This window comes from Bubalus kerabau, chromosome 17, assembly GCF_029407905.1.
Source record: "Bubalus kerabau isolate K-KA32 ecotype Philippines breed swamp buffalo chromosome 17, PCC_UOA_SB_1v2, whole genome shotgun sequence".
Classification (NCBI taxonomy): domain Eukaryota; kingdom Metazoa; phylum Chordata; class Mammalia; order Artiodactyla; family Bovidae; genus Bubalus; species Bubalus kerabau.
In genome coordinates, this window is record NC_073640.1 from 60099998 (window position 1) to 60214440 (window position 114443).

A 114443-nucleotide genomic window follows, 5' to 3' on the forward strand; every position below is an offset into this window, starting at 1 on the left:
TGAGTACTACACAAATGATTTTTTTTGAAACAAAACCATCCCTCAACATAATAAAACATGAACTGTGTTTGTAGCGTCTACTATGCATTAGACAGGCACTTACGTTATCACTTCCATAATCCTTCCCCGAATCACTCAAGGAAGATGCTATTATCTCTCCCCCGCATTTTACAGAGAAGATTCAAGTTCATAGAGGTGAATACTGATGCAAGACCCCACAATGAAGAAGTGTTAGAGTTGGACTCCAAGTCTGCTCTTTTTGAATCCAAAGCCCACGTTCTTCCCCCTCTGCCATGTTGTCTGGGACTTGACTGAATCACAGTTTCTTTTCATTATAAATCTGATACACTGGGAATTTCTGCTTATGGCCATGATGGGTTAACTGGTACCAGAACGGCCCTCCCATGACAAAACTGGACAAAACATATGAGGCCACTATGTTTGGGCATCACCGTCTCAATGGACTAGAATATGAGCAGGCTCTGGAAGATAGAGAAGGGCAGGGAAGCCTGCTGTGGTCCATGTGGTCGCAAAGTCGGACACAACTGAGCGACTGAACAATAGCATTCTCAGGCATTGAACAGATGGGAAGAGAACTCTGGTTCTATAACCTCTGCTATAACAAGATAATTTCACTCTTAGGTACTCAGCCCAAAGAAATGAAAATACGGATCCATACATTCCACTCAAAGCTCAGATAAGGGACTTCCCTGGCGGTCTCGTGGTTAAGACTCCAAGCCTCCACTGAAGGAAGTGTAGAGTCCATCCCTGGTCAGAGAACTAAGATCCTTCATGCCTTGTGGTGTGGCCAAAATAAAGAAAGAAAGAAACAACTTAAAAAAAAAAAAAAGTCTTAGATAAATCTGTTTGAAGCATCTTTGTTAATAATAACATAAAACTGGAAATAACCCTAACTTTTTATCAACAATGGAACAGATACGCTAATTGTAGTGTATTCATAAAATAGAATGCTCTTTACCAACACAAAGGAATTGACAGATTCAATAACATGGATGAATCTCATAGATGTTATGTTGAGCAAGAAAAAAATAAAACAGACACAGAGAGTACATACGCTATGATTCTATTTGTTCAGAGTTCAGGGAAAGGCAAAATTACTCTTTAGTAATAGAAATCGGAATAATAGTTCCCTATGGGGGTTGGGGATTCCTTGGAAGGGAACTTTCTGGGTTGGTGGAAAAGTTCTGTTGTTCTGAATGAGGTGTTGGTTATGTGTGTACAGATTTGTCAAAACTCATGGAATTGTAAACTTAGTATCTGTGCATTTCACTGTACAGATAATACAATTTACATTGCAAATTGTTCCTCCAAATGATTGATATAAAATGATAATAACTGGTATAAAAGGACCTAACGTATGGGCTTCCCCGGTAGCTCAGCAGTAGAGAATCCATCTAACAATGCAGAAGATGAGGGTTCGATCCCTGGGTTGGGAAGATCTCCTGGAGAAGAAAATGGCAACCAACCCACCCAAGTATTCTTGCCTGGAAATCCCATGGACAGAGGAGCCTGGTGGGCTATAGTCTGTGGGGTCGTAAAGAGTCAGACATGACTTAGTGACTAAACTACAACAAGGGGAAAGAATCTGAAAAAGAATCTGAAAAAGAATCTATCTATAGATCTATAACTGTTACTGTACCCCCGAAACTAACACAACATTGTAAATCAACTATGCTTCAATAAAAAAATATATAAATAATTCTTTGGCTTCTATCTCATATAATTTACAAAAATTAAATCTAGACTGGCTATACATGTGAATCTAAAAGGTGAAACAAAATAGCTTATTTTAAATTTTATTTTTTAATACCACATGTCAGTATACCGAGTTACTTTTTAAAAGCGTATTTATTTTATTTTTGTTGCTTATTTGGCCATGTCAGGTCTTAGTTGTGGCATATGGGATCTAGTTCCCTGACCAGAGATTGAACCCGGGTCCCTCTTCACTGGGAGTGTGGAGCCTTAGCCGCTGGAGCACCAGGGAAGAGGCAAAAAGAACCTATGGGGTTTGAGGTTAGGATAGCGAGTGCCCTTTAAGGGTGGGTGGTGCCTGGCCGGGAGCTTGAGGGGGCTTCTGGGGGCCTGCAAGTGCTCTTTCTTAATCTGGCAGCTGAGCAGACAGACGTGTGCACCTTGCAGAAATTTACCAAGCTGGACACGTGTCACTTATGTCTTTTTCTCTGTGTATACTACATATATTTAAAAGGTTTGCTTTTTAAATAGTATTATTTATTTATTGTATTTTTGGCTGTGCTGGGTCTTCGTTGCTGCTCTGGCTTTCTCCAGCGTGGGACACAGGCTTCTCACTGCATTGCTTCCCTTGTTGCTGATCACAGGCTCTAGGAGACTTGGGCTTCGTTAGTTGCAGCTCCTGGGCTCCAGGGCACAGGCTCAGTAGTCGTGGCACAACAGCTTAGTTGCTCCGTGGCATGTGGGACCTTCCTGGACCAGGAATCGAACCTGTGTCTCCTGCATTGGCAGGCAGATTCTTCACCACTGAGCCACCAGGGAAACCTTATATTACATATATTTAAAAGATTTACTTTTCAAAGTAAAGTAACTCATGACTATGAGTTTTCTATGGCGGCTGTAACAAACTACCATAAACTTAGTGGCTTAAAAGACACAGATTTATTCTCTCACAGTTCTGGAGACCAGAAGTTTCAAATCGGTCTCGCTGGGCTAGAATCAAGGTGTGTTCCTTCTGGAGGCTGAAGGGAGAATCTTTCCAGATTCCAGCGGCGTCTGCATCCCTTGGCTTGTGACCCCACCCTCGGCTTCCATTGTCACATCGCCTTCTGTGACTCTGATGCTCCAGCTTCCTCTTACAAGCTCCCTTGTGACCACACTGGGCCCCACTGGATAATCTAGGATATCCTCTCCTTTTCTAATATGTATTCATTGATCTGGCTGCACCAGGTCCTCGCTGTGGCATGTGGGATCTTTAGGTGGGGCATGCGAACTCTGAGTTGCATCATGTGGGATCTAATTCCCTGACCAGGGATCAAACCCAGGCCCCCTGCATTGGGAATATGGAATTTTAGCCACTGGACCACTAGCCAAGTCCCTTTCTCTTTTTCAAGATCCTTAACTTCATTATTGGAGTAGGAAATGGCAACCCACGCCAACATTCTTGCCAGGTAAACTCCAGGGACAGAGGAGCCTGGTGGGCTACAGTCCATGGGGGTCACAAAGAGTCCGACATGACTGAACAACTGAGCACGACTTCATCATATCTGCAAAGTCCCTTTTGCTACATAAATCCAGGGATTAGGACGTGGGCATTTTTATACCGTCTGCCACAATGAGCATGAGAGCATGGGTGGAAAACAGAGAATTATATATATAAAAAAAAATGTCCACCATCCAAATCACTGCTTAAAAGTTTGGTGCATTTCCACTTAGTCTTTAGAAGCATAGTTATCTTCATACTTCACATAAAATGTGAGCATTCTGCTTTTGTTCAGTGAACATTACCTCACCAGCATTTCCATGCTAATACATATTCTTCTAAATGTCATTTTAAATGGCTGTGTAATATTCTATTGAGCGGATGCAGCAGAGAGTTAACCGTTTCCTTCTAGTTGGGTATGCTGGTAATTTCATTTTAAAAATACCATTATAAACAACATCATGATGAACCTCTTTGTATATGAGTCTCTTGACTTGCAGGTGGATCCTCAGGCTGTGAGAGTGTGAACATTTTTCCTGAACTGACATCTAGTGCCAACTTGCTTTCCAAAAGGGTGGTGGCAATTTACATTCCGACACCGAGGAGTATGGGCATGAATATCTGTTTTGCTGTACGCTCACCAGCATTCAGGAGAACCTTAAAAATTTGTTTTGCTCATCTGATGGGCAAAAAATAACGACCCACAAAGTTGTTTTAAAGCTATGCCCTTGGGTTTTATCAGAAGGAACGAAACAAAACAGTTACTGTGAAAAGTTATTTTGCCTTTTGCTGCAGTTTTCTTAATCACCCAGTAATTCAACTCCTAGGGACTTATATTAAAGAAATAATCAGGGAAGGAGGTTTAAGAGGGAGGGGACATGTGTATACCTATGGCTGATTCATGTTCATGTATGGCAGAAACCATCACAATCTTGCAAAGTAATTATCCTCCAATTAAAAATAAAACAAAAGACTTTAAAAAAAAGAAGAAATAATCAGAGAGGTAGACAAAAATATTCATGCAAAGATGTGTATCATAGCATCATTTGTAAAAGCCAAATTTGAAAGCTTAAATGTTACAAATTAGTGGAGGATGTGTGATCCTGGGGATGCTGCTGTATGTGCATCCTGTTGTTTTCTTTCTGAATCACTCTTGCCCTATCTATTTATTAATCATTCATTCCTTCATCTCATATGTGGACTAAGGTCTGTGCTGCTGACTGGGGATACAGTGATGAACCAAAGATCGGGGAACAAAAAGCTGCCCTTGTGAAGCTTACAGTGTTGTCGAGGTGAGGAACCTACTTCACTGAAGTTGGAATAGAGACCATCTGAGCTCTTACAAACCCAGCTTCCAAGCCTCTAGTTAATCTGCTTGTTTATCACTCCCTGGGCTAGACTGCAGGTTCCTTGAGGGAGTGTAGTGGGTCTCTGCTGTCTTGTCAGCCTTGCAAGGAGTTCCTCCTCTTTCTAGTAATAGCAATGTAATTTCCGCTGGGAACTCTCCCTTGTTCTACATTCATTCTATAGGATTTCAGTGGCATGAACCCATCCTAGGTATTAGGAAAAGGTGCATGACCTAGGGGCTTCCTTGGTGGCTCAGATGGTAAAGAATCTGCAATGCAGGAGACCCAGGTTCTTTGCCTGGGTGGGGAAGATCTCCTGGAGAAGGAAATGGCAAGCCACTCCAGTATTCTTGTCTGGAGAATCCCATGGACAGAGGAGCCTGGCGGGCTCCTCCATAGGGTCACAAAGAGTCGGGCATGGCGACTGAGCACATGCGCACGGATGACCTAGGTCTGGTGACTCCCAATCCCGAGACCTTTTCTGGGGTTACTTGCCTCGATCCTGGGGTGGGTTAGCTGGTAGAAATGAAATCCGAAAGTGCCAATGACCATCCTGCTTCCCTTGGGTTTGCTGCACATGCTTGGGCAATCTGAGCTCTGCACATGTTCAGCCTCTGCTTCTCTTGCCAAACCTATGTCCTGGTTTCAGGACTGTGCCAGCCGGATGGAAGGGCTGCCATTTTGAAATGACCTACTCAGAGTTAGTGGCTTTTTGGTAATCTGTCCATCCCAGGAGCCTTTTATTGTTGCTGCTGTTGTTTTGTAATTTTCCCATACGACACCTGGTGATGCTGCCCTAATGGAGAGGAAGCTGCCTGAGAATGAAGGCCACAGAGAGGAAAGCAGGCGGGAGAAACGGGGAGTCACACTCCCAACAGTGATGTCTGAGTGCCTGATCCAGCCATTCCTGATGCTGGAACTAGTCTTGAACTTTCCAGTTACGTGAACCAAGAAATACATTCTTTCCATTTTATTTTATTTTATTGCTTAAACCATTTTTCACTGAGATTCTGTTACTTTCAAGTGTGACAGAAGTGATGGGTATTGTGAGGGACTTCCTGCTATCTTTTCTCATACAGCTCAGCATGCTCTCATTTCCCCTCCATGGGTTGTCAGCTTACTTAACTCTGAAATGAAGAGCTGGGACTTCCCTGGTGGTCTAGTGGTTAGGACGCTGAGCTTCCACTGCAGGGGGCATGGATTCGATCCTTGGCCGGGGAACTAAGATGCCAAATGCTGTGTGGTGCGGTCAATAAATAAATAAAATGGAAGATCAAATCAGTGGCTCTTTTTGTTTCAATACTGATCATATATACTCGACTTGAGAGGAATCTTGTTGCAGAGGAACTAGGGAAGGTAGAGTTTATCGACCTCACTCCACGCTGCTGAAATAATGGCAGCTGGGGGCGATTAAGCGATTGTTCAAAATCACATAAAACAGGTACACACAACTCCTGGGATTCAGACCTTGGGCTATACAGCTCCATGTCCTGTGTTCCACTGACAGGTGTGGAAGCTGAGATCGGTACAAATGAAGCAACTTTAAAATCACAGGGAATGGCAAGAGGATTAATTAGTGGCAGGCTCTCTTTTTTTTTCCTCATTTAAATGAGAAGTTCTTATTGACAAAGGAAAAAAGGTACCTACACAATAGAGAAATCTGCATGGCACCATTAAAAAAAAAACTTTTTATTTTTGTTTTGGAGTATAGCCAATGAACAATGCTGTGATGGTTTCAGGTGGACAGCAAAGGGACTCAGCCATCCATACACAGATATCCATTCTCCCCCAAACTCCCCGTCCATCTAGGGTAGTGGCAGGCTCTTTTGATCTTCACCCAGTGATTTTTTGAGGGGGCTGCTCTCAGTTTCTGTTGTGGTTTGCGGGCTTATTACCGCAGTGGCTTCTCTGGCTGCAGTCCACAGGCTCTAGGCCCACGGGCTCAGTAGCTATGGCGCTTGGTCTCTACAGCGTAGGCTTCAATAGTTATGGTGCACGGGCTTAGTCGTTCTGTGGTACGTGGAGTCTCCCCAGACCAGGGACTGAGCCCGGGTACCTAGGTTGGCGCCCTCTTACCCACTGCGTCATCAGGGAAGTCCCTCTATTTGATGCTTTTGTGCTGCCCCTTGGCTGGGAGCAGCCATAAAGGTGTTTTGGGAAAAAGAAAGTCAACACACATTTCTCCCACAGGGCTGGCCAAAACTTAGTTGACTGGTGTGTAAGTGTTGATAGGATGTGGAAAGCCCTCTGTTCTAGGCTTGCAGAAGTGAAAACTGATGTCACACTGTCTCCAAGCCCTCGCCATGACATCATCCCCGTCCCTTAGCGCTGCGTGCAGTCACGTGACTTGCTTTGGCCAATGGCTTGTGGGTGGGAACAGTGGTGTGTAAATCTAGGACGTGATTGGCTTAGCTTGCTGCCATTAATTCTCTGTGACTCTTCTCTGGCCAGGAGATGCCTGATGTAGTTGCGGACCCTTCTTGGCCTGGACCCTAGAATGAGATACTTGGAGCAGACCTGAGCCAGCCGGACCTGCAGCCTACTGCAGACCAGCCCTAGATAAGCCAGACTCCATCAACCATCAACCATCACAGAATTATTATTTGAAGTTCCTGAGCTTTTGATACTCACTATATGGCAGTAGTTGGAAGTTATAGAAAGTGTTTATTAACATTAAAATGAATATTCTCACATAACCTGATGATTCTGCCTGTCCTTATTGACCCAGAGGCAACATACATGTACCTGAGAAAATAGATGTTCACAGCAACAGTGTAAGAGCAAAGAAACCAAAAATAACCCAAATGTCCAGCAACAGGAGAACGGATAAAGAAACACGAGTTTTTTGGAACACCACTGCGGCTCTTGAAAGAAACGGTACAGAGCTATTTAAATAAAGCTGGATGGATTTCCAAGACATATTGTTGAGTTAAAAAAGCAAGCTGCAGAACAATATGTACAGTATGATCCCATTTATGTTAAAACACACTCACATGCTTGCTCAAAACAATACTACTCATTTACTATACAATACTATGCACACACTATATTACTAGATATATGCACACACTTATAGACAAAGATCTAGAAGGACCCACCATAAATGGATAACAAAGGTTACTTCCAGGGAAGAAACTGCGATTACAGAGAGGTGATCTAAGGGGATTTTAGCTTGATCTATTACACAGTTTTTAAAAAGCAAGGACACTGTATCTATACATTACTTGTATATTTGAAAAAATAAATAATTTTCTAAAAGGGAAGAAATATATGTGAATATATGTACATGGTATACTGTGAATATAAACCTAAGGTTCTATTTTATAAAATACTACGTCTTTTTTGTTTTTGGTCAGGCCACCTAGCACATGAAATCTTAGTTCCTTGACTGACGAGGGGTTGAACAAACCCTCACTCCCTGCACTGGAGGCATGCAATCTTCACCACTGGACTGCCTGGAAAGTCCCAAAGTATTTCATATTTTTAAAAAAATTCTTCCCATTCTTTTAAAATCATTTCTTTCTTTATTTTGGCCTTGCTTGTGGCACGTAGGCTCTTAATTCACTGACCAAGGATCTTAGTTCCCTGACCAGGGACTGAATCCATGCCCCTGCCTTGGGAGCACAGAGTTTTAAGCACTTGACCACCAGGGAAGTCCCCTCCCTAAGGTTCTGTTTTAAATGTCTTTTAGAGGCAGACAGGCCTGACTTCTAATCCCACTTCTGCCACCAGTTGTGTGACACATGCCCCATCCCTCTGAACTTCTGATTTCTCATTTGTAAAATGGGGATATTAACAGGGTTGTCATAAAAAGTAAATAATAATGTATATAAAGTTCCAAGAATAGTGTCTGAGAGGTAGTATGTTTTCATTTCAATGTTAACTCCCTTCCATTTCCCAGTCCCTCCTCACCCTAACCTTGCTTCTAACCCAGAAGCCAGAAAACAATGACTGCTTTCTGGTGCTTCCATAGCCTTTACCCCTGCTTCGATAGGCATAATGATGGCTCCCCGAAGATGTCCTAATCCCCAGAACCTGTGAATATGTCAGGTTAGATGGTAAATTGGGATGAAGGCTGATGAAGGAATTAAGGTCGCTAATCAGCTGACTTTAAGATAGGGAGACTAAGGAACTTCCCTGATTGGCCAATGGTTAAGACTTCGAACTTCAATGACAGAGGGCATGGGTTCGATCCTTGGTGGAGGAACTGTTGCAAGGTGCAGCCAGAAAAGAAAAGAAGACAGGGAGAGTAGCTGGGATTATTCAGGTGGGTCTAATGTAATCACATGGGGCTTCCCTGGTGGCTCAGACACTAAAGACTCTGCCTGCAATGTAGGAGACCTGGGTTCAATCCCTGGGTTGGGAAGATACCCTGGAGAAGGAAGTGGCAACCCACTCCACTATTCTTGCTGGAGAATTCCATGGACAGAGGAGCCTGGAGGGCTACAGTCCGTGGGGTCACAAAGAGTGGGACACAACTGAGTGGCTTTCACTTTCAATGCAATCACAAGGTCACTTCCACCAGGAAGGGAGAGCCTGTGTGAAGATGAAGCCAATCAGAGGAACTCAGGGCTCACCAGAGGCACCCAGATAATATCACGTGAGTGTCTGAACCTGTGCTTGAAGTTTTGGGGGTGGCCATGACTGTTCATTTATATGAGGCAGTAACAATCCATCTTCCTTTTTTTCTTGTATTTTTTTTTTTTCCCAGCCAGTCTGAATTGGAGTTCTGTCTTTTGCAAATGAAATAATCCTTTGAGAATCTGATGAACTAGAAATCCTTTCCCTAGAGACAAAGACTTGTGGACAAAACTTTGTATACAATTTCAGGGGAACTTTTGACCCCCTGAAGTCTGGCCCCAGGTTATAAAGTCCAGCTGAGTTCTAAACAGACTGCCAGGGAGGCATCAAAAGGAAGAAGATCATCTTCAAGGAGTCCAGGATCCCTCCTTCAATTCCTGGAGAGGAGCTTTGGGTCACAGACAAAGGACTGGATCAAGGAATTGAAGGTGGGAGTTCTCTGTACAAAAGGCTCAGTACAAAAGGCTCTTTGGGATAACTTCAGTCTTAGCTTCTTTGAAGGAAATCTCTCAGCCCCTCTTTTGGAATCCACTAGAGGGAAAATTGGAGAAGGCAATGGCACCCCACTCCAGTACTTTTGCCTGGAAAATCCCATGGACGGAGGAGCCTGGTAGGCTGCCCTCCATGGGGTCGCTAGAGTCTGACACGACTGAGTGACTTCACTTTCACTTTTCACTTTCATGCATTGGAGAAGGAAATGGCAACCCACTCCAGTGTTCTTGCCTGGAGAATCCCAGGGACGGGGGAGCCTGGTGGGCTGCCGTCTATGGGTCGCACAAAGTCGGACATGACTGAAGCGACTTAGCAGCAGCAGCAGAGGGAAAATATAAGATGGGAGAAAATTCACCATCTCTTGAATCTCCTTCCTGGACTCTTCTTTTTCCCCCCACACTTGGGACAACCAAAGAATCAGAGTGGTACAGTGACTTGCCCGAACAGAGCAAATATATGTAGAAGGCCTTGAATTCTGGCCTAGTTAGCTCATGCCTTCTCTTTTCTCTTAGAATAAAAAGGAAGCGTCTCACTGTGGCCACCAGGCCCTATACAATTTGGCCCCTGCCTCTCTGCCTCCATTGTGGGGCTCCCCTCCCCCCTCATTTATGCTCCCTCGGACTTTTCTGACTTTCTTTCTGTTCCTCAAACATAACAAGCACGCGCTTTTCCCCTGCTCTCCCTTTCTGCCTAGAACCAATAGTGGATAACTCAAGAGGCAGAACAAGTCCACGTTCAAGGGCCCGCAATGCCTGGGCTCTGTCCTTCAACAAGATTTTTATGGGGCAACATCTTCTCCCAGGCCTTTTCTAGGACAGAGCCCCGCCACAACCCCGACCCCGGTCCATCTGTCAGTCAGCCCCGCCACTCCCGACCCGGATCCATCAGTCTGTCACTCATCCCCCTTGTGCCTGTCGCCTAACACCTCGCCTCAGGCCCTTTTCCCGCCTATTATCGCTCCCTCAAGGTAAAAAGAAGACAGAAACACGAGGGCCCGCACACCATCCGCCGCACTGCAGAAAGTGCGCGCGACCCGCCAGCGGGCTCGCAGGAGCTCACGCGGGCTCGCCTGGGAGCTCATGCCCTCCAAGGCTCCGCAGCTGGCGACCTCACTCCCCCAGGCTCTGCTCGGCCTTACTGGCGGCCTTCAGCAAGCACACGCTCGCCGGGGGTAAGTGGCCCCGCGTTGCTTAGCGCCAGGTGGCGCTCACGCGTCCGAGCTCGGGGACCCAGTCAACCCTACGGAGACTCGTGTTGTCATGGCAACTCTACTCCATCTAATGGGATACCTGCGCTATTCGGTTGGGTCCGCTAATCTGATTGGATGGCTGTTGAGTTCATTCCTGTATCTGATTGGATGCCAGGTACTCTTGCTCTTTCTTTCCTCTCAGAATCTCTCTCTCCGGGTCGGGTTTCTGGAGATGGAAAGTGGTTTGAGTCGCCAGGGGGCGTGAAGGGCGTCGCACCCGGCATTGGAACTTGGCCCAAGTCAGCTGACCAGACTGGCTCCCTCTCAGATACAGCCTCCCATTCCTCCGCCAGAGGGCGCCACAGTGTGCCGGGGCCCTTGGAGGCCTTGGTGACTGGTGACGCCACTGACGGGCCGTTCTTGATTGGTTACATCCCTCCGCTCTAGCCGTCAAGAGAGACCTAGAGAACAGTATCATAGGCAGAAAGAAATTGTGCTCAGGAATTAGAAATGAACTTGGACTCAAATACTTTAGTGTGCAGAAGGGCAGTCACCTTTATTATCCTTTCCAAGCTCCATAATCGCCCACAGACGTGCAAACTATTGTTAGAGGGGACGCCCACCTGCAGCTATGGACCCATATAATAGACACCTGTGGTTTTTGCCTGATTGGCATCTGTTATGTTTAAAAGAGATTAATAGGCTTTTTTTTTTTTTTAAGTAGCTTTAGGCTTACAGAAAACATCGAGCTTAAAATACAGAAAGTTCCCATCTACCCTAATTCCACACTCCCTAATACCCTCTCCTAATTCCCTTTATTATTAACATCCTACATTAGTATGAAATATTTCTTACAATTGAAGGAAAACACCGTATGGTTCCACTTACATGAGGTACCTAGAGTAGTCAAATTAATGGGGACAGATAGTAGAATGGTGGTTGCCAGGGGCTGAGGCAGGGAGAGTGGTGGGGGGTGAGGAGATGTTTAATGAATATAAAACTTCCATTTTTGCAAGATAAAAAAGTTCTGGAGACTGGTCACATAACCATGTGAATCTACTGAACACTATTGCACTGAACCTTCAAAAGCGTTTAGAGAGTAAACTTTACCTTACGTGTATTTTACTGTAACTTAAAACAATAGGCCGATTTTAAGTGTATTCTTCTATGAGTTTTGACAAGTATATACAGTGTATGGCAATCTTCACAATCAAGATATAGAACAGTTTCTGGCTTCCCTGGTGCCTCAGTGGTAAAGGATCCGCTTGCTTGTGGCAGGAGACATGGATTCAATCCCTGGTCCGGGAAGATCCCACATGCCTCAGAGTAGCTGAGTCCATGCATCACAACTATGGAGCCCGAGCTCTAGAGCCTGTGAGCTGTAACTACTGAGCCCACGTGCTGCAACTCCTGAAGCCCTTGCACCCAGAGCCTGTGCCGCACAAGAGAAGCCACCACAATGAGGGGTCCTCGCACTGCAACTAGAGAGTAGCCTCTACTCTCCACAACTAGAGAAAAGCCCTCAAAGAAATGAAGACCAGGCACAGTCAAATAAAGAAAGAAATAAAATTGTTTTTAAAAACTCAGAGCATTCCTTTAAAAAAAAAAAAAAGGTTGCTCTGTACATGTATATAATCAACCCCCCATCCCCACTCCCTTGGCCTCAGGCAACCCTAATCTGACTTCTATCTTATGGATTAATAGTCTCTACAATTTCACAGAAATGGAACCATGCAGTTTGCACTCCTTTCTGCCTGGCTTCTATCTGCGCTGTTACACATTATCAGTAGGTAATTCTTCTAAGTGCTGAGTAGCATTCGTGCTACCAACATACAATTACCCATTGTTTAGAAAGTTCCCATCATTCCTAGTCTTCCAGATTGGGGTTGTGATGAATAAAGTTGCTGTGAATATTTGTGTGTACATGTGTTCTTACTTCTCACGGGTAAATACTTCGGAGTGTCTTTGCTGTGTCACATGGTAAGCTTATGTCTCTCTTTATGAAAAACTGATGAGCTGTTTTTCCAAGATGGTTGTAGCAAGTTTAATGATGACCCTCAAGGATATTTTCCTAACTCCCCAGAACCTGTGATTGGGACCTTACTTGGAAAGGGGGTCTCTGCAGATGTATAACTGAAGTAAGGATATCGAGATGAGATTGTTCAGGATTTAGACTGGTCCTTAAATCCAATGACAGGTATCTTTATAAGAGAAAGGAAGGGAAAAAAACATATATGGATGACTATAACCAACTGATGTTATTCAAAGCAAACTGGTGATAAAAAAAATCGCCCTGCTTACATTTCCTTACCCTGAAATATCATTTCCCCTTCTAGAACACCTGATCCTTAATATATTAGGTATCATGAAAGTGACTATGAAGACCTTAATGCACAACTATATTCTAATAATACATAATAATTATTAGCAATTATAGTCAGCATTATTATCCATATTAATAGCTAACAGTTGAGTCAGTTGCTATATACCAAATACCATGTTAAGTGTCTCATGCGTATTATTTCACTAATCTGCATAACATTTTTGTGAAGTAGGCATTATCATTTCTCTATCTTACAGTTAAAGAAATCAGGGCATGGAGAGGTTATCTATTTTGCCCAAAGTCACAGAGATAATATGTGAGGAGGACGAATTTGAATCTAGTGGCTCAGAGGTTAAAGCGTCTGCCTGCAATGCAGGAGACCTGGGTTCGAACCCTGGGTCAGGAAGATCCCCTGGAGAAGGAAATGGCAACCCACTCCAGTATTCTTGCCTGGAGAATCCGGAGGAGCCTGGTGCATGGGCTACAGTCCACGAGGTCGCAAAGAGTCAGACACGACTTCACTTTCACTTTCACTTTCTTTCAAATGCAAAGCTCGCTTGTAGGGAATTCTAGTGGCTGGGACTCTGCACTTCCACTGCAGGGAGCACGGGTTTGATCCCTGGTCGGGGAACTAAGATCTCACATGCCGCAGGTCATGGTCAAACAAAACAAAACAAAAAAGCTCACTTGATAAACTTGCTGAACGTAGTGGTGTCATCAAAGATGGCAAAAAGAATGAACTAGCAGCACGCTCGGTAGAGTATGACATTAATTTAAAGGAAAAGTTTGGCGTGATGGACTGTCTTCTTGAGGATATTTTCAGGGTATTTATTAGGTTAAAGTCAACTTGCAATTCTTGTGGATGCTAACAGGCTGCCCTGTTAACCTTCAGTTCAGTTCAGTCATTCAGTCGAGTCCGACTCTTTGCGACCCCATGGACTGCAGCACGCCAAGCCTCCTTGTCCATCACCAACTCCCAGAGTTTACTGAAACTCATGTCCATTGAGTTGGTAATGCCATCCAACCATCTCATCCTCTGTCATCCCCTTCTCCTCCCGCCTTCAATCTGTTGACTAAAAAAAATGTACTACTTGAGAGTTGTGAGTTAAGTTTTATTTGGGGCAAAACGAGGACTGCAGCCCAGGAGGCAGCATCTCAGATAGCTCTGAGAGACTGCTCCAAAGCAGCAGTGGGGAAAGTCAACATATAAGGTTTTGGTGAAGTGGGAGTTCGGTGCCATGAAGCACTCATTTTACAAAAGTCTTTTTGTTAGTCATGAGGATTTGATATCACCATGAGGGGATTTAGTGCTTCACTACGTATGAGGAGATGCAAGGATTGAGATCATAAAGTCTGTTCCTAAAAACATCCAACCATCTACAGACCTGTCCTACCAGAGTCCCTGGAGCACAGAGTGCCTCACTCCACCCTGAATTCCCTCAGGAGTTGTTGAAGGTTAACAGCTATGGCAGCATGGGGTTCAATCTCCGTAGAGACAGATGGCAAATGCCTTGTTGTTCAGTCATTGGCAATGCTCTTGGTAAGTGCCAATTTGTAGTTGACAATCTTTCCCAGCATCAGAGTCTTTTCCAATGAGTCAACTCTTCACATGAGGTGACCAAAGTACTGGAGTTTCAGCTTCAACATCAGTCCTTCCAATGAATATTCAGGACTGATTTCCTTTAGGATGGACTGGTTGGATCTCCTTGCAGCCCAAGGGACTCTCAAGAGTCTTCTCCAATAACACAGTTCAAAAGCATCAATTCTTCAGTGCTCAGCTTTCTTTATAGTCCAACTCTCACATTCATATATGACTACTGGAAAAACCATAGCCTTGGCTAGATGGACCTTTGTTGACAAAGTAATGGCTCTGGCTTTTTAATATGCCATCTAGGTTGGTCATAACTTTTCTTCCAAGGAGTAAGTGTCTTTTAATTTCATGGCTGCAGTCACCATCTGCAGTGATTTTAGAGCCCAAAAAAATAAAGTCTGTCACTATTTCCCCATCTATTTGCCATGAAGTGCTGGGACCAGATGCCATGATCTTAGTTTTCTGAATGTTGAGCTTTAAGCCAACTTTTTCACTCTCCTCTTTAACTTTCATCAAGAGGCTCATTAGTTCTTCGATTTCTGCTGTAAGGGTGGTGTCATCTGCATATCTGAGGTTGCTGATATTTCTCCTAGTAATCTTGATTTTAGCTTGTGCTTCCTCCAGCCCAGCGTTTCTCATGATGTACCCTGCATATAAGTTAAATAAGCAGGGTGACAATATACAGCCTTAACGTACTCCTTTTCCTATTTGGAACCACTGTGTTGTTCCATGTCCAGTTCTAACTGTTGCTTCCTGACCTGCATACAGGTTTCTCAAGAGGCAGGTCAGGTGGTCTGGTATTCCCATCTCTTTTAGAATTTTCCACAGTTTATTGTGATCCACACAGTCAAAAGCTTTCACATAGTCAATAAAGCAGAAATAGATGTTTTTCTGGAACTCTCTTTTTTTTATAATCCAACAGATGGCAATTTGATCTCTGGTTCCTCTGCCTTTTCGAAAACCAGCTTGAACATCTGGAAGTTCACGGTTCATGTATTGCTGAAGCCTGGCTTGGAGAATTTTGAGCATTACTTTACTAGCATGTGAGATGAGTGCAATTGTGCAGTAGTTTGAGCATTCTTTGGCATTGCCTTTCTTTGGAATTGGAATGAAAACTGACCTTTTCCAGTCCTGTGGCCACTGCTGAGTTTTCCAAATTTGCTGGCATATTTGCTGGCATATGTATTTCTGCTTTACTGACTATGCCAAAGCCTTTGACTGTGTGGATCACAACAAACTGTGAAAAATTCTGAAAGAGATGGGAATATCAGACCACCTGACCTGCCTCCTGAGAAATCTGTATGCAGGTCAGGAAGCAACAGTTAGAACTGGACATGGAACAACACAGTGGTTCCAAATAGGAAAAGGAGTACGTCAAGGCTGTATATTGTCACTGTGCTTATTTACCTTTAAGCTGAACAGTATCGCACCTTTCTAACCTTGACATTTATTAGGGTTTGAAAAGTGCTGCTCAATGCTCGAGAAAAAAGAGTTCATGTACTCCTAGTCAGACTACAATTAAAAAAAAAAAATCAGTGTGCTATGTGCTTTAAAAGAGAGAGAACAGGAAAGGAAGAGGGAAGTATGAGATATGCATGGGACCAGGTGGTGTGAAGACAGGAAGCAGAGTGGAGCGATACATCTACAGGAACACAAAGATTTCAGACAGTTACCAGGAGCCGGGTGAGAGGCATGGCACGAGGCATGAGATTCTCTTCCAGAGTCTCAGAAGGAATGGACCCTGCTGACATCTTGACTTCAGACTTCCGGTCTCTAGAACTCTCAGAGAATACGCTTCCGTCGTTCTCAGCTAGTCAGCTTGTGGTAATTTGTTATGGCACCCCACGTCAACAAATACAGGAACTGTACTACTTTTTTTCATGGTCGAATTTTTTGAAGTGGTGTGTACGGGCAAGGGGGTGTGAATTAATGTAAACTAGTCATGGAGTGGACACTGGCTACTTTGAAGGACTGTCCCCTGCCGTGTCATTCTGTTGCAGCTGTCAATTAAGGGAACCCCTGTGTTCACCAAAGAATGTTATGACTTCAGGAGATGAATTCACCCCTGGGCAAGAAGGGTTGGGTTCCTGAGGGAGTCTGATCCAATCTGGGTGGGATGGGGAGGGGAGGAGTCAGCTATGGTGAGGGTGGGTGTAGGGGGATGGGCAAGAGCAAGCTTGCCAACTGGACAGTTGCTTAGCTGGAGGTGGTCATTTAAGATCTGAGGAGGGCCAATCAGACTCCTTTTCCTGAAGGATATGGATGCAGAGAGAGAGAGAGAAAGGGAATATCCTAATTTTGTTTCCTAATTTTCTGCAACTGCAGCAGGTCCTGTTGATTTCCTACCTAACAACCATTCCCCTTTCCATGCTTTCTTGCTGGCAAAGCCCACACCCCACGATATAGACTAGAAATGACAGATGCTCACTTTTCAGACTGCATTGCAACCCAGTCTGGCCCCCTAGAACCCAGTCTGGCAAATGAGAAAGGAGAACTCTTCTAGGGAGAAAATAAAAATGTCAAACACATAAGGGAGAGGCCCTTGTCCACATTTTCTGCTTTAGATGTCACTGTCTGAGAACAGGATGTGTGGTACCGTTGCAGACAGTTTGTACCCATGCGGGGAAAGCAAACTATTCTCAGAGATGCCAACTTAGTGCCTGACACTGAGCAGCTGAGCTAACCCTGGGATTTTGTGTCTTTAAAATGTTAGATGAGCAAAAGAAATTTCTACCACGAGCAAAAGAAATCCCTACCATTTCAGCTCTCTCTGTTGGGAATTCTGTTTTCTTCAGCTGAAGGCATTATAACAGCTTCAGCATTATAAGCCTGCAGTTCCAAATGACCATTTGTTACCATTGCAAAGATCTGCCTGAGAACGAAGTCAATAAAGGACAAAGCAGAATCTCTCAAACACCTGGGTCCAACCCTGCCTGAAGTCCTTCTGTACTCTAAGGCTTCCACGAAGGTCCTTCATTTCTGCTTGTGGCTTACAATAGTCTGGGTTGCATTTTGTGTCCTATGACTACATAGGTCGTGGCCAATGTGAAATTTAGAAAAGTTCAGAGAAAAAAAAAAAAGAAAAGTTCAGAGAAATCAGTTAAGTTGCCAAAGGTCACTCTGCCAGTAAATGAAACATTTGTTTGAATGCAGAGCCGAGATGTTCCAACCCAGCTTCCCAGTCCGAGAAAGGACAGGAGCCCCAGATGGAGTGAGACCCAAAGTATGTGTTTATTCTGGAGTTGATAGCAGCAGCAGTGGGGGGAATCGGCCAGACTCAGGGTGTGGTGAACAGAAAGGGTGGACACGGGCGTGTGCGTGTCTAGGGGAACATGGGAGATTGGTCTGTTGACATTCACAGCCAGCACGAGGGTTAGGACACTAAGTATTGTACAAACAGCAAAGAGACAGACGACAGACAGACAGAGGTTTTGGGGGGACAGGGATCCCCCAGACATGCATGGCCCCTCACCTGGATGGGGAACCCCGGGGAGGGAAGACAGACACAGTGAAGACTGAATGCCCCCCACCCTGAAACAGGGAGCTGGGCCCACCTGCCTCCCACCACCCCCAAGCCTCCAGGAGTAGAAGGATGGACAGGCCCAGGGCTGCCTCGCACCACGCGGCTCGGACGTTATGGCTTCGAGGAGATGAATTCACAGTCCGGGCAGGAAGGGATGGGGTCCTCATGGGGCCTGGTCTGATTCCAAGCCTTGGCCAGACCTGCAGGACCGGGCAGCAAGGAAACATTAGAGATGGCCGACAGCCAGCCCAGGACCTGGCTGGTCATGACCGTCAAACACCCCATGGACCCAGGAATCCCAGTGCTATGTCCCTCCATCCTGACTTGGGAATCCAGCCCCTCCCACCCCTGGTCTGGGTTCCTTACCTCTCACTCTGAGTTGTCTTTCTCTGACAATCCTTTGCTGCCTTTTGTGAAGCTGGTCAAAGTCTTTTCCTGAAGGGGAAAATCCAGAAGGCTCAGGACGAGGGGAGAGAGGCAAAACAGTGGCTAGTAATGAACCTAATAAGACATCACACCTGTTTTCATCATTTATAGTTCTCTTTTTTGCCCGGCTCTGAAGTGATGGGGCAAGTGGTACTACAGTCCCATTCTACAGTTGAGAAAACAGAGGCACGAAGAAGACATCACTGGAAATGTGAGAAGAGATGATGAGGCCACTGGGGTGATAGGGAAGACCCTGCACAGCCCCTGAGAAGCTGAAACCCAGTCCTGAGAGTGCTGGGGAGCCATGGGAGGGCTGAGCTAGAGAATGGTCAGGATCAGCCACAGAACATCATTGGCTGAAAGTCAAGGTCACAGCCAGACTCTGCCAGGGTTCAGCTCCTCTCCACTGAGGAGTACGGCGAGCTTGGCTCACAGGAGCTGCCAGAGAAGTTTGTGAATAAACGAGTGAGTGAATTAGAAGAAGAGTAAGTGATAAAAGGAGGGAGAGCTGCCATCTGTTCAGCTAAGTATAATCAGTCTTTTCAAAACTCACTTCTGAGTTCTGCGCTCAGCCCTTTACATCCCTCCCCACTCCAACCCCAGAGAAGACTTCAAAGCAAGGCCACACTAGTCAGTTCCAAGTGAGGAACTGAAGCCAGGTGTAAAATGCAAGGTACACCCAAACTCAGCAATCCAGAAAATGCTATTGTAATACCATCTTAAAACAAAACAAAACAAAATCAAAATGAATGCAAAAAGAGTCCATGATGAGCAAAATATAAATTTTAAGTAAAAGCTAGTCCAGTGCCATTTTAAAGAAAACTTGTTTTATTTAAAATTTATTTATTTAAAATTGAAATTTATTTAAATTGTCAGTAAAGGCCAGTTTCTGGGCTCAGGAACCAAAGACAAAAGGAGAAATATGTACTCGATTTTTTTGTATTTTTTGTCTCCCCGCCCCCACCACCCCCGCCCTGGAATATTAAACTAGTTGGGAAAATATTGGAAAAAAAAAAAAAGAGTAAGTGTACTGAAATTCATACTATCTTAAATGTTTTAATTTTACCTGCAAGAATTTACTATACTCTTACTTTCTTGGCTTTAGTGACAGTAGAGTCATCAATAGTTTTGAAAGTTACTTCTTTGCTTTTCTTGGATTCAAATGAGAGAACTCATGCTTGAAAATTTCTCTTGACCAATGAAGGACCTTAAGTGATCTTAAATTTTTAATTTAAAAAATTGTCAAGCTGGTTCTCCCGTGACCCCCAAGGCCTCCTGGGGTCTTCCCATCCCCTTCTTTCTCTGCTCCAGGCTCACCACTGACACCCCTCTTCTAGATGATTTGGAGGAACTGGCAGCCTTACCCTCTTCCTACAAGCTTCTTTACCTAAGCCATTTCTTCTCAACCTCTATGCCTCTGCCGAGAAGCCCTCCAGGACTCCCTAATTGAAAGGGCACTCCCCCAACTCCCCTCCAGATTCCCTTCCCCCCCCAGACTCTCAAACGTTTTGGACCGCAACCCCCAGGGAAAAAATAAATTAATACCACAATCCTTGGTTTCCTGCCCTGTGAAAATTTCTGTTCTGTTCTATTTCAATTTTATTTTCTTATTCATTTCAAAAGAAAAATTGTTGATCCTTACCCAGTAAACCACAGTCCACCAATTTTCACAGGCTGCTTTAAATAACAAATGAAGAAAGCCCTGCTCTATTTTATTATCGAGGTTTTTTTTTTCCCTTTTATTTGGGACTTCATATCATGGGTAATAATAATAAGAGTAGCTGACTATTTACTGAGTCCTTACTAAGAGGCGGACACTTAGTCCTGCATTAACTCACTGCATCTTCACATCTGTCCTAACAATAGACGCTTCTAACGGCCCCATTTCCCAGCTGGGGAAACTGGGGGCACAGAGAGATCAAGGAACTTGCTCTAAGTCATAGCGCTAAAGAGGGCAGAGCGGGGATTCGAACCTGTGACTGAGCAGCCCACAAAGACATGAGGGGTTGCGCGAATGAAGGGGAGCGTGGCGCCCCACTCACCTCCACCAGCTGATGCCAGTGCTCCACGGGCTTGCGCGGGTTGGCCAGCATCTCGGCCCAGTGCTCTCGGCCGTGGGGGTCGGCGGCGTCGGGACCCACGCGGCACACGCCGATCACCTCATTGTGCCCGATGCTGGGGGTCACGGGTGGGGGCCGGTGAGCACCCCAGAGGCCGTCAGGCCGGGCTCCACACCCCGCTCTCACCCCGCCCCCCGCCTCACCAGTCGTAGTCCACCACGGCAATACTGAGCCCCACGTTCTCCACGCTCTCGGGGGCCACGTCGAACACCAGCGCCTCGTTATACGTGGGGTTCAGCGTGTTCTTCTTGATGGAGGTTTTCCGCTTCTTCAGACGCCGCCCCTCGCTGATCAGAGAGGCCTTCACATAGGGGTCTGGGGGCGGGCGTGAAGGGAGGGCACTGAACCGGGTCTTCGGCCCTAAGACCCCATCACGGACCCCAGACCTTTCTCCCAAACCCAAGCGTTTGGTTCCCCAACCTTTTCTCTCCTAGCCCCTCAGATCCAGGAGCCCAGACCCCAGACTCTCTTCTCCCAGACTTAGGGGGTCTGGACCCCCCTCCCCTCCTCTCTCAGGACTCTGTGGAGTCTGGGCTTTCAGCCCCCTCCTCGCTCAGACCCAGGAGTCTCACCCCCCTCCCCAGCCCCTCAGAAGCCGGCGACTTTCCGGAACCCACCTGAGAAGCCGGTGAGGTCCATCGCTTTGAGGTTAGAGGCTTTGATGATGGTCACGGTGAGGCGGCCGGCCGTGGGGAGGTAGCAGAGTGAGAAGTTGAGCTCCCCAAGATCTGCCTTTTCCTGCAGTGGGGAAAGGGGGCCAGCGGTGCTCTGTCTCAGCCTTCCCCCCAGCCTCTCCCTGACTTCCCCATCTCCAGCCTCCAGCTCTCCTGCCCGATTTCCAGGGCTCAGGTTTCCGATCCACTTAACAATCTGACTCCGGGCCAAAACCTGGTAAACTCCCCGGCCACAGCGGCCCACCACCGTCAAAGCCTATTTGTTCTGCAGGGAAAACTGGAAGAGGCGTGGGTGGGGGGAGAAGGACAGAAAGAGGGAGGCAGAGAGAACACTGAGAAATCGGCTGAGACAGAGATGCAAACGCCCAGAGAGAGTCAGAATGACAGACCCACAGAATTCTAGAGTCAGAAAGACCCAGAGCAGAGTGGGGCAGGCGGGGGGTGGGTGTGGCAATCCCTGGTGCAGACAGTAAAGAATCTGCCTGCAATGCAGGAGACTCGGCTTCGATCCCTGTGTCGGGAAGATCCCCTGGAGAAGGGAATGGCAACCCACTCCCGTATTCCTGCCTGGAGAATCCCATGGACAGAGGAGCCTCGTGGGCTACAGTCCATGGGGTTGCAAAGAGTCCGACACGACTGAAGTGACTAACACATGGAGACACAGCGAATGACAGAGACCCAGAATGAGAGGGGAGGGAAAAAGGCGGGGGAGGGGGGTGCAGGAGGAGAGAGAGGAACAGAGGCAGAGACCTACATGGAGAAGGGACAGAGATCCAGAGAGGTGGGATAGAGGTCCAGAGAGGTGAGAAAAGACACACAGAGAGGTCAATCTTGGGGCAGGAGACAGACAAGAGCCAGCATGAGGTTACAAGGGAGGCAGATCCCCTGCCTCGACACACGCAGAAGGACCTGGAGCAGTGGCCAGGGCTAGGGGCCCTACGCCCTGGCTGCCCTGGTCTTCAGCCTCATCTCAGCGCCTCACCCCCAACCCACGCGGCTGGAGCCCAGGTCCCTAGACTCCCCACTGGCTCCCCTGAGGCTCTGCCCCGGCTGTGTCCTCAGCAAGAGTACCCACCCTCCCTGTCGCTTCTCAGTCATCAAGCCTCAGCTTAGCTGTCACCTCTTCCCACATGCTCCCAGACTCCCTGCCGCCCTGTGCAAAGACTCCCCCCAGGCGTCCCCATGATGCTGGCCCCTGTGTGACCACCTAGGCCTGAAGCGATCAGGAGGAGAAGAGAAAATGTGAGGTGACATAGGAGACAAGGATGGATGCAGGAGGGGGCCCTTGAGCAGGGTGGCCTCGGGGAACAACAGGGAGCAGGGCCAGGACCCTACAACTAGTCAGGTAGTTCTCAGAGCCTGAGCTTGGGGGACGGAGCAAGCGGGCTGCCGTCCCCCCAGGTGAAGGGGACCTTAGGAAGAGCCACACGTGCCTGGTTCAACTGTGTCCTTGTATGTATGGGAAAATGGAGGCTCAGAGATGGGAAGGAGCTTGAGTCGGGCCATCGGGTGGGCAAAACCAGTCCTCTCAAGATATGAGCAAAACCAGCCCTCTCAAGATATGAGGACAGGGCTCACACCCTCCCCACTCACACACAGCTTCCCCAGATCAACAGAGAGCTGGAATGTTGGGAAACCCACGGACTGGAACTGAGAGGGCCGAGGAGTTGGGAGGGTGCGAAGTTCAGGGCGCAGAAGGGGTTGGGACACCCAAACAAAGACCTAGGAACTGGGTTCGGGGAAGGATTGGGTGTACAGGAGAACGAGTCTGTAAGACAGGAGGAAGGGGCCAGTGGGGATGTCGGGGGCACTGGGGAGATGTCAGGACATCGGGGATTCCAGTGTGAGGCTCTAGCGAATCACACTATCAGGGTTCTGGTGGAGACCATGAAGACACAGAGGATTCGATTAAATTAGAAAGCTTGAGGGTCAGGGCTTTGAAACAAAATGTTCAGAGATCAGAGGGGCTGGGGGAGGCGTCTCAGGAAGACTGGGAATTGAAAAATGAGGAGGTTGTAAAGGGGAAGGAAGTTTGACAAACAAAAGCTGGGCACTCTAGGCTTGGGAAATTGGAGGGTCAGGAATCCAGGGTCAGAGGGCAGAAGTCATGGAGTCACAGCCTGGAGTTTGGATAAAACGGGTGGTGTCTGTTATAGTTTTCTTCATGGTTACCATCAGATGTCAAGGTGGGGTCAGAAGTTGGGAAATCTGGAGCCTGGTTCTGATGTTAATATTTAACTAAGTGCAGAAGGGGAGCGGGAGCCCATTATACCATTCTCCATTCCTGCTTGTACGTTTGCAGAACTTGCAGTAAAATAAAGTTAAAAAGAAAACTCCAGGATCCAGGAGTTATGAGAGTGTGAAGTAGTGGGGGGGGGGGGGGCGGGCGGCAAAGAGATGGCAATCTGAGGGGTCCTGGGTCCCCTGGGGAAGAGGGTGCGGGAGCCACTGACCGAGCCGCCCTCCACGATGTCCCTCCACAGCGGGCGGTCGGGGGGCTGCTCGGCCAGCTCCAGGAGGTTGTCCAGCACCACCTGGCCGATGAGATCGTGCCGGGAGAAGCGGTCAAAGTCATAGACGCTGAAGTGCAGTTTGCGCTGAGCCAACTCAGCCAGCGGCACCGAGAACTGAAACGTCTCATTGAAGACGGGGTTCAGGGTCTTCCTGTGCACCTGCAGGGGGCGGGCGAGGAAGGGATTCAGACACCATGCCCACCGGCCCCTCCTCCCTCGGACCCCGCCCCTCCCTCCCTGGGACCCGGATGTCCAGCCCTCCACTCCAGACCTTGGTCTGAAACTTCTTCTTGCGGTCAGGCAGCAGGTAGATCTTGACGTAGGGATCTGAGAAGCCATTGGAGTCCTTGGCCGGGAGGTCCAAGGCCTGCAGGATCCGCACCACCAGCTGGTCGGAGCCGTAGAGATACCGCAGGGCGAAGCTGATGCGGCCACAGGGCGCCCCCGCGCCGGCCTCCCCAGAGCCGGGGGCCCCGCCGCCCCGCCGGCCGCCGGGTCCAGTCCCCTGGTACAGCTCCGGCTTGATCTGTCCGATGAGCTTGGCCTTTTCCTCTCCGCCCGGCAGGGGTAAGGGTAGGGCGGGCGGCCGCTCCTCACTGCCCGGGTCCGGCTGCGGGGTCAGGGTCTGCTGGGTGAGGGGCCGGGGTAGGGCGGGGTACCTGTAGGGGGTGAGGAAGACAGATGGAGTCAGTGGCTCTGATCTCTGACTGCACCTGAAAACCTGGGGGGCCCTTTCCGGCCTCCTCCTCAAGCCCCACAGCCAGGCGCCCACAGACCCCCACCTTTGCCCACTGTGACCTTGGGCAGGGCGCTTGAATCCTCTGAGCCTCAGTTTCCCCATCTGTACTGGAGGGGGGGTGGCCATCCCCTTCTCTAAGCTAGCTCCACCCCAGACCTGGGCTCTCACCAGCCTCTCAAAGCTTCCATCTGACCTCCAGGAGTGACCCTGAATAACTTCTCTGTGGAGCCCTGGGGCTTCACACAGCCCAGACCATCCGACCCCCATCTGCCCTTCTCCAAATTTCCCCGGCCCATCCTCACCCTCTCCTGCCTGGCCATTGCTCCCCCTGGCCTGTTCTTTCTCTCTCAACTGTCTTTTCTGTGCTTGTGGAACACTATGGAAGCCCACAGCTCCATCCTTAACCATCTTGGCCATCATCTTCCCTTCTCACCCATATGCTTTCCCTGGACAAGCTCATCTGTGCCCCAGGTTTCCACGACCACCAGCAGCCTCTGTCTGCTAAGTGTGTCTCCTGGGCTCCAGCCAGGTTCAGCCTCCCAGCCCCATGAGACACCACATACCTCTTGTGTTCCCCACTGGGCTCGCTCCCCTCTCCCCAGCTCACTCCCTCTCCCAGCCTGCTGCGATCCACCTCGGCCTGCAGGTCAGATACCTGGGGCCATCCTCACCTCCTCTCTCCCCTCAAACCCCTTCCCTCCCTTCTCCTGAATTTTCCCACCCCCACGGTCCCTGCTCATCCATCCTTTCCTGCATGAACCACTGCACCCATGGTGAAGTCCATGTGGTGGGGCCCCTAGTGATGACTGGACAGGGCAGTGCCAGATGCACCGAGAGGCAGGCAAGGGGCTGGGAGAAGCAGGGGGGTGGGCAGCATGGAGTCATGAAAAGGGATGCGGGGTGAGATGCCTCCAGCTACTAATCAGTGCTCCCAGAGTGACTTTGAGCAGGTCATTAACACCCTTGGAGCCTCAGTTTCTTCATATGTATAGTGGGGTAATGAGGAACTCAGAACCAGTGTATCCATCAACCTCTGGAGGGCTTCCCCAGAGACCTCAGACTACATTTTCCATGAGCCCCTGACCAGCCCCTACCTGGAGGCGAACCACCGATGAACCTCTGGGGCCTGAGACAGTCCTTCTAGAAGGCAGTTTCCCCCAGATGCTCCCCCAGGTCCCTCCCGTTCAACAAGACCCAGATAAGCTCAGGGTCTCCCTCAAACCCTCCCCTCTTCCTAGGTCCTCTGACAGCGCCACCATCCACCCGATCACCAGGCCAGACCCCTGGGTGCTGTCCTTACCTCCTCCAACCTCCTCCTACCCTCAGCCGTTAGGCCCCGGTTCCATCCCCAACTCACTGCCCCCTGACTCTCTCTAGCTCATCTCTGCCTCCGCCACCCCATGATCTCAGCGCAGCCTTGTCCTCTCTTGCCTGGACTCTCGGTGTCCAGTCTGTCCCCTGTGTGGCCCCAGAGAGGTCTTTATATACCCAGAGCTGACCTCCTCTGCTCAAGCCCTCCGTGGCTCCCCAGCATCCCAGGACAACGTTCCAGACCCTCAATCTGGCATCCAAGACCCTGTGTGATCCAGTCCCCGCCGTGTCCCCTAGGCTGCCTTTCTGCAGCCCTGGCCTGGCTGGCTCGGGACAAGCTGGTCTGGGGACCCACTTCCCCTGGACTGGGAGTGGCATGAGGGTCTGTGTGCAGTGCTCATCTCTACTTTTTCCCAACACCCAGCTCAGGTCTCGGTCATATTAGGCACTCAATATGCATGCATAGGATCCGGATCAATGGATCAGTGAACTGCAGGTCCCACCAATGATGAATTGCTCTGTGCCGCAGGGAATCGGGGGTCTAATCTCCATTCTCTCCCACCTTCCTGATCTCTGAGTCCTGTCCCTATCTTCCTCCTTCTGCTGGTTTTAAGAGCTCAGAGCTCTAGCCCCCTCCTCCCTCAAACTCAGGAGTCTGGGTCCCCAGCCTCGTCTTTCTCCAGGAACCAGGACTCCACGCCCCAAGCTCCCTCCTTTCCCAGGACTCAGGAGCGCCGCAGATGGGAAGTCGACACTAAAGAGGAAAGGAAGTTCAGAGTGGGCCCCCAGCCTGGTGGCCTGTCTCACCTGGTGGTGGGTGCCAGGCTTGTGACCTGCTGATGCGACTGGGCACTGGGCAGGCCCCCACCACTGGGGGGCAGCAGGAGCAGCCCCGAGCCTGCCCCGCCCTCGGAGGGCAGCTCGGGAGATGTCTGGCTCGGTTTGACCCCCGCGGCTACTGCAGCAGCTGCGGCCTCTGGGTAGGAGTCCATGTCCAAGTATGAGGGCTCAGGGGGGTCAGACCCCCCTAGGCTGCCCGGCTCCAGCAGCTCGGCGAAGGGCGGATGGTGGGCCGTGTGGGCATGGTGGTGCGGGCCCCCCAGCAGGGGATGGCCACCCAAGCCGGCCCCCAGGTGGTGCCCGCCGCCGCCTACCAGGCCTGCCAGCCCGACCCCGGGGCCTAGGTCTTTGCGCAAGGGACCGCCGCCCACGGTTGAGCCTCCCTTGTCCCGCCAGGGCACCCAGCACAGCTTCCACGACACGAAGAGGGAGACACCCAGAAGGACAATGCCACAGAACGTCACGATGACCGACAGCAGGCTCACGGAGATGTCTGGAGAGAGTGAGGACAAAGGTCAGGGGTCAGGGTGGGGTCGGAATTTAGCCTCCCGCTGCTCTCCCCCAAAAAGCTAAGTTTCAGTGTTGGCCTCTCACCGTCCTAAACACATTACACATACTACTCAGTGTAGACTCCACGGCTACGCAACGTCAGTGTCTCCATCTACCCATTTTAAAGACGGGGAAACTGAGAGTTTGGGTGACTCGTCTAAGGCTACACAGCTAGTCCATGACAGATCTGGGATTGGAACCAGCAGCCTGTCTTCAGATTTCATCCTTTTTTATTCTCTTGATCGCATTGCCTCTCCTATAAGTGGGTACATCCTCCAATTTAGAACCAAGCTTCCCCCAAATGCTCAGAGGTGATCAAAGAGAGGGGAGACTGCATGGCACAGTTAGATAGGTCAGGGTTCAGATTCCAGCTCACAGTGTGGCTTTGGGAATATATCTTCACCTCTCTGAGCTTGACCTGCTCCATTTGTCCAATGGGGAAAACTCCGTTCTGCCTGTCATAGCAGTTTTAAAGAATGGACGGAGTGAATGGCTCACAGAGGAAGCTGGGGAAGATAATAGCAAGCATTTCTTGAGAGGTTACTGTGCTTTATAGACATTAGCTTCCTTATGCCTCACGGGCACCCTAGGAGCTTGGCAACATGATTATGCCCATTAGTACTTTTCACAAAAGGAAACTGAGACCTAGAGACATGAAGTTACCACAGACACGAAGTCCTGTAGATGGAGTGGAGGAGGCAGAATCTGAGTCCGGGGCACCTGGCTCCGGAGCCCACCGACTTCACCACTGGGCTACCACAATTCAGTGTTTCCCAGTGAATGGCGGTTCATTGGGTTCATTGAACCCAATGGCGGTTCATTCATGAATGGCGGACTTTTTGTTAGGATGATAAATCCTAGTACTGCCACCTGCGTCCAACACTGTCACCCTCACCGCTAACACATTCTGAATGCTTGTTGTGTGCTGATATGCCTTTCAGAGAAACCCGGGACAGCCCAGATCTTGAACTGAAGCTTCATTCAGTAATTGGTGCCAGGAGTAGGGTTTTTCCAGGAAATGTGAGTTTGTTTGGGGGTTGACTCTTGGGTGTCCATGAAGTGGATCACAAAGGGAAACTCCTGCTCTGTACAGACGGTGGGTTATGGGGTGCACGGGGGAGGAGCAGGTCACCAAAGCATTGGCAGCAAGGACAGCAGGGTGGAAGCACTGTGTCCTGTCCGTTCAGGGAGCGCTTGGTGACAAGGGGATGTGCTTCAGTCCTGAACTGCCCAGTGGATCTAAGTCAGTGGCCCCTGATGTTCATCCTCATGACACTATACCACCTGAGGGTGAGTGATCCTATTTTATGGATAAGGCAACTGAGGCTCAGAGAGACAGGAAGTGACCCTGCAGGGCCACAGTGCAGGCAGTGGCAGGACTCTGAGTTTCCCACCCCACCCCAGCCCCTTAGGGTGTCTGTTTTGGAATGATCAGCACCTACTTAGAGTTCTGGGGGCCTGTTAGAAACCAGAGCAAGGGCTCCCCAGCCTCCTGAACATGGGAAGAACTAAGCAAAAGGGGTCGTTTTGGAAGAGGAGGGGGAGAAAAGTTGGACAGATGCTGTCCCCCACTGTTAGCCTGACCCAGACTCTCTCCAAGTCAAAGTCCTAGGAATTACTGAATTTGAGGGTGGTTCTGAGACACCCCACCCCCAGCTTGCCAAATTGCAGTAGTGTGCTAGACTTCCTGGGGTCACAGTCGGGTTCTTCTGCATACAGACGGTGAGACCTCGAGCGAGCTGCTGCAGCTCTCTGGGCCTCATCCCTTATCACCAGCCCCTGGACACCGTGCACTTAAGATGCTGAGCCCCGCCCTGGTGCTCAGCGAGTGTGACCGTCATCCTAACGTCCCAACTCCTGCTTTGTGAAGGTTTCTCATCTGGACGAAGGTGCTCGTGATATTCCCTAGCTCTCAGAACCCTACTGCTCACTAGCTGGGGGACCAACCACTCCATCTGAACCTCAGTTTCCCCCATTGAAAATAAGGATTATAACTATATTCAGTGTCATATAATAACATATAATGGAAAGGAATCTGAAAAAGAATATATGCATCAATATCTACCTATATCTGAATCACTTTGCCATATACATGAATCTTTGTAAATCAACTGTACTTCAATTAAAAAATTTTTAAATAAAATTAAAAAAAGAGAAGATAGGGATTATATGTACCACAAAGGGTCATCATGAGTAGTTGATGAGATATATGAAGGACCTTGCATACTGCCTGGCACACAATCGGTGCTCAGTAAGGATATTTCAACATTTATGGAATGCCCACTGTGTGCCCAGCTTGTTCTTAGCAAGTCACATGTGTTATATCATTTGAATCTCTCAGCTGCTCCATGGAGTAGTCACTTTTATTATTCCCATTTTCCAGATGAGGAAACTGAGGTACAGAAGAACCCATGCATTTAATAATTGGGGGAGATGGGATTTGAACCCAGACAAGTCAGACAGACTGATTTAGAGCCTGAGCTTCTAAGCACTATGTGAGATGCACAAAGACATTTGAAGGGGGTGTGTGCAGCAGTGGAGTGGGGGTGGAGAGGGTGGATAGGAGGCCCACAGGGCAAAACTCAAAAGGCCGTGGGTCAAATGGACCACATAGCTCTTTCTCCTTAGATTAGAGGTAAGGGGGATCAGCAACAGGCAGGATGGAAGCAAGACTCTTAAGAGGGACTGGCTCCATAAGGCACAGGAAGCTGAGCAAGGCTGCTCTAAATCTCTAAAAATTCTGCCTATGGTGGAAGCAGGGGGCTGGCCAACATGGCTGGGGGTGCTGACCTGCATCTGGGCCCCGGGGATAGCCTCTGATCCGAAGGTCGTTGAACTCTTGGCACCTGTCACTGGTGTCGGCATCTCGGACCCGAGCACAGAGGTCTGAGACCAGGATGAGTGCCCGACGGCAGAGGTCATCCTCGTAGTCTCCTGACATGGTGGCCAGCGAGTCCTGTGCTTGGGAGGGGCTGGGCAAGGGTACAGTTGGGGAATGGGATGGGGGAGAGAGAGAGGGTGGATAAGGGGTGGAAAGAGAATGAAAGAGGATAGGCAAGGGGCAGTGATTGGGAGTGGAATGACAAAGGGACAGAGATTGGGGGGTGGAGGGATAAGGGGATGGAGATTGGGGGGGCAATGAACAAGGGAGAAGAGACTGGGAGGAAATGGACAAGGAGGAAAAGACTGGGAAGGCCAGTCAAGGGGCAGAGATTCAGGATGCACAAATAAAGGGTTGGACAGACAAGGAGACAAAGATTAGGGTTGCACAGATGCAGGGACAGAATTTAGGAATGGAGAGACAATGGAACGGCCATTTCTCCTTCACGCATACAACAGATATTCACTGGGCACCAACTACACGTGAGGCACTGTGTGGGCTGTTGCAGATCCAGCAGGGAACAAGCCCCACTCAGTCCCTGGCTTCCTGGTGTCACAGTCCAATGAGAGGGCATAAGGAGCATACAAATCAACAAACACACTCACATAAACACATAAACACACAGCCCTCAGACTGTGAGAAGTGCCCTAAAAGAAGGATGTGTCACAAAGGGACCCGGAGGTGAGTCATCGGGGGAGTTCCCTGAAACCTGAAAGATGAGACGGAGCCAGCCATGGACAGTGGGCAGTGGGGCTGGAGTGAGGAAAACCACTCAAAACAGTGTGAGGAACGTGAGCAATGGCCCAGGGTGGGAAAGGGCTTGGGAGGTCCAGGGAACAGGAAGGTGTAGACAAGGAGAGGAGAGGGGGAGTGAGAAGGAGATGGATGGGGGTAGAGAGATAGGAGATGGTTGTCTGATGCTGGCTGTGGAGAGATGATGGTGAAGGATGCAGAGATAAAGACCAAGTTGAGAGAGGGAGAGATAAGGGGAGGGGAGACAGAGATAATGGGAAGGGCAAACTGGGGCCTGGAAGAGAGGGACAGATGAACAGACAGACGGAGGGAAAGTCAAGGATTGAGACTTGGGATGGACAAGCCATAAAGAATAAGCTGGGTGTAATTCACGGGAGTGTGAGAGATGGATGGACCAAGTGGGCAGTGATAAGTGCCAGGCAAGAGAGTGGACTGAAATATCTTTGAGAGACAAATAGTGGACAGGAGAATGGATCGGGTGCAGAAATAAAGGACAGAAAAACAATGGCCAGAAATCACAGATGGACAAAAGGATACAGTGGCTGGAGGACTGGGCAGACAGTCATGGGGGCAGAAGGAAGGTTGGATTGGAGGGGGGGGGGGTGGTTCATAAAAGACAGGGAGAAATAGGTGGCTGTGGGGAGAAGGGGGATTAGCGATACATGGTTTGGAGCTAGACATCAGAGATAGACTGGAAGGAGGGTGCAGGGGAAATTAGGGACGTATAGATCAGGGCTCACAGATGGACAGGTGTTGTGGGGTGCTGCAGAAGGCCAGGACTCTGAGACGGGCATAGTCAGACTCACCTGCGCTTATCCCTGCCTTGTCCTGGATGGCAGCGGAGGCGGCGGCTGGCGGTAGCCCATGGGGGTTGTAGGGTGGATAAGGGGCTGCGGAACTGTCCCCAAGAACCAGGTGGTGGGAGGGGGGGCCGGATCTGGGGGCCGTGGCCGTGAGAAAAAGCTCAGCCCGAGCCTCACATCTTGTCCTACTCGGGCCAGCTGCTCGACCCCAGGCGACCCCCGGGAGGTCCGGCCACCCCCTTCCCACCTTCGGGCCCCCAGCTCCCGTTAAGCTTAAAGACTACAATTCCCGGCAGGCCTTGCGCTCGCGTTGCTGCGGCTCCATAGACCAGGCACTGCATGGACTGATGGGAGTTGGAGTCCTTAGTGCCTCTCCCGGCTGCAGAGAGGATGGGAATTTTTTTGGAGGTGGGGGGGCGGTTATGAGATGCCGGGGTCCCAAGGCGCTGCAGGGGAGAGGAATAATGTCTGGGACCTCGAGAAGCCGCGGAGTCCGAAGTCCGGAAGGGCCATGGAGTGGGTAAACCATCCCCACGCCCGGGGGATCGGTGGGCGAGGTTGGGGTGTACCCAGGTGTTTCGGGACCCCCCCTTCCAGAACCACGTGCCCCTCCCCGGGGACAGCCTGGAGACGCTGCAGCACTCCCACTCCCGGGTCGGAGATCCGCGCACCTCTGCCCCGACCCGCGCCCCCATGCGCCCGGGCCGCCCCCCGGGATGGGGCTGGGGCGGGGGCTCTGGCAGGGGGAGGGGGAGGAGCGGACTCACCCGGAGCTGCCCCTGCCGCCGCCGCCGCCGCAGCCCCGCGCGCCGGCCGCGGTGCCAGCTCGGCTCCTCCCCCCGCCCCTGTCGCAGGTCCTCGGCTCCTCCCCTCTCACCCCCTCCTTCTTCCCCTTCGAACCTGCGGCTTTCTAGCCGAAATCGCGCGGCAGCAGAGAGGAAGGAGGGCGCTTTCCTCGGACCGAGGCGTCTCAGACGCAGCGCACTTCCACCGCCGACGAGACAGAGACCGGAGATCAGGACCCTATGCTCCCCCGAGTTTCCAAGGGCTCCAGCCCCCAGCCCCTCCTCTCCTAGAGAAGTCAGGGACCCCGGTCATCTCTTCTCCAAAGACCCCGGGTACCGAGCTCCCAACCCCCTCCATTCTCAGATGCAGGAATCCACCTCTCCTGCTCCCTCCTCCCTCGGGGACGCAGGACTCCGGACTCCCCACCCCGGTTTTCCGCAGGAGAGGACTTCCAGTCCTCCCAGCGGAGGGGCTCTGAGGGCTGGTGCTGGGAGGGGAGGCAGAGACTCAGAGCCCGCTGTAGAAGTGGAAGCAAGGACTTGGACTCGAATTCTTCCTGGGTCTGCTCCTATCTTTTTGACCTTGCCCTGTTTGCTCTGAGTTCCAGTTTCCTCATCACCAAAATACAGACAAAAGACCCGTTTCCTAAGGGACCCAGAGATTTGAAAAGCCAGTCAGTATATAGAGAGAATTTGCATCAACGTGGTGCTTAATGAATATTTTTTCAAAGCAGTAATTAATGACAATTGCACCGGGGTTAAATGCTTTGAAAGCATTCTCTGAGTTAATCTTCACTTTGGCCCTATCAGGTGGGGGTCAATTATGTTATTTCCATTTCACAGAGGAGACAACTGAGGCCCACAGAGGTGAAATCCCTTGAGGAAGGTCCAGAACTACCTACTCTGGGTGCAGCCCACAGGGGTGACTTGGAGGGCTCCTCCCAGTCTTTCTCAGTGCTGCCCCCTGTCTCCCAGTGACACCCATATAAATATAATCTCTAAGTGAAAAATTGCAAACACTTTAAGTCATGTCTCCGAGGCACGTCTCCCTTTAATTAGACAACCCCCCCTCCCCCAATTGCTGCCTATGTATACATTTTGCAGCTACCATCATACTGATGATTAAAAGATGCTTGCTCCTTGGAAGAAAATCTATGACAAACCTAGACAGTGTATTAAAAAGCAGAGATATCACTTTGCCAACAAAGGTCCATCTAGCCAAAGTTTTTCCAGTAGTCATGTACAGATGTGAGAGCTGGACCATAATGAAGGTTGAGAGCCCAAGAATTGGTGCTTTCGAACTGTGGTGCTGGAGAAGCCTCTTGAGAGTCCCTTGGACAGCAAGGAGATCCAACCAGTCAATCCTAAAAGAAATCAACCCTGAATATTTACTGGAAGAACTAACACTGAAGCTGCAATACTCTGGCCACCTGATGAGAAGAGCCGACTCATTGGAAAAGACCCTGATGCTGGGAAAGATTGAGGGCAGGAGGAGAAGGGGGCAACAGAGGATGAGATGGTTGGATGGCATCACCGATTCATGAGTTTGAGCAAACTTTGGGACATGGTGAAGGACAGGAAAGCCTCGCGTGCTGCAGTCCATGGGGTCGCAAAGAGTCGGACATGATTGAGCGGCTGAACAACAACAAATCATACTGCTGAATCCCCCAGAATTGCCTTTGGAGTTCAGTCCAAATCCTATCCTCAGTGCTCCATGCTTTCTCCCAGACGGACCTACATTTGCACCCAAGAAAGCTTGCATGGGAGGAGGTGCATCCGCAGACATGTGCATGGAGGTACAAGCGCCCCAAATACCACTCTTACAGCCAGACCTCCACCCGGGGTCAACAGGCAGGGAGAGACACACAGCAGCATGCAGTAATGCACACAATCAGAGTTGTGTACGCAGGTGGGCTTGCCAGACCCCCATGATGTGTTCCCAAAGAGGCCGTCAGGCATCAAGGAACAGCTGCCATGCATTGACTATGTGTGACTTTGGGAGTGGGGAGCATGGGTTCAAACCCCAGCCCTGCTCTCCCATCATTTGTGGCCTTGGGTGAATGACTTACATTCTTGGTGCCTCCATTTCCCCATCTATAAGTGAGGGTAATCTTTTTTTTTTCTCCTTTTTTTTATTGGGAGGGCGATCTTTTTTTAAACCCAGATTCCACCTCATTAGGTTATTTTGAGGATTAAATTCACCAGCGATTCAGAGAAAATGGTTAATGTTTACTGTTGTCGTAATTAGTAATTACATGCATTGGCTCATGGAGTCTTTTTTTCTTGGTTTATTTATTTATCTATTTTGGCACGCGGGATCTTTCAATGCAGTGCATGGGCTCTCTAGCTGTGATATGTGGGCACTGTAGCTCTGCAGCATGTGGGATCCTCACTTGAGAACCAGGGATCCAACCCACTAGCAGGGCGAATTCTTTACCCCTGGATCACCAGGAGGAAATCCCTGCTCATGGACTGTTTAATGTCATTTTACAAGTGTGGAAATTGAGGCTCAGAGAGGGAAAGTGCGCTGCCCAAGGTCACACAGCTGGGAGGTGTCAGAGTTGATTCAAAGCCACGTGGTCTGACTCTAGACTCCCTGCTTACAGCCACTACATTGTTTGCATCTAGGAAGTTTAAGGACCTTGCCTGTTATCACCACTGGGGGTGTAGAAGAGTGCAGAGCACTGGACAGGGAAACAGGAGACAGAGAGAGACATCCATTCAATTCAGTCCACGCAGCTATTTGGCAGATACCGAGCATCTACTGAGCGCCAGGCACTGTTCTAGGCACTAAGGATTTGACTGGGAACAAAGAAGATGAGAAGCCCAGCCTTGGAAAGGCTCACGGTCTAGTGGTGGAGACAGATGGTCATTAAATAACTCCATCTGAGGATCAACGTTAATGAAGGAAAGCCCAGGGTGCTGTGTCTGAGAAGGAGGTCACAGAAGACTTCTCTGAGCAAGTGGTATTTGAGTTGGCATAAACCGGGTGAAGATGAGGGAGGGGAGAGGACTCCTCCAGGGAGAGGACTCAGTCTGTGCAAAGCCTGGGAGGAGGAAGCTTGGCACAGGGAGGAGGGCTGATGAGCACATAAGCTCCACGGGGGGAGCCCTTTTGTTTACTGCTCTGTCCTTGCTGCCTGACACAGTGCCTCGCACGCAGCAGGCACTCAATAAATACTGGCTGGCTGAATGAATGAACGAGTGGATGGATAAACAGAGAAGTGTATGTATGTATATGGACTTTCCAGGTGGCATAGTGATAAAGGATCCACTCACCAGTGCAGGAGGTGCTAGAGATGCGGGTTCGATCCCTGGGTGAGGTATATCCCCTGGAGTAGGAAATGGCAATGCAGTACTCCAGTATTCTTGCCTAGAAAATTCCATGGACAGAGGAGCCTGGCAGGCTACAGTTCATGGGGTCCCAAAGAGTCAGACACAACTGAGCCCACACACTCGCATGTATGTATTTATGAGTTGGATGGGTGAATGGATGGATCAGTGGATAGGTGGATGGATGGGTGGATGGATGGATGGATGAATGGATGGTTGGATGAACGGATGGATAGCTGAGTGGGTGAATGAGTGGATCATTACATGGGTGGATGGATAGACGCACGCATGAGTGAACGGATGAGTTTGCAAAGTACCTACAGACCCACACACAAAGTGCCTGCAGACAAATGCAGACACACACGCCCAGAGACATGCACAGTGTATGTAAACACAGGCTCACCATTTCTCCTGGTGCTCCCATGGGAGAACCAGCGATGAGAACGGAGGTAGACCATGCTGGCCAGGGCCTGTGTGGACAAGGGTCCAGGAAGGCAAACCCTCTAACCAGAGCTACAACCAGCCCCACCCCTGCTGCGGCGCTGACATAATTTCTGGAATAGAAAGAAAATGCTGATTCAGGGATTTGTGTCCCGGGCTGCACGCCAGGCCAGGGAGTGGGACAGAGATGAACCTAGAGAGTTGGGGTGAGTGGCAGTGGCAGACAGGTGGGGCTAAGGCAGAAACACAGGGAAGGAGGTAGAGAGACAGAAACAGAGAGATGGCAAATAAAGCAATGGAGACAGAGAGAGACACAAAGACAGAGACAGAGAGACACAGAAAGGTACAGAGACCCAGAGAATGGGAGGCAGACAAAGAAAGTCAGAGACACGTGACAGAGCAATTCAAATTCAGGCACACAGAGAGATGAATGAGGCAGGGTTCCAGAGACAGACAGCTAGGGAGAAAAGAAGAACAAATCACAGAGAAAAATGAAGACATGGAGAGATGGGAATTTAAGAGACCCAGATGCCAGAGGGAAGAAGAGAGAGACAGACACCCAGAGACGCAGAGAGAGAGACATCCAAAGAGAGAAGAAAGAGAGAGCCCCAGAAGAGGCAGCTAAAGCCTGAGGCTGAGATAAGAACTGGAAAAGGGAGCAACCTTCAACTGAGTGTCTCTTTTGTATCTGGCTCACATGTGGGGGCTTTGCTGTATCTTGCTTAGCCCTTCAAGGCAGCATTATTAGCAAGAGAGGAGGAAACAAAGGCTCTAAGAGGAGAAGACATTTGCCCAGGGTTGCACAGCCTGGACATGGCATTTGATGCTAGTCTGTTTGACTCCAGAGTCCATACTCACTTCTTCATTCTGTTACGTCATGTGGACCAACAGGGAGAGGTCAGTGAGCTTGGGGGTTGCTGAGTGCAGGTCACAGTAATAGAGGGGAATCGTCACTCATTCATTCATTCAACAGTCACGTTCCACACTTTCCTGATGCAGGAGAACCAGAGAGGAGTCAAGGATGGTTTGGAGTGGAAGGCATAAAAAGACCCAAATCCCCAAGCAAGACAGGCAGAGTGCACCGTGTTCAGAGGCCTGGGGTGGGTGGGTGGCGGTGGGGAAGCAGATAAAGAATGTGCACAGAGAGGAGACAGAAAACACAACTGATAGGAGGAGTCAGAGAAGGCTTCCTGGAGGAGGGGGCACTTGAGCTTCTTTTGAAAGGATGAGGGCATTTGGGCACCAGGAAAAGGCAGCATGTGGAGAGTGGAGACAGAGGTGAGGGATTAATGAAATAAAGTAATTAGTAAAAGGTGGCTGAAGAGTGTTCTGAAGGTACAAGGTGAGAGAGGAAGCTGGGACCAGAGATCATGTATCTGTCAAAAGCCTGACTGAAACGTTGTCCAAGGTGCTGAGAAGCCATGGGAGGGCTGAGTACAGGGGAAGGGCCAGCTCTGAGTGCCAAAAGACCCCTCTAGAAACCTTGTGGGGAAGAGACTGGAGGATGTGAGGGCAAGAAGGAGTCTGCAGGGAGAGGGTCCAGGCAGGAAAGGACCTTGAAACCAGAGTGGGTATTGGGCTATGGGAATGAAGAGAAGAAAGAGCAGAATCAGGAAGCAGAAGGGATAGAGTTTGGAGACTGATGGGCTGTGCAGGCTGGGTGTGCCTGTGGCCATTAGAATGAAAAATGTGTCCTCTCCTATAGGGATGAACTTGGCAACTGGAAGTAAAGGACAGTCTGATGGGAGAGAAAAAGACATAAGGATGCTGAGAAGGAGTCTGGGCTGCAAAGGAACTGGGTCTGGAAATGAGTCCACTGAAGTCTGGACTGTTGTAATTACCAATAACAGAAACTCAAATAACCTAAGCAATAACACGGAATTAATTGAGTGAGTGATGGCTTCAGGCACAGCTAGATCTAGGTGCCTCAAACATCATCAGGAATCTGACTGTTTGTATCTTTGGTTTCTGCTTTCCTCCTGTTGTCTTTGCATTCAGGCAAGCTCTCCCCCCATATGGCAATGTGATGGTCCCCAGCAGCTCAAACGTAGGCTTCAGCCAGCCTCTTAACCTCACTGGAAAAAGAAAGACCCTGTTGTATAATGGATCTAGCAAAAGTCCAAGGTTGACTATCCTAGATTGCTTTTCAGGCTCAGTTTAGTTCAGTCCCTCTGCTGCTGCTGCTGCTGTAAGTCAGTTCAGTCGTGTCCGACTCTGTGCGACCCCATAGATGGCAGCCCACCAGGCTCCCCCGTCCTTGGGATTTTCCAGGCATCAGTCCCTCAGTCGTGTCCAACTCTTTGCGCCTCCATGGACTGCAGCATGCCAGGCTTCCCTGTCCATCACCAACTCCTGGAGCTTACTCAAACTCATGTCCATAGAGTTGGTGATGCCATCAAAACATCTCATCCTCTGTCGTCCCCCTCTCCTCTTGTAGGAGGAAACAGACAGAACAGGCTCTATCTTGAAAGCAGGACTCCATCTTGGGTCGGACTGTGGACTTTGAGCTATGTGCCCAGTATCTATGGAAACAACATACCAACTGGAAAACCAGACCTCCTGGATGGAAGAACCCCAGGGCTCATACCTAGACTCTCCATTGCCTAAAAGAATACCCTAATTATCTGTGTAACCAAATAGAATCATAAATTCTATTATGCTTATTGGGGTATGACCACAGGCCTATTGATAATTGTCCACTGTTAACTACCTAGGCTTAAGGCATATGAATCACGGGTTAACTTTGATTGTATCTTTCTCTTCCTTTGTTCAGACTAGTTTCAGGGAATTTGGGGAGGTGGGTTTGGGCACTTACACTTAGGGTATATAAGGTTTTCACAAAAACTGGTTGGGGCCTTGGCTAAGAGGAGACTCTGCGTTGGGCCCGCCGGTGTAATAAAGTGCACTTCACTATCGGCATCGTCTTTCTGCATGAGTTTGTTTCCCGGAACGCGTGGCTACAACACTCCTGCCTTCAATCTTTCTCAGCATCAGGGTCTTTTCAAATGAGTCAGTCCTTCGAATCAGGTGGCCAAAGTATTGGAGTTTCAGCCTCAGCATCAGTCCTCCCAACGAATATTCAGGACTTATTTCCTTTAGGATTGGCTGGTTTGATCTCCTTGCGGCCCAAGTGACTCTAAAGAGTCTTCTCCAACACCACAAATATTAGTGACTCAGAAAATCGAGGTGCTACTGCTAAAAAGCAGAGAACCAATGCTTATCAAGCAGGAATAACCGACAGTTAAGGCAACGACCAGTTGAAGTGGAAAGAAGCAGAGACAGACTGAGAAAGACAAAATAAGGGGAAAAGTCTGGGCTTCTCTCCCCTGCTGAGAGCTCGGCAGACACAAAGAAGAGATGCCCTGTGGGCACCTCTGTGGCTAAACTCCTTCACTCCCAGCCCCTCCCCCATCCACTGGAGGTACCATGGCAACCAGGCCCCCTGCTCACCTTTCCCTCCCCTATATAGAACCAAGTTTCTGTTTGAATCTCGCCTGTATCTAAGCAGTTCCTGCGTGAAACAGGGATGAGCGGAGGGCAAGTGGGAACAGAAAAGGGATGACAGAGGGGGGGGAGGACAAGGGGCCTGACAGAGGCAGCTATGAGAGAAGAGAGATGGGGAAAGAGGGAAAAAGGAGACTGGGAGAGATGGGGAGAGAGGTAGGGAGACAGAGAAGGGGTGATAGGGTTAGAGAGAGCCAGAAAACAATGAAGACAGAGAGGGATGGGGGGATGGGGCGATGTTGGGGAAACTGATGGAGGAGACTAGGGAGATGGAACAAGGGAAGGGGAGAGATGTGGGGAGAAAGAGGGCAGAGAAAATGAGGGAAAGAGTAGAGGAGAGATGGGGAGAGCGACAGGGAGAAGTCAGGATAAAGAAATGGGGAAAGAGGGAGGAAGGGAGGGGGACAGAGACGTGGGGAGCAGATGAAGAAGACAGTGCGAGTGACAGGAGTGGGGAAAGAGGCTCGAGGAGACCGGGAGACGTTGAGGAAGAAAAAGGAAGCTGGGAAAGAAGGAACTGGGACACACAGCGGGTCCCAGAGATGAAAGGAAACCAGATGCCTATGTGGACGCAGCCGTCCACATTTTTCCCCCGGGGGTTCAAGAACAAGAGGGAGGAAGCAGCGGGGAGACAGAGCTGGGGCGGGTGGCCCAGTCAGAGCGCTTCTCCCCGTCCTCCTGAGACAACCCTCACCCGCCTTCCCAGGATGCAACAGGAGGTGGAGCCCCTGTGCTCCTCCGCCATGGGCAACCCCAGCATGCACAGGGACGCAGGTAACTCTCTGTGCGTTTGTACGCAAGCGTGGGGGTGGAGGGCCTTCATCCGAGCATTGTGTCACAGCCTGCCTTGCGGCGTGGCCGTGAGTGAGTTACTGGCCTTCCAAAGAGAGAGCTACCCTTAACATCTTGTGTCCACTAGGCAGTACCCTTTAAAACCGCAAACCGCCATTTCCCTTGAGCCTTTGCAGTTCCCTGGCCAATGGTCTGGACCCGGAACTACATTTCCCATGAGTCTCTGGGGCCTTAACAAGTCTTCTGGAGGCCGTGAGCCCCTAGAGACTCCTTGCCCTGGTCCCTCACACAGTTTTTGTCTCCACCACCGGACTTAGTATCTTCTCCCGAAGCTACTCCTTCTCCCTGCTTCCCATCTTTGAGTAACCCTACGACCAACCCAATCCAGACCCCAGGCATTGTTCCGCCGATTCCGGTTCCCTACCACTGCCATCAGTCCCTAACCCTGTCTTCGTTCTCATTCTCTCTGTCCCGTCCCCACATACCCAGGTCAGGGCTTGTCCTCTTCCAATGGACCCTTTCTCCACTTAACTCCCTGGCCTCCAGTTTCTTCCCTTCCGCCCATCCCCTACGTAGCTCCAGAGAAAACTTTTCTGACACCCAACACTAACCCTTTTTCTCCCTTAGTCGCAGCTCTTCCATGTTCCCCATCACTCCCAGGATAGGGCACCAGCCCCTCAATCCAGTGTTTGAGGCCCTGTGTAGCCTGCGCCAGTTGTCAGGCTCATCTTCCAGGGCTGCCTATTTCCGCTCTACTTTAGCACAGCTCATTCATTCATTCATTTTCTCACTGAACATTTCTAAAGTAATATCTTGGTGACAATTCATTTGGCTAGCAGGTAATACAGAATTGGACTTAAGGCAGTATAAAGAATTCTTGTTCAGTTGCTAAGTTGTGTCTGGCTCTTTGTGACCCCATGAACTGTAGCCCACCAGCCTCCTCTATCCGTGGGATTTCCCAGGCAAGGATACTGGAGTGGGTTACCATTTCCTTCTCCAGGGGATTTTCCCAGCCCAGGGATCAAGCCCACGTCTCCTGCTTGGCAGGCTGATTCTTTACCACTGAGCCATGTGGAAAGCCCAGTATAAAGAATAGGAAAGACATTATCTCACTGTAAAAGAAGCCTATAGATGGAGCAGGGTTTGTGTTTGGGTGGATCAGCAGCTCAGTGAATGTTATTGAGAAGCTGATTTCTGTTTCCCTGCTTTTTAGTCTGGGATATATTTCTTTTTCACACTAGCTTGCATACCTCATGGTCACCAAATGGCTGCCAAAGTTCCAGGCATCACTTCCAAAGGTTTTAATCTTAAGAATTCTATATAATCTCTCCTCACATCTCATTGGCCGGCACTAAGCCCCCACTCACTTTTGTCTCAATGCCTGGCAAAAAGAATGAAATTATTATGATTATTTTAGTCAATGGGTCTATGCATCAGGTGGGACAAGTTTTTAAAGAATTTATATCTAATCCTACTTCAGATTCCAATTAACCAGGATATCTAGGAATGGGGCCCTAGCATCTATAGTTTTTGACTGCTTGCCAGGTAATTATGATGAGCAGTAGGGGTCGAAGGCATTGGTTTACACTGGATGAGATATTTCTGAGGATCCTGGGGATTGGTGAGCCTCACCTGGTTCCCTCCCCATCTCTCCCACGGGTGGGGAATGGACACTCCTCAAGTGAGGGATAAGGATGGAAATCATTGACAGGGTCTCCCTTCTGGGTGCTGGCTGTAAGCACCTACTCTGTGCCAGGTTCTAGGCTAGGCACAGTAAATGCTCTAGTGGCAAAATGGACAGTTTCTCTGTCCTCCAGTCTCTGTTAGTGCCTTTGAAAACCTCTTTTGTTTGGAGACCCCCCCACCCCACATCATCTCTAACCTAGACTGAGGCACCCACCTGCTAAGTATACTTTATGTATCAATTCAGTTCAGTCACTCAGTCATGTCTGACTCTTTGTGACCCCATGGACTGCAGCATGCCAGGCTTCCCTGTCCATCAGCAACTCCCAGAGCTTTCGCAAACTCATGTTCATCGAGTTGGTGATGACATTCAACCATCTCATCCTCTGTCATCCCCTTCTCCCCCTGCCTTCAATCTTTCCTAGCATCAGGGCCTTTCAAAGGGGTTAGTTCTTTGCATCAGGTGGCCAAAGTATTGGAGTATCAGCTTTAGCATCAGTCCTTCCAATGAATATTCAGGGATGATTTCCTTTAGGATTGACTTGGTTTGATCTCTTTGCAGTCCAAGGGACTCTCAAGCATTTTCTCCCTGCTGTGCTAGTTTGCTTCAGTCATGTCCGACTCTTTGCCACCCCATGGACTGCAGCACACCAGGCTTCCCTGACCTTCACGATAGCCTAGAGTTTGCTCAAATTCATGTTTAGTCAGTCGGTAATGCCATCCAACTATCTCATCCTCTATCATCACTTTCTCCTCCTGCCTTCAATCTTTCCCAGTATAAGGGTCTTTTCCAAAGAGTCAGTTATTTAGCCACTCAAGTGGCTAAAGTATTGGAGCTTCAGCTTCAGCATCAGTCCTTCCAATGAATAATTCAGGACTAATTTCCTTTAGGACTGATTGGTTGGATCTCCTTGCAGTTCAATGGACTCTCAAGAATCTTCTCCAACACCAATAGAACTCCAACAGTTCAAAAGCATCAAAACTTTATGTATAGCTCCAGAAAAATTTGAGTGGCATTGAGTTGACCAGTTGGCCCATTTTGTAGATCAATATTTGTTCATTTCAGTTTTTCTATTTTCTTTGTGGTATTTTGGAGCCAGTAACATTTTTAGCTTGTCAGGTTGCAAATTTTGGCTTAGGCCATTAGAAAGCCTGTGGGTCCCAAGTGGTTTGCCTGTAGTAGTGAATGAAATGATCCAGCCTGTTCTCATGCAAGGAAGGCAGACATGACACATGTTATCTCACAAATAATTAATAACCTACAGTTGCAATAAGTACTCCTTAGCTTTGGGCCTGAAGAGAATTCTGGGAATATTCTCTTTTGCTTAAAGACCTTAGTCCTCCACCCACACACCCTGTGATGCCTCTGCATAAAATATCCCTTTCTTGGCAATTTCTTTCTTTCTTCTTTTTTTTTTTAATGAGGAGGGTCTCTGCCATTTCTTTATTTGGCAGACTCCTCTTGTATCCCTTAAGTCTCATGGAAGACATCACCTCCTCCAAGGAGCCTTCCTTGATTGTGCCCAGACTGTCCACCTTGTGACACCGCCACTGTAGCAAGTACTGCACTTTACAGTGACTGCTTTCCCCACCAGACCAAAAGCTCTTGGAGGGCAGGGTGGAGGTCTCATTAATCTCTTGGTCTGCATCATCCTTCAGAGCACACAGGAGGCCTTGGAGGTGTCTGTTGATGTTTGAATGTATTATGTTTACTCACTTATCAATAAGTACTCATTTATAAATGTATACCTCTATTAAGTTATGCATATACATTGAAACAAATATATTAAAATCATGGTTGTAATTTAGGAATCTTTATTTCTAATGCCACATTTCATAAGAAACAGTTTTATTCACATTTTAAACATATCACTTTGATGTTGCTAGAATCATTTTCCAAGTCATTTCACACACTTTTCCAGGGCATATAATTTTATTTCTATCTGTGATAGGAATTTAAAAGATTTTTCTCTACTATCGAAAAATTCAAACATTCACAAAAATAGAGAAAATGTTTAATAAATCCACACATTCCAATACCTAACTTCAATAACTATCAATATTTTGCTAATCTTGTTGCACCTAGGCACCCACACACACACTTTTTTGGGGGACATTCTATAGGACAAATTTGTTTTAAAACAAGTTTTAGAAAACAGACCTACCATGCCATTAATTACAACCAGCAAAAATTCATAATTTTTTTCTTGAATATCATCTCATCTAGTATATATTTGAATTTCCCTAATTATTAAAGGTCAGATCAGGAAGCAACAGTTAGAACTGGACATGGAACAACAGACTGGTTCCAAATAGGAAAAGGAGTACGTCAAGGCTGTATACTGTCACCCTGCTTATTTAACTTATATGCAGAGTACATCATGAGAAACACTGGGCTGGAAGAAGCACAAGCTGGAATCAAGATTACTGGGAGAAATATCAATAACCTCAGATAGGCAGATGACACCACCCTTATGGCAGAAAGTGAAGAGGAACTCAAAAGCCTCTTGATGAAGGTGAAAGAGGAGAGTGAAAACGTTGGCTTAAAACTCAACATTCAGAAAATGAAGATCATGGCATCTGGTCCCATCACTTTATGGGAAATAGATGGGGAAACAGTGGAAACAGTGTCAGACTTTATTTTTTTGGGCTCCAAAATCACTGCAGATGATGACTGCAGCCATTAAAAGACGCTTACTCCTTGGAAGAAAAGTTATGACCAATTTTGATAGCATATTGAAAAGCAGAGATATTACTTTGCCAACAAAGGTCCATCTAATCAAGGCTATGGTTTTTCCAGTGGTCATGTATGGATGTGAGAGTTGGACTGTGAAGAAAGCTGAGAGCCGAAGAATTGATGCTTTTGAACTGTGGTGTTGAAGAAGACTCTTGAGAGTCCCTTGGACTGCAAGGAGATCTAACCAGTCCATTCTGAAGGAGATCAGCCCTGGGATTTCTTTGGAAGGAATGATGCTAAAGCTGAAACTCCAGTACTTTGGCCACCTCATGAAAAGAGTTGACTCATTGGAAAAGACTCTGATGCTGGGAGGGATTAGGGGCAAGAGGAGAAGGGGACGACAGAGGATGAGATGGCTGGATGGCATCACTGACTCGATGGACGTGAGTTTGAGTGAACTCTGGGAGTTGGTGATGGACAGGGAGGCCTGGCGTGCTGCGATTCATGGGGTCGCAAAGAGTCGGACACGACTGAGCGACAGAACTGAATTATTAAAAACTTTCATTTTTTACAGTTGGTTTGTTTTAATTAAGATCCAAACAAAGACAATATATTGCATTTGATGATTATATCCCTTCAGTCTTTATCCAATAAATTCTTACAACTAGGTGCCTGGTTTGCTAGATGCCAAGAGCAGAAGACAAGCCCCTGACCTCATGTTGTTCACATTATAATTAGAGACTCATAGAAATAAATGTAAAAATGCAGCTGTGATGCCAGCCAATACATGGTGTTATGCATTCAAGGCAGGAACTCTTCACATGCTCAAGGAGATGTGATGAGCTAAGTGAGGGGGAAGAGAGCACCACGTGGATTTACAGCATGTGTTAAGGTCCTGTGGCAGGAGTGGGGCATGGAGAGTTAAGTCCCAGAAAGGTGATGTTTCTGGAATGCAGCAAGTGAGGAGGTCGATGGTGTCTGATCAGGCTTGAGACATCAGCAGGGTCTGGTCCTATGTGGTCTTGGTCTTAATTTATCCCAAAGACAATGAGAAGTCCTGGGCGGGTTTTGAGGAAAGTGGAGGTGGTGATGTGGTCAGATCTACATTTCAAAATGGTATTCTGAAGCTTCCCTAGTGGCTCAATGGTAAAGAATCCACCTTCCAATGCAAGGGTCATGGGTTCGCTCCCCATGGGAGATCCCATGGGAAGATCCCACATGCCCTGGGACAACTAAGCCTGTGGGCCACAACTACTGAGGCTGTGTGCTGCAACTATTGAAGGCTGCATGCCTAGAGCCCATGCTCCACAACAAGAAAAGCCACTGCAGTGAGAAGCCTGCGCACCACAACTAGGAAGTAGCCCGTGCTCTCTGCAACTAGAGAAAAACCCATATAGCAATGAAGAGCCAGCACAGCTCAAAATAAACAAATAATTATAAAACAAACCAAGAAACAGTAGCAAAAAATGCTATTCTGATGGGATGAATGAAGGAGAGAGACAGAGAGGTTGAGAAGTTAGGAAGCTGTTGTGTAGACAATAGTGGGATGAGAGGCAGCAGACTGGGGGATTGAGAACATGTTCTGGATCCAGATGGCTCGATTTTTATCATGATTCTATCGCTTGGGCTGTGTGACCTTGGGAAAATCACTTAACTTCTCTGTGCTTCTCTGTGTGGTGGGGAAGTGCCTAGATGAAACAAGATTGGCAAAATATTGATATTGATTGAAGCTAGGTATTGGAACATTTGGGTTCATTATACATCCTGATGTGAAGAACTGACTCATTTGAAAAGACCCTGATGCTGGGAATGATTGAAGGCAGGAGGAGAAGGGGACGACAGGATGAGATGCTTAGATGGCATCTTTACTGACTCTATGGACATGAGTTTGAGCAAGCTCTGGGAGTTGATGATGGACAGGGAAGACTGGCGTGCTGCAGTCCATGGGGTCGCAGAGAGTTGGACATGACTGAGCGACTGAACTGAACTGAACTGATACATCATCTCTAGTTTAGTGCTAAACTACACTACCTCAGAAGTTGTTGTGAAGATTCAATGGAAAGAACTTTAAAAGGTGTTTGGCTTTGCAAAAGGGACTGTAAACATGTAGTTATTGTTAAGTGGACAGACTTGAAGAGATTACTACATTGGAAGGATGGAAGGGAGGCCAGGATGGCCAGACAGAAACACAGAGAGCTCAGCAGAGGGACCATACGTGATGCAGGGCAGATGGTTCTCAGAGGGGATCTGTTTAAAATGCAGATTCTCATCCCGTAGGTCTGGAGGGGACCCTGAGAGGCTCCCCCAGACCACACATTGAGGAATGAGTCCCCATAGCAGGGGAGGACTTTATCCTGAAGGCAAGAGAAAACCTCTGGAAATTTGTGAGCCTCTGAGAGGAAAAGATCACCCCAGTTGCCCTGCTAAAACAGATGGGAGGTGGGAGGAACAGGACCAGAGAGGGGGGCTTACTGTGGTACAAGCTGAGCTGTCTTGACAGCCTGACGCTAAAGACCGCCAGGAGTAGAGCTGGGACCTAGCTGTGTGCTGGAGACAGCCTGTCCCAGCTCACGAGATCTGAGTGGGGAAGTTTGCAAGCTGGTTGTTAAAACCACGAGTGAATGAGTGAAAGTAGCTCAGTGATGTCTGACTCTTCGTGGTCCCAGGGACTATACAGTCTATGAAATTCTCTAGGCCAGAATACTGGAGTAGGTAGCCTTTCCCTTCTCCAGGGATCTTCCCAACCCAGGGATCGAACCCATGTCTCCCGCATTGCAGGAAGATTCTTTTCCAGTTGAGCCACAAGGGAAGCCCTGTTAAAACCATGGGTGCCATAACATTAGTCAGGGTGGGAGTACCCACACCATGAAAACTGGTGCCCGCTGAGAGAGAGAAAACACTTACCAGTACACCACACAGTCTACTGAATTGGAATAGAGGAGATGGTAACACATCAATGACTGAGTAAAATGTTGCTAGAGAAGACTTGGGGCTTCCCAGGTGGCACTAGTGGTAAAGAACCTGGCTGCCAATGCAGGAGATGCGAGATGTGGGTTTGATTCCTTGGTTGCGAAGATCCCCTGGTGGAAAGCCTGGCAACCCACTCCAGTATTCTTGCCTGGAGAATTCCGTGGGCAGAGGAGCCTGGTGGGCTATAGTCCATAGGGTCACAAAGAGGAAGACGAAATGGATTTTGTGGGACAACCAGCAGGTGGCCATAAGAGAGACCAATTAGCTGACAAAGGGGTTGTGGAGAAGAGCTCAGATTTGAGAGCTGTTATCAAGCTCCAATCAGGAGGGCAGTTCTGAGGGTGTTGGAGAAACCACAGACCGGATTCAAATACTGCTGCGGTGAAGGAGCCAGGCTGGGATGACTGGAACAGGAAGCAGAAAGGGGCAGGTCCCTTCCTTTTCCTCCTGCCTTGCAGTCTCCCTCTTGCGCCCCCTTTAGGCAGAGTCTAAGGGGACCCCAAAAGTCGGAATGGAAATGGGGTTAGTAGCGAGTCCCAGCTCTGGGGTATCCCACAACTGGGTGGGGCAGGTGGAATCGGGCTGAGACACAACAGCCAAATAACTGGCAGAGGAGCTATCCTGGGAGTGGCATGGCCAGTCACTTGGTGATGCCATTTAAGCAGAATAAGGTGTGAGGAGTGCTCAGGGCAACCGATGTACTTGGGTTTTCCATCCCCAGGAGCGCTCCTTGTGGACCGAGAGACCCCAGAGGAGATGCAGGCGCGGAGCCTGGGCAGACCTGTCAAATCCTCGTGAGTGGTCCTTGGCCCCGTGATTTCTGACCTCAGCTTCTCTAAGCACGAGGGCATTGACCTCTGACCTTGGGAGGTCCCTGTCCGCTGGCTGTTTTCCCAGGAAACAGTATCTGCGTCAGGTTATTGCAGAATACGAGGCGCTGGACCGAGAGCTCCCGTGCATCCGGAAGTTTCCCATGCCGCCTGCCGCTCAGCCGCTTTGTCTGTGCATGGAGACCTCGGTGAGTGGCCCTCCCCAAGCCCGTTACCCCAGATCCCTGCTGGGGCGGTGGACAGGACTTGAATCCAAGCTCCGCAGCTTAGCAGCTGAGGGCCTGGCGCCAGGATAAGTGGCTGAAAATAAATTGTGAATTTGTCAAAGGGGCCATCGTTGAGAGAGGCGGAGAGAAGGGAGACAGAGGACAGGGGGAATCCTGCTAACCTGTCTACTAGGAAAATCTGTAAAATGGACAGATAGTGCAAAAACTCATTTTAAAAAGCTTAGGTGTTTGACAGATTCAGCGAAGTGGTTATGCCATGTATGGTTTCTGTGGCCAATTCCTGCTTCAGCAGAGGTAGCTATTAAGGTCTCACCCTTTAATTTGAGAATTAAATGAGGCTTGCCAGGCACAAGCCTTGGAGTGTTCCCTCAGCTGATCTGTGTCACTTTACCCTGACGTAGGGATCACCGTTCTTGTTGACAAGGCCAATCCACACTCCATTGCTTCTCTTCTTTGGGTCTTGGAACATGAAACAACCCCATCCCCACCTCTGCTGCTCAACATATACACCCAAGGCTTGCTTTCCTGGAGGTGACCAATTTCTTGATTTCATTGTAGCTTCTTGGCAATTTTATATATGACATATGGTATCACCCTCCACACGGTAATCTGAGACTGAAACGTGGTTAGTGATCAATGTGTTTTCTGAATGTTAAATAGATTGACAAGATGTCAAACCCTCCCCTACGATCCTTATTTATTGACAAAGTAACAGTCCTTAAAATGCTAATATGACTATAAAAGGAAAAATGTACAGCTTAAATCCTTGCGGAAATCTTCAAGGGCTGCCAAAACCTCACCATCCAACGCAGGTTGCTGGAAAAGTTTTCAATAGATAGGCAAAGTTGGCCAACTGGTGAATCATTCAGCCGACTGTTCATTGACTTTTGGCAAATCGGCTTGGTGAGGATTGATTTTGTTTTTCTGAGAATGACCTAGAATGGCAGCAGATGCTTTTCTACCTGAAAGATTCCTATCCTCCTCGCTCTGGCAGGCTCTGCAGGTGGGGTCTAGGGTGGGGACTTTTGCACCTGAACTTAACTCGGGCGTCCCCGACATCCCCAGCCTGAAGAGGACCTTACCCACGTGGAGGTGCTGGAGGCCCTGGAAGCCGAGTTCCCCGGGGCCATGGAGAGTGGGCGCGTGAGCAGCATCCGCTTTGAGAACATGAACGTCATCTGTGGGACTGCTGGACGCCAGGACCGGTGAGTCCTTGGTGCGGGTGAAGGGCCTGAAGTGATAGGCCCGCCGTGAACACGATGAGAGGGCGGAGCCAGGAGTGAGGGCGGAGAGAGGCGGGGCGGGGGCTTTGGGTGGGCGTGGCCGGGAGCTAACGGAAGGTGTGGGCCAATAGGAAGCGCAGTGAGGGGCGGGGTGGGGAAGGGACAGACAGTGAGGGGGCGGGGCCGGGAGTGAGGGCTGAGAGAGGCGGGGCGGGGCGGAGACCTTGGGTGGGCGTGGCCAGGAGGTGCGGGCCAACAGGAAGCGCATCAAGGGGCGGGGCAGGGAGGGGACAGATAGTGAGGGGGCGGGGCCAGGAGCGCCCAGAGAAGGTTGTGGTAGCTAGAAGGACCCCTACCTGGCTGAAAGGCGGCGCTAGCGGTAAAGAACCCGCCTGCCAATGCAGGAGAAGTAAGAGACACGGGTTCCATCCCTGGGTGGGGAAGGTCCTTTGAAGGAGGGCATGGCAACGCACTCCAGTATTCTTGCCTGGAGAATCTCATGGACAGAGGAGCCTGCCGGGCTAGAGGAACCGGATGGGCTACGGTCCATAAGGGAGCAGAGTCGGTCACGACTGAAACGACTTTGTATGCACCCACCGGGAGCCTAGAAGGGGAGAAGCCGAGAGTGGGTGCGGTGGGGGAGCAGGGCCAGGTGAGATCGGAAAAGAAGGCGGGATCTGGAGAGAGGAGCCAGACTTTCAGTGACCCAGGTGGTGACGGGGATGCGCAAGACCGAGGAGTGGGGTCGGAATACGAGACAGCAGCTATGAGCCCGAGCACCTTGCAGGGCGGGGTCAGAGTGATCCCGTGGGTCTAGACTGTCTGGTGGCGGGTGGGACCAGGCCTGAGAGCAGCACTGAAGGGGCGAGGCGGCCAGTGCAGTGGCGGTGTAGAAATATGGAGCCTCGACAGAACCAGGCTCAGGGAAGACAGAGCCTAGACTGACCCCCCTGAGGGTCGAAGAACAGATTGACCCCGACGAGAGTGCAGGCCTGGTGAGTTTAGGCACGCAGCGACGGGTTGAGGGACGAGTCGGTAAACGAACTCAGGGATCAGGCAAGGACTCTCCAGCAACCAGGGGCGGGGCTGGGGCCGCTAGCGATTCCCCCTCCGTCTCCGCCCCGCTCCCCCCCTACCCCGGCCTTGTCCCCTCGCAGGTGGCTCATCATGGTCACGGACTTCCAGACTCGATCGCGCCTGCTGCGCTCGGGGCTTCGACTCCGTGGGAACCTGCATCCTCTCGTGCGCCACGACGAACTGCTCCTGAGCGATTACCGCCTGCACCTGCGCCGTTCCCTGGTCCGACGGCGCATGCTCGAGGCTCTGGGGGCGGAGCCGACCGAGGAAGACTGACATTTAGGGGGGCGGGCCCCGGCTGCGCTTGCGCACCGCCCCTCTGGCTCGGGATACCCACCGGGAACCTCAGAGGAAAAGGGGAGTTGCCTCCCCAGGAAGGAGGCGGGGTCGGCTCGAGGGGGTGGATACTGTGAGTTTAATTATAAAGAATGACCTGGTACAAAAGCCATTTCTCTCTGCAAAATCTTGGTGGGGAGTCAGGGGGAGGGTGGTGATGGGGGGTAGGGACGAACCCCCATGATATAATTCCGCCTCCCTTGTCTTCCCCTAGTCCCTGCGAATGGACGCCTGGGTCGCAATCCCTTGAGGGGTGAATTCCGAGGCTCGTGAGAGGGAAGACCCGGGCGCCGTGGATTTGAACGCGTGCGATCCCTGTCCCAGCGAGAATCAGACGTCCTCATCAGCCCCCCTCCTCTTCCTCCTCCTACCCACCCTTGGAAGACAATTCTCGGGCTTTATTTCAGGTTTTTTTTTTTCTTAAATTTTTTTTTTGTGTGTTCTAGTTTTTTTTTTTTTTGTATTTTCTTTTGTTATTGTTCCTCTTTTTGCTTTGTCGCTTCTCTCCACCCCGCGCTGCCCCCCATCCAGTACCTTCCCCCTCCCCAGCCCAACCTCTCCTACCCCCCTCCCCACCCCCCACACCCTCCCCAACCCCGCGGCACCCATCCAGAATGAACAAGCCCTTGATAGACGAGCGCCGCGCAGGCCCCCTGCGGACGGGGGGCATCCGACAAGGGGGAGGGGGCGGGTAGGGGCCCAGCGCGACCTCCGCCCCCCTCCTCGCCACCCCTCCCCCCTCCCACGACCCTCCCACAAGGTTCCCCGCAGATCCCTGACGTGGTAAGGGGGGAGGGTTGCAAGCACCCTCCCCCCAAGGACGGAGCGCCCCCCCCTCGGGGGTAGGGGGCAGCAGAGGGGGAATGGGCTTGGGGGAAGGAGGGGGAGCTCCCTTCTTTGGCAGCTGAACATGGTGGGGATCAGGGGCGATGCCCTCCCCTTTTTGCCCACAGTAGGGGAGGGGGCTTTCCAGGGGAAGGGGGTGGCTTAGAATTTCCAAGCCCTAGGAATAGAGGGACAGGGAAGCGTGCAGGAAGGAACAGCCATGCTGGAGGGAGGAGTTTCTGGGAGAGACGGAAAGTTCAGGAGATGGGGGGGAGGCGGTGTCGTCGTGCAAAATGGATGGACCGGAAGTCGGAGGAGGGAGGAGCTGAGAGGGCAAAGACTGGGGCAGGGAGAGGAGGAAGCGAGGAAGCAAAGTGGGCAATAACTGAGAGTGCACAGGATCTTCTCTTGCCAGAAAAAGTGTACAGAGCGAAGAGAATAGGCAGAGTGCAAATGATCATAAGAGCTGATCTTTGGGGGCAGGAAAAAAAAGAAACTGCCAGGAAAAGAAACAATAATACAGTCCCAAGAGCGTGTGGAATGAGATGAGTGTGCAAAAGGAAAGAGGCTGCAGAGTTCTCCAAGAGAGATGGAAAAAGTTACCCAAGAACAACCAGAAATTCAAGCATGAGCGTGCAAGGCAGGGCTGCGGGGTGCAAGAGCCTAGTTAAGGACGAAAAGACAGCTTCAAGAGAGCAGGGGAAGTGCTGGGGAGGATGCGTGTGCAAGAGCGAGCGTGCAAGAAGCTTCATCAAAGAGTTGACAGTGGAGACGGACAAGGATCTGGGAAACGACGGGGCGAGGGAGTAGAGGGCCTGGCAAAGAGGAGAAGATACGGTTCCTGGGAGGCGAGGGTACAAGCAACAGTGGGGGAGGGGGGAGGGGCAAGGGGGTGGCGTGGGAGTGTCACTGTGAGACGGAGGGGTGGGTAGAGTGAGAATGTGGGGGTGCAGGATTAAGAGGAGAGGGTGCTTCAGGAGAACGAAGGCGCGAGTCTAGGGGGAGGCGCACGGTTTGAGAGAGGGCGAGGGAAAGGGTGTCCCAAGTGTGTCTGCAGCAAGGGCCCAGAGATTCTTCAGGAGAGAGGGGTGGGGGAGGGGAGGGCGCCCGTGGGAAGAGTCTGAGACCAGGGGGCTGTGGAGCGTGGGGAGACAGACGCCGTGGTGTGCCAGGGAAGCGGAGCGTGAGCCGGAAGCAAAGGCAGGCGGAGGAAGCCAAGGCGGAGCGCTCAAGACAGCCAGAGGGAGCATTTGTGCAAAATTGTAGCCCAGGAAGGGGAGAGAGGTGAGCAGGCGTGCAAAGGAGCGTGCAAGAGCCTGGGGGGGCGGGGGCTGCTGTGTGTGCTGGGGAGAAGGGAGGGTGGGGAGAGCCAGGGGCCTGGAGATGGGGGGAAGGGTGGTTAGAGGGGCGGCAGATGGTGGAATCTGAGGGCGTCCCCTTCCTCTGCGGCCTGGGGTACGACCCCCAACCGGTCAGGCTCAGGGCTGACCCTCTATGGCTCTGTCTGTCCCCCGCTCCCCAGAATCGACCCTTCCCTCCTTCTCCATTCCCCCGACTGTGATTTCCTCCAGCGCCCCTCCGCTCCCCCCACCCCTTCACACACACACACAGTCTTGTGTCAGCTGCCCCCTCCTGTGAGGTGCAAATGTCTGGCCGGGATCAGGCCACCTGGTGACTTCCGGCCTTGGGAGACAAGGGTCAGGGCGAAGTTCTAGCAGAGTCCCTGGCCCGGGGAGAGAAGGACTGTTAGGTTGGGGGGGGGGCGGTCAGAGGTCAAGAGGCCAGTAGGCTCAAGGGTTCTGTGGACGGGCTGGTCCGTCCAGGCCAGCCATCACCTCTCCAGGAAAAACTTGAGAGCCCGGTCGATGTTCATGCGGTGTCCCACCCTGGTCACCCCCAAATCGACGTAGTCCTCCTTGGTCAAGGCGGGAAGGTGGGAGCCATCGATCTCGTGGTCCAGGAACCGGGCCCGGTGTTCGGCCAAGCCCAGCCACTCTAGCCAGTCAGCCACATCGAACTTGGTCCAGAAGCCCAGAGGTTTAGCGCCGAATGGCTTGTCCGGGGGCAGGGAAAGCAGGCGGGTCGGTGAGAGGGAGCGGGAGGCCCCTGACAAGGCCCCGCCGAGACCCCCGGACATCCCGGGGTGCGGAGGTACAAAGACGGGGGCGAAGGGGTCGGCCGAGCCTCCTGCCCCTCCGGTGGGGGAGCCTCGGATGTCAAAGAGGCCCGGGTAGAGGGGTCCGGAAGGCAGGATGGGTAGGGACGAGGGCCGGGGCGCAGGGCTGACCTTGTGCTCCGAGGCGGGCAGCAATGAGGGGCTGGGGGCCCGGCGGAGCAAAGGTGGGCGCATCTCGAACTCCACGCCCTGGAGGTGGCGGGCGGACGTGGAGGAGGAGGAAGCCGATGGGGAGGTGGCCCCCGGGGCTGCAGCGGCTGAAGGGGACACCGCGGTTCCCGTGGGAAGTGGCGGCAGAGGTGGTTTGGACCAGTTCTGAAACAGGCTGCTCACGGGTTTGGAGAGGAGCGAGGACTGGGAGTCTTCAGAGAGTCTGGAATGTGATACGGGGGCGGGGGTGGGGGTGGAAGAGAAGGGTGGGGTCGGGGGCAAGGGCGGGGCGAGAAAGAGGCAGAGGTCAAGATATAGGGAGAGAGGAAGAGAGACAGGGCGGTGGGTAGAGAGATGGGAAGAGATGGAAGGGGCGAGCGAGGGGGTAAGATGGATGTCAGGACAGAAAATGAAGGGAGAGAAAAGTAAGAGGACAGGGAGGGCGACAGTCGAGAGAGATGAAAGAAAAAGAGACATTAAGTGATAATAATAATAATCGCCACCACTTACTGATGCTCACGTGTGCCAGGCATTGTTCTAAGTGCTTTTACAGATTGCATCTCAATGGAATCCCCGTGACAGCCCTGATGCAGGTTACTATTATTATCAGCAGCACAGAGAGGTTAAGTAACCTGCCTAAGGACACACAGCCAGGAAGTGGCAGAGCCCAGTTATATGGCACCAAAGTCTGAGCTCTTAACCACTACCCTATACTGCCTTTCGGGGTATGGCCAAGTCACAGCAGAGTGGAAGACAGGGAGACGGTGAGAGAGGAACAAAAAAAAGAAGCGGAGCATTCAGGGGAGAGAGATGGAAGGGGACAGGGGACAGAGAGAGAGAGAGAGATGAGAGGGCGATGAAAGAGAGAAGAAACGAGGGGAGAAAAGGGTTCCCCTCATCCCTTTAGCTCCCTCCACAACAGTCCCTGCCTCAGGGCCTTTGAACGGTTCCCTCAGCTTAGTGCTCTTGTCCCTTGAGGAGCCACACAGTTCGCTCCCTTCCCTCCTCCACTCTCTGTTCAGCTTGCCTTTTATTTGAGACACCTCTCCCAAACCATCCCATTGTTGTATTTTTTCCCTAGGATGATGGCAATGACTTTGTTTCCTGTCTGACCTCCACCTCTGCTTATCAGGCTGTGAGCTCTATAAGGGATATGCGTTGCTTGTTTTGTCCATTGTGGGATTCCCTCCCTCTCCCCCTGAAGGGTGGAGAAGGAAATGGCAACCCACTCCAGTGTTCTTGCCTGGAGAATCCCAGGGACGGGGGAGCCTGGTGGGCTGCCGTCTATGGGGTCGCACAGAGTCGGACACGACTGAAGTGACTTAGCAGCAGCAGCAGCCCTGAAGGGCGCCCGGTAACAGAACAGATGGCAAGTCAATCATTGGTGGACAGGTCAACTAAACTAAGCATCCTTTCCTCTGTCATCAGTGAGATGCCTCAAGATCTCAAAGACCTTAAAAACTACCTTAGAATATCACTGTAAGGATATCAAGCCCTTGAGCAGAATTAAAGTAAGCTCTGAAGAAGGACAAGAGGGTTAAAAAACCTCCGGACACTGTGTGTCTGAGTCAGGAATGTGACTATACTTTCCCTTAGATTAGAAGGCCTTGAACTTTGAGCTGATTCCAACTAGCTAGCTGCTTTGGAAAACTTCCTCCATCTATACTTGATGGCCTTTTAAGAGACCCCCTCCCCTCCTCCATCTCATGGTACAGTTGGCCTCAAAAACCCTTTTAGGTGAGTTCTATGCCTGCCTCCTTCTACAGAGAAGTAGATTCCTTTGCTGAAGGTCACCCAGTTAGCAAGTGCGGGGCTGGAAGCAGCCCCCCCCCTCCAAAAAAAAACACAAAAACCTAGCTCCAAAACCATGCTTGTAACCACCATGCCCTAAAGCCTCTTGTCTTGAAACAACACTGGGCTCAAAGGGACTCGAAGATTTCAGGGGTTGTCAGAACTGACAACCCACCAAGGAAACGGACATCGGCAAGTTGTGCTCCAATCTCCTCTGTTCATCACTCTTTTTGTTCATCATGGAATGTGGGTTGTCATGGTGATGGGAGGAGATCACAGAAGCTACTGAGATAAAGGGAAATTTCGAGTGCCTGGGAAAGCATGCTTCTCTAAGGGCAAACTTCTCCAAGCCAGCCTGGTTTCTGTTTTCTTTCTACCGCCTAAAGGGACAGGGTTGATGTGGAGGTGGACTCAGGTACCCACAGCATCAGCCCTCTGGCTTCCACTGCCAACCGCCAGCCCCGCACCCTGCTCACCTCTGCCGCTGCAGGGAGGAAGTCCGCTCGGGGACGTAGCTGGCTCCCCCGTGGTGGCTGTCCCCGCTTCCCCCGCTGCCTCCCCGGGCCCAGGGCAGAGCGCCACCAGCTGCCGAGGAGCCCCCAAACTGCTGAAGCTTGGAGCTGAGTTCACTGATGATGCTGGCTTTTACAGTGGCCAAGGCTGAGGCCTGAGGTTGGGCTAAGGGCCCCGGCAGAGGGGGCGGCGGCGGGCCCGGGCCCTCCTCCCAGGGCAGCAGCTTTCGAGGGAGGGAGGAGGCCGACGGCAAGGGCACTGGCGGACCTTCCGGCTCTACAGCCACGGGGCCGCCAGCCACACCTGCCGTCGAGGATCCCGGACAGCCGCTCAGGGCCAGCAGCCCATCGGTTCCCGCCCCCGTCACCGAGACAGTGGGGCTGGTGGGAGTGATAGGGTCTCGGAGTCCCCCACCGGGGCCCGGCCGCAGGCCTCCGCCGGCCCCGAGCGCCCGGCCCCGGAGCTTAGAGGGAGTCATGAGCTGCGGGGGGTATGGGGGGCCAGGAGTGCCGCTGCCCCCGAAGGCCTGGCCATCCAAGTAGGCCACGTAGGTATCCAGGAGCTCTGGTCCACCCGCCACGCTGGCGCCACCACTGCCTCCAACGCCGCCAGTTCCGCCCCCTGCGCCGCCCCCGCCTTCAGCCGACAGGCTGCTCAGCGTGGAGGCGCTGCTGATGGTCTCCAGGGGGTGGTCGCTGCTGCTCCGACTGTCCACCTCCTCAATACCAGAATCCGTGCCCGGGGGAGGGTCTGGGCCAGGCTGGGGGGCTGGGGGAGCCGGAGCGGCTGGGGCGGGAGGGCCTGGCGGAGGGGGGTCCCCAGGAGCCGCGGGGGCCCCCTGGGTCAGCGTTGCCACCTCGCTGTCATAGGAAGTCAGGCTGGATGCGGTCGAGTCCAGGGTGGGAGGGGCGGCGGCCACGGCCGGGGGCGGCACAGGGGGCAATGGGGTGGTCGGGATGGGTGGGTCCGGCAGCGGGTGGGGAGGCCCCGGCGTGAGAGGCGACTCCGGCTTCTCGAAGCTGTTGGAAAACTCGAGGGGCGGGGGCAGCGGTTCCACAAAGAGGAATTCTCCGTCTTCCACGTCCACCGAGGGGGCGGGCGGCGGCAGAACCAGCAGGGGGAGCCCGTTCTCTTCACTGCCCCTCGGGGAGGTCGGCGAGGGCGGCACAGAGCGGCGCGGGCTGGGCGGCGGGACCCCCGGCCCGTCCTCCGAGGGGGGCCCCCTTCCACCCGCCCCGCCGGCCCGGGGCTGGCAGTTCTCCAGGAACCGCACGTGGAGGGGCAGCCGCTCGGGCTCCTCCGGGGGGGCGCCGGATCGCCAGGGCTTGCTTATCCCGGGGTGCGGGGCGGGGGGCTCGGGCCCCAGCTGCAGCAGGAGGGGCCCGACCCCGGGAGCTGTGGGAGGCAGGCGGTGCAGCAAGGAGCGTCGGGCCGCCGGTGGGCTGGCCGGAAGGGACTTCTCCTGGCTGCCCAGCCCTGCCCGGTACCCCAGCTCCCGGCGGGCCGGGTCCGGGGGCGAGGCTCCCCAGAGGCGCAGCACTGGCTCGTGGTGGGCGTGGGGCGAGTGGTGGTGCGGGGTGGGTGGCGGGGCCTCGTAGCGGGGCGATGGGGGCCTTGGAGGGGGCTGGGGGGGCCCACCGCCCTCCGAGGACTCCTTCAGCGCCCGCTCCCGGGCGGCCAGGGCCAGCCCGAGTGGGGAGGCCGGGTCCAGGGCCTTGCCGGTCAGCGGGTGGACCAGGGGTCGCGGTGGCAGGAAGCTGGTGAAGGCGCTGCTGCCCCCGTAGGCTCGGCCGCCGGCCGCGTAGCCCGCGTAGCCGCTGCCGCTGCCGGCGCCCGCCGACTCCAGCCGGAGGTAGGGCTCGGCCGAAAACATGCCTTCGTCGATGGACTTGGAGTGGCGCAGCCGGGGGCCCGGAGGCGCCCCTGGGCCCAGCGAGCTGTCGCCGCCGTCCTCGTCCCCCGCGTCGGTGGAGAGGAAGAGCGTGGACCGCCGGCGGGCTTCGTTCTGCCAGCCCCCTTCCCTCCGAGCCGCCCCCACCAGGGCCGCTCCGAACTGGCTGGTGAAATCCAGGGTGGCCGGGCCGCTGGGCGAGGCAGGGGTGGGCACAGGCGAGGGGGGCGGCGGCACGGGCGACACGGCCGGGGCGGGGCTGGGCGCGGAAGAGCCGCCGCCGCCGCCGCCCGCGGCCTCGGGCTGGCTCGGGGGCTCCGCCTCGGTGCTGCTCCCCTGGCTGCTGCGGCCGCTGCTACTGGTGGACGGCGCCTTGATGATGATGGTGGGGATGGGGATGGAGTTCTTTTCCGACGGGGCGGCCGCGGCCGGCGGCGGAGGCGGCGGCGGCTGCGGGGACGCCGGAGACGTGGGCGAGGGGGCAGGCGGGAGGCCGCCGCCCTTCTGGGGCTCGCCTTCGACGACTTTGGTCTGCTTGACCAGCGGGCCCTTGCGCCCGCGGCCGGAACGGGCGGGCACATACATGGCTGCGCTGGCCGCCCGCGGAGGCAGCTGGAAGTAGCGCAGCGCGGGAGCCTGGGAGGGGCCGCCCGCGCCGCCCCCGCTGCCGTGGTGCGACGGGGACAGGGCACCTGGGGTCGGGCTGGGCCCGCCGCCCCGCCAGCCTCGTAGGCTGGGCTGGGGCCCCAGAGCCAGGCGGGGTGGGGGGTCGTCGGGGGAGCCGCCAGTCTCCATCTCCGGGGGGTGAGGCGGGTGGGCATGGTGGTGGTGGGGCTGGGGGGGCGGGGCGTGGTGGTGGTGGTGGTGGGGCGGGTGGTGGTGGGGTGGGGGCAGGGGCCCGCTGTGATACAGGCTCTTCTCTCGGCTCCCTATCCGGGTGTCAGGGGGAGCAGGCCCATCGAAGGACGCCGGGGACGAGGCCGGGTGGGTGCCACCTGAGCTGGGGTTGAAGGGCCCACCCCGGGGAGAAGGAGTGAGGCGCCCAGAGGAGGACGGGGCTGGAGGCGTGCTGTAGGGGGGCTCTGGTGGGGACGTGGTGGGCGGCGGGGGGATGTCCTCCGAACCAGGCACAGACAGGCTGCGGCTGAACTTCATGGCTGGGGGTGCTAGGTAGGGTCTATCGTCCTCTGCAGCCCCTGGGAAGACACAGAGGATCCAGGAGCAGGGCGGGGTGGGAGGGGTGGTCTCCCCTAACCCTATGGAGCTACAGTATTACAACAGCAGCACCCATGATGATGCTGATGGTGACACCCTGCTGCTGCTGCTGCTGCTAAGTCGCTGCAGTCGTGTCCGACTCTGTGCGACCCCATAGACGGCAGCCTACCAGGCTCCCCCGTCCCCGGGATTCTCCAGGCAAGAACACTGGAGTGGGTTGCCATTTCCTTCTCCAGTGCACGAAAGTGAAGTGAAAGTGAAGTCGCTCAGTCGTGTCTGACTCTTAGCGACCCCATGGACCGCAGCCTACCAGACTCCTTTGTCCTTGGGATTTTCCAGGCAAGGGTACTGGAGTGGGGTGCCATGGCCTTCACCCAGTAGGTGTTAAAGAGGAACATTAGTCCAGAGCTTCCTTCCCCAGCTGTGGTAAATGCAAATCCTCTCGATACAGTAATTCAGGTTGTGCACTGCACAACAGCAAACAGCAGAGGGAGCAAGAGAGGTGGGGCGAAATTCAGATGTACTTCCTCCCCAGGCCAGGAGGGGGCGCCTTTTCTAAGTCGTCCAAAGGTATAATATAGGATAAGAGAAGGCAATGGCACCCCACTCCAGTACTCTTGCCTGGGAAATCCCATGGACGGAGGAGCCTGGAAGGCTGCAGTCCATGGGGTCGCTGAGGGTCGGGCACGACTGAGCGACTTCACTTTCACTTTTCACTTTCATGCATTGGAGAAGGAAATGGCAACCCACTCCATGTTCTTGCCTGGAGAATCCCAGGGATGGGGGAGCCTGGTGGGCTGCCGTCTATGGGGTCACACAGAGTCGGACACGACTGAAGTGACTCAGCAGCAGCAGCAGGGGTCTTTTTGAAGAAGGAAATGGCAACCCCAGTATTCTTGCCTGGAGAATCCCATGGGCAGAAGAGCCTGGCTAGCTACAGTCCATGGGGTCACAAGAGTCGGACATTACCTAGTGACTAAACCACCACCACCACCACCAGGCGTCTCTTGCGGTGAGCAAAACTGGCTTGAGCCAGGAAGAGATACCTTGTTTATATGCATAGTTCTAGATTTCTTGTATAGGCAGAGAAGAAATGTAATTAGCACATCAAATCTGTGATTTCACAGATGGAGCTCAGGATGAGGTTAATATTTTAAAAGAGGGAGCCAATTTATAGGTAAGCAATGTCAGGTGGATGTAAGGGTAGCTGTTACTAGGCAAACGAAACGGGTGGACTGTGGACACCGAAGTTGGGGAAAAGCTAGATTCAAGCAGCAAGCCAACTTGGAGAAAACCGGAGGAGTGAAATCTTTTGCCTACTGATCAACTGCCAGGGCTCAGTCCTTGACTCTCTCTTCACCTCTGACTTCTCTCTCTCCCTTGACTATCTCAACCAGTGCCACCACTTCATTCACTACTTCCCTGCTGAAGACTCCCACGCTTGTCTTGGACCCCATCTTTGCCCCTGAGCTCTGGGCTCATGTATCCAAATGTTGCATCCTTTTGGATGTCTCATTGGCATCTCAAGCTCAGCAGACCCTAAACTGAGCTCCTGATCTCTCCTGTGATCTCCCCAAGCTGCTCTCTCAGCACATGGCAGCTCAGTCCCCCACACCTGCCTCAGGACCTTTGCACCGACTGTACCTGCTCCATGGAATGCCTTATCTCCAGACATCTCCACGGCTCCCCGCTCATCTCCAAGTTTCAGTTCAAACCTGCCCCCCAGCATGCCTGACCTCTCTCATTCTACTCTTTCCCCCCCCCCATAGCACTCACCACAATTAACATACTATATCATTTTCTTATTTCTCATCCTTATAATCTGTTGTCTGTCTTCCCCTGCTAGAAGGTAATTTCAACGAGGGCAGGACCCTTTAGGCTGCTTTGTTTCCTGACAAATCCCCAGTAGTCTAGCCTGGCATATGGTAGTGCTCAATAAACATCTGTAGAATGAATAAATAAATAAATGGAGTCAGGTATGAGAGAATGAACCAGAGTCTGTGGTGGGAGCTTTGACTTACTGCATCCAGGCAGGGGCAGTGATGCCTCCATTTTCTAGATGCAGAGCCCCAGGCCCAGAGAAGTGAAGCCACCTGCCCCTGATCACACAGCTGGGATGGACAAGAACCAGGATTCAAATCCAGGTTTGCTCAGCAACAAAGCCTGAACTCTTTGCCCAACTTCATTGTCACATATGGAAGGAGAAAAGAACATCCCCAGGCTCCCTTGTTTTCCCCATAAACCATCACCCTCCCAGCCTCCCCTTTCCCCTCCGGCATCCCTTACGCCCTCCCTGCAGGTGACATACCAATAGATTTTTGTCGGAGCATGAGCCCGGGTCCAGGAGGCAGGTAGGAAGGACGTTCATAACTTGGCTGGGAGCGGTGGTGGGGATCAAAGCTCGACTTGGGGTTGGCAGTCAGAGGAGGGGAGAGAAAAGAGAGCAGGGGAAGATCAGTCAGGTCATGGAAATCCATGGATTCCCCCCACGGCCATCCTCCTTCCCTTCTCCAGCCTCTGCAGGAAGGGAGAGGGGCATGAAGGAAATGGAAGGGAATTCTGGGGAAGAGAGATTTCTGAATCCTGATGGCAGCAGTGGGGAAGAAGAAAGCGGGGGGGGGGGAGGCAGATTATCAACTGAGTCTGCTCTGCTTCCAACCGATCACTAATCTGGGCACTTTTTCTCCACTCATGTTGTCACTGCTCAGGTCCAAGTTATCACTTGCAAGGATGGCTGCAATAGCCTCTTCCTTGGCTCCTGGCTGCCACCCCTGTCCTGACCCCCTTTCTAATCTACTCTTCACACAAGAGTCAGAGGAAGGCTTCCCTGGTGGTCCAGTGGTTAAGGATCTGTCTTATAATGCAAGGGACACGGGTCCGATCCCTGATCTGGGAAGACACCACATGTTGTGGAGCAACCGAGCCCAAGAGCTGGAATGACTGAGCCTGTGCACCACAGCTGAAGCCAGGGCACTCTAGAGTTGGTACTGCGCTACAAGAGAAGCCACCGCAGTGAGAAGTCTGTGTACCGCAACTAGAGAAAAGCCCATGCAGCAACAAAGACCCAGCACAAATAAATAAAAATCAATCAATCTTAAAAAAAAAAAAAAAAGAAAACGTGAGGGATATTTCTAAAAGAAATTCAGATCATGCTATTGCCCTGCTTAAAATCCTACTACAACATCTCACATCAGTTCAGAGGGGATCCGAATTCCCGAGTCTGATCTTCAAATCCCCCTGCAGCAGGCACTGCCTGTGCTCACCAGGTTACCTTCTTGGCCAGGATGCTGTGCCCGCACCCAGCTGCAGTGTCACCTGCCTGCAGCACTTGGCGGCCCCTTGTTCTGAAGAATCACCCTCCCCCAAAGGAGCTGATGTGCCCCAGCAGTTAGGTGTCCCCACTTCTGGGAGCAGCAGCCCGCAGCCCACTGACATGAACGTCTAAGGTGGGATTAACTCCATCCTGTCGTTCACACTCCAGAGCTCTGTGAGAGTTCAGGCTGAAGGGGAAATTCAGTCATCAGGCTTGCTGACCTCTGCAGCTCATCCTGTCTCCCCCACGCCCTTACAGGTTCCCCCTTAAGAAATCATTTTCTTGAGCATCCGTATCTCAGACTCTGATTCTAGGAAACCCAAACTAAGACACTATGTATGATCTAGCCCTTGCATCTTGCATCTTGCACCTTGCATCTCCCGCTCTGGTCCCACCATGCCCACGTTTTCTTGCTCCTCTGATGCCCCAAGGTCCATCCCTGTTTAGGACACTTACAAGTCCTGGATCTTCTCTCTACAATGGTTTCCTCCTAATCATCACAGATTCTTTTCCATCTTTACCTCTTCTGCTCAAACATCCCTTCCAGTCACAGCCTACTGCATTTCCCTGTCCTGTCTTCTTCAAGGCACTTCTCTCCATCTGAAATGATCTGGTTTGCTTGTTTACTGTCTCCCCAGCTAGAATGTTGGCTCCCTGAAGGCACCAGACATTATCCCTGGCGCTATGGGTACAGGGTCAAGGGCTTATGATAATTCTAGATGAGAAATGTTTTCATTTCTTTTCAGATAGGAAGGAGACTTGAATACAGTTCAGCCTGGATAACATTCAGGTTAGAGTTATTATAATTATTTGCTTACTTGTTTGTTGTCTGTCTTCCTCGGCATGTGGCCTACCCAATACCCATTCTACTCGGTAAGAACAGCCTGATCTTCTTTGGCACTTAATTAAGAGACTGTATTTTCCAACCTCCCTTGCAACTAGGTGTGGTCATGGGACTAAGGCAGGCCCAAATGCATAAGTGGAAGTGTTGTGTGCTATTTCTGGAAAGTCTCATTAGAGGTAACCCAAGAAGCAACAATGTGCCCTCCTTTGCACTCCTGTCTTTCCACTGTTCCTTGTTCCTGCTATCTGGAATGCTGGTGCAATAGCTGGAGCTCCAGCAGCCATTGTGGACTATGAGGGAACTTTGTGTCTGGGATGAGAAGGATCCTAGATCTTCACGACCATAGAGGGTACCACACCTCCCTTGGACTCCTTACTCCCGACTTGTTCAACATTACAGAGATATAAGCATTTATCTTGTTCAAACCACTGTTATTTGGAGATTTCTCTTACCGTGGAACCCAATTCCCCCAAAATACCCCCACTCCCTTTGCCAATGTAAATCCTCTAAAGGAAGTAACTTTGTTTGACAGGTTCCCTCCTATACTACCAGGACTGAGCACTAGGTCTAGCACACAGTAGGTGCTCAATAGATATCTGTAGAATGAAGGACATCCTGACAAGATGTGGCAAGCCACCAATGGGGTAACACTAGATCTCTTCAGATCTCTTCTGAGAGACTGATGGGGGGTGGATCACAGCGACAGAGGAGAAATCAAAGCGGGAGGAGGCAATGGAGGGGGTGGAATAAAAGTAGGCCGGTTAGGGTGACAAAGGAAGAGTTCCCCTAACCGAAGAGGATCCAGACTCAAGGGAGAGGTGTCTAATATTGGCACACTGGTAGACCTTCTAAGTGTGGGAGAAAGAGGGATCAAAGAATGGGTTAGTTCGGCACTAAGAGGGATCAGAGTGGCAGAGGAGGTGCCAGATTGACAGAGGAGGCATAATAGCGTCTGAGGAGGCTAGGAATGACTGCTTGAGGGGCGGACCAACTCAAGGTGGAACAGGCTGACCTCAGTTAACAAACTGGGAGCGTCCTCTCCCGCGCAGAGAGGGCAGCCAATCAGAGGGCGCCAGGTGCCGTGACGTCACCGGCTGCCTGGCAGGTTTCTCCCCAGGAAGTCGGCCAGAGGTCCCGCCCTCCTCTGTGCCACCTCCTGGGTCAGCTGAGGGTCCGGTGCCTCCACAGGAGAGCGTGCCCGGGCGCTGTGCACAGGCTACAGGCTGAAGATAGGCTGGGAAATTCACGTTAGGGAGCCAGCCCCAGAAAGGGGTGAGGGGAAAGAGACCGGCGTAGGAGGCTGATGGAGAGACAGAGCTAGACAAAAGACAGAGACGGGGGTCCAGAGGTGCGCGGGAGAGACAGGAGGGGACTTGAAACAGCAAGGCAGGGGGAAAAAAGTGGTCCTGCGAGGTCCTGCCATGGAGAGGGCCAGGGCCAGCCTAGGAGGGGAAAACATGCAGTCAGAAGGGTCAGACACGCCCCGGGAGGGGGAGAGGCAGAGAATGCAACCAAGAGGATATGGTAAAAAATAACCAGAGGGAGAAACAGTCCAGAGACAGGCTGAAACTAGAACCTGGACCACCCAGTCCAAGATGTGGGGGACAGGGAGCAGGGGACCCCTGGGAAGAGGGTATCAGTGACCAGGTAACAGAGACAGTACCCAAGAAAACCAAGGCCACACAGAGGAGAGGACAGACAGACGAACAGCAGAGCCCTAGGAAGAGACGGAGCCCAAGAGGGATCTTGACCTTCAGTGGATCTGCCAGGGGTCTGCAGCGCCCCTGTTGGCACAGTGGATCCTCCCTAGCCCCTCTTACGTTTAACCCAGAGGTGTATCTTTCAGGGACCTCTATCCACTGTGGTGCAGGCCCCCGTTAAAAGGAGCCTCGGGGTCTGCACTGGGCTCCCACACTGCCTGCCTGTCCCCCTGGTATAGATGCAGCAGAGTCCAGGTGGGAAAGGGGAGAGAAGCCAGAACAGATGGGAGATGGAGACACAGATGAGAACAAGACCACCGAGAGAGACACAGGAAGGTCATAGAGACACAGGAAGGACACAGAGGAGCCCCTGTGTCTCAGGGGCTGAGAAAGATCAGGATGGCTGGTGGCAGCAGTGGGGCAGAGATGGTGACAGAGACAGCCTGCGACATGAGAGGGAGGGCTTGGGGGAGGCCCAGGAACAGACCCCAGGAGGGAGAAGGAAAGAGAAGAAAAGGGGAAATGACCACTGGCCTCCAGGACCCAGAAAAAAAGAAGGCCCCATGAAGACCTCAGGCATTTTATTTCTAGGTGATGGGGGTGGGCAGGCAGCTGGTTGTATTACTGGCTAGTGCCTGGGCCCTGGGGGAGGGGGTGTCTTTGGAACCAGGATCTTGTCTGTCTTGTAACGGAGGTTCATGCAAAGAGCAGCTGGCAACCTGGCACTTGGTGGGTATGCCACGCATTTGTTGAATACATGAAAACAGGATTGGCCCTAATCTGTTACTAGAGACTCCATATTGAGCCTGGGATGTTGTTGTGGGTTCATCTCTGGGGGTGCAGGCTGGGGTCACAGTGGGGTCTCCAGTTATGGTGGCTAGGAGTGCTCACCATCTCTTGAGAGCCTCTGTTAGAAGCTGATCTCATTCAATCCTCCTAAAAGCCAGCAAGACTGACTTTAGCCATATTTTACAAAACAGGAAATTGAGGCACAGAAAAATTATAAAGCGTGGGCCAAGTGACAGAGTTAGAGGCACTCAAGCTTTGAAGGCGGGTTTGCCTGGCTCTACTGCCCATGTGCTTTTTTTTTTTAAGTGAAGTATGGTTGATTTACAATGTTGTGTTAGTTTCAGATGTACAGCAAAATGATTCAGTGTGTGTGTATATATATATATATACACACACGCATATACGTGTATGTGTCTGTTCTTTTACAGGTTCTTTTCCACTATAGGTTATTATTATTGGCCGTGTGGCATGTGGGATCTTAATCTCCCTGACCAGGGATCTAACCTGCGCTTCCTGCAGTGGAAGTCTTAACAACCAGATCGTCAGGGAACTCCCAGGCTGAGAGATTTCAGATTCTTTGAGAAACCAAGGACAGGTGTGAAGCAAGGGCCTCTTGCATGCAGAGCCCTGTGCCCAGCCCTGAGAAGTGGCCAAGGACCCTCTGCCTTTAAATCGGAAAGAAATTCTGAATACAAAATCTGCCAGCTGCATTTGGCTCTTGTAAGAGTACCGACCCTTTCAGAGTAGGTGTTTGAACCCTCGGGAGGGCTGTGGATAGACTTTGGGGGTGGGGAGGGGCTGTGCACTAGGATGGGGAGAAAACTCCCTACATCTTGATATTCATTAGCCTTCAACTAAAACACAACAGTTCCTTAATTAAGGATGTTGGCCACAGACCTTGCCAGTCTTAGCAAAATGTGTGACTGTATCAGAAATCACAGGTATTTATGCATTCTTCATGGCAGAGCATTCTTCATGGCACATTTCGCTAAACAGTGTTTATGCTTCTTTGAAACTTTGAAATTAGAGTAGTCTCGATCCACCGCCAGGACTTGCTGGCTACTGTGTTAAGAAAAGGCACCAACATTACTGTATCACAAATTCTGCTTTTAAAAGTGTTTTGAGGGACTTCTCTAGTGGTCTAGTGGCTTAGACTCTGAGCTCCCAATGCAGGGGGCCGGGGTTCCATCTCTGGTCAGGGAACTAGATCCCATGTGCAGCAACTAAGATGTGGCACAATCAAATAAATAAATAAAAATATTAATAAAAATTAAAAAATGTTTTGATAACTGTTTTTCTGTGTACCTGGCTTCTTTTGTTATCTTATGTATTATATTTTACTTTTATTTTTGGTTCAAGGGGCTTGTAACCTCACTTCATCTGCTCACAAGAGTTGAATTCTTTTTGGTGAGGCTTGCAGTGCCCTGAGGGGCTACACCCTTCCACTGTCACTCCCCATGGTTATATATTGTTCTTGACCCTTGTGAAGTGAAAGTCATTCAGTCGTGTCCGACTCTTGGCAACCCCATGGACTATACAGTCTGTGGAATTCTCCAGACCAGAATACTGGAGTGGGTAGCCTTTCCCTTCTCCAGAGGATCTTCCCAACCCAGGGATCGAACCCAGATCTCCCTCTTTGCAGGCAGATTCTTTACCAGCTGAGCCACAAGGGAGGCCCAAGGATACTGAAGTGGGTAGCCTATCCCTTCTTCAGTGGATCTTTCCAACCCAGGAATCAAATTGGGGTCTCCTGCATTGCAGGCGGATTCTTTACCAGCTGAATTATCAAGGGTTTTGACCCTTATGGATTATATATTTCATTTTATACATTATTCAGAGTATTAATTTGGAGGACTAGGCTAGCCTAAAAGGGTCCACCATCCCTCCAAAGTCAAAGCACAGGGTTTTTTAGAGTCAGTGGCCTCTTGGCCACCGGGTGGTGGGTATGGCCTATTGAAAGAGGGAGTCAGAAGGTGCACTCAGAGGGCAGGGCGGGCCAGTGCAGAGAACTGGAGAGTAGTGGTAGGGATGTGTCCCCGTGAAGGGGCACAATCCAGTGAGGGACCTGCAGGTCCGAACCAGAAATGACAGGGCCGTGGCTGGACCGTAGATCCAGTTGCCGGATTGCCTGGGACTGAAATCCTGGCTCCCTCTTTGAGCCTCAGTTTCTCTTCTGTATCACAACCAACTGCACCTCCCAGGATGATTCCAAGGAATGAATGAGATAATCCACGTTAAAAACAGAGTGTCAGAAATGTGATCAACACCCACTGTAGGTGAGCGGGCAGAGTGGAGACAGAGATGATAATTAATATTTTAATAACTACCACTTGTTGAGCACCTATTATTATGCGCTGTGCCTGTGCCAGGGAGTGCCATCCCTGACCTCCATTTACCTTCCCTGAGATCCTTAAGGTGGGTCAGAGATGGACAGAAAGAGGTGGGCGAGAGAGGGAGCAGTGAGGTTTGGGGATGGGGAGTGGGGGGAGGGGACAGAGATGGGATCTGGGGGGATAAAGGAGGAGGAGGACGGGTAGAGAGGAAAGGGAACCCCCCAGAGTGGGGAGCAATGAGGGATCCCAGAAAATCCGGTGCCCCTTAGGCAGAGCACTCAACACAGTGGAATCACAAAGGGTTTGCAGGGGGAAGGATAAAGGGTACAAGTTGCCCTGTCTACCCCTCAACCTTTCCTCCCCCCAAGTCCCCCAGTCCCCCAGTCCCACAGACCAGGCTGCCTACCTCAGTGGTAAAGAAGCCTTTGGGTCGGTGTTTACCCAGGGACGCCAGGCCACCAGGCCCAGGACTCTCGCTTGCACTGATGGTCTGCTGAGCTGCTGCCAAGATTTCATCCAGTTTGTCTAGGGGAGGCGGAAGAGGGACAGAGAGACAGCGAAATGAAGTTGGTTTGGGCCTGGCGGGCACTGAGACAGAGCTGCTGGGCGCCCCATTCAATGACTTGTATGAACTAGGGAAGGGCATCTCCACCTCCCTCCCGGTGGGCCTCCTTGGAGACACGGTCCAGCCGGGCAGGGCAGGCGGGATGCAGCGATGGAAAGGGCTGAGGGCGGGTAACAGGACATCCTACAAGGGAGGGTGGAGCAGAAGCAGAAGGGGCTGCAAAGAGGCTCAAGACAGCGGTGGGTGCTTAACCGTAACAGCTGGTGCAAAGCTGGGGTGTGTGGATGACCAGCGTGGAAGTGGCTGAAGGGGGCGCGGGGTAGAAGGGAGAGGGATGGGGGGCGGATGCGGCACCCCAGGGGGCGTGGGGTCGGGGGAGCTGGGGCCGCCCCCCGCGGAGCAGGGTTGGGCCGTCTTACTGAGAGCCATCTGATACACAGTCCTCTTTTTCTCCATGCTGGGCATCGGCGGCGGCTGCTGCTCGTACTCTGTGGGCAAAGGAGGCGGATGAAGCCCAGGGGAGCCCCCGGGGGGCGGGGCGGAGCGGGCTCGGCCGGCGGCGGGCGTGGCCGGCGGGCGTGCGCAAGCGCGAGTGGGGCAGTGAGGGGCCGGGGTCGGGGAGGGGCGAGTCCGCCGGCGGGAACGGGACGGGGGCCCTCCCGCCAGTCCTGTGCCCACTCACCACTCTTCTTCTTCCAGGGGGAGACTAGCCCGGGGGGGAGGCAGTAGAGGAGCCAAGAGTTAGGACTTCGTGGGGAGGCGAGGGGCCCCCTTTCTGGAACGCCCGCCTCCCTCAGGGACCCGGGGTGGGGGGCGCTCGGCTGGCGGGGCGGCGGGGCGGCGGGGGCGGGGAGGGGCGGGGAACCGGACCCCCCGGGTCCACTCGGCCTTGCCTGGAGGGAGGGGGCTCGCCTTCCCGTCTGTTAGTGGGAGTGCGGGGAGCTGGTAGAGGGAGAAATGGAGGATGCGGGTGGGGCTGGGAGGGGACAGACGGAGAGGGGCTAGAAAGGAAACCGGGACCCGCAGAGAGGAACGTTACAGACCCAGAGAGACACCCGACAGAGAAACAGATAGAAACAGGGAAAGCTGACTCTCAGACGCCCTTTCCCAGCGACACACACGCAGGTCAGAGGGAATCTGACCCGTGGACTGGGGGACGCGATGAGGACAGGAGGACGAGAGCCCCTGGTCACTAACACTAACAAACCCAGGGCTGGTCCAGCCGCCCTCGGCCCCCTCTCCCTCCGCAGCACTGGTCCCCGGCAGCCCCACCAGCTCACCCATCTCCTCCAGCTCGGAGGTCATAGACTTGGAACGCAAGGAGATGGCTGGGGGCGGGAGCCGCTTAGCTTGCTGGGGTGCTGGAAAAAAATGACAGTGAGGTCAGACATCGGCACCATGGACAGAAACCCTCCACAACCACCCCACCCCCCACCACTGTGGTGCTCCCAGCCCTCAGAGAAGAGATGCTGGTGATGGCGTTTAGTTGCTAAGTCGTGTCCCACTCTTTGGAGACCCCACAGACTGTAGCTAGCCCACCAGGCTCCTCTGCCCATGGGATTATCCAGGCAAGAATTCTGGAGTGAGTTGCCATTTCCTTCTCCAGGGGATCTTCCAGCAAGCTAGGCTTAGGCTCAGTTCCTCTCCTGAGGGTCATGATCAAGCAGCCTTGGGGAGGGGGAAGGCTGCTGCTGGTGGTGGGACCATTGGGTCATTAGGGCTCCAGAAGGTCTGAGTCCAGTGGCAGTGGCGGGTGGGGGGAATGTCCAAGCCTGACCACACAAGTCAGGGGAAGGAGCACCTTTCTTGTGAACAGCTTCATCCATGTCCGGGTGCCTGGTGACCATCACCACCTTGACCATCAGCGTGTTGCCCCCTTGGCGGATCATGTTCACCACCTGCCGGTGGCCGACCTTCACCACGTTCTGCCCGTTCACCTGTAGCACAGACACCCCCAACCACACCTGATAGGTGAGGGGTAGGATGCTTTCTGCTTCTGGGTCCCTGCTGAATTGGCCTCCTCCTGCCTGGCCCTGTCTGTGGTGCTGTCGGTCACTCTTCTCCTCCCCCCGCCCCCCTTGCAAGCCCCCACCTCTCCACTCCTGTAACTCTTAGGGCCTCAGGGTTGGGGAAGGGGCTGGGCCCACCCTATTTGCCTCTCTCCCTCCTTATCCTCCAGCTGTGTGTGTGTACACACAGGTGCGTGCCTCCCTGCACACGCACACATGTGCGCACACCTATGCCCTGGGAACAGCTCTGTTATCTTCTGAGATGCTTCAGAGAGGCTTTCAGATGGAATCACTGAAGACGCTGGCTAGCTGCTGGGGGGCGGGGGGAAGGGCAGGGCACGGGGCTGGAAAGCTCAGTGCCAAAGGAGAATCTGGTTCTGGGCAGCAGCATCTTGGCATGGATCACTAAGGTTCTGGAGATTTGTTGCTAGGGTCCCAGGGGAAAGCATGGTGTCTGTGGCAGGTGTGCCAGGCACTGGGTCTCCGGAGAAGCTCCTGGGAGGCTGGGGGCCAGGACTCACCTCGATGAGGAAGTCTCCCATTCGCAGTCCAGCCCGCCATGCCACGCCGCCCTCGTCCACTGACTCCAGATACTGCAGTGCCGGGAAGGCTGGGGTGGGGGTGAACTCCTCGATGGGGGTCTGCGCTGCAGATGGGGAGGAGCCGGCGGGGTCGGAGGGGAGGGGGTGGAGAGGCCGAGCAGGGGATGGGGCTCAGACCCAAGTCACGGAGGCCTCACCGTAGCTGAGGGACCAGCACCCCGGGGTGGGGTGGTGGGCAGGTCGGGGGAGGGGTCCCGGGAGGTGGCGGGGGGTCCCTTCCCTTGTCCGTCCCCCTGGGTCAGAGCCCTTCTCCCGTCCCCTCCCCGGCCGGCACTCACCCTTGGCGCCCCGGAGCACGAACCCAAACCCCTCACTGTCCTTCTTCTGCAGCAGAACTGTCTTCTCTTTGATGATGTAATCGCTGGCGGGGAGGGTGGGGGAGGGGCGCGGGTGGGGTGGGTGGAAAAGGGATCATGAGACACGGAGCCACCTGGTGCCCCACCAGTCACCTGGTGACCTGAGCCTAAGCTCCAGAACCCTTCATTCCGCCCCCCTCCTCCTCCTAGGAGCCTCCTCACCCACTCCACGTGCATCTGCTTGCAGCAGCCCTGACAGGCCTCTCCCCCTCGGAGCCCGGGGTGCGCGGTCTCCCACTCACTCTTTCCTCATTCATCCATCGGTGCATCCATCCACCCATCCATTCAGCAAGCACGGCGGGAGGAACGCAGAGGTACAACCGCCACATCGCCAGACAGCCTGGCTGGAGGCCCTGCTGGCCACTTCCTGTCTGTGACCTTGAGCCCCGACTTTAACCTCTGGGGCCTCGGTTGCCTTGTCTATCGCAGTGGACAATGACAGACCCCACCTGACAGGGTCACTGTGTGAGTTCCCTAATCTGTAGTGTATATAGTACTCAGCAGAGTGCTGCATACATAGCATGTATGCAATACGATGTGTTCTGTCTTTGGTCAAGTCTTTTGGTCCAGAGAACAATTGTACTTGGATAATACCTCTCCCAACTCCCGGACTACACACACACACACACACACACACACACACACATATATATATGCTACAGTAACATCTCCCCAGGTCCCTGAGCAAATTGTAACACTGCTTATTCAGCAGCTGTCCAATATGGTGGCCGCTAGCTGCCTGTGTCTATTTATATGCAAATTAATTAAAAATTAAATGGAAAAATTCAGTTCCTCAGCCTCACTAGCCACGTTTCCAAGGGCCCGGCAGCCACATATGGTTAGTGGCTACCACGCTGGATGGCCCAGATACGGAACATCTCCATCGCCACAGAAAATTCTAGCGTGCAGCGATGACATCTACTTCCTGGTGTACTCAAATGGATCTCCTTCATGCGGTCAGAGGATTCTAGCAAAATGAAAACTGCATGTGAATACGTGGAGAGTTCCCTGTAAGGCCACCAGAGCCCACCAGTATATTTAGGGGATGCTCACATAGCCAGGAAAGTTCAGTTAAATACAGACCTATTTCATGTCTCTCAGTACCAGCCCCAGGCTCACTCAGGTAACAGTCGCAAACCCTAGACGTCACCACGGTGTACATCAGGACTGCACATCCATTCCATTCCGGGAGCCCCAGTATAAGCAGGAATACCCAGGCACCCTGGCTCCAGGCTTTTCAGAATACCCACTATCCCCAACCCCTGTCCCCAGAGGCAGCATGCCTTGCCGAGTCCAGACACCCTGCAGTCACATCTGAACCCAGCCCAGCGCACACGCAGCCCCTCAGAATACCCCAATAATATCCGCAGGCCCCAACACACTCCAATAATAGACAAGCATGCTCCCTGCGTGTTCCAATTACCTACCCCCACAGGTTTGGCAAAACAGCCCTCCATGAATACTCCAGTATATTTCAGCAACCCCCCCACACATCCCAGTATGCTCCAATAATAACTCCCCCACACTCTGATTTCAGTCTATTCCCATAACACGCCCCCTGAACACAAACCAGCACATGCTGATAATACTTAATGTGTTCCTACTGTATTTCGGCACCAACCCCCTCCACACACGCAAGCCCTGCTGGATATTCCCATGACCCCCGACACGTCCACAGTTGAATCCATATATTTGTACCATAGGGACAGTGTTCTGCATGCGCTCTGGCCCCAGCCCTGCTCCCCAGCCACTATTAGAACCCCATGGGCCCAACAGCAGGCACGCACATGTAGACACAGCCCACAACTGCCCTGGCTCAGAGTTGACGATGCTCCAGTAAACATGTCTACACAATATCCGCTATGTCTTCTAGACCTTATATGCCACCCAGGGACCTTGTATCTGAGTGGAGAGAATGTTGGAAAAGAAGGAGGGAAGGGGTTGAAAGCGATGAAGAAGGGGAGGAAAGAGGTCAAGAAGGCTCCTTGAGTGGGTGAACGATGGGGCCAATAGAAATGGGTTGAGAGGTTAGAGCTGCCTGCTTCTGACCACGAACTCTGTAGCATCCTTGTCCCCAGCTCTGGGCCCACTGTGTAGCCTGACAATCTCCTCTGAGCCCTTATGCCCTCGCTGGCCCCATAGCCCTTCCAGATCTCCAGAGACCCCCAGTGGCCAGTAATGCTCTTCAGATCCCCTTTATTCCTCCTTTACAGCAGTTTCACTTTCATTTCATTCATCTCACAAACCCTACCTTTCCCCCATCCCCCTCAATCTTTCACCCCCACACTCTCCCCACACTTCACACCTAAGCCTCCCCCAAACATCCAGCCCCTAATACAATTCAGTAAGACTCCTTTATCCATTAGATGCGAAGAAAAAGCCCATGCTATGTGTCAACCAGTATCTGAAGTCCCTCACAGGTAAATGACTCAATCCATCATCTCCCATGGCGAGCCTCTAGGTAGGCGTGAGTACCATTTCCACTTTACAAATGAGGAAACAGAAGCACAGAAAGGTCAAGCAACTTGCCTGAGCTCACACAGTGAACAACATTCTTCAACAATTCCCAAGAAAATACCTGGGTAGTTGCAATAGTAACACCCTCCACTCCACTGAAACCAAACACCCCAGCACATATACGTTTGCCCCAATTCACCATGAACGTGCCCCTCCAGTTCCTGAAATTTATCCCAGGCTATGCCTGTAGCACAAGTAACATTTATTGAACCACTGCTGAATGCCAGACGGCATTCCAAGCACTTTATGTTTATGTATTCATTCAGTCCTCATGACACCCCCTGGGAGGGGTTGGCTGTTATCATTCCCATTTTATAGATGAAGAAACTGAGGCACAGAGAAATAAATTTGCTCCAGATCACACCTGTCAGAAAAAAATGTCACAGCTAAGATCTGAATTCCCCATAGGCAACCCATGCATGCATGCATGCTAAGTCACTTCAGTCATGTCTGACTCTGTGCGACCACATGGACAGCAGCCCACCAGGCTCCTCTGTCCATGGGATTCTCCAGGCAAGAATACTGGAGTGGTAGGCAAGCATATACCCCAATAATATCCAAACACCAGCAGATCACCCCACCCCTCCCTCTCGAGTCTCCCTATCCTGGACATACGCCTCTCCTTCCCATGACTTTCTCACACAACCCCCAGCTCTGTGTGCGGTCTCTCTCATCCTCCTTGAACTGCCAGTTGCCCTCTTGTGCCCACAACTCCCTACAATGGGTATTTCTTCTCCTCTACTCTTGTGTACACCTTCTTGCTCTGCACCTGGATCCCCCTCAAGTCATCTGAAAGCTCCCCAGGACCATAACCCCCTCCCCACCAGCTCTCACCTCTGCAAGCCCGCATTACACCCCACGGGGCTGTCCCCCCACCTCCCATTTTGCCCTTGCACACCCCACATCCCCTTTCCCAAAGTTGTCTCCCCCAGATTTCTGTGGCCTCCTCACCCCCTCTCAGGCCAGCGCTGCCTCTCCTTTGCCCTCATCCCTCCCACAGCCTCTTGAGCCTCAGTACAGAGCCCCACTGTATCCCCTACAGCATGCTAGATGTCTTTCCTACTCCAGTTCCCCCCCACACCCATTCTCATCCATGGAAGCCTCCTCCTACTTTCGCATCCTCAATTCACTTCACCCTTCCTTCTGTCTCCTTTCACTGGCAGCTGCATTTCATTTACATTCCCTGCATCTCCTCTCTGTGCTCTCCCCGAACTGCCTGAATCCCCGCCCCCCAATCCTCTTCACACTTCCTGCACCCCCTCCTTACCCCATTCCTCCGCTGGCCCCGCGCACACACTCTGCTCCTCTGCTTCGGCGTTCCCCATTCCTCCCCCGACTTCAGTATCCCCCACACCCCCCTGTTCCCTTTCCGTCCTGCCACCCTCTTACCCAGACCCTCTAACCCTGCCCCCTGCCCTACCGTTCGCGACCCACGCAGCACCCCATTCATGCTCCCGTAGGGCTGACTACCTGCCCTGCAGGCGCACACACAATGCTCCGCCCCAGGCCATCCCTCGGCGACCCTGAGCGGCCTCTGGAGCTCAGCGGCCAGCTCTTGTTCACCAGATCCCACACACAGGGACTGCAGCAGCCTCCACTCCCCCCACCCCCACCCTGAAGGTCCCTCTCGCACACCCAGCATCCCACAGCCCAGAGCCTGCTGCTGTACGTAGCGCCCCCCTCTGCCACTCAGCCCCTCCCCGTGTCCCAGCTCCACGGGGCCTCTCCAAGGCCTGCCCAGAACCTCCCCCCGCCCCCGCAGGGAAGCCAGCCCCCTCCCATGCTGAGAGGTGACACACAGAAGCAGATGCAGTTCCCCGTGCAGAAGCTCCAACGTGTCTCAGCACACGTGCCCCACACAGGCACGGACCCCTGGGGGCAGGGAGCGGGTGCGTGGGGATGGGGACCGGTGAAGGGTGGTTGTGGGGGAGGGGACAGGCCTGGTCAAGGAGGGTGGGTGTTGGGAAACACAGCCGCAGTCCCTGGGACAGAACCCCCCCCTCCCCACACACACACACATGCAAACGCACTAGTCCCTAGACAGCCTCGCTATCGCTCCAAGTCACACACAGAGATAGACGCCGGCAAACAGGGACATACAGATGGACACAGTTGGGGAGGTGGGCCGGGAGCCCACCATCTCTTTCTCTCTCTCTCTCTCTCGATTACACACACACACACACACAAACAGGGCTGCAGGCAGTCATACACACGCACGCACACCGCCACAGCCACAGGAACACACGCACCGTCGCACAGTGACACGCAGCGGAAAAAGAGGAGGGGAGGGGAGACGGGGGCGGGATGTGTGTGATGGGGGGAGATGACTGTGAATGGGAGAGAGGGGTATGAATGGGGGGACTTGCCAACTCCGTGAAGGGGAGCGGGGACACAGGAATCAGAGGAACGCGGGCCTGGGGTGCAGATGCCAGAAGGGAGGGCTCTAGAATGGGGGCGCTAAGGGTGGCAGAAAGGACAAGCGGGGCCCTAATCCCGGAGTGGAGTCCGTCTGGAGGGCCTCCTTAGGAGGGACGTCCTGGAGAAGGAGCTGAAGGGGGCCTAGAAGGGCCTACGAGGGGCCGGAGGAGTGTGTGTGTGCGTGTGTGTGTGGGGGGGGGGGTCGGGGAGAGAGGCCCGGGTGGGGGGGAATGAGAAAACGAAGGGGAGAAAAGAGGGGTCCAGAAAGGGCTTAGTGCCGAGAGAAGATAAGGGGAGAAGGGCGGAGGGGGCGGGAGGCTTCGGGGCGGGGAGGGAGCCCCAGGGATGGGGGATCAGCGGCTGGGGGAGGGTCGTCACCGCGGGCCGGGGCCTCCGGATCGGGCCGCGGGGGGAAAAGGGGCGGCACGCTCCGTTACCTGTAGATATACCAGACGCTGCGCCGCCGGGGCCCCAGGGCCGGCCAGCTGGAGGAGAGCGCGGGGGGCGGCTGCGGCAGGGAGCCCCCCCCGGGGCCGCCCCCGAGACCCCCGCCGCCGCCGCCGACCGCTGACAGAGCCATCGCCGCCGCGGCCCCGGCCCCGGCCCCGGTGCCGGCCGCCCCCGCCGCCGCCGCCGCCGCCGCGTCCCCGTCCCCGCTCGGCCGAACCCCCGTGTCCGGGCCCCCAGGCCCCGCCTCATGCTGACCCGCGCCGGGAGGGGGAGGGGGAGGGGGCGCGCGCCCTCCCGCGGGAGGGAGGGCAGGGCCGGGGGCTCACATGCCGGGGGGGCCGCGGGGGCGCGGGCCGCGGGGTCGGGCCGCGGCGGGAGCGCGAGGACCGCGGACGGCGCCGGCTTCAGCACCGCGGACAGCTCCGGAGGCGGGCGGCGGGCGCGAGGCTTAACCCCTTGGCGTCCTGCGCCGGGCGGGGGAGGGGGCCGGGCTGGGGGGGAGGGGGCTGGCAGGGGAGCGCTGGGGCCCCCTTGGCGGGAGACGGGGGAGGGGCGAGCACGGGGGGAAGAGAAGGGGGAGGCACTTCCGGTCTGGGCCCCCCCCCTTCGCCCCCCTCCCCCCTCCCGAGCCCTCCCGCGCAGGTGCAGAGCGAGGGAGCGCGGGGAGAGAGAGGGACGCACAACATCACACGAGACGCCTCGCAACCGCGTGCGAGGGACGCGCGGACACCGAGCCCCACTTCCCAAGCCGGGGGGGTACAGCGCGGCGAGAGAGACCCCGAGAGGGGACGCACAGCCCTCCCCCCGCCCCCCACGGCAGACAGACGCACGATGCACCCCGACACAGTTTGGAAGGGGCCGGAAAGGGAGAGCCAGGACGTTTAGACTGGGCGCCAGAGCAGGGAGAGACACCCCTCTCCGCAAAGAAGTCCAGGCGGAGGGACATCCACGCACCACGGCTCCCCGCCAGAGAGAGAGAGCCGCAGGCCCCCGGGGCGAGGAGAGAGGGCAGCAGAGGCCAAGAGGGGTTACACGCGGCGGGAAGGCACAGCTCCGGCAGGGAGGCAGGGTCACAACACGGGCCAGGCCTCCCCAGACAGGGCCGGGAAGAGTGGAGGGTGGGGGTGTGGGGAGGAGAAGCTCAGACATGCCGCGCAGGGCAGCACATGCCAGCGGGCAGGAAGGGAGGGAGAGGGGGGCAACGCACTTGACAAGCAGAGGAAGGAAAGAGGAGGAAGAAGCTGAGCGACCACCCTCATCCAGCTGGTACAGCAAACGATCCCCAAACCAAAGCCAAGGGGAGACCCAGAGAGACACTGACAAGAGACAAGAAGCAGAGGCTGATGGGGAGACTCCGGTGGTGGGGGGGACCTCGATACTCACCCAGTGCCCAGAGCCGGAGACGTGCCAGGCGAACACGCACAATGGTCAAGCGCCTCGGACACTTGGGGAGCAGGGTGGCACCCCAGTCCCACCCTCTCTTCCCATGTTGTCATTTATCTCCTCCCCTCTCCTCCCCTGGCCCTCCCCCGCCCCGATCCATCCCCACTGGCCAGAACACAGACACGTAGGTTTGGACACATTTAATGGAAGGATGCTACGAACAAGGAGACCCTTCCCTGGATTAGGGGGAGCGGTGTGGGGGGGGGATGTCAACTTTCAGATGCCCAGTTATGACCATCCCTCCCCCACAGCCTGGCCCTTCTGGAAGCTCAAGCCCTGGAGTCCTCCCCTCTTCCTCCCTCCCCTCCCCCAACACCCCAGGTCCTGAATTCCAGATCAATCTGACAGACACAAATGCATGCACACAACTTTATGCGTTAATGCGCACACACAGCGACGTGCATGAAGAGGGACAAGCATGTGCAGAGACCCACCGCCGGTCTCCAGGTGGTAAGCAGACACACTGGACATCTCTGAAAAACACTGGCCCTCATTCTCAGACACACGGATTAGGGGAAAGAGAGGTGCAGAGAGAGCCAGCCGCACAACGAGCCACAGTCGTGCACCCAGAAATGACAGCCGCAAATGCACCCATCTGTACCGAGCGGGACACACCCTCTCACTGTCACGGGCATGTGCACGGGGCTAGAACTCCAAGGGCCTCTGGCCACACATGCACACAGACACGTGTCATGCACACCTACAGAGGCACACGGGCAAGAACACGCCTGGGGAATCTGTACAGAGATGCTCGCCGACTGTGTGAGACGGTCACGCACAGGGAAACTTTAGCTCTGGGGGTACACACGCACATCCATACGCCCCCAGGCACCCCTTTCTTCCCACTCCTGACCCCGTTCCCTCCCTTCCCCTCCCCTCTCACCTCCCTGGGCCAATCCCATCCATCAAGCTTCAGAAGCAAGTCAGCCAGCAGCCAGGGAGGGGAAAGGTGTCAGTGTGCCTTCTCCCCTCCCCCACCCCGCCTGGCCAGCTCTGCTTGTCCCCCCCTCCCCATGCCAGCATGGGATGCACACACTTCCGCTGCACAGGACTGCACAGAGATGCGGCACGTGAAGGAGACAGGAGCCTCCAGCCACCATACAGGTGAGCTCCCCAGCCCCCCAGGCATCCCCACCTTGCCCCAGTCCACCTCATTGGTCTCTGGCTGCCCCAGAGCTGGGCAGTCTCAGTGGCTGCCAAGGACGGTTTGGGGTTGGGCTCTGTGGTCTGAAGCTAACCCTACCTCCCTCCACCCCGGATCAAACGCTAGAGGGAGCAGACAAGAGAGGGGGCTTCGAGGTGACAGAAATATTTAGAAGGTGGAGGAAATATTTAAAAGGTGGAGTGGGAGGGATTTGGGGGTGGCGGGGTTGCCCGAGGGTGTAAGGACATTTACCTTGGGGCATCAAAGCTGTCGTAGGAGCCCACGGTATAATGCCGGAAGAGTCTCTTTGCCTTGTCACTTCGGCTTTCTGCAGGGGGACAGAGGATGACCTTGGACCTTCTACTCTGGAAATCATGGGTTCACCCCCTGATTTGGGTGTCCTGGCCCAAGCCTTCCCTTCGACCTCCCACCCCCACCAGGAGGGGAAAAGGAAGGGACATGAGAATCTAGAGTAAGTCGGGGACACCTGGGGGTTCCTCATTACCTTGCTTTGCTTCCTGGGAGCGGTTGGCCACCTCTTCCAGGCAGTCAGAGGGGAACCAGCCAATGCGACCTTTGACCTGGCCTTCCCAGAAGCCTCCTTCCCCGATGCTAAGCACTGGATGGGGAGTGGGGACATAGGATAGAAATATTTCTGCATTTCCGTGCTGCCCACACCTCCCCTACCCTGCCCGCTCCCAACACGTGATGCACAGCCTTTCCACAATTCTCAGCACCTTGCCCAGAACCTGGCCCAAGGGCATCCTTATGAAGGGGCAAGGGGGAAGTGTGTGTGTACTCAGTCATATCCGAATATTTGCGGCCCCATGAATGGTAGCCCGCCAGGCTCCTCTGTCCTTGAGATTTCCCAGGCAAGAATACTGGAGTGGGTTGCCATTTCCTCCTCCAGGGAATCTTCTGGACCCGGGGACTGAATCTGCATTGTCTTCTGCATTGCAGACGGATTCTTTACTGTTTAGCCATCGGGGAAGCCCCACGAGGGGGAAGGGGGAGATAGTCACTCCTGCATAGTAGCGTCCTGAACACAGCGGGGACACCCAGAGGCACTGGGGAGAAGGGCTGTGTCCCATGACGTGGTCCTTGCAAGTTAGGGACATGTCCACAACTGGCTCTCATCTCCCCTGGTAACCAGTCACAACTCAGTTATTCCGTAATTTCCCTAAACCCCGCTAGGCTCCTAGGTCACATGTTATACCTCATCACTACCCCTGCCACCTCCTGCAGTCTCCTTGCCACTTAACCTTTTGTCATCTGTTCCCAGATCCCTCCTTCTGTCTCTTTGCTTCCTCTGGCTCTAGATGGGAGATTAGAGTTGGCTCTCCTCTCCCCTGCTTGTTACCAGAGGCCCCTGCCTACCACCCCTACCTCTTAGACATCAAGCATACATTGACCTACAGTGATGGGCGGTAGGGACAGCTAATGTCTCTCCAACTCTCACTGGGGCTAGGACCCTAAGAGGGGTCATTTGCTCCATTTTACTGATGGAGAAACAGAGGCTCGGAGAAATTCAGGCTCGTTTGCCCCAGGCTTTGCAGCCTGGATTTGAACACTCCGGTCTTGCTACCTCTCTGTTCCAGTGCTTTGCTGCTGCTGTTCCTGATCATGACGAGAGCGACAGTGACAAGCCCACAGCCGTCCACCTCTCCAGCATCTTTCACAGCTCTGTTCCCACTTGGCCCTTCACATCCTTCATTCACTCTATCCTCACACCTCGGTAGGTAACAACTGATTTCCCGTTTTATAGATGAAGCTGAAGCTAAAGTAGAAAAACCTCTTGCCCAGGGGTGGCTCAAGCCATGCTAGGGTTGGGGTTGGGGTCATGTGATGCTTTGCCCTGCACTGATCACCTCCTCTGAGAGGGTCTGGGGAAACTCCAGCCAGGAGATGCTCAAGGTCAGGGAAGAGAGCAGATGTGTGTCAAGAGGTCTGGGCTCTTGGCTGACTTTGCCTTGCCCAGCTGGATGATCTGGGAATCATTCATTTGTTCAGTAAAAAATATGTATTTTGTGCCAGTCATGAGTCAGACATCAGGCTAGGACCCGAGTACTGCTGTTGTGTTAGGTGCTCAGTCGTGTCCGACTCTTTGTGACCCCGTGGACTATAGCCCACCAGGCTCCTCTGTCCATGGGATTCTCCAGGCAAGAATACTGGAGTGGGTTGCCATGCCCTTCTCCAGGGGATCTTCCCAACCCAGGGATGAAACCCGGGTCTCCTCTGGCATTGCAGGCAGATTCTTTACTGTCTTGAGCCACCAGGGAAGTGAGTAGAGCTGTCAGACACAGCACACGTGGTTCCTGTCCTCACGGAGCTTCCAGACTGCCAGCCAGTGCAATCATAACTTTACAAGTGACCCCGGGATTGGAAAGCTGAGGTCAGGGCTTAAGGGGGGAAAGGAGAGGGTTTTTGGAGAAAGACCAGATAGGAGTATATAAATCTGATGAGGGGACTTCCCTGGTGGTCCTAGAGGTTAAGACTTCGCCTTCCAATGCAGGGGGTGTGGGTTTGATCCCTGGTCGAGGAGCTAAGATTCTACATAAACCATAAAACAGAAGCAATATTCTAACAAATGCAGTAAAGACTTTAAAACTGGTCCACATAAAAAAAAATCTTTATAAACAAATCTGATGGCACAGGGGGATCAGGAAGGCATCTCAGAGGATGTGACATATGGGCTGAGACCTGAAGGATGCGGGGAGTACAGGAGAGAGAGAGGGGGCTTTCTGGGCAGAAGGAACAGCATGTGTAAAGAGTTTAGGGTGGAAAAAGACTTGGGGCGTTTGAGGAAGGATGAGGAGGATAAGGTCCCTGGAGCCCTGCAAGTGAAGGAAAGAGTAGCCTGAGATGAGGCTGTGTGGGGGGCAGAGTGGACAGAGGAGGGGCTTGCAGGCCAGGCTGAGGCCCTAGGCTTTGATCCTGAGAGCAGAGGGAGTCTGCTACCTTAATCGGGCTATGAAGAAGCCCAGTGACATCATGGATGTGGGTGTGCTCTGAGGCAGTCAGGGAACTTTTAAGGAAAGGAAAGGATATGAAGTCAGGGCAGCGCATCGGATGACTGGGCTTGACATTCATAAAGACACATAGAAGATGTAGCCCATGGTCCTCTGCCTGTGGGAGGGTCCCTCACCTCTGACCTCAGCTTCCCCTTCTTCTTTTGCACAGACCTGACCCCCACTCCTGAGAGTCCCTTGGACCGCAAGGAGATCCAACCAGTCCATCCTAAAGGAAATCAGTCCTGAGTGTTCATTGGAAGGACTGATGCTGAAGCTAAACTCCAATACTTTGGCGATCTGATGCAAAGAACTGACTCAATGGAAAAGACCCTGATGCTGGGAAAGATTGAAGGTGGGAGGAGAAGGGGACGACAGAGGATGAGATGGTTGGATGGCATCACCGACTCAATGGACATGAGTTTGAGTAAACTCCGGGAGTTGGTAATGGACAGGGAGGCCTGGTGTACTGTGGTTCATGGGGCTGCAAAGAGTCGGACACGACTGAGTGACTGAACTGACCCCCTACCCGGCCATACGCACACATACACACTCTCCCCTGGCACACTGCCCCTCTGCCAGAGGCACTGCCCCTGCCTGGCCCCCACAGTTAGCTCCTGCATTTGGCCATTCATCCATTCACCCGTTCACTCAGCAGATGTGCACCGAGGCCCTCTATGTGCTGCGTCATTAACCTGGGCCCTGATGACCCGGCTCCTGGTGACACGTGACCTCATCTTCAGAAACTCAGGCCCCAGGGAGACAGACTACAAGACAGACGTAATTATACAACCCAACTGACACTCTGACCCTGGCACGCTCTTCAAGGCCCACTTAAACCATGTCTCCTGTGGGAAGACACCCCCCTCCTCCACCCCCAGGCTCAGCTTCCCCCAGGGCCTAGGGTCTCTCTCTTCTAAGTGCCCCTAGTGGGGGCTGCGTATGATAATGACAGCTGGCCTTATTAGGTATGAATCACTGTTCTGTGGGCTTTCTAAGAGCTGACACCTTTAATCCTCACAAACGTCCCATTGTACAGATGAGAACACTGAGCCTTGGAGAAGTCGCTTGCCTGAGGCCACCCTGCTAGGAAGTGCAGGAGCGGGGACTTGAACCCAGACAGCCTGGTTCTCAACCCCTACGCAACTCGGCTAGTCTGCCAGCCTAGAGTTGGCCAAAGAATTGCTCCCCCGCCTTGAATGAACTACGGCAGGGTACTTCCTGTCTCCAAAGCACCATTCTGTCCAAGAACACACATCGGCAGCCTTGCGAAGTCGCACGCGGGGGATCCTGGCATGGTTTTCCAGAGGAAGGCAGGGAAACAGGAGAGAGGCAAGCCCCGTGACAGCAGCCTCTGTTTAGGAAGCCCTCAGCAGGGACTGGCTTCACCTGCTGCCCATCTCACCAGAGCCCGAGGGAGCGGGCACCACCACCCCGTGTCTCAGATGAAGACGCCTGGCAGAGGCAGGAGGTGAAGTCAAGGTGGCGTGTCCCTCATTCTCCGCACAAGAGAGCGAGAAGAACTGTGGGTTCGGACTGGGGACCTCAGGCAAGTCGCTTCACCCGTGCAAGGCTCTGCCCCTTTGACTGGACAATGGGCTCCAGACACCCGCCTTCAAGGGTGACGGTGAGCGAGATGGGCCCTCATGGGGTCGATGTCCCAGAGATGCTCATCTCCTCTCTTTTGCCTGGACCCCACCTCCTGGCAGCGCAGCATCTGAGCTCCACTGTTTGCTCCTCCGAGGCGGAAGGGGGACCTAGGTCTCTCTGAGGTCTCCAGCGTGCCCTGGACGTTCCAGGTGCTGGACAACTGTTGGTCACGGGCCGGCCCCTCCCTGAGAGGTGGGTGAGTTCACCTGCCAACCCTTGCCCACAGCCCGGCTGCACCCTGCCCCTTTACCTTTGATCTTTTCGCCCTTGCTCAGGGAGATCTCCCCCTCGGCTTGGGCCTGGTAGGACTTCACAGCCATGAAGGAGCGTCCGGGGACCGCCGAGTAGAGCTTCCTGCGTCTCCCGCGGCTGCCCAGGGAGCCCCCGGGGCCCCCGGAGCCCCCCGTGCCCCCGGCTGGCCCTTCCCGGGGTGTCCCACTGGAGCTGCATACACAGAGGGTGTGAGAGGCAAGGGGGAGTGGAGGGAGAGGGCACCTCTGGGAGAACAGGGGTCCTTGGGGGGGTGGGAGGTGGAGCATCAGGGTGGGGGAGGGGGTCTGAGTGCCTTTTCCGGCTCTGGGGGCCGGGGGTGGGGGGTGGAGGGGAAGAGGGCATTTGGGGCTCCCCCTGCCCGACCGCTGCGGGCTGCCAGCCCCCTTTCCTGCCTCCTGGCTTCCGGCTCTTGTCCCCTCCCACGGGCCTGCACACCCTGCCTGATTCAGCTTCCTGAAGCTGAGCTCTGCCTGTGTCATCCCTGGCTCACGAGGCTTTGGCGACTCCCAGCTTCCTCCTGGGCTGGGTCCAGCGCCTCTCCCGCCATCCCCAGCCCACCACCATCTTCCTCCCGCCCACCCCCTCCCCGTGCCCCTCCAGCCGGCTCCCCCCAATGCCCCCTGCTCATCCTCCCTGCCTGCGACCTCATCTCCAGGCTTGGAAACCCCTCCAGTCTCCCTCCTCGCCCACCCCCACTCCGCTGAGCTTCCTCTCACCTTGCCCAGGCTGTCTGTCTGTCTGTCTGTCTGCCTACCTGTCCTCAGGGGCTGGAACCAACCTTTCTCTTGGGCCCCCTCCCCACCCCCGGCCGGACCGTGGAGCGGCTGCTGAGCTAAACTTGGACTGGTTCATGAAGTCCTCACTGCCTCGGGGTCAGGAGGGAGACCTAGCGGTCCGAGGTGGGGACCAGCGAGTTGGATGTAGTGGGGTAAGGGGGCAGCTGTCCCTGGGACAGGAGGTGGGCAGCTGGGCTGGCCTGCTTGGGGGGATGGGCAGCCATGGCTCCCAGGAGGGGATTTGGGTGGGAGGGGGGTCTGCAGGACCAGGGCTAAGCCCTCCCCTACCTGGGCCGTCCACGGGGCTGGCGCTTGGCCTCCTCAGGGTGCCTCCCGCGGGATGGGGAGCGGGCCCGGGCGCCCCGGGGGCTGCTGGCACTTCGCAGGGTCCCGCTGCTGAGCTTGGCGCTGGGGGCGGCGGGCTGTGTCTGGCCCTGGGGCCCTGCGGTGGGGCCGGGGGCCCCTGCGGACGAGGTTCCTGGGGCGGCGAACACCATCCAGTCGGGCAGGGCCATGCTGGTATCACTGTTGGCCCGCAGCAGTGCGGGGGGCACCGTCAGCCCTGTGCCCGGGGGTCCCCGTCGCCGGGCTGCGTATTTGGGGGACTCCTGGAAGGGCACTGGGGGGGCACGGAGGCCGGGGGGGGGAGAGGGGGAGACACACAGGAGGCAAGAGACGGTTGGGTGGGGAAGGCACCAGGGGAGAAACAGATGAGAAAGAGCAGGGTGCCTGGAGCCTGGCCCTCCCGCTGCCCAGGTATTTGCAGTCCTCTGAGGTTTATTTGGTCCCATCCTGGCCCCCAGATCAGGTCTGCTGACTCCCCAGTCCCACCACGCATCCCCCCCCAGGACCCCGACTTCTCCCCTTAGCTCGCTCACCCACGTCCTGTTCTCGATGGTTTCGGATCAGCTCCCCAAGTTCAAAATTCCCAGCGATCACTGCCACCTAGCGTGAGGGGGTAAGGGGGGCCCAGGTAGGAGAGAGAGGGGAAAAGCAAACAGGAAACACTGTCAGGTCTCCAGCCATCTGCCCTGCCCCCCAACCTTCACCCCAGCAAGTCCAGCCTCTCTCTTCTCCCAGACCGCCTGCCTCCCTCCCAGCCCCCCAAACCTTAGCCCCTCTAGGTTCTTCACGCCTCCCCCAACCCGCCCCAACAGACCTGGAAGGGGGTCTGTCCACTGTTATTCTTGACATCCTTGTTGGCCCCTCGATAGAGAAGGATCCTAGCACACGTCTCCTGGTGGTCAGTGGCACGAGGTGAAAGGCAAGAGAAAAAGTTACTGTCACCCTGAGCGGACACAGACACTGCGCTGAGCCTTTGGAACCACCTGGTGGGAACCCGCCCTGCTCCGGACAGTAGCCACTTGCCCTTTAAACGTGTCCGGTCCACACAGAGGCACAGTGCACGCCGGATTTCAAGGACTCGAAAAGTGTAGTTTAAATCTCTCTAGTAGTTTTTATGGGGGCTTCTCAGGTGGCACAGCGGTAAAGAATCCACCTGCCAATGCAGGAGACGCAGGAGATGTGCGTTCGATCCCTGGGTTGGGAAGATCCTCGGGAGGAGGAAATGGCAACCCGCTCCAGTACTCTTGCCTAGAGAGTCCCATGGATGGAGGAGCCTGGTGGGCTACAGTCCATGGGGTCGCAAAAGGTCGGACATGACTGAGTGACAAACACTTGAGCACAGCACAATAGTTTTTATACTGATTTCTTGAAAGGATAGTATTTTTGAAACAAAATATGCTACTAAAATTAGTGTCACCTGTTTTTTTTTCTTTTTTAAAAAAGTGTCTCCTGGGATATTTAAAATTACACATGACTTGGGTTATAGTGTATTGGATGGCTACTAACTTAACCAGGGTTTTCTTCTTATTATTATTACTATTTTACTGAAGTATAGTTGATTTACAATGTTGTGTTAATTACTGCTGTAGAGCAAAGTGAATCTGTTATATACACACACATTTATATCATTTTTTGAAATTATTCTTTTCCATTATGGTTTGCCTGCATGCGTGCCAAGTCACTTCAGTCATGTCTGACTCGTTGCGACTCCATGGACTGTAGCCTGCCAGGCTCCTCTGTCCATGGAGATTCTCCAGGCAAGAATACTGGAGTGGGTTGCCATGCCCTCCTCCAGGGGATCTTCCTGACCCAGGGATCGAACCCATTGTCTCTTCTGTCTCCTGCACTGGCAGGCAGGTTCTCTACCACTAGCGCTGCCTGGGAAGCCCGGTTAACAGTTTATCATAGGAGACTGACTACAGCTGCCTGCGCTCTACAGCAGGGCTTTGTTGTTTATCCATTCCATATAATAGCTTGCACCTGCTCGCCCCAACCTCCCAATCTGGGGTTTTCATCATTAGCACGACGGACGCTCAGGGTCCAGACAAGTCTCTGTAGCGGGGCCATCCTGTGCATTGCGTTGAGCATCATTCTCTGGTCTCTGCCACTAGATGCCAGTAGCACTCCCTCCTCAGTGGCGGCGGCGGAGAACGTCCACAGACACTGCCAAACGTCCCCTCGCGTGCAGGAGCATCTGGCTTGAGAGCCACCAAGTCAGACCTCTTGGGGTGGGGGACTTACTGTGTTGCGTATCAGAGCACCTTAGAGGCAGTAGCCACTGACTAGCCCAACAATTCTGTGAGATGGAAGTGACTGTCCCCGTTTTACAGATGAAGAAACTAAGGCTTCAAAGGGAGCCGGTGATGATCAGCCCTTGGATTCAAACCCAGGTGTGTCTGACTCCTGAGCCCTTACTCAAACACTCTGCTAGACCCAGAAGGAAGGAGGCAGGAGGCAGTGGGGGCCAGGGCTGGATGGTCGGGGGGGTGGGAGACACTGCCATCCAAGACCAGATCAATTCCTTGCCAGTGTCAGTCACAACAGACCCAACGTCCTTGCCCTGGTCTGGGAGGCACCCCCGCTGATCTGCCTGCCCTGCCACCCCCAGCTCCAGCCTCATCGACCGCATCTGCTATACCACCTTTCCTCGCTCCCCACTCCGCAGGCACACTGGCCTGCCTTCTCTGGCAGGCATGCTCCTGCCCCAGGGCCTTTGCACCTGCTGCTTCCTCGACTTGGGAGTCTCTGCCCCTAGCTCTCCACACAGCTCACTTTCTCACTTGATGCACATTTCTGCACAGAGGCCAATTCTTCAGAAAAGGCCCCTCTGATGACCCTGTCAAAAATAAACCCTTGACCTGTTCCTGGCTTTATTTTAATTTATATGATATCTGCTGTGTGCCGGGCATTCTTCTAAGTCACAATTAACTCGTTTTCCTTATAATACTGCCTCCCTGAAATTACATTTCGATTTTATTCATCTCCAGCATCTCTCCCCCACTCCATTGTCTATTTTGGAGAGGCAAGGTTTTGTCTGTGGCACCCACGGCCTGGCATGGTGCCTGGCCCATAGAACTGTTCAATAAACGGTTGCTGGATGAGGGGAGTCCTCCTCCTCTGTCTTGGCTTGGGCGAACCCAACCTGGCCTCCAGCTCAGCTCCACTCCAAATCCCCCAGATGCCCAGTCTAACCAGCATTCACCAGACACTTCCTCGGTCTCACCCTCTTCATGTGACAGACCCATCAACGATGCTTGTATGGGTCCATCCTACGGGACAGGCTCAGAGAGGGCAAGGTCACACAGCCAGTCAGTGGGGCAGCTGGGACTCAAACCAAGCTTTCTGATCCTAGCACTCATCTGTCTACTGTGAAAGCACAACTCTGATCGCCCAAGTCTGATGGCTCCCCGACTGGACGGCAAAGTTAGCCCAGTTCGTTTTCCGGGCGTGTTTGTGAGTGTGAGTGTGTGTCCCTGTGTGCATGTGCTGTATCCCCAACTCGACGATAAATTGGTGCCGTGTGTGTTCTTGCATATCTGCCTGCCCCCACTGTCACCTTGCCTAGAACAGACCCAAGAGCATCTCTTTCATCTCAACCAGCAGTTCGCTCCACCCCTGAGCACCCTGTAGGTACCGGAGCAGTAGCACTCATCCCACTGAATTGTAATTATTTGTTTACACATCTACCTCTTTGCCAAACTGTGAACTCCCCCAACCCTACCCGCCCGAGGACGGCCGCCATGCTGTGTCTGATTCATCTCACGTCCCGGCACACAGTAGGTGCTTAGGAAATGGGCCTGGAAAGGATGAGGATGTGGAGTTGAGTCATGCAAAAGTCATTTATTCAAATCATTCATTCATTCCTGGAGTCATTCAATCTATCTCGAAGCAAATACCTGTTGAGTGTTCTGAGCTGGATGCTGTGCATGGTCTTGGCAGGGGATTCAAGGTATCTGATCCATCATTCATTCATTCATTCTCACTCATTCAAAAAAGATGCCTCTAAGCCTACTATACGCCACGGCCTTGGGACAGAGCACTTGATCAGAAGTAAGCCCCACCCCTGAGGAGCTCACAACCCGGACATGGCCCTGATCCTCACCACCAGAGGCTAGATGGGCTGGCCAGAAGACCAGAGGGGCAGAGAGTGAGGAAATCTTTCAGACCCAGCTCTGGGCCTTGGGAAGCTTAAAGTCTGGGAGGGAAGAGGAGGGGAAAGAAAGTCGGAGAAGAACTTGTGTCTGTCAAGCATCTATTTGCTAAGCGCCATGCTGAGAGTGAGCCAAACATTCATACCCTTGATCCTTTGCGAGGCAGAGGTTACCGACCCATTTTACAGATGAAAAAGTAGAAGCTCAAGGCGAGGGAAATGGCTGACTCATCTGACCCACTCGGAGTAATTGTTCCCTCTCTTTATGACCCTATAGACTGTAGCCCACCAGGGTCCTCTGTCCATGGGATTCTCCAGGCAAGAATACTGGAGCAGGTTGCCATTCCCTCCTCCAGGGGATCTTCCTGACCCAGGGATTGAACCTGCATCTCCTGCTTGGCAGGTGGATTCTTTACCACTAGTGCCATCTGAGAATCTGCCCCCCCCTTTCTATCTATACACTACATTTTCCCTTTCAAATTGCCAGTATGGTCTCTGTCTCCTGACCAGATCCTGACTGATAACAGTAATGATAATGATAATAATCATTATTATTAGCATAGCTGCCTCCTAGGGATGAGCACTTATCACGCATGATCTTTCATCCCCTTCAATCAGCTGCTGTTACCCTGACTTCAGGGAGCCGGATGGAACCTCAGAGAGGGGAGAGGACTTACTCAGGGTGCCCTAGCCTGCGCACTGGCTGTGGGGTCAGAAAATCCGGAATGAGGCCCGCTTCAGGAGCAGGAGAGACAGACGCACCGGGGAGGGGAAGTACAGGCAATTTGACAAACACTGCGTTCTCCCTGCTCGGCAGGCGCCGAGCGAGCAGACTGCTCGCTGCCACAAGGCGGCACGTGGCTACCAGCCACATCCTGGCACTGCACGTTCTGGTGAGAGAGAAGGGGCTGGGGCTGTTCTGGGAGACTTCCTGGAGGAGGGGGAAAGAGGCTGATGGATCAGCCGCAGCATGCCAGGCCCTGGCCTCCTAAGACCCCGAGGCAACCGACCAAGGGCAGGGAGACCCTCCAAGGACAGAGAGCCTTGGGAAGCAGGTGTTGAGACCGGGGCTTTGGGGCCTGGGCTGATCTGCCCAGGATCCCCCGGTGCACCGGTGACAAGCCAGCTGGGGTCATCAGGCTAAAAGCCCCAGCTTTTATCAACCCAACCAGCCACGACAGCACAGCTGCAGCGGGTATGCAGCTCTTCACTGCTCACCTCCATTCAGGGCTCTTGAGCTGGGGACCGTCCACCCTGCCCTGAATCGCTACAACGTGCAACACACTCTTGTCCCCTCGGGGGCTGTCCCTTGTCCCCTGCAGTAGGTGCCCCACTGGCAGCTGAATGGAGACCCATTAGAAATAGGACCCTTGGGGATTAACATATACACACTGTGTCTGTGCATGCACGTGAAGTCACTTCAGCTGTGTCTGACTCTTTGCCACCCCATGGACTGTAGCCCGCCAGACTCCTCTGTCCGTGGGATTTTCCTGGCAAGAATACTGGAATGGGTTGCCATGCCCTCCTCCAGGGGATCTTCCCGACCAGGGATTGTACCTGCATCTCTTATTTCTCCTGCATTGGCGGGTGGGTTCTTTACTACTAGTGCTACCTGGGAAGCCCAACATATACACACTATATGTAAAATAGATAACCAACAAGGACCCACTGTATAGCACAGGGGACTCTACTCAAGGACTGCAATAACCTATGTGGCAGAAGACCTGAGAAAGAAGGGATATATGTCTCTATATAATTGAATCACTGCCGTATACCTGAAACTAACACAACACTGTAAATCAGGGATACTCCAACATAAAATAAAAATTTTTTTAAAAAGGAGGACTTCCCCGGTGGTCTAGCCGTTAAGAATCTGCCTGCCAATTCAGTGGACACGGGTTCGATCCCTGGTCCGGGAAGATCCCACATGCTGTGGAGCGATGAAGCCTGTGTGCCGAAACTACTGAGCCTGTGCTCTAGAGCCTGTTCTCCACAACTAAAGTTCTGCGCACAGCGACGAAGACCCAGCACAGCCAAAAACAAACAAATAAATGAATATACCTTAACAAACTTTTAAAGAAAAGAAATAGGACCTTTGTAGTTTCCTGCATTTCCAGTAACAACCCTGACCCTCTCCCCTCCGGATTTTTTGGCACAGACGGTGCCCTCTGCCGGGAATGCCCCTTCTGCCCTCTTCTATATGACCACCTGTTGCTCATCTTAGCTCTGATGGCACATCCTCCTGAGAGCCACCTCCATCGACCCAGCCCCAAGGCCAAGCCCAGATGTGGGCCCCCACGGAGACCTGGATTCCCAGTGACCTCCCTCTGAACACTTGGGATCGCCCTGGCAGGGTGTGTCCTGTGATGGGAGGTTGTCTGTCTTGCTTGCTACTGTCCCCTCAGCCCCCGACTCTGAGCCTGACCCAGGGGAGGAGCTCAGGAAACCTCTCTTGAATGAATGAATGAACGAACGAATGAATGAATGAAACAGTGGAAGAGTGGGGCGGGGGCACCAGGGGGGGCCAGGAGACGCGAGTCAGGAGGAGAGCAGACCTTATTGTAGAGGGCACAGATGTGTAGGGCCGTGTTCCCCGAGGCGTTCTGGGCTCCAGGCTCAGCTCCGTAGAAGAGCAGATGTTCCAGATGCTGAGAGTGACCCCGCTGGCAGGCCTGGAGGGGACCGGGGGCCAGAGCCCGGGTCAGACCCACCTGGCCACAGCATCTGTCTCTCTCCTTCACCTGGAGGCCAGGCAGCCCTGCATCCGCCACTCCCCCTTCCTTCTCCTCTGAGGCCCCATTCTCGCTCAGGGACCCATGCTGTCAACGTCACCAGTCATTCCAAGCCCCAGGCCTCCAGTCTAACTCCTCAGAGTCCTGGTGATGACACCTCTATGCTTCCTCTTTGGGGACCTACTCCCACCTCCATCCCCCGGGAGGACCCCAGCACCCGCAGCCCTAGGCCCTTGGATTAGGGTCCCCGATCCCTGCCCACCCTCAGGGCCCACCTGCCGCCCATGCCACCCCAAACCTCTCTAGGCCGGGCGGGAGCACCTGGTGAATCTCCTGCCAGCCGTTCTCATCAGATATGCCCAGCTGGGCCCTGTTGTACAGGAGTAGCTCGCAACAGCGGGGGTCACCCCCCACCATAGCCGTGTGGAACAGGGGAGTCAGCCCTCGGCGGTCCTTGTAGTTGGGGGAGCCCCCAAGATCCAGGAGCGCCTAGGAAAGGTTAAAAAAAAAAAAGGATGACAATCACACAAGTAGTGGCTGGTTATCAAGGGCCAATTGGACGAAGAGACCTGGGTAACCTCACACAGGGTCAGAGCCAGAGCTGATGCTGCCACGATGCCCTTGAGTGACCTTGAGGCTGGCCCTTGCCCTGTCAGCCTCTCTCATCCCTGTGAACAACAGAGGGACTGGGGCGATGCCTCCAGAGGACCCCTCCCTCCCACTGTGAAATCCTGCCCAGCCTTCCCCCATGAGCCATACGGCATGAGCCACTGAAGACGCTTAATGCCTCAGTGCCCACCTACTCAACAGGCTGGTGGTGGGGAACCAATCAGAGAAGGGCGCCTGGATGCAGGAGGGCCCCTGGCTGAGTGGGAGGTGTGGTGAGGTCCGGGATGCAAGAAGAGGCAGGGAAATGGTCTGCGAGGGGGCAAGCTCGGGTCAAAGCGACTTGGCTCAGCCTCACTGGGGCCGGGAGCTGGGGTGGGGGCAGGGAGTGATCCCCCTCGAGGAACGGATCTGGGCCTGGAAGACTGGCAGCTTCGAGCGTGTGAGGAGTGTTGGCGGCGCCGGCGCCGTGCGAACAGAGTCACGGTGGCGCAGTCCAACAGAACATTTCCAACATTTGCGGTGATGGAAATAGTTACAACCGCACGATCCAACATGGCAGCCGCGTGGGGGGCTACCGAGCCGCTGGAAGGTGGCTAGTAAGCCTGAGAATCGGAAGTTTTAATTTTAGTTCATTTTCTTCTATTTAAATCTAAACAGCCTCCCCCCCTCCCCCGCCCGTGGCGCTAGTGGCTGCTGGATTGCACAAGCGCAGGCCTGGGAGGGAGGGATTGGGCGTGAGCAGGAGTGGGGTTTGGGGGTATGTGTGTATGTGTAAAGTCGCTTCAGTCCTGTCTGACTCTTTGCGACCCCATGGACTGTAGCCCACCAGGCTCCTCTGTCCATGGGGATTCTCCAGGCAAGAATGCTGGAGTGGGTTGCCATTTCTTTCTCCAGGGGAACCTTCCCGGCCCAGGGATGAAACCCACATCTTTTATGTCTCCTGCCTTTGCAGGAGGCTTCTTTACCACTAGGGCCACCTGGGAAGCAGGTAGGAGAAGGGGTTTGGGGGAGGATGGTGCATGAAGAGGGTCTGTCAATTCCAGGGCTGTGAGGCAGACCTTTGGGACTGGTATCTGACTGCCTTCAGGGTTCTTCAGGGAAGGATTGGATAAGAGAAGGGAAGGCTGCTTAGGCTGGATCATCTATGAACCATGGTGTTTACCAACAACTTCAGGGGCGCTCTATCCTGACCTATGGATGAAGAGGGATCAAGTGCCCTTGGGTAGGAGGAGAGAAAGAACATTTTAAAATAAGACCGGGCAAGCTGACTCCATGAATGTATGTGTGCGTGCTCAGTCGTTCAGTGGTATCTGACTCTTTTGGGACCCTATGGACTGCAGTCCACCAGGCTCCACTATCCATGGAATTTTCCAGGCAGGAATACTGGAGTGGGTGCCATTTCCTTCTCCAGGGGATCTTCCCAACTCATGATTGAACCCAAGTCTCCTACATCGCAGGAGGATTCTTTACCTCTGAGCTACCTAGGAAGCCCCCATGTATATATACTGAGGGTCTATGAGCTTCATCTGCTTGTAAAGGCACATTTTAGGCACTATACTGGGCAGTAAGGAGATCAAACCAGTCCATCCTAAAGGAAGTCCATCCTGAATATTCATTGGAAGGACTGATGCTGAAACTGAAGCTCCAATACTCTGGCCACCTGATGCAAAGAGCCGACTCATTGGAAAAGACTCTGATGCTGGGAAAGATTAAGGGCAGGAGGAGAAGGGGACGACAGAGGATGAGATGATTGGATGGCATCACCAACTCAATGGACATGAGTTTGAGTAAACTCCAGGAGTTGATGATGGACAGGGAGGCCTGGTGTACTGCAGTCCATGGGGTCGCAAAGAGTCACACACGACTGAGTGACTGAACAACAATTGGAGTAGAGGGCTGTATTTCAGGTGCGTGAAGGTGGTGTACTGGGAGAGTGAGCTGTAGGTTGAGAAGTGAATGGAAGGGCTGAGTTGGGAAGCATGAGGACCAGTGTCTGGAGGGAGCAGATAAGGGAATGGTGTCTGGGGGCACGGTGGGAAACTCACTCTGTATTTTAAAGGGTACCAGGGGACTTCCCTGGTGGTCCGGTGGTTAAGACCCTGCATGTCCGGTGCACAGGGCATGGGATCAGGGAACTAAGATCCCACATGCCGTGCTGTGTGGCCAAAAAATAAAAAAAATAAAGGGCACCAGGAAGAGTCTATACCTCGGGGAGACAGAGGTAGGTGTGGACTGCTGGCTCAGCGGGGCTGGAGAAGTTCTGGGTGTCAGGAAGTTAACATGATCTACCTGGGGGCAGGGCAAGGGTCCACATGACCATCAGCTATAGCTGATCACGAGCCTTGAGCTGGGGAGGGGGGCTCCCAGAAGTCCCAGGAGGGTCTTGGGTGCAGTCAGAGGAGTGACTGTGGAGGAGGGAGGTGGACAGAGGGGCCGGGGGGATTGGCCGGACACAGTCTGGGTGAAGAACACAGTCACTCGGGGGTGTCTCTGGGCTCTGGGGAGGGTCCTGGAAGGATCTGAAACCTCACCGTCAGAGCGAGGCAGTGGCGGGCACAGGCGGCCTTGTGTAGCGCGGTCATGCCATCCCGGGCCCGGAAATCAATGTGCGCCCCGCCCAGGCATAGGGTTCGAATCACCTCTACGGAGCCTTCGGTCTGAGCAGCCAGCGTCAGGGGGGTCTCTGGGAGGCAGGGGGAAAGGCCGGTCATGTGCAGCCCCTGGGCCTCGTCGTCCCTGACTCCCCAGCCCTCCCAAAGCACCCCGCCCTGCCGCCCGCTCCCTACCTCCTGAATCTGAGTCATGATAATTGGGGTCCAGCCCCTTGTCCAGCAGCCGTGCCACCTTATCAGATGTCCCGAGCTGCACGTACTCCAGGAACTTCTTCAACCCCGTCTGAGTCGCAGATGAGAGAGAGAGAAGACAGGCGGTCAGGGAGGAAAGAGGCAAGGCTGGGTTTGGAGCAGCGCTATCCAGTGGAATCACACAGCAAGCCACACATGCCATCGAGAAGTCCCTAGTAGCCACCACTTTTTTTAAAGGAAGAAGACCTTCCAATTATATTGAAATTCACTTCGATGACCTATCTCTTTTTAGTCTATCATATATATCCACAATATTACTGATTCAACAGGTAATCCACATGAAATTTATTACTGAGATACTTCTAGGGGTATTGAGTCGTCAAGATCCATTGTGTATTTCACGCTCATAGTGAGGCTCAATTTGGACCTGGTACACCACAGGTACCCCGGTGGCCGTATGTGGCTGGCTGCTCCCGCAGATGGTATGGGTCTGGATGGATGGACTGTTTGGGGGAGGACGGAGACAAGTGCATGGTGGGGTGGGGCTGAGGGTAAGAAGCAGCCAGCGAGCTTTCTTCCCAAGTGTCAAGGATCGTTCATTTCACTTCCGACCGAAGCAGCCCCCTGACTTCCTCCCAGCTCTCAGGGGACCAGAAGAGACTCAGGCGATACAGCCTGAGGACTGGAGGGCAAGGTGTGTGAGTACACAACTAAGTCGCTCAGTCATGTAACACTTTGTGGCCCTACGGACAGTAGCCCACCAGGCTCCTCTGTCCATGGGATTCTCCAGGCAAGAATTCTGGAGTGGGATGCCATTTCCTCCTCCAGGGGATCTTCCCCACATGGGGATCAAACCTGTGCCCCCTGCATTGTCAGGCGGATTCTTTACCACTGAGCCACCAGGGAAGCCCCAGAGAGCAAGATGCCAGGAGGATAAATGGCTGCAGAGGAGTGCATCCTTGGATCTGGTAGAGATTCAGGCTCTGGGATTGTGTGAACTGCAGGGTGTCTATGAAACTGCCCCTAGACAGTGGGACACTAGATACCAGAGTCACAGGCTACGTTGGCTGGGGGCGGGGGGCTTTCCTGCATGGATATAGGGGCCCCAGGAGATGAGAGGGGAGAATCCAAGGATGAAGAAAGTGGGAGCCAGGTGGAAATGGCACAAGCCTGGGCAGAGGCGCAAAGAGAGAAGATGAGAAAAGCTCTGATGTATGCTAGAGGCGGGAAGGGATAGTAAGGACTTTGGGAAGGTCCTGTACGCATTATTGTGTTTAAAATGGATAACCAACAAGGATGTACTGTATAGCACGTGGAACTCTGCTCAATGTTATGTGCCAGCCTGGGTAGGGGAGGAGTTTGGGGGAGAATGTATACACGTATATGTATGGCTGAGTCCTTTCCCTGTCCACCTGAACCTATCACAACATTGTTAATCAGTTATACTCCAGTGCAAAATAAAAAGTTTTTTTTTTTTTTTTAATGAAAGGCTGTGATGGAGTCATCAGGTGCATTTGGGGTTGTCCCAAATATGACACAGCATCCCAAGTTAAGTGGGGGATGCTGGCAGAAGAAAAGAAGGTTTGCAGGGTCATCGGGAAGAGCTAGGAGAGAAAGTAGTTAGGGAAGGGGGCTCCAGGTTGGGGGTGGTGGCGTAAGTGCCAGCAGGGTTCTCTCACCTTCGTGTGCAACTTGGCCAGCTGCTTCTCATCCAGGTTGGTCTGCTTGTAAACACGGGTCTTGTATCGGAACTGAGGCCACGGGGTGGGGGCGGGGGTGACGGGAGAGACAAAAGACTCAGAGTCAGGGGTCTGGACCTCTTCTGAGCCAGGGAAGTCAGTGCAGGGTCAGGACGAAAAATAGCCCCAGAGTCTTGGCTGGGTGGGCAGAGGGCTGCTGGGCCACTACGGGCCTGTGGACTGCAACCCCTAAGGTGTCTGGACCCCGTGGGGTATGTTTTAGAATAACCACTGTCATTGGGAACCCTTTCCCACTTTGGTAGGCCAGGGGAAACTTGGGGCAGGGAGATGACTCACCCAAGGCCACTCTGCCTGCTGGTCAGAGGCAAGAAAGCCCTGGTAATTTGAACTCAGGCCTCTCTGATTCTGATTGTTAAGTCAAGGTGTTCAGTCACTCAGTCGTGTCCAACTCTTTGCGACCTCAATGGACTAGCCCACCAGGCTTCTCTGTCCATGGGATTTTCCAGGCAAGAATACTGGAGTGGATTGCCATTCCCTCCTCCAGGGGATCTTCCTGACCCAGGGATGGAATCCATGTCTCCTGCATTGCAGGCGGATTCTTTACCCTCTGAGCCACCAGGGAAGCCCCGGGATCCTTAGGGCACCCTTTATATCCAGAAGTGCCCACAGGGTTTTCCCTTGCTGAGGGCTGGGCTGGGAGAAAAAACGGGGAGCGGGCAGATGCCTGCTCGCATCTGCGAAGGGGCTGGGAAGGCTGTGGGGTTCTCACCTCCAGGTAGGGCACCCCCTTCTCGAAGGACTGGGGGTACTCCCGCAGCAGCCGCTCCTCCTCCAGGAAGTTGGCGTCCCGGCCCGAGGTGGCTGGCTGGAACAGGCCGTAGTTGAGCACGTCCTGGAGGCTCTCGCTCAGGGCACAGAGCACCTGCTGCTTTGCCGTCCAGATGGTGGCATCGGGGTTGAAGCGCAGGCATTTCTGGTGGGGGTGGCGACAGGAGAGAGAGAAGGGGCCTGAGGTGGTCTGCGGAGGGCTGTGGGTGATTCCCGGGACAGTGGAGGGCTGGGGGAAACCCATGGGGGTCTGGCAGTGGGGGCCATGTGTGAGGGCATCCAGAACCAGAGGCCCCCTCCCGTTCCCCCCTCCCCGTGCAGACTCCGGTGGTCCCTGTCTCCCACCACCACCCCACCCCCCATCCGCCGGCCAGCGGGCTGTCACTCACTGTCTGGTGAAGGTCAGGGATGCCAATCCTAAAAACCATCATGCTGAAGTGGGCGTCGTCTGGGACGGACATGGAGCGGCTCTGGAGGCCTCGGATCGAGGCCAGGCTACCAGGTGCTGCGCTGCCCCGGCCCCGGGTCCCCCGGGGGCCTCTCCCGGGCCCGTCTGGGGAGCTGTCGGACTCTGAGCCCCCCTCGGGACACTCGCTGGCACTGTGGCGTTCTTCGTCCTCGCTTGACGCGGGGCTGTGGGTCATCGTGGGGCCACGGGGCGATGGGGGACGGCAGCATCACAGGCGGCTGGCAGGGGAAGGGGCAGGGGTGGCAGTCAGACCAGGAGCCCAGGCCCTTTGGAGGCCACGGGCGCACTCAGTGGACAAACACGGTCCAGGGCAGTGGCTCCAAGCTGCCTGAGGGAGACAGGCAGGAGGCTGGACACACCCCCAGACACTCCTACCGCCTCCAAGCTCTCTCCCGAGCTCCCGGGCACACACGCCCCCACCCCCCCAGCCCTGCCATGCTGCCTGCACGTGTCTCCTTCCCTGCCCTTGGCCTTGCTTGCAGCCCCCCGCCCCTCCTGCGCCCCACTTTGCCGCTGACCCAGCGCGGCGGTGTCCCAGAAACCGCAGAATCACCGCGGGAGCCACTGGCCCACTTTGCCAGGCCAGGGATAATGCAGCTAAAATTAGCCCAGGACAGACAGGTGGGCGACCCACCGGCACCTTGCCCTCCTGGCCCCAGCCTGGCCCCTCCTCACCCGAGGTCCTCCCCGCCTTCTGCTCCTGGTACCTCCCGGATGACCGCGAGGAGGCTGAGATGTAGTAAGGAGGAGAGGGAGGTGCCCTGAGCCTAGGGTGGAGCCGGTGACTTCACTGAAGTGTGGCTGACCGCGTGTGTGTGGAGGGCTGCTGGAGAGCCAGCATCCCAGGGGGCAGGGGCACCTGGCTGGGGCAGAGAGTACCATGCATGAGGTGTCCCACGGGGGGAACCACAAGAGGTGGCCTGTGCAAGTTTCCGGGGGGCATCTTGAGAGGGTGTGTGGGTGGGTGGGGAGACTGGCCCTGGCAGGGCTGTCCGTCCGGGTGACAGCCTTGCGGTGGCCTGGGTGGGTGTAGGGCGGCGGTAGGTGACCTGCGGGTGTGTTCGAGGCCTGGCGCTGCTGGGTGGAAGGACGGGCATCGCCTGGTCCTGGGGGCCCCACTCTGAGGGAGACTGGGGGGCTGGGAGGGAGGCTAAGGAGTGGGATGAGAGTCTGGTGGGTGAGGGTGAGATCCCCACTATTCTTCAGATCCCCACTGTTCTTCGCCCCTGAATTGGTCTTATAAGGGTGAGTCCAGATGGGGCCCTTCTTTCCCGTTTTCTCTCCCCCCTCCCACCCCAGCACCGGAAACCAGAATGTCTGGTCTGGTCCCTCCCCCCCACACCAGGCCCGGCTCCTGCACGTTGCCATGGAGATGGGAAGCAGTGGAGGGTACTGCTGACTTTGGGGGAGTGGGGATGGGCTGGGGGGGTTGGGGAGGGAAGACAAAATGTGTGCGGGGGGGAGGAGAGTTTCAAGAACTGTGGGCGAGCCAGCCTCCAGCCATGGGCTGGCCACCCCCTCCCCTAAGCGTGGCCACGGCTCCCTCCCACTCTGGGTACCCAGCAGAGCCTCCCCTACTTGGCCCTGGCGAAGACCCCCCCAGCCCCCCGCCCGGCCTCCTCCTACCCAGCGACTCCACTCCCACCTCCAGACCTGGGGCTGGCAGCCACTCCCCCTCGGCTGACCCCGGCTGACCCCCTCCCCCAGCCTCCACGGACTCCTGAAAGCAAAGCTCGCCCGGTCCCCCGGCGCGTGCGGCTGCCCCCAACCCCCAGGACCAGCTCGGGCCCCTCCCCCTCAGCCCCCGAGGGAGGGAGCGGGCACACTCCGCCGGGGCGGCATGAATCAAACGCTCCGCGGCTAAGAATAGCTGGCACGCAGCTGGTACCGAGACGGGCTGAGGAATCGGCGGGGGGGGGGGGGGCGGGGGGGGAAAGGGGAGAGAGGGGGTGCCCTGGGAGACTGCGGGGGTACGGCGGGGGGAGGCTGCCGGCGTGGCCGAGAGCCGGCCCGGGAGAATGAATGGAGGCGGAGAGAGGCGGGGAGAGGCGGGCAGACGGAGCCTGGGCTGGGGCCGAGAAACTGGTGGGGGAGAGCCCGGGTCCGCGGAGAGGGGGCGAAGGCCCCCGGGAGCAGGACTCGGGGGCGGGAGCCGAGGGGGCGCGCCGGCCGGTGGGGAAGGAAGCGGGGACCGGGTTGGGATGCAGGGAGCTCATGAAAGGGTGGGAGGGGATTGGACGAGTCTGGAAGGAGAAGCCGAAACCACAGGGGGTCGAAAGGGGCGGCGAAGGCCGAGGCCCTGACCCCCGCTGGAGGGGGTGGGCGCCGGAATGACCACGGCGAGGGGCCTCGAGGGGTGGGGCCGCAGGAGGGGTCCAGGGGGCCCAGGTGGGCCGCGATGGGAGAGGCGGGGGAGTGGCCGGGCCAGGCTGGCCGGGAGGCGGGTACCGCGACCGAGCCCTCGGCCCAGGAGCGCCGGGAGGCGGGTTCGGGCCGGGGGCTACGGGGCCGCATGCCCCCAGCAAGTCCGCGATCCGGGACGGGGCACGGGGGACCCAGGCGTAACCCAATTTGGCGTCGCCCGGGGCAACGCTCCCCTCCTCACCCCCGCCCCCCACCGCACACCCGGGCCGGGAGCCCGGCGCTTGGCCAAGGACGTCCGGGGCGCCCCCGCCCCCGCCCGCGGCCCCAGGCCCGCGCTTCACCCCCCAACCCAGACCCCCGGTTTTCGGCCCCCTTACCTGCCTGGCGGGGCTGCTGAGTCCCGGTCGGCGGCGCCCGCGGCCCCTCCCCCCTCCCCCCACCCCCCACCCCCCCGGAGACGGGAGACCCTCAGGCCATGCCCCACCGCCCCGGAGGGCGAGCGGGCCCGGGGAGGGGGCGGGCGGGGGCCGGGGGGGCGGGCGGGGGGCCGCGGACCTCACCCCCCCCGCGGGCCGGGCCTGGCCATCCGCAGAGCGCCCCCCCTTGCGCCGCGGCCGCCGCGCCCCTCCTAGCTAGCCCGCCCCCGGCTCGGTCCGGCCGGCTCCGGGCGCCGCGTCTCCGTCGGCTCCTCTCCTCGGCCTCAGGCCGCCGCCGCCGCCGCCGCCGCCGCCCGCTCCGCGCCTCCTCTGCCTCCCGGCTCTCTCTCTCGCTCTCGCTGTCTCTCCCTCACCCGGTCTCTCTCTCTCCCTCCCTCCCTCTCTCCCTCCCTCCGCCCTCTCCCCTCCCTCCGGGAGCCGGCGGAGGAGACATCGCCCCTCCCCGCGCCCCCAAACCTCGCCCATCCCCCCCCGCCGGCTCCGCCCCCTCCCCCTGCCCTCCCCCACCGCTCCTCTCCGCCGCCAGATTCCCGAACCCTGACTCCACCCCTGCTTGCCCCAGTACCCCGGGGATGGGGCTCCGCCCCCCTAAGGGTACCTCTCCCCGCACCCCCCCAGGACTGCCCCTTCCCAGGGCGCCCCCACCACCTCTACCCACAGTAGGGTACAATTAAGTATTCGTTGCTAGACTCTACACCCCCAAACTGGATGGCGAGAGCTATAGATTCCTGCCCTGTCCCCCCAACACACACACACCTTCCCGCAAGGCACAGGTGCAGCGAGTCGCTCCCCAGCCCTGCCCCTGCAGACGTCTCCACATACACATCTTCTCCAGGGCGTGCAGGCTCTCGCAGGATACATTACCATGAGCACAGCCAGCTACATCATGTACATATCACACCCGTGTGCCGGAGCATGCACACGGCAGAGCACACGCGTCTACCCACCCCACACACGGGCACGCAGCCCGCTGTGCTTGCTCAGAGCTCTAGCTCACACGCAACCCTGAAACAGAGACACAGAACCACAGGGAGACGTGTGCTTTGTCTTCATCACATTCACCCACTGTGCCCTGGCCGTCCATCACACAGGTGTGCACATGCCCATCGAGAGGCACGACCCTGCACCACCAATTATCTCTGACATTTCTTGAGCACTTTCTGTGTGCCCGGCTCTGTGCTGGGTTTACTTGTCAACTTTGCACACTGTAATCCTCTGGGCTATGGACTTGCACTATCCCCATTTACGAGAGGGGAAAACTGAGGCCCAGAGAGGTTAAGCAATTTGCCCAAGGTCACCCAGCCAGCAAGAGGTGGTGGCCAGGATCAGAGACAGGTGGCCTGGCTCAAAGTCTTCAGACTGCTGTGTGCTGGGGTTCAGTACTGGCCACTCCATAGCTGCATATTTTTCTTTGCCACACATGATCCCCCCCAGCCATCTCCTCATTGCACGTGGGACACACCTGCAGAGACAGGGCCGATCCCATAGGGCAGCGGTGAGTGCGTCGCCACAGCCCAGGCCCCTACCCTTCTCCCAGCTCCAACAGCTCCTCCAGGGCCACCAGCTGGAGCCCAGGCACCTGTGGAGGGCAGTTCCAGGCAGCCTCTGGGTGCACATCCAGCTGCAGGCTCTGGGGTGCCACGGGATGAGCGGGAGCAGGTGCCAGCCCAGCTGCCCCAGGAGGCCCAGTTCTGGATTCACCCCCACCAGCCCAGGTGGTGAGCAGCTGGGCCTGGGGAGAAAACAGCTGCCTGTGTGTGTCGGCACCAGCAGTGAGAGGGGCTCTGTACCCTTTCTACAGTTTATGAGGCTTTTCTCGGCCTGGGCATCAGCTCTTGGTGAGGGGTCCCCAGGCTCCTCATGAGTGCCCAAGAGAGGCCCGAGCTCTGAGGCAGTGGGCAGCCTGCCCAAGGTCACACTGCCCTTTGCTTTCTTGGAAAATGGAAAAGTCTGGCTGTGTTGATTTCCAAGGCCCTATCCTGGGGCTCCCAGCAGCTGAGGGCGGATGCCCTGCTCGTGCCGGGAGCCAGAAGCTTCTGCTAGCTGCTGCCACTGCGCTGGTAACCTTCAGCAGGCCCAGCTGTCCCCTCTCTGAGCCTTGGTGTCCCCCCTGGAAGAGTGGGCCCTGCGATCCTGGCACTGCCCGCCTGGCTGAAGCTGGGGAAGCCCTACATGACTCATGGGTCTGGCATGGACTGGGCATGGCCAGCCTCCTGCTGCTCCTGCCTCTGCAGCCTCCCTGCCCCTGCCCTCATCACCTCTACCCCGGTCACCAGGCACCCCCACTCCCAGGGCCACAGGAAACTCGAGTTTCCACTTAAACACAATCATGCAGGGTTCAGTCTTTTGGTGGAGCTGCGACCCCGCTGCCAGGGAAGGCTCCTTTCCTTGTTCAATTGACTGAGTACCTACTATGCGCTGGGTTGGCCCTGTCCTAGCTCCGAGGATACAGCCATGAACAGGGATGCCTGCCTTCATTGGCGAGAGACAGACACCAAACAGATAAACAAGCCAGCAAGACAAGGCTGGTCTTGATTCAGCCAAAAAGATAAAAAGGGGTGTTTGAATAAACTACCTGGGGAAGGCCTCTCTGAGCTGAGACCTCAGTGATGAGAAGGAGCTGGGGGGAAATGCCTTCTAGAAGGAGGAAAAGGCTGGCGCAAAAGCTCTGAAGCGGGAAGGAGCTTAGCATTCAGGAAGTAGTGAAGAGATCAGTGTGGCTGGAGCTTGGAGCGGGGCGGTGAAGGGAGTGGGGGTGATGAGTTTGCAGAGGTGCAAAGGATCCACCCTTCCCTGCCCACCCCCAGGCTGGGCAGGCCAGGCCTGTGCTGAGGCCAGGGTTTGGCTTCACTCCCGCACATGATGGGAAGCTGGGGGGGGGAGCAGGGGAGTGGGGAGTGATGTGATCTGATTTACGGTTTGGAAGCATTGCTCTGGCTGCGGCAGGCTGCGTGGATTGGAGGGGCTCGGGAGGAAGGAGGGGAGAGGCGGGAGGAGAGGACTGCAGTGGTCCAGGCAGGAGATGAAGTAGCTCTCAACGCTCAGAGCTCTCTGTGCACCCAGCCCAGCAGCTGCTTACTCCACCTCCTGGAGAAAGCTTCTCAGACCCCACCCAACCTCCACCCTCCCCTCTGCCCCAGCCCCTCACCCAGATGGGGCTGTCTGCGGGGTCTGTGAACAGCTGGAATCCCCCATGTCACCCCCAACCAGGACCCAGACTGCAGGAGGCTTCCAGGAAAGCATGGCAGATGGATCCAAGAGCCCCACCTTTCTGGGGGCTGCACACAAGCCACACGCGTGCTCTTTGCACGGATCCCCACAGACAGGCACAGATGCTCATCTGGATCTGGAGCAAGGGCCTGGAGGGCAGGATGGGAGATCTGGGGGGCAGGAGGCGCTCTAGAGCCTGAGAATGCTGTGAGAGCTTTATTCCGCAGGGTGTGTGGGCAACGGTGGCCACAGGATAATAACAACCTTAGCAAGACCTTGAGGTCTCCCTTGACCTGAGGCGTGGCCAGGGAGAGGAGAGGGAAGCGAGGCCAAGCCCTGGCAACTCCCCAAGGAGGTTCCTGGGCAGAGGCTGAGCCCCCAGGATCCCTTAGGGAGCTGGCTCCATCCTCCTGACCTTCTGGAGCTTCTGGCTGAGGCAGAAGGGAAGAGCAGGACAGGACGGAAGCAAGCTCTGGAAAGTGGGAAGAGGAGGGCGTGTGTGGAGACCCAAGGCGGGATCCAAGCTTTGGAACGTTGGAGGTTTCCGGCCACAGAGGCAGGGCCTCCGGGGAGCCAAGAGAGGCGGGGAGAGACACACACAGAGGAGCAGAGACCAACGGACCGAGACAAGAGTTGGGAGGAGAGGGACCAGAGAGAAGCTGGGAGAGGCGTGAACCAGGGGGCTGGTGATCAGCACACACTCCGGGTCCCCAGAAACATCCTTCTCCTCCAAAACACACCCTTCTGCAGCCTTGGGTGCTCTGAGACCAGCCTGATGCAGGCCGCCTGGCTCCTTGGCGCGCTGGTGGTACCCCAGCTCCTGGGCTTCAGTCATGGGGCTCGGGGAGCTGAGAGGGAGTGGGAGGGGGGCTGGGGTGGCGCCCAGGAGGAGGAGCGGGAGAGGGAAGCCCTGATGCTGAAGGTGAGTTGGAGACTGCTGGGACTCTAGTGGCGGGACCCGGGTGGGTGACTGTGGGCTTGGGAGGAGTGTATTCCAGGGTTAGAAGAATGGGCAACGGGAGGGATGGGATAGGCTCGGAGGATGAAGGTGATGGGTTCAGAGAAGAGGGCAGACAGCCAGCTGATAGCTGGAAAGGGGCGTCTGGGGAGTCTGAATGTAGCTGCCAGCCTGGCCCTGATCACCCTCCTTGCCTTAGCATTTACAGGAAGCGCTGGGGCTGCCTGCTAGGAGGGGAGATCAAAATCCCGAGGGAAACTCTGAAGGCAGGGGGGCCTGGGCGACCGAGGAGAACGGGCAGGGGGAGGAGGAAGGCGAGGAGGAACCCACACCGACCCCGGGCGTCAGCCCCAGCCCCTCTCCCACCCCGGAGGACGCCATCACTTATATCCGTAAGTAATCCTTAGCTCCGCCCTGCGCCCCCCAACCCCTGCCTCCGTGGTCATTTTCACAAAAACGAACCGTCCTTTCCCTGCCCCAGGATTTTTCAGTTGCCCACCGCCGAGCTCGGAGCCCTCACACCCAGGAGCTCCGGGTCCCCGGCTTTGCCTTTCAAGAGACCGGGGTGGCCACCGGCCCCTACCTTCCAGAAGTCTTGAGGGCCCCCACCCCTCACCCCAACTCCGCCCCAGAAGCCGTAGGTCCCGGGTCCCCCCCGGGTCCTCCAGTCCCCTGGCTCCGCCCCCAGGGTCTCCGTCCAGCGTGCGCCCTGTCCACCCGCAGTGGGTCGCCTGGCCGGCCTAGACGCAGGCCTGCACCAGGTGCACGTTCGTCTGCACGCGCTGGACACCCGCGTGGCCGAGCTTACTCGGGGGCTGCGGCAGCTGAGGGAAGTGGCGGGCGACACCCGCGACGCCGTGCAAGCCCTGCAGGAGGCGCAGAGCCGCGCCGAGCGCGAGCATGGCCGCTTAGAGGGTGAGTCGCATCCCGCCGGGCTGGGAAGGAGGGACGATCCAGGTCAGGCCGCGGACCGGTGGGGAGAGGGGAGCCCCGAAGGGAGTCTGAGACATGAGGACCCTAGGTGTTAGGGGCGAGGGGTGGCGGCCCTCGAGGATTTGGGGTGTGCTGGCTGATGGGGAGGGTGAACGTGTCCCGACCGTGCTAGTGAGCCGACCCTGCTCCGGCCGCACCACGCCCCCTACGGTCCCGCCCCCACGGCCTGGCCACGCCCCCTGGCGGCTCTGTCACTGGCTCCGGGCGACTCTGGTCCCGCCCTCGACCCGCCCCCGAGGCACTAACCCCGCCTCCGCTCGGCCCCGCCCCGCTCCGCCCGCAGGCTGCCTGAAGGGGGCGCGTCTTGGCCACAAGTGCTTCCTGCTCTCGCGCGACTTCGAGGCTCAGGCGGCGGCGCAGGCGCGGTGCGTGGCGCGGGGCGGGAGCCTGGCTCAGCCCGCTGACAGTCGGCAGATGGAGACGCTCACCCGCTACCTGCGCGCGGCGCTCGCACCGTACAACTGGCCCGTGTGGCTGGGCGTGCACGACCGGCGCGCCGAGGGCCTGTACCTCTTCGAGAACGGCCAGCGCGTATCCTTCTTCGCCTGGCACCGCGCCCCCAGCCCTGAGCCCGGCGCCCGGCCCAGCGCCGCGCCGCACCCGCTCAGCCCCAACCAGCCCAACGGCGGCGTGCTGGAGAACTGCGTGGCTCAGGCCTCGGACGATGGCTCCTGGTGGGACCACGACTGCGATCGGCGCCTCTACTACGTCTGCGAGTTCCCCTATTAGCGGGGCCGGCTCCCCGCCTCTCCACTCCGCCCCACCACCCGCCCTGTGCCTGGGCTATGCTCCCAGCAAAGACACCGTTCCTTCCTTCCTCGCCCGCGGATGGAAATGTGCTTTCCCTGGCTGGCCGATCCCTGGGGGACTCATGCGGGGCCGGGACCCCTTCCTTGCCTGTCTTTCCCGGAGGTGGTGGGCACGAGGCTAGGTCCCGCGCCAATAAAACGTTGTGGAATCTCACTTGAGTAGGCAGTTGAGGCGCTTTTGGCCTTTTATCTTTTTGCGGGGCAAGGCCTGTCTCCCTCTTACAGGTATTATTCGAGCCCCAGATCAGAGTGATAGAGAACACATGTGCATACGTACACATGGTCATCTGCTCCTGCGCACAGATGTCTGGAGTCCACGAATGCACACGCGGCTGACACCTCTGCCTGCAATGTGCCCCCTACTCAAGGTCTTTGGGACCCAGAGCCTGTCAATCATTGTCCCAGGCCTTGGCCTTGGCCCTGTTCAAAGAGATCTGGGAAGTCCTGCAGGAAAGACTCCCGTTTAATTTTTTTTTTTTTTTCTTTTTTTTAAGTGGGTCTCAAACCTGACTCATCAGATGGTACCCATAATGTCATGTAAAGTCAGGCACTGCCCTACCCCCTTCCCCTTCTCCCAACTCCGGGGCCTGCGTTTAGACACAAGCATAAGGACCTACCCAGCCTGGAAGCTCAGGTTCCCTCCCAACCGATCCCTTCACTCCTTGACTTTGAGGCCATGAGCTAATCCCTCCCCGCTATGAGCCTCAGTTTCCTCATCTGAACACAGGCACTATTACCCCTACCTTGTATGGCTCATAGGATGTTCATATGAGCCCAGGAAAGTGAGCATTTGGGAAAGGGTGGTGCATAAGGCACACATTACATTTTCTTCCCCCGCCATTTTTCATACTTTAATCCCCTGGGGGCACTGAGGCCACCCAGGCCCAGCCTGGGCCTCAGCACTCTGGACAGCACTCTTTGGAGCAAAAACTCTTTTGGAAACACCCACCCAGTGTCTCCCCATGTACAGGCATCATGGTATTCTGACCCTTATACCATCATGGAGCCCAGGAATCAGAGTGTGACCCTGTCTGTCCTTACATCTGTGTCCCCTCCCTTTTGTCAGCCATGGCACCACTCTCACGGACCTGACATTCTGGGAAGTCAGTGGATGGGACAGTTCAGTGGTTACCTGCCTAGATTCTGGAGCCAGATGGCCCAGGTTCTAATCCTTCCTTGGCCACTTACCTACTGGGTAACTTGAGTGAGACATAACTTTGCTGTTCCTCAGTGTCCCCATCTGTACAATGGGGGTAATAAGATCTACATCCTAGAATAGTGCCAGACACAGAGGGGTCTTTGCAGCATGGGCTCTGATCCTCAGTTGGCTATTTCAACCTCATCTTCACCTCTGCTTGGTCTCTCCAGACACTGTCTCTGTATATGCAAAGGTCCTTCCAAGAATTGGCTAATGAGTCACCGCCCCCCCAGCATACCTTCGCAGCAGCGTTAAGTACTGCCTTAGGTGTTCCAGAACTGCTGACTCCTCTCTTGACGGAGCCCTAATCAGCCATACTGGGGACCCCTGTGGGGCAGAGCTGGTATAACTAACTCCCTGTTCCCAGCATCCCAGGCATGAGAGTTCTTTGAATGAAGGAAGATGCCTGTGTGATGCTATGGTGGGAACCCTGAGATGACTTTCTTACTATTTCTCTTCCTCCTTGGTGTCCTGCAGGCCTCAGTCAGGCGCCTCTCCTGGGCTCCCAGGGGATCAGGGGCTTTTCTCATCGCACCTTCCATCATTCTAGGTGCCCTTGTTTGGTCAGCGTCTGTCATATCAGTCCAGAGACAAAGAGTTGTGTGCACAGAGATGGCTGAGTTTGGGAATGGATGGCATTTCAAGGACTATTTATTCATCAGATCAGCTAACCTGTATGTTGCATTCTGGGCTGATTCTGGACTCAGCTCTGCATAGGGGAACCCTGCCACCTCCTCCAAGAAGCCCTCCCAGGCCTCTCAAGAGCCCAGAGTCTGCCAATGCCACCTCCCTGGCTCACCGTGGAGCACCTGTGGTTTGAGAGCTTGAAGCCATGGACCAGAGACAGCCCAGCAGGTGGTTGGGATTGATGAGTTAAGGGATTCCAGAGAAGTGGTGGAGGAAGGGCGCAAACCTGAGATGCCCCATCGTGAAGAAAAAGAACCAGGCCTGCAGGGGCCTGGCAGGACTACAAATCCCAGCAGGCTGAGCGGCAGGCCTGCCCAGAACCACATTCCTAGAAGCCATCAGGAGCTTCTTGCGGAGCCTCTGGCAAGCTCCTTCCTCTCCTCCAATGTGAAGACTGCCTACGTTCCCTGCAAGCTGGAGGACCACACCCAGTCTCCAATCAGAGCTCAGATCCCGACTCCCCAGCCACTGGACCTCGCCCCGAGGTAGTTTGGGAAATGTAGTCTGGTCCCGAGTCAACCGGTAGGAAAACCAGAATTGGCAGAGTGTAACAGACTGCTACTGACTGGAGAAGGAAATGGCAACCCACTCCAGTATTCTTGCCTGAAGAATCCTAGGGACGGCAGAGCCTGGTGGGTTGCCGTCTATGGGGTCGCACAGAGTCGGACACGACTGAAGCGACTTAGCAGCAGCAGCAGCAGCAGCAACATTCCATTAGCTTTAGAATGTAGTGGGCGCTAAGATCTTTCCCCCTAGAGTTTTTTCAAAATACGGATGAATTTCCACCGGTGTATCATTACCATTCTTTAAAAAGTGAAATCAATTCGTAGAAAATATCAAAATGCAGAGAAAATGGAAAGAAATAGTTCTCAAAATTTGAGTTCTTGAGTTTGTACTGAATTACAATATAAGACACAACATAAAAATTCTTCCTTTGCCTGCTAAAGATATGATAAACACTAGTCCAAACCAATTTAGCCTGTTCTAAAAGAATCAAAGCTTTTTATTTGGAAATAGTTTCAGACTTACAAATAATCTGCACAAACACAGATAGCATTTTGTCTTTGTGTACACGTTTTACCCAGATGTATTTATTAACAGTTCATCCCATTGCTTTAGCTTTATCATCATCAATCTGTTTTCAACCTGAAAACATAAAATAGCCAATTATTTTGCCAGCAAAATGAGTTTATGTGGGAATAGCAGAAAAATTGCAATTTGAAACAAGAAAGCTGGGGTGAACAAGTCTGAAGAGGTGACGAACCGGTCAGCTTTTATTAGGGCTCAAGAGAAAACTGGGGAGGATTTTTTAAAATTTATTTATTTTTTAATTGAAGGATAATTGCTTTACAGAATTTTGTTGTTTTCTGTCAAACCTCAGCATGAATCAGCCTTAGGCATATATATATATCCCCTCCCTTTTGAACCCCCCTCCCACCTCCCTCCCCATCACACCCCTCTAGGTTGATACAGAGCCCCTGTTTGAGCTCCCTGAGTCATACAGCAAATTCCCATTGGCTATCTATTTTACACGTGGCAATGTAAGTTTCCATGTTACCCTTTCCATACATCTCATCCTCTCCTCCCCTCTCCCCAAGTTCATAAATCTGTTCTCTACGTCTCTTTGGAAGGATTGTTTTGAATAAAAGTTCACTGGAGAAGAACAGGAGTTTGGGGTGGTGGTGGTTTCTTGTTGACTGCATACAGGGGTCAGTGCATTGTTCCTGGGGCAAGGAGGGGCCCTCTTCCCTCTTCTTAAAATCAGGAGATGAAATTCTCATGTGAAAACATGTCCTCTCTCCTGTCCCAGGAGGAAAAATCTAATATTCTTAATCATCGTAAAAAAGTTGAGAGGCTTACCTGGTGGTCTAGTGGCTAAGACTGGGCTCCCAATGCAGGGGGCCTGGGTTCAATCCCTGGTCAGGGTACTAGATCCTGCATGCTGCAATGAAGACTGCGCATCCCATGTGCCGTGACTGAGACTGGCACAGCCACGTAAATAAATAAAAAAGAAGCTGAGACTGAGAGAATTTTATACGAAGAATTTTATGTAAATAGAGCTTGTTAAAATAATTTTTATCTTTCTTTTTCCCTCTGGTTATGCAGGCTACTGGGCAGGCTATCGTTCATGGGATCACAATGAGTCGGACACAGCTGACTGACTAAAACACAAACATACACACACGCAGGCTACCATGTGTAATATGTGCATGAGAGCTTGCTCATCAGGGTTTACTGAATTCATTTTAAATGAGGTTTTTTCAGTTTTCACTCTATCCATCTATCCATTCCATCCATCCACTCATCACTTATCCTTCCATCCTGACCTGATCACTAGGGACAAACCAAAGTCAGGTTTACCAATTCGCTGCAATGAAAGAAGGGCTTCCCTGGTAGCTCAGCTGGTAAAGAATCCACCTGCAATGCAGGAGACCCCGGTTCGATTCCTGGGTTGTGAAGATCCCCTGGAAAAGAGATAGGCTACGCACTCCAGTATTCCTGGGCTTCTCTGGTGGCTCAGACGGTAAAGGATCCATGCAATGAAAAAGACCACATCCCAGAGAAGGAGCTGGGATCGAGCTATAGAATTTGGGAGAGGAGAGGAATTTGGCTTAAAACTCAACATTCAGAAAACTAATATCATGGCGTCTGTTCCATCACTTCATGGCAAATAGATGGGAAAACAATGGAAACAGTGAGAGGCTTTGTTTTTTTGGGCTCCAAAATCACTGCAGATGGTGACTGCAGCCATGAAATTAAAAGACAATTGCTCCTTGGAAGAAAAGCTATGACCAATCTAGATAGCATGTTAAAAAGCAGAGACATCACTTTGCCAACAAAGGTCAAAGCTATGTTTTTTCCAGTAGTTGTGTATGGATGTGAGAGTTGGACTATAAAGAAAGCTGAGCACCGAAGAATTGATGGTTTTGAACCGTGGTGTTGGAGAAGACTCCCTTGGACTGCAAGGAGATCCAACCAGTCTATCCTAAAGGAAATCAGTCCTGAATATTCATTGGAAGGACTGATGCTGAAGCTGAAACTCCAAAATTTTGGCCACTTGATGCAAAGAACTGACTCATTGGAAAAGATCCTGATGCTGGGAAAGATTGAAGGCAGGAGGAGAAGGGGATGACAGAGGATGAGATGGTTGGATGGCATCACCGACTCAATGGACATGAGTTTGAGCAAGCTCTGGGAGTTGGTGGAGGACAGGGAAGCCTGGCATGCTGCAGTCCATGGGGTCGCAAAGAGTCAGACATGACTGAGCAACTGAACTGAACTGAGGAATTTGAGTGAAATTTAAGTGAAGCTGTGTTTTAATAGCTCGGGAGCAAAGCAGAAGTTTGTATAAATGAGTCAACATCAGGTCTGGACTGCAAAGTGGTCTCAGGGTCCTGTTTCCTTGGAAACTACAAAATTAAGACAAATGTGGCATGTGGTGTCTGGAAACTCTATCTAAAGCTCTGTATCAGGGCTGGAAATGGAGGCTTCTTGTCTGTGTCAAACTGACTTACATCTTCCAGGCAAAAGTAGGATGTTTAACTTTTTTTTTTCTTTTTGCCATGCAGCACAGTTTGCAGGATCCTAGCTCCTCAACCAGAGATCCAACCTAGGCCTGGTGAAAGCACCAGGTCCTAACCACTGGACCGCCCGGAAACTCCCTGTTTAATTCT

General features: G+C 54.0%; 4 protein-coding genes across 4 annotated transcripts; 2 read left to right on the forward strand and 2 right to left on the reverse strand.

The window, feature by feature from the left end:
* Nucleotides 1-17923: 17923 nt before the first annotated feature.
* On the reverse strand, nt 17924-32055 carry SYT3 (synaptotagmin 3). The gene is made up of 10 exons (XM_055552953.1): nt 31851-32055; nt 30201-30382; nt 26829-27354; nt 24243-24630; nt 23912-24130; nt 21402-21522; nt 20928-21099; nt 20707-20839; nt 18605-18673; nt 17924-18438 (listed from the first exon to the last, which is right to left on the reverse strand). Exons 2-9 carry the CDS (start codon nt 30349-30351, stop codon nt 18608-18610), a joined length of 1776 nt encoding a protein of 591 aa, XP_055408928.1. The 5' UTR covers nt 30352-30382; nt 31851-32055; the 3' UTR covers nt 17924-18438; nt 18605-18607.
* Nucleotides 32056-40240: 8185 nt separating this feature from the next.
* Nucleotides 40241-51795, forward strand: C17H19orf81 (chromosome 17 C19orf81 homolog). The gene is made up of 5 exons (XM_055553012.1): nt 40241-40684; nt 48754-48826; nt 48930-49050; nt 50155-50294; nt 51470-51795. The coding sequence occupies exons 1-5, from the start codon at nt 40453-40455 to the stop codon at nt 51663-51665; spliced, it is 762 nt and encodes a 253-aa protein (XP_055408987.1). The 5' UTR covers nt 40241-40452; the 3' UTR covers nt 51666-51795.
* Nucleotides 51796-54381: 2586 nt separating this feature from the next.
* On the reverse strand, nt 54382-100324 carry SHANK1 (SH3 and multiple ankyrin repeat domains 1). Its single transcript, XM_055552883.1, has 23 exons — nt 100034-100324; nt 99586-99789; nt 98796-98867; nt 97099-97207; nt 96844-96995; nt 94025-94192; nt 93527-93643; nt 87636-87713; nt 87355-87421; nt 86765-87095; nt 85678-85871; nt 81275-81388; nt 81022-81097; nt 80509-80535; nt 72720-72802; nt 72361-72485; nt 71632-71767; nt 71111-71191; nt 70250-70318; nt 69672-69790; nt 62595-62691; nt 57144-60267; nt 54382-55099 (listed from the first exon to the last, which is right to left on the reverse strand). Exons 1-23 carry the CDS (start codon nt 100286-100288, stop codon nt 54382-54384), a joined length of 6516 nt encoding a protein of 2171 aa, XP_055408858.1. The 5' UTR covers nt 100289-100324.
* A 6421-nt stretch (nt 100325-106745) lies between these two features.
* Nucleotides 106746-109038, forward strand: CLEC11A (C-type lectin domain containing 11A). Its single transcript, XM_055552981.1, has 4 exons — nt 106746-107046; nt 107282-107474; nt 107806-107997; nt 108359-109038. Exons 1-4 carry the CDS (start codon nt 106900-106902, stop codon nt 108802-108804), a joined length of 978 nt encoding a protein of 325 aa, XP_055408956.1. The 5' UTR covers nt 106746-106899; the 3' UTR covers nt 108805-109038.
* Nucleotides 109039-114443: the final 5405 nt, after the last annotated feature.

Bases quoted from the DNA above. Each gene is read 5' to 3' on its own strand.
- CLEC11A (XM_055552981.1), top strand. From the start codon at position 106,900: ATGCAGGCCGCCTGGCTCCTTGGCGCGCTGGTGGTACCCCAGCTCCTG. The intron at 107,047-107,281 runs GTGAGTTGGAGA...TCCTTGCCTTAG, and splicing joins GGGAAGCCCTGATGCTGAAG to CATTTACAGGAAGCGCTGGG. The intron at 107,998-108,358 runs GTGAGTCGCATC...CTCCGCCCGCAG, and splicing joins CGAGCATGGCCGCTTAGAGG to GCTGCCTGAAGGGGGCGCGT.
- SHANK1 (XM_055552883.1), bottom strand. From the start codon at position 100,288: ATGACCCACAGCCCCGCGTCAAGCGAGGACGAAGAACGCCACAGTGCC. The intron at 99,790-100,033 runs GTGAGTGACAGC...CACCCCCACCAG, and splicing joins TCCCTGACCTTCACCAGACA to AAATGCCTGCGCTTCAACCC. The intron at 94,193-96,843 runs GTGAGGTTTCAG...AACCTTTCCTAG, and splicing joins GCCACTGCCTCGCTCTGACG to GCGCTCCTGGATCTTGGGGG.
- C17H19orf81 (XM_055553012.1), top strand. From the start codon at position 40,453: ATGAAAGGAAACCAGATGCCTATGTGGACGCAGCCGTCCACATTTTTC. The intron at 48,827-48,929 runs GTGAGTGGTCCT...CTGTTTTCCCAG, and splicing joins GGCAGACCTGTCAAATCCTC to GAAACAGTATCTGCGTCAGG. The intron at 49,051-50,154 runs GTGAGTGGCCCT...CGACATCCCCAG, and splicing joins GTCTGTGCATGGAGACCTCG to CCTGAAGAGGACCTTACCCA.
- SYT3 (XM_055552953.1), bottom strand. From the start codon at position 30,351: ATGTCAGGAGACTACGAGGATGACCTCTGCCGTCGGGCACTCATCCTG. The intron at 21,100-21,401 runs GTGGGTTCCGGA...GCCCGCCCCCAG, and splicing joins GGACCTCACCGGCTTCTCAG to ACCCCTATGTGAAGGCCTCT. The intron at 20,840-20,927 runs GTGAGGCGGGGG...CGTGACCCCCAG, and splicing joins GCCGTGGTGGACTACGACTG to CATCGGGCACAATGAGGTGA.